The sequence below is a fragment of the Cydia fagiglandana genome, chromosome 19, assembly GCF_963556715.1.
Source record: "Cydia fagiglandana chromosome 19, ilCydFagi1.1, whole genome shotgun sequence".
In the NCBI taxonomy this organism is placed as follows: domain Eukaryota; kingdom Metazoa; phylum Arthropoda; class Insecta; order Lepidoptera; family Tortricidae; genus Cydia; species Cydia fagiglandana.
Window position 1 is genome coordinate 11122702 of NC_085950.1, and position 111096 is coordinate 11233797.

Consider the following 111096-nt stretch of genomic DNA (forward strand, 5'->3'; position numbering starts at 1 on the left):
CATAGTATTTTGTTACTGATTTTACGAGTACATCAGGTACAAGTACGAGTGCAAAAGAGTGCCGAAAAGTACTTTTTACAAAAAAAAATCTTCAGTTAGAGAATCTGCATCCAATGGAAGATGCCCTACCCACGTAAACATATTTCTCCGTGCAGTTTACCAAGGAGGCTATGTTTGGGGACAGATTATAGCCCCTCAGCAACAGCTTCCATGTCCTGCTGACTGGAGCTGGTCCAAACAAAATGGTTACTGGGAGCCCATATGTACAAGCCTACCTGCGGCGGCTGCTGCTTGTTTAGAGCTTATTCGTTGCCGCTGCAAAACAAAATGGGCAGGGAGGTGCAACTGCGTTAAGAAAAAACTAAAATGCACGGACCCATGGGCATGTAGTGGCAATTGCGAACAATATATATCTTACTCGTATTTTAACCCGCATTTTAATCAAACATCTGCTTTGTTAATTTTATCACATTTATAATAACTCTATTGGCGAAAGTTTTCCCAACATCTATATTTATACGTTTAATTTATATTTGTATATATATCACGTCCAGAAGTAATTTTCTACAACCAGAAGAATAACAACTTATCAGAAACCATCGAAACATACTTAAAAATCCTAAACGCTGCATACCGCTCTTACAATGCAGGTACGCCGCGCGACACAAAACATTTTTTTTATCAGAGTTATGAAAAAAAAATGTTTAACAAGTTTACTATTCTATATAGTAGGATAACTGGGCTATTCACAGATATTTTTTTTCTAGAGCAAATCCTCATAGTTTTAATTTTGTAGAAGATTTTCGAAAAAAGAAGTGAAAAGATTTTTTAGGAATTTTTGATTTTTTTGATTTTTTTGTATGGAAGAGTGAAAATTTAGTCACAGAAATGAATCCTTCATCCTCGAATTACACGAAAAAGACACCAAACTTGATATAGTTGCTAGATGTATGCAGATATATAGCTTAGAGTGAGGCGCGCCGGAGCCACATTTGCCCCCCCTCCCCTGCCAACCTGCTGGGTGGAACCTCTTGGCAACCGGGCTTAATCGGCTCAGATCACCCCCAGAAACACCTGTTCCAAGCGGTTTGCTTTGTCTCCAAAATGCAAGGTCCCCTTAGAAAACAGGACCTTAGAACTTCTGCTAGCGGTAATAATTTGAAGTAAATTATATGTATTGACCATGCTACATTAGATAATTCAATAATTATTAACAATTAAAGAGCCTGATAAAAACTGCACGCTTGCTTCTGTAGAGTTCTTTCTAATGCTAAAAAAAACGAACTATATACTGTGTGGGCCATTAAATCCGCTGCAGACTTTTCTTAGTGCGAGTCTATTTTCATCATTGAACTATTATTATAGTTAGACCGTAAAAAGTCTGCAGCGATTTTGATAGCCCACGCAGAGCAAGTGTCATTTTAAACTTCAAACTTGTATGAAATTATGACGTATAAATAACACTTCCACTGCGTGGGCTATCAAATCCGCTGCAGACTTTTATTGGTGCGACTATAGTTATTACTAACGTATTGAACCGGCACAGAGAACCAGTATTTTGCGCCGTGAGTTGATATTATTTTGACATCAAACCATAGAAGCAGAGCGTAAATCTCGCGACCTAAACGCGTAAGCGCCATGAATTTTACGGCGGTTACGACAATTTCATTGTTTGGTTATGGCGTGTCTATAGTAATAATAATTCAATGATTTTAATTGCGAATATTGTCCTAGCATTTAATCGTCAAGTGGTTATCTTTTTTAGATAATCATTTTATTTAATTGAGTGGAATCAACTTTTTGTGTCGTTGTGCTATCCCGTTTCCCAAGGGACATTAGTGATACAGTTTGTTAGTAAAAATGTAGTATCACTCTCTACTATTTAGTCACTTTTATGTAGCTTATATACCTGTAATTTCCATACAATTTATAACCTTAAAAGTCTTAAAACGCAAAATGTGTATGTGTACTGTCACCGTAGGTACCTACCCAAGGTCTGTGAAAAAACTATACCATGCTTAATGGTCCATTCAATCCATTATCCTTACTTGGTAGATATTCCACCAATTTGCACGAAGCGCTTTGCTTCTACTTTCCTTATGCGCACTGCCAAGGAATGGAATTCCTTGCCGGCGTCTATATTTCCGTGTTCTTATAACCCGGCAACCTTCAAATCAAGAGTGAACAGGCACCTTCTGGGCGAGCTCGCTCCATCGTAGGCCACGTCTACGCCTCGGCTAGTCTGTGGCCATGAGTAAGCCCATTCATAATAAAAAAATAAAAAAAAATTATGGAAATAACTACCACAAAAAATAATGTTTCAGTAAAAAGGCTTTTAATAGTTGCCCAGGAGTACGTAACCATGACAACGAGTGACACTAAAAAGTTGATTCACCCTTATTGACAGTTACAGCAATTTTACACGTCCAAGAAGAAGAAATAAGTACCTTTTTGCGCGTCCACTAGCTGGCGCGGGTGCACGGAGCGAGCGGGTTATGGCTGTTTTAGACGGTGCGCGAACTCGTATGAGAGTTTAGTTACATTGATGACTATTAGTTGTATCCAATTCAGCCGACCAATCAAATACCGCAATGTAATGAAACTCGCATGCGAGTTCTCGCACCGTCTAAATGAGCCTTTATCGTAAAAATATTATGGGCGCCGGTGACTGGCGCGGACGCGAGCGACGGATTTATCTAAAATGGCACCCGCGTACGCCCGCGCCATCTAGCGGTCGCCATTTGAATTTGACACAATCATTCTGATCCTATAGTTTGTCAATATGCACGTAAATTCTCAGAATAGTCGAGACTATCTATAGAATCCCTCTCAGACGTCGAGGCATTCAAATTAGCCCATATCGATATACATGTGACATTCCTGTTGCACATGGATCATAAGGACCCTTCTCTATGGAAAGCCACATTTAGGGGCTCATTTAGACGGCGCGCGAACTCGTATGGGATTTTAGTTACATTGCGGACTGTTGGTTACATCCAATTCAACCGACCGATCAAACCCGCAATGTAATGTATCTCGCATGCGAGTTCTCGCATCGTCTTAATGAGCCCTTATTGATGGACAGCAAAGAGTTATTAATGATATAAGGGAAATAGTTCCCTGACTTTGACAGCTGAAGTAAATGGTACTGTGCCACAAAACATACTTTCAAACTCTAGTCAAACGTGAACTATTTAACTTTTGTAAACCAGAGTTGTAGGGAGTGGTACAGCGCCATCCTATGACAGTTGTCAAATAATAGGCAAGAATTTTTAAAACAACTCTTCGTCACTGTAAAATTGTTTTTTTTTACACATATATACAGTCAAGTTCATAAACATACATGTAAACACTTTTTTACCTCAATCCAGTGCAATTAGGAGAAAAAATGTGACGTTTTCAAGCAAAAGTTACCACATTGTCGTTTACCAAAAGGACAACCTTGTGGCAAGCGTCAAGGTGGTTTTTTGCTTGAAAACGACACAAATGTATACATATTTGGGGCTTTATCTATGAAAAGGGACTTTATTGTCGATGGCGCTTACGCCGAACGTCGTCGCGCGGCATTGTATTTATACCGGAGCATCTTCAATAATGGCGTAAGCGCCATCGTCAATAAAGTCCCTTTATAGATAACGTCACATTTATGAACCGGCATATACGTAAAATTCGATCTCTCAACAATATACAAGATCGAATGAAATTCTCGGAGCGTATTAAGTGCACAAAGGAACTATACAATACAACATACATAACATATTGTCACTTACTCGTACGGATTGTCTATATTACTCGGGGCCCATGAACAGCGCGCTCACGGCGAAGAACAGGAATACCAGACCACCGATTATCGTCACTGCAAACGGAAACAGTAAGTTAAGACCCAACAGTAAGTTAAGAAGAATAGTATTTTCACCTCAGCAGCTCGAACAAGGGTACTTTGCTTCTTAAAAACAGTGAGCAAAATGCGATTTTGCTCACTGAGTCATTTTGTCTCACTCAGTGAGCAAAATCGCAGTTTGCTCACTGAGTGAGACAAAATGTCATTCAAGTGACCTTTATAGTCAAATGTCATTTCAACATGCGGGGTCTAATACAAGTTCGATATACTTGGGTTCTATTATCTCTGTCCCTCTAGGTATGTTCTCACTGCTTAGGGTGAAAAATTGTGTGTACTACACGAGATCAAAGTTATTTACATCTCGTGCGCTTTTGAATCCCTTACTACGCTCAAGATTCTAAATTAGATTCACTCGCTACGCTCGTGAATCTATTATAGAATCTTTCGCTTGCACGGGACTCAAAATAAGCACTCGAAGAAATATCAAACTTTGATCTCTTGTTGTACAAATAACTATTTATGCAATAGGTATAGTCGGATGGTTTTAAAATGTCGGTATCCACTTGAGAGACTACCAGCACCTCTAGCACAACTGGCCGCGACAGGCGTGAGAATTGACAGATCGGCGCGACTTGGCGGCTTGTCGCGTGTTGGCAGCACAACTCACGCGCGAGAGCCGCGACAAACTCGCGTTCAGGTGTCACTGTCAGAAAATGACAACGATCGCGACTTTGAACTAAAATCCGTAGCACAACTGCCTATTTTGAGACAAAATATTCTCTCGTTTTTATGTCAATCCGCGAGTCCAAGTCTACGCGACTTTATAACGCGACTCGCTCTCGCGGGTGGTTTGCTTGTACTTTTTTAACTAAACTCATGATAATTATAACTTAAAAACAAGTTTCATATATTATGTAATAATATAATTTGTATAATTACTTATTGCCCTAAGGAATAAGGAAGTATGGAACAATCACTAAATGCGCTTTACGCACTCTTATATCGATTATGCACGGTGATACCTACAAGTACCACAACACACCCATCATGTTTACAACTTTAATTTCAAACAGCTAGCTTGTAGGTACTCAATTAAGTAATTAGGTACATATGTAGGATTTTTAAATTTCAATTCAGGTTCGTAAGTTTGTAAAAGTAATCCTAAGACTTTCTTACACAAAACTTTCATCAACCTAACAACGGAGCCCGCTTGCTTGTACATAAATGAAGCCGATGAGGTGGGTAGGTACAAATGTTCAAAACAAACTATCCAACTTATTAAGTAAGCCATAGTCTTAGTAGTAATATTTAGGATCACAATTAGATGTCTAATTTTATTTCAACAATCTCTTACTATTTAGGTACCGTTTGGAACCTTCCTCGACTTCAACAAAACATACCTACATGTGGCCTGTGCCCGCTGCATCGTACTGTAACAGAATGATGTAATACGTGGCTATAACAGGATCATGTCCGGCTCAAAATCATGCTTTGTATGAAATATTATCAGTCAACACCCACTAAACCATTCCGTCCCCTGCCAACACAATACCGTGACGTGACTGGACCGAGCCGACCAATAATATTTTGAAGGAGTCGTTACGCTCATGTCATAGTCTGCGTAGGTAGCATAGGTACGGTTATCATATGGTCTACCATATTGAAACTCCTCTAGATCATACCCGTGTTCTAGATGTTTCACTTCATGTTTGACAGGGCCTGATACGATCATGCTATGATATGTTGCCGACTTGATGTCAACATTAGGTATGAAGTGGGCCTTGGGGAGCTAATTAATAATGGCTTCTAGGAGTTCTAGGTACTTACCTACCTACTTTATTTTTGTTTCTTTTCAGGTAAAAATACAGGAGAAAAAAAACAATATTAAAATTAATAGTATATTGCTTTGCCTTATATATTTCTTATTATTAAACCTAATATATAATTAACATCTAGAACCACTATAGAGAAATTGTAAGAATCTTCTTTATTACCCTTGAAAAATATTTTCTCTCTTCCTTTTTCTTCGACATGCGGCGTAGGACAATTAAATCACCCTGGAAAGAAAATTGGTTTGTAAACAAGACAATAAAATATGGTCATGACTTCATCGAGGACTATGAAATAAGCTTTTCATATCAATTTGTCAAATCATAAACACTTAGGTACACAGTACACACACATGCCATCCATTATTGGCACAAGAAAAACTATATGAAACTTATTTGAGAGTTACTGTGGCAGCTTAGATAGGTACGCCATAACCATTAGGGTTATTATTAGTTCACTTCCTCGGTGGTGTTCTTAAAGCTTAAGCGCTTCTCACATCTTAGTTAATTTAGAAAAGGGGACAGCTCCGCGTTTGAAACCTACAAGCTTGCCTAGTGTGTTTCTTTTCCTGAATCTCCACTTCGGGTCCCGTTGGCAAGTTCCTGTTAATAATATTTTCCTTTGGGTGCTGGGATATCAATCGTGTCTAGGATAATGCGGAACTTATTCTGAAAAAAAAAAACACTATTTACAACAGGAATATGAGAACAAAACCAATAATAGCAATTCAATTATTATAGTTACTTACAAAAATATTTTATGTAAAAGGTTTATTAAACATAAATTTTTAAACAATATATATTTTAAGGAATATTATCAATATTAAGTATATAAGGCTCTATTACTTACATTTTTTCATATTTTTTCCCGTATTTAAATGTTGACAAAATTTGAAAGTTCCTTGACTTTGACAGAAAAAACTTAACCATCGACAAAAAACTAAATTTTTTACCACCAAAGAACGAATGATTTAGCGCATCCCTGGTTTCCGATTCAGTGTTGCCACTTGCAAATATCGATTTATTTAGACTTTGATTTCGCCGGGTAACACTGACGAGTCGCGCCGCGACTTTGAGTTTTCTACGCGGCTGTTCCAGTCGCGGGTACAAGTTATGCTACTGAAATCGACAGATTTGACAGCCGCGGGAATGGCGACTCGAGTCGCGGTCTAAGTCGCGGATGCAAGATGTGCTAGAGGTGCAGATGATGAATAGCATTGTTATCTTTTGTTAAACCAAACCGCTAATTATGTGTGCACCGCCCGGTACAAATTTTGTTCCCTGGCGAAGCGAGCCGCAGACGACGACCATTCTTTACTTTAGCGTAAACTCACATTTCCATCTATATGTCGGCGGGCGATCGTAGGATCAGGCACATCGTGAAATTCCTAGACATATCGTGAAACGTAAAAATCTTTGACTCCTGAGTCGACGGAGCCCTAGCGGGGCTCCTATTTCTGGGCTGTTTGCCCTTCGGGCATCTGAAGCAACCTAACGACGAACTTATCCTACCTATATATTGGTTTAATGTGACTATCGTCAAAACATTACACAGGGACATTACGACCTGCCTGATCTTACGATCGGCCGCCGACAGCCCGACATGTATACTCACGACAAAACTTCATTAGCGTCGACGCGCACGGCACAGCGACATCTAGCGTACAATTCAGTAAACTAAGGACTCACCAGTCCTAACGCTAATCTTCGGTACACAGCGCGTGTCCCAGCGAGCCACCTATTACCTACCGTTCTCTTTAGCACACTTACTTTCACACAAACCTTTATATGTCCCACTCGGAAACTTCGTTAACGCGATGCAGCGCACGGCACAGCGACATCTAGCGTACAATTGAGTAAACAAAAGCCTCACCAGTCCTAACGCTAATCATCTGCGCCACCATCCGGCCCCCTATGACCGCCAGTCCGGTACACAGCGCGTGTCCCAGCGAGCCACCTATTACCTACCGTTCTCTTTAGCACACGTTCTTTCACACAAACCTTTATATGTCCCACTCGGAAACTTCGTTAGCGCGATGCAGCGCACGGCACAGCGACATCTAGCGTACAATTGAGTAAACAAAAGCCTCACCAGTCCTAACGCTAATCTTCTGCGCCACCATCCGGCCCCCTATGACCGCCAGGCCGGTACACAGCGCGTGTCCCAGCGAGCCACCTATTACCGTCTACCGTTCTCTTTAGTACACGTTCTTTCACACAAACCTATATAGATCCCACGTTGAGACTTCGTTACCGCGATGCAGCGCACGGCACAGCGACATCTAGCGTACAATTGAGTAAACAAAAGACTCACCAGTCCTAACGCTAATCTTCTGCGCCACCATCCTGCCCCCTATGACCGCCAGGCCGGTACACAGCGCGTGTCCCAGCGAGCCACATATTACCGTCTACCGTGCTCTTGAGCAGACTTTCTTTCACACAAACCTATATAGTTCCCACTTAGTGTGATGCAGCGCACGGCACAGCGACATCTAGCGTACAATTGAGTAAACAATAGATTCACCAGTCCTAACGCTAATCTTCTGCGCCACCATTCTTTCACACAAACCTATATAGATCCCACGTCGAGACTTCGTTCGCGCGATGCAGCGCAGTAACACAGCAACATCTAGCGTACAATTGAGTAAACGAAAGGCTCACCAGTTCTAACGCTAATTTTCTGCGCCACCATCCGGCCCCCTATGACCGCCAGGCCGGTACACAGCGCGTGTCCCAGCGAGCCACCTATTACCCTCTACCGTTCTCTCACACAAACCTATATAGATCCCACGTTGAAACATCGTTAGCGCGATGCAGCGCAGTAACACAGCGACATCTATCGTACAATTGAGTACCTAAACTAAAGACTCACCAGTCCTAACGCTAATCTTCTGCGCCACCATCCGGCCCCCTATGACCGCCAGGCCGGTACACAGCGCGTGCCCCAGCGAGCCACCTATTACCGTCTACCGTTCTCTTTAGTACACGTTCTTTCACACAAACCTATATAGATCCCACGTCGAGACTTCGTTAGCGCGATGCAGCGCAGTAACACAGCGACATCTATCGTACAATTGAGTACCTAAACTAAAGACTCACCAGTCCTAACGCTAATCTTCTGCGCCACCATCCTGCCCCCTATGACCGCCAGGCCGGTACACAGCGCGCGTCCCAGCGAGCCACATATTACTGTCTACCGTTCTCTTGAGCACACGTTCTTTCACACAAACCTATATAGATCCCACGTCGAGACTTCGTTAGCGCGATGCAGCGCAGTAACACAGCGACATCTATCGTACAATTGAGTACCTAAACTAAAGACTCACCAGTCCTAACGCTAATCTTCTGCGCCACCATCCTGCCCCCTATGACCGCCAGGCCGGTACACAGCGCGTGCCCCAGCGAGCCGCCGACCACGACGCCGACCGCGTTCTCGCGCGTCGCCAGCACGACGGTCGCCAGCTGCGACCGGTCGCCCCACTCCGCGAGGAACGTTAGGGTCGCGGCTTGGAGGAGCACCTTTATGGAAATATATCGATTAGTGGGTACAGTTATTTTTACTAACTAATATGGCTCAGCGACCCAAAGAGGGTCTTGGCCTTCGAAACGAGAGCACGCCACTAGGATACATTTTTAGGGTTCCGTACCCAAAGAGTAAAACGGGACCCTATTACTAAGACTTCGCTGTCCGTCCGTCCGTAATGGGATTTAAATGGGGCTCCCATACAACAAACGTGATTTTTGACCAAAGTTAAGCAACGTCGGGCGTGGTCAGTACTTGGATGGGTGACCGGTTTTTTTTTGCATTATGGTACGGAACCCTTGGTGCGCGAGTCCGACTCGCACTTGCCCGGTTTTTTTTAAAGATATATATTTATACAGTTATTATACGAGTATGCTACGGGTCTTTACACTTTTGTAAACGCTACCGCCGCTGTTGTTGACACTGTTGGTCTTCTGATTTGACTGCCGCAACAAAGCAGTAGGGACATCGTGTTAATGCTCTCCTAATGTTTACACGATGTCCATTACTGGCCGGCCCAGAGGCAAAGTGTAAACAACGTATAAGTAACAGATATTTGGGTAAATCAACTTTTTCTGGTCACTACTTGCCATGATTACGGTCTCCTGGGTCACTCTTAAAATACTAGTTATTTTGTATTTAAATGAACCAAACTTGAATATTTTGGTAGTTAGAAGGTCTTTCCATAATGGGACATCTACCAAGCATGTTCGTAGAACATGGTACAGCAGTTCTTCTAAGAAACTATGCTACTATTGTCTCCTGGCTGATGGAACAGTATAACAACAAGAAATAGTTGATTGACCCATTTAATGAAACAACAGTAACTCACCTTAATAACGGCGTTTCGTTTCCGCCGTCTGTTCTCTGCTTGACCCTGTTCTAGCATGTCTAAGGTCTCTTCTTTTTCGTCCTGCAATATCAATAACACTTTACTAATAGTTATGACACTTTTTGAAAGAGTGATATACTCGGGGGGTAGATTATCTAGCTAGAGATACCTAACAACAAGTAACCGTCAAAAATATTTTATGACACACTTTTATTGCCGACTGTACTTTCGCCCCTTCGCATGTATATCAAGGCCTTTCAAATGAGCCTAAACTCAATGTGTTTATGTTTTTCCATCGAAGAGTTTCTTTGGCTACCTTCCGACTGCATCATCAGATCAGCTCTATGTTTTATCATATTATTGCATTAATTGCAATCGGAAATATGGAAGTATGCGAAATTTCAGCTCAACCAGACACCCGCAAGTGGTTCATATTTTAGTTACAAGATTTGAAGCACCATATATACAAAGAGAGATATAGGTATATACGCAGTGAAGCTAAAAGTGTGTAATAATAAAAAAAATTGAAACAATTGAAGAGTAACTCAGGGAAAATGGGCAATGGCCTTGTTGTCAAATACTCTTAATGTTGCAATTTTCGGGTTCACTCAAACGTGAAAAATGTAAGACAAAATTAACAATGTAAATACCTAAAACACTGAACTGTAGGCATCACCTTGCGTTACGAGTATTAACTAATGCAAATATTACATGACATGATCAAATATGTATGAATATGAATTACCTATATTATATAACAATTTACATTACAACATTTACAACACATGCCAAGCGCGAGATACAATGAGAATGTATTTAAATGTATCTTTCTTTAGATGTCTTAGATACAACTTGCAAATTTTATAGAAATACTAGGTGGCTACAGCAAACGTCAAAAATATATGTGCATCTCTATCGCTCTTAACTTGTTACCCTTATCTGTGAATTTTCAGTCATCTTTTTTGCTATTTTTAGAACGTCGTTATAGAAATGCTGTTTCCAATATGAAAGGTTAATCGATCGATAGAAATGTACATAGACGAATTTTCTTCGACGTTCGCGGTAAGTATCCGCCCAGTTAGAGTTACTTTAAAAATGCGGTGGTACACTGGCGTTCAAAAGTGCATGGACATGTTTCAACCGTCATATTAAGGTATTACGGTCGACATCTATGCCTGCACTTTTGAACGCCACTATACATTTATGCTTATTATACTTCGTTTTTCTTAGCATTAGAAATTAGGTAAACAATCTTCATGTGTCTTTTAATTAAAAAACACGTTTTAAAAATAAGTTATGGCAAATATGTAACAATTATGAATCTAATACGATCATTTATATTCTTCTGCTTTCATAAGTAATAGTTATTGATTTTTAAAAAGCGTTTTTCAATTAAAAGACATGCCAAGATCGCTTACCTTCTTGCACGTTCTTTCTAATGCTAAAAAAAACGAAATATAGTATAGAAAATTCATTTTTTTATCCCAGATATAAGACAGTTTGATTGGCCAATCTCTTACTCTATATGATTTGGTAACATGGCAGTTGGATCAAACAGATTAGATAGTATATTAGCCAATTGATTTTTTTAACTTCGCTCACAGTACCTATCTGGGACATAAAAACACAGCTTAGTTGTATAAGATTCGTCTATCAAATTTTGAGATTTAGAGCACCCCATACTAGCGTCTTCCGAGCGTCGGCGACTAGTCAACTCTACGGCTGCTGCTCGACGCAATTTCGGCGCAACTGCGCAGCGACGCCATTTTCCATAGCGCTGACTAGACACCAACGAGAAGACGCTAGTGTAGGGTGGACCTTAAAATGCACGTAAAAAATTGTAGTTTATAAACGAAACCAAGATATAAATATGATCAAAAAATGCTGTACATTTATTCGCAAATAAACAATATTAGGTACAAAACCGCCGATAGATACGTCGTTTCATACACCGTGTTTTTATTGAATTCCGTTAACTTCGGGGTATGATTAAGAACGTTTAAGAGAACTAAATGGCATAGTTCATTAAAAATTTTTTTTAAAAAAGTAATTAAATGTAGCATATAGCGTTGTTGTAACACGGGCATTACATTTAACTCAACCAAACAATTGAAATCTGTGACATATCAATGTGATTTTTCGAACATCGATCGACCGAGATTGTACTTAAGTTTAGAATTCCGTTAACTTCGGGGTATGATTAAGAACGTTTAAGAGAACTAAATGGCATAGTTAATTAAAAAAATTTTTTTTATTAAGAAATTAATAATTGTAGCATATAGCGTTGTTGTAACACGGGCATTACATTTAACTCAACCAAACAATTGAAATCTGTGACATATCAATGTGATTTTTCGAACATCGATCGACCGAGATTGTACTAAGTTTAGTAGCAAATGTATGAACTCATTCTAAACACTAATCAATATGTAAACCGGCCCTAAGGCAAGTGTACACGCTTGTAGAGGCCTTATAGGAAAAAAATAAATTATTGATTATCTCCGAAATGGAGTTAATTAGAATATCGGTGTCTTTGAGAAAGTTACTTGATTTAAGCTCAGGAATGCACCCTTGAAATTAACGGAAAAAAAAAAACAGGGTGTATAATACATATGATACTAAACTCGTATACAGGCATCTATAAGTAAATGAGAGAAAAATGTACTATCAATGGGGTATGCTTAAATACATCTCGAGCACATACAAAGCGATCCACAAATGCTGAATTCCTTTTCTCAAATAACGCAAAGCTTATGCTTTTCAAAAAGGGGTGAATGTGCTAAAAGTAAAAATGCTAGGCTAAAAAGAAAAAAAACTAATGTGTCGTTCGTACTGCCAGGCATAATGACGAAAGTTCACCCTCGGTTCGGGGGCCGTGGAAGGACCAGGTAGGGGGTCTTCGGGACTGGCTCTCGGACTCGAGTGCTGCTCTAAAGGTAGTCCAGGGGACGACCGTCCGGACGTACGACTGGTATGGGAGCCGGTCGGCGATCCGCGCTCTCTTGACGGCTCCTGTTTCAAGTTGATTCCACATTTTTTCTGTTTATAAATTCTAACTACTCATTTGAAGGAATTCAACATTTGTCCGAAAATCTAAACATTTAATCGGAGATCTAAGGGACGAATTACGAAGCAGTTATCGTTCCTCGCTTTTCCTACAGCTGTCTAGCTTTATTTGTACGGTTTCAATTAGTCAAGAAAAGTTTATTTAAACTGTCGTGAGTCATACTAACATTAAGCAAATTTTACGGTTTTACTCACGTATTTTTAGTTAAGGTAAAAGTACTAGTGCTCAACATGCTAATGCCCAATAAATGACACCCTGCTGTGACCTCTATTGACAAGGACTTAAGTTTATAAAGATGACATGTATTCGGGACAGTTACGGACACTCGGACGTCTACCTTACTCGCGCGATATGAAGAATGGAGAGCCTTTATATAGGTCTCCATTTTCACTAACAGCGGCGCGGCTTTCATTAACGCTACTCATGCTTGTTGGTGCTTGAAAGTCTTCACCTTGGCTCACCGAAACATGTCGCGCGAGTGACTGTAAATACGTGACTTACGCTGGCTCTCGGACTCGAGTGCTGCTCTAAAGGTAGTCCAGGGGACGACCGTCCGGACGTTGAAATTGAAATTCAGTAAAATCAGCTTTTAGTACAAATTTAGTAGTCATTAGGGTGGAACTGATCAATATTTTTATCTGAGAGATAGATACCTAAAAATATAATCATGTATTAAGTACGTCGTACGTAAACTTGTAATTATTTTGCCCTTTACTTCGCAAACATATAGTATACCCATTTAAAATACCTAACCCTAATCAATTATATGTAGGTACCTACAGAGCGCCTATATCTAATCAGTTTGTGTTAAGATAAAACGCGTCATGTATAAATTATCTTAGATTTAAACAAAAGATATATAGAAACAAATCACGATAAGCTCCTTGCTTCGTACCGACTGATAAACAGATTACAATTTAATCGCTTAAACCAATCTTAAAACCATTTAATCTAATCTTTGTTTTCACCTGTCGTATTTGCTATCATTTGCTTAAATTAAAACGCTATCCGGTAAAAATATGATAAAATCGGTACCTAACACTGATCTTTATGATTAAGTAGAATGTTATTAATAAAAATGAATCATTAAATAAGAAAACTATTTTAACGCGAACGCAAGAGTCAGTCGTATAATATTATTTCGTTTAAAACCCCTTGAGCCATATTTTAGAAAATTGACAAGTCTTTTACTTTTACTAAACTTCCGAGTTTTTCAGGGAAAATACCTAACAGGGTTCAACTCTTTTAGTTATATTCTTAGCTAGGTGAACAGTAGGTCCTACTGAACAACTTTCACTATGGACCAAATTCCGAGATTCCAATAGCAAAAATTTAGTGTGGCATAGGTATCCCATAGAAAGATTAATCTGATCGAAATTTATCAAACAACCAATTTTATAATGTTGGTCTCATAATAAAAGATGTTCAGCATAACCTATATCTATCACCTCGCAAAGTATGGCTATAAGATTAGAAACTCTCTAACTAGTTCATGAAATAGCAGAAGTCCTAGAAACTTCCCAAGCATTCAGTGAGCATTAAAACAAAACACAAACCTGATCCTCCCTCCTTTTCAATTCACTCTGCACCTCTTCTAACTCCTCCTGTCCCTCATTAGGGTCCATCTTCCACCCATCCCTTAGCATCTTTATACCAAATATAGCGAAGAGCGCCGCGCTGATATAATACGTGTATATCCTTGGTATGTATGTCGCTATCCAGCCGAAAGCGGCAGATAGGATCGTCATGAAGACTAGGGCAGATATGGCGCCGGCGAAGACGATGATGCGAGGGTGCTTCATTGCCATGATGGCGGCTATGAAGAAGGTTTTGTCGCCGAGCTCGGAGACTATGACGACTGATAGGGAAGCGAGGAAGCCCTGCCAGAAGCTCCCGGTGGTTGCCGCGCGCTGGAAATAAAAAAAGTTTATGATATTACTTTATTCTCAGTTTAATTAAAAAAGTTATGGCCGAAAACTAAGTATTTTTAGAAAATTTGGTTTTCATTCGACTTTTTCCAGAGGAATTCTTCATAAATGGGTGTATCTACAAGTTTTTTGGCAACGCGCATGTAACATCTCCGGAGATGTTATGGCTAAGGTCACTGCTGCACTGGACAGAAAGACAGAGTTACTTTTGCATTTTCAATATTAGTGGTGATTATCTAATGAAAATCATCTACAGGACTCCAAAAAAGAAACGGCAATAAGTTTTAGCTTGCCCAACAGAGATTTTCGACGCATCGACATTATCGACACTACAATACAATACAATACAAATACTCTTTATTGCACACCTCATTACAGAAAACAATACAAATAATACAGGAAGAAGAGGTCTATACACACACACATATACACTATACTCTTCATGAATTTTAACTTTCGTCTAGAGACTATAAGACGGACAACTTGTAGATGTCAATAATTAGCGGGATTTATGGTCATTATTCCCGTATTAAACACATGTAACACGTGAATTGAAATTATCTTCTAATTATATAATAAGTTATAAGACTTTTAAGTAAATTTGGTTTGTTTGTCTAAGATTTTGGTTTGCGATACGCGCTAAGCAAAATTCCCGCACTATCGCAAATAAATATTTAACAAAGTATCTATGTACTAAGATTTAATTTAATTAGGTATACAGAATTTAGTGTCTAATAAGTTATTATGTGAGTGGTTACAATTTGCACCCAATAAGAATTTAGATAAGGAGAACGGCAGATCCGGACTGTTTTTAGGGTTCCGTACCTAAAGGGTAAAAACGGGACCGTATTACTAAGACTCCACTGTCCGTCCGTCCGCCTGTCTGTCACCAGGCTGAATCTCATGAACTAGACCAGCGGTCGGCAACCTTTTAGCAGCCAAGGGCCACATATAGTGCGTCAAGCAAATCTTGTCAGTAGCAATGTAAAGCAAACTAAAGTAGGGCAACACTCAAAGAGCAGTATTGCGCTAAGAAAAGCAGCAATGTACGTCGAACCAAAACTAATATGATTTTTTTTTCCGCTGAGCGCGCCCTACGTACGTCAATTCAAATTGTCACTTGCGGCTTATTGAAAATTTTAGAAATTGTTATTTAATATGGACGGACAATTTAAAAGCCATGTTAGTCAAAATGATTAACAAATTACAATTAGAAACGGACTATGCCATTAAACCATTCTGAGAGAACTCAAAATCACCAAACGACTCTCAACGATCTGCCAGGAGAGGGCTCTTAGATTCTTTGGGCACATAGCGCAAGCGAATCCTAGGTCTATGCATACTGCGGTCGCCACACCACGGCCTCGAACGTGACATCATACTGGGGCAAGTTGAAGGCAAGCGCGCTAGAGGAAGAGTCCCTGCAAGATTTTCGGATTCCATAAAACAAGCATTTGGTTCCATGGAGAGGGCAGCCCAAATAGCCCTTGTTCGCGATAAATGGAGGGACATAGTTATTGGTCACGATCCTCAGTCATAAGGGAACGACAAAGAAGAAGAGATGCCATTAAACTAGAATGTATGAATAAAATCATTGCTTCCGCAGGTAGATGTCCTACTGAATTTTAATATTTTATTAGATTTCTCAGTTGGAATTCAATTGTAATCATAGCAAAATGGAAATTGTGGAATATTTGATACTTACAATATAATATACTACTTGTTAATGTAAATTAGTGTACTTTTCTGGATCAATATCACATACCTAGCTGTGTAATATTTTGATTGGTATATATTGTACAATATACATAATAAAAATAAAACAAATGATATTTGGGTGCTTATTTAATTTAAATGTAAGAGAAGATAAGGGTCACTTTAACTTACCTACACTTTAATTCAGGGCATTCATTGAAAAAATATGAAGTTACCAAGGTTACCTGGTCACTTCAACCAAGCATCATAATACTCTGTAGTCATCTATTGCATCTTAAGCATAAAACAGATTTGTTACAAAATGTGTAATTTAAGTTTCCAAACATAAGGAGCGAACTCCTTTTATCTTCCCTACATAACTTTAATTAACTTACAATAAACATTTCTTGGGTAAACTAAATATTTTTAGTTTAGTTTAACAATAATTTGTCTAATTTAACCCTTGGTACCTACTTTATTTCATGGTGCTAAGAAATTCTATACTTCTATTCAATTTATAATTTGTAGGGTTCTGTGGCAGGCATAAAATAGATTCTTTATGTAGTTTGGCCCAGCGGGCGCAGCACGGTTCCATTTTTATCGACTATCACTAAGCGCGTCCCTTTCGCACTTACATACTTGTTAGAACGTGACAGGTATGGTGACAAGGGATAAAAACGCCACCGTGCTACGCCGCCAGGACTGACTGTCGATAGACAGAGGGAATCATACTCTTTGTCTTAATGCTAAAGCTATGAGTATAATTTTCTTGGATCTGACTAACTGGCTAGTTGTGTTTGCCCGGCTAAAGTTTAGGAAATATGTTTGAGAAATATAACACAATTATAATATTTTAATAAAAATAAAAAATACTGTTAGGAAATTTTATTAACTTGCACATTAGGCTATTCAAGACTTGTCATTTTGGAAATGTGAAAATACTTTTCTAAAATTATACCTACACTGGGTCTAGTGCTCCATATGAATGCTGACTACATTATTTTCTTTTATTGAACAAACAGGTATGTAAAGCGACTTAAAACATCTTTTAAAAAGATACATAGGTACAGTCAGCAGCAAAAGTTACTAAGCGGGCCAGGTATTCAAAATTACCTTGACACACTCTTATTCTCTTAATATATAAAGTCGATTCAAGATCATTTTGAACACCTGGCCCGCTTAGTAACTTTTGCTGCTGACTGTACCTGTTTCAGCAAGTATAAACTAGGATTTCCCATAGGTATATATATGCAGTAGCTGAGAGCATGAAACAAATATTTTCTTGATGACTAACATAAGGACAACTTATACAAGAATAATTTATTCCATCAATATTTTTGTTACATTTTTCAATAATAAATTTATTTTTCGTCTTGGTTGCGCTGTACACGTATATAAACCGCCGTAGGTAAGTATTGTCTGACTGAACTTCTGAAGAGAAACTACCTACTACGAACGCCTCATATTGAGCGAGATTTAATCCTGCAACAAACATATGTAAGGATTAGGTAATGTTGCGAAAGAACGGCGATATAATCAAAGTTCTTAATACTGTTTTAAAAGTTTACCTTTGTAAATTATGTAGTCGAATCAGTCGCTGAAAATAGTAAGATATGTGGGCCTATGGACGGTTTCCAGGACACAATGTGTAGTCTTATTGGATAGATTTAGGCATACGTTTTAATTTTATTTATGCCTTTTAACCCTAAAACAAAAAAAAACTGCACATAATCTTAAAAGTTCCCAAGTTCTTTCCATGTTCTTCCAGTACTTGTCATAACCTAAAATTTTAGTAATGTTTACTATCAACGAGTATGATTATACATTGCAGGCTTAGCTTTGCTTAAGGTAATGCACAATCTTATTAAATATCAGAAAATATCACAGGTCACAGCAGAAATATCTCTTGAAATAAAAACGATTCAGAATGTCAACAAACAAGTTGGCCACAGATAAAACACAGACGACACGCGATTTTGGAATTATTCGAACACGGTGTTGCGAGCCCGCGATTTTTCAAATTTGCCGCCTTTTTCTACTGACAAGATTTGCTTGACGCAGTATAGTAGTTAACGAAGATGACGCGGGCCGCACTTTGGTAATATTTGTGACTTTAGCAGACATTGTCGATCGTCAGTCCTACATACAAAATAGCCAGGGAGGCTCGCGGGCCGCAAGCGAGAGGTTGCGCTGGCAACCGTTGCCGACCGCTGAACTAGACAGTCGAAATTTTCACAGATGTGTGTTGCCGCTACAACAACAAATACTAAAAACAGATTAAAATAAATATGTGGTGGTATTCAATGTTTATTTTATTTATTTATTTAAAGTGGGGCTCCCATACAACGTGATTTTTTAACCGTTTTTTGCGTAATGGTACGGAACTCTTGGCCGGTTTTTTTAAACGTGTGACGAATAATATGGTGGTACCTAATTTCTTCATAAAAATCCGCATCCGCATTTCTGCCACAAGGTTCGGTTTCAGTCAAAAAACTGACGACTGCATTGTCGGTAGAGTGTCCGGCCTATGGTTACCTGATGCAAATTTAGAATTTCCTGACAAAATTCCTGGTTACCAAATGTTTTTCCTGACATTCATATTTTTGAGGGAGGGGGGGGTGTCTAGCCGCTAGCGATGGTCACCCGATTGAGCCGATAGCCGCGTTCTATTAATTTAAGTTTTATTAAATTTGTTATTTGTATTAATTTAAGTAAATAAAAAGGTATTTTATAAAAAAAGTCTATCAAATAAAAAAATCCTGACATTTTCGTTTTCCGTCCCAATTACTGACATGTCAGGAAAATTCCTGTCATCTGGTAACCCTAGTCCGGCCGAAGTAACTGGAGCAAACCGATTCCGAACCGATCTTCGGTTTCGGCAAAAAAACCGGTTTCTGTCGGCATTGTCGGGCACTACTTAAAATAGTAAAATTCAACGGCCTTAGTAACACGTGCGAGGTGAGATTTCAATGTCACTTTTAAATTTGGCAATTAAACCAAAAAACAAGGTTATTTAGAGGATGATATAACTATTTACACATGCTAAAGTAGTGCAAATCTCCATATGGGTCGCTACGACCAATAAGATAATATAATTTAAACAAAGAGTTATAAAAGAGGACTGATAATAAAATCGGCCTAGCACGAAACGGACTCGGGCACCGAGGGTTCCGTATAAGGAATGCTCCCGGTACTGAGTTTGTATGGCGAGAACCGGGAATTCCCGGAGCACTCCTTAGTCCCGTATTTGTAACAACTGAAGTAAATAAACTATGAAAGGACCGAAAAGAAAGCTAAACTGAATCACGGTACAGCCAGCATAAAAAGCTGGGATAGCATAGCCTAGCCACCTTGATATGTTACAATCTAAATGTTCCACACATAGAGACTTTTCTTTTCGTTAAGTATTAGAGAATTACAATAGATACTTTTGCCGCGTAGGATGATTTTTAGCCGTTTTTTTTTTAATTGATTTTTAGCCGTTGACCCAATACATCGGCAATATCATTATCAACATAGAGTAACAACTGCAAATATAAGTTTGTCATTGAATACATTTTATCTTAGCGGAACCCTAAAAAGAGATGTTTACTAGATACCTTATCGACGATAGATCGTACAATCTATGTGTCAATGGACTACATTTGAATTTATATCGTATCAAAGTATCTGTCGTTCATCAAAGGCGTTATGCGCTTGAAGTTATATTAAAATTCGCTCTTATAGACCGAATAATCTATAAGGACATAAGTATGTTTTGGTCTAAAAATGTGACATTTTGTTTAAGTCTACGCCGAGACATTATCTGTGACATGATCTTTTCAAAGACATTTTTATAGAAAGTATCTAGATTATCTAGGTACTTCAGCTCGCCGATTCTAATGTATGAAATTATATACAAACATACAACATATTGCTGCGTGCCCACAAAATACATAGCCAAAACTCAAATTTCTTAGAAAATGTCACTTAAAGATCATATAACAAAAAGAGGCATATAATTTATGAAAATATGACATGATATATTATTATATGATATATGCAACATCATTGGCGAGAGCAAGGCTGCTCGACTTCGCTGGCTCGGCCATGTGGAGAGGATGGGAGAGGATCGTGCGGCCAAAAGAGCTTATCTGGGGCGACCAACTGGGAGACGTCCGGTCGGAAGGCCCAGGTACCGATGGATCGACGAGGTCCAGAAAGACCTGTGTGGCATTCAAGCGGCTGAATGGCGTCAGATCGCACAGGAAAGGAACGAATGGCGCAATCTAGTGTCGGAGGCAAAGATCCACTTCGGGTCGCTGAGCCAGCGAAGTAGTAGTAGTAGTATATGACAAATTTCATATTTAATCACTTTTGTAGTTATTTAACGCATCATAAGAAATTAGTTTATAATTAGTATAATTACACCAGTTATATAGGTACTTAAATAAATTATTAGTACCTCCATAAGAGGAAGTAACATAATATTTTATCACGATTTGCACAGACTATGTTTATTTAGCAACACATTTGCATGGTTATGCAAACAATGAACAAACAAACAAATCACTATTATAATATATCTAATCAAATATTTATGATGCACCTAGACATTGCAAATAAGGTCAATGAACTTCGGCATGATTGAAGATTACAAGAGATACGATAGATACGCCAGACGTTTACACGAACACAGAAATTGAATATTGTTACGTCTACATTTGGCAAGTTAAAAGTATTTAGATTTAGATTTATTTATTTCATAATATGAAATTACAATATAAATTATTTTACACTATTAATCTATACGAATTTATATTATGATAGTCAAGTAGGAAAATAACAATTGATTATAATTATACAAATGTCAAGCAATACACAATTTAAAAACCATTATAAGCAATCGATTAATTAACTAAATTATTAACAATGTCAAATAATATAAAGTAAAAAATAATGTCAATATGGCTAAGCTATTTAAGCACGGATATCTCATAAAGATCGTCAAATTAAAATAAAATAAAATGAAAAACAGGTCAATAGAAAAATGAATTACATTCAATTTGGATTATTACATGTCATTTCCATATATTCATTTACAGAATATAATGGATTATCCAATAAAAAGAGTCTCAATTGGCGTTCAATTTTGTGGGTAAGACGCTCATAATACGTGGGCCCTATCACCCTCGGATTTTTGACTGAAAGTGCCATGCGACGCATGCATACCATGCATACATGCATACATGCTATTTTGTGAGTTATTCTCAGAGCTCGGCAGGGGTGAGCCATTTTGACGTCACTTATGTCAAGTGTGGATATTAATATAGATACACCTTAGAAAGAAATGTTAAAATAAAACTTTATTATTCATAATTAAACTAAAATGACCATGCCTAATGTATAAATAAACTATTAAAGTAGCATTTGGATGGATATACATATTATTTGAAGAGGTTTACTAAAGAAGCTTGCAATAAAATTCATTTGTTTTAATGGCGACGTAAAGATCGTAGCGGAAAGGCAGCTTAGATAAAATAATTTATTTAGTTATTAAATTACACCACATATACCATCGTATGACAAGGCATGTCCATGTGGTGCAAACTCTGAAAACAGCTCACCCCCGCCGAGCTCTGTATTCTATATGGCACATGTGACAAGTTAAGGGGCATGCGATTGGGCAATAGCGTAGTAACGAGAAGCCAACCAGTCAGCTCAGGGCTTGCCCTTTGGCGATAAACTTATTTGGTACAGTCAGTGTTACTACTATAATATATGCATTATAGAAAAACCGGGCAAGTGCGAGTCGGACTCGCGCACGAAGGGTTCCGTACCATAATGCAAAAAAAAAACCAAAAAAAGCAAACAAAAACGGTCACCCATCCAAGTACTGACCACTCCCGACGTTGCTTAACTTTGGTCAAAAATCACGTTTGTTGTATGAGAGCCCCATTTAAATCTTTATTTTATTCTGTTTTTAGTATTTGTTGTTATAACGGCAACAGAAATACATCATCTGTGAAAATTTCAACTGTCTATCACGGTTTCTAGTGTGAAATTGTGAATCGATTTTAAGGGTAAACTGTTGCAAATACGGAACCCTTAAGACGTGAGATACTGCCCTATTCGAACTTTAAGATACGTCAATTAATAGATCTCGAAACGATATGGATTAGATGTGTCAGTGTCAAAAGTGATGTTTTTGTTTGAAGAAACGTCACATTTGACACTGACATATCTAATCCATATATTTTCTAGATCTATTAACTGACGTATCTTAAAGTTCGAATTGGGCCGAGTGTTACTATTTCAGTATATGTATTATAGAAAAACCTATAAGAAGGGTCTAGTGAGAATCGATTTTAAGGGAAAACTGTTGAGAATACGGAACCCTCAAGACGTAAGTCAGACTCGCACTTGGCCAGTTTAGCGTAGGTATAATAGGGAATATTAGGCAAAGCTCTGCGTAGGTGGCACCTCTGTGGCACATACAGTAAACCAACCACATTGACACATCACACGTCACGTCAATCACATGGCCTACCGCGAAACAAGAAAATCGAAATTTCGCTATCTAATCTCTCTATCACTCTTGCATGTTCGAGCGATAAAGAGGCAGACAACTAAACTTCTATTTTCGCGTTTACCGGTAGACCCTTGTTAACAAACCGCCTTGATGCATCAATGTCATATTTTATTGTCTCTGAAAACTTGTCAAAAAACAGTTTAAGGCACAGTATGTATAAGTTAGTCTATGAATTTACTGTGTCGGTAGTGCTGCACTCTGGCGGCAGAACATTGCAGTAATATCCCCTATTAGTACCTACGGTTTAAGAACGCTACATTTTAAACGCATTTGACACAAAATTTTCTATTACTTAAAATACACGGTGTAACATGAGTAAACCGAATAATTTTAACAACTTATTCCAGCCGGCCTAGCCAAGGTTACAATCGCTATCGCTTCGACAACGAAAAGCAATATGTCTCTCTATCACTCTTCCATATTAGTGCGACAGTGACAGTTGCGTTTCGATCGCTACGGAGCGTAAGCGATCGGCATCTTGGCTACGTGGCCTGATCATATTTAAAGACAAAATTGTCCTATAAACTTTTTTGAAATTCGCCTAGTTTCAGAGACATTATTAATTAAAAAAAAAACAAGTTTTTATTGTTACATAGTGTAAAAGACCTCTTTGATGGTGATGTTGCTGCTATGGGACGTAGTCTAAATATCCTTATTGATAGATGTCAAAAAGTGACAAGTAACACTTTGCAAAAAGTGGGTTCTACGAAAAAAAATGTATAAATCAATTTTAAGTAACAAGTTTACCAATAACATTTATTTTTTATGTACAAATACATTCAAAAAATTGAAAAAACAAAACAAAAAAAATATATTTTTTTGGCGAAATTGACCTAAACTCATATTACATTTTTTACTTCTTTTGACCTCAGAAATGCGTGGTTAAAATTATTCGGTTTCCTCATGTTACACCGTGTATAAATAAACATTTCAATAAAACGTAGGACATAAGTTTCTACCTACAATCAGGAAATATATAAACAGAACATACTTAATGCAACTAATACTCTTACTCTACATTGTGTGCAACTCTGTAGGTATTTACTATACTACAATAAATTCAAGTAGGTATAGTAGAGCAAATATTTAAAGTACAACAGTGAGATTATTCATAAGCGTGTGTTGAGGTCGTGTAACCAAGGTCGTTGTGTTATTTACTACTTTTTCCTTTATTTACTTTTGGTACTTTCCGACCAAGTGACGCTCGCACACCGGAGTGTCGAGCGAATTCGCATCCGTGGAATTGGGATCAACTAGGGGTACAATTCTCATGTTTGGTCGAGATTCTTAGTCAATATCCTAAGTATACCTACCTTAAAAATGAGTTATGAATTTTCGCAGTATGTCTCTTTTTTTAAGATATAATTTTTGACAAGCTTTTTATCAATTTTTTAGCCGACTAATTTACTTTTAATAGTAATCCACTACCCATATGGTCTATTTTAACAAACTCAATGAGGTTGTATTGTTCCTATCACCTTCAGTTTCCATCATCAGATCAGCTCGAATTCATACAAAATATGACCCCAATTGAACGTCAGGAAGTGGTTAAATACAGCTCCAAAATTTGACCTTATCTTGAAAAGGTCAAATCTTGACCCAAAACAACATAAATAATAAATTTATTTAGTAAGTAACGAACATTGCCGGTCGCTTCCAACCGGCACGTATGGAGGTCCAAGGGGGAGGCCTATGTTCAGCAGTGGACGTCTTATGAGATGATGAACGAACATTGTTTCATATTATATTAAACATTGCCAATATCATTTTTAAAGTTACTTCATTAGAAATGTGCTTTATCTTTTTATTCGAATGAACCCTCGATACAAGTGTTACAAAAGGAACTGTAACAAAGTTGCCGTTATCTATATACTATATTATTTAATATTTATATGTGTATAAATAACATTTCCGCTACTTAGATACTGATAGACATAAAACACAAATCAATGCCCTTACCAGGACTCCAACCCGGGGCCTCCTACTTTGTAGGTAGGGGCAATACCCAGGGCCGTCTTAAACTATGCTGGGGCCGTTGGGCACATAAGAATTTGGGCAAAGAAAGCGAATTAAACTAACATTTTTCTACTCTATCTTCGTGGTCGTGACCTCATGTCTGAGGGACGTGATTTCTATGGTAGGAAGAATACTTCCTACCACTGCTCTCCAGGCCTCTCGATCTACTATGATCGTACTATGATCTTCTATTTATTATGAGTTATCAAATATACTGTTACTGTCTGTCTTTCTGGGCCCCCTGAGGATGGGGGCCCTGGGCTCGGGCCCGGCACGGCACTGGCAATACCCACAAGTCCAGAGGGCCTTTAAAATGAAGGATTGAACGAGACAATCGCGATTGCACTTATAGATTTCTTGATTACAGTAACGCAGAATTGCAAAATAGGTGCAGCGTGCAACGAACGATAAAAATGTGACTTGTTTTTCAAAGGAAAGGATTTCAACGTAGTTTATTTCTTCATGTTTTGTATGTACCTACGTGGTAGGTGTCATTTTCCCTCTGTTTCCTAAGCGAGAAAATACAAAGGATTCTGTAGGTAACAAAAAATAATCATTCTAAATATTCTGATATTTCCTGGACAGTGATTTTCCCAAATTACCCAGTGGACCAACCCAACGTTTAACTAAGGACCGATGCAAACAGACTGCAACCCAACTGCAATGTGTATACAAGTTGCAGTCGGGTTGCAGTCCATCTGTACCGACCCTAACTTTTAGTAGTTAGTTGAGGTTTCTAAAAAAACCCTGACACTTGCCAAGTCCCCCCGAAATCCTGAAAAAGGACCAAAAATCCTGACATGTCAGGATTATCAGGGGAAATCCTGAAGTGTGGCGACCCTAATTATACAACGCTTGTACCGTGAAAGTGCCATCTGATAACGAAAGAGTACCTTTTGAAAATGTCGATAGTAACGTCACATATATCATATACACCTAATCTCAATAGGATAGCTACAAGTGGGCGAAATTGGACTGGCTACGTGATATGATAATCAAAGGGTACATAATACATCTTTGTATTCTAGATCGGTGACAGGTGAATAATTTTTTAATGTTACTATTAGGTGGTCCTTAATTCGTCGAAATTATATTTTTTACGGGGCACCCACTTAATGTATAATCTACCACTAAAAAACCGTTGTCTTTTTTTTTCAAAATTTTTAAATACATTGTGTTAGGGGGTCGCTACCGCATTTTGAAAATTTGGACCCTCTATACAAAATGTTATTCTTTTTTTTTAGATTTTTCGCCAAATGAGTCCCGGGCGTCACGGCTTGCCCTATCCTGCAGACATAAGGACGTAAATAAGACGTAATATGTGGTGTGTGTATCGTAGTAGCGTCAAATCTACGTGAATGAAGTGCCAATCGAATCACTTTTATGACGCGGCTGATGTTAGGCTACATATATTTGAGAGGCTTTGGAAGAGGCGGTTTACGGAAAACTCTCAGAGTAAAACTTTCAAACATTTTGTTTGTCATATATAATAATGATTTTCTAACAACTATTTTGTTGTCAACAAGTTTTTGGAAGTTTTCCAAAATGGCGGAGCCATGGGAGTCGCGACGTCTGCAACTTTAGTTACATGCAAGAGTTACACGGTGCCCAAAAAGTTATAGATTTGTACTTATTTTTTTTGCAACAGCCCGGTGTTACGCTTGTCAATATTACATTGTAAACACGTTGGCCTTTATTCTAGCCGAGTGTACGGCGGCCGCCGAATGCTAATGCGCGCGAAACGAGCACACAACCTTATGCGACTTAATTGCATCCTTGCGAACTACTACTACTTTACGCACTCTACTGTTATAACGTAGTACGCCATTCGTAAACGTATGAAATATACAAATTCTCGCAAAAATGTGATTTGTCAATATAAGTGAGTTTTGATTGGTTAACATTCTAGGTATATTATGTCAAACCTCGTGCGCGGCATTACACTACATACTTAAACTTATTTGACGTTGTCAACATGCATGCATGTCAACATCGGCCCAATTCCCGATTCGGGTCATTTCTGAGCTTTAAGGTGCCCACTGATTAACAGTCCGCCGGACGGTACCGGCCTGTCAGTTAGAACAAAATTTTGACAGTTCCGAACAACTGACAGGCCGATACCGTCCGGCGGACTGTTAATCAGTGGGCCCCTTTAGTGTGTTAATTCTGAAATTATTCTAGTTCGTTGGCGACTACAGATATCTTGCAGAATGCAGTTACTGACTAACGAAACCCGGAACGACCGAAGCGATATACCATAAGTGCCCCACAGGAACCAAAATAAAAGCGCGTTATTTACTAAGCGATCTATTTTTATTTTACATACGACAGCGGAAGAGGTGACGTCAAAGTTATGGTTGCCAATTTTTATTTTAGGTACCTAATAACGTCAAAGTGCCAAAATATAAATAATATATTTTGTAAATATGTAGTAGTAAATAGTTCAAGTCTCAAGGGCAGAAACGTTCACTAATCGCAGCGGTTAAGGTGCTCAAAAATATTTAACATGTACTTGTTCAGATATTTGTGAGCGCCTTGGCCGCTCCGATATATCTGATTATGTGGTAGGCCGTTAGCAGAGCCTTAGCATCATCAAGCATCAACTTTTCTATAGGTACAGCTAATATGACGACGTGGGTACTATGTTGGGTCACTTACTATACACCAAGCCACAAAATTGCATGGCCACTTAAAAAAATCCATTCATAACAGTATTGCTACTATACTATATTCTGTACAGTCAAAGACTGATTTCATTGTCACAGAAACACAGAGGTGTCTCATCTCATGTGATTGTGCCACGGAAATCAATTCCTTGCCTTTTTTTCTGAGTGTTACCTTTTCAGGGCTAAACTATTGAAACATTAGATTGATAACTCTATTTTTACATAAGTACACTCCCTTGAGCCACCACGCAAGTAATAAAAGTGAGCTTGTGACTACTGCTTGGTAAAGGCATGATTTATTCTTATTTAATGAACTGGCGGAAATGAAGTTACCTTCGGTTGTGATGGGTTCTATGTTCTATCCCTTTCTGACCTGTTGGCATGAATTGCGTTCTCGCGCGCGACTCCATACATCTAGCGCGAGTTCAAGTATGGCCCCGCGCGCGAGAACGCAACTTATGCTAGACCGCCTGTTGGCAATAAAATAGTTAATTCTGTGATTTTGATAACTGAGTTGGCAAATGGTCAAACCATTCAAGTGAGAAAAGCCCATCTGTGACTTTTCTACTTAAGGTAAATTTTTTGAAGACGCCATATAACATTTATTGCTGGGAAAACCGTCCTATTAGGGCAGCGGTCGGCAACAAGCGGCCCGCGAACCACTCGCTTGCGGCCCGCGAGCCTCCCTGGCATATTTTATACGTAATATTGACAAACGTCAAAGTCACAAATATTACCAAAGTGCGGCCCGCGTCAATTACGTTAACTACTATGTGGCCCTTCGCTGCTAAAAGGTTGCCGACCGCTGTATTAGGGCATGAACTCTCGAATTTATATACGTGCGTTGCTCAGACAGCCTGATTCCAAATTTAAGGTACTTCAATGAAAAGATCAAAATCAAAAATCAAAATCAAAATATACTTTATTCATGTAGGCCTAGCAACAAGCTCTTATGAATCGTAATTAATCTTAATCTAATTATCAGAGCAATTTATTGATGTTAATATTATTCCATAATAACATTGGATTATTATACATGTCAAATTTAACACTAAGAATTTCACAAAAGGATCGTCAAACATTAAAAAAAAATTGTATAAAAAAATACTAGTCTAGAATTTCTAGAATAAAATCTAAATGTCAAAAAAAGCATAAGTAACATCTAGAAACGATATGGATTAGAGATGTCAGTGTCAAATGTGACGCTTCCTCAAACAAAAAGGTCACTTTTGACACTGACACATCTAATACATATCGTTTCTAGATTTATTAATTGTCGTATCTTAAAGTTCGAACCGGGCAGATACCTAGAAAGGAAGAGTTTCGCTCCTGCTGCACCGACCTCGTGTATGTGGAGTATAAATAAAACTAATACGGAACCATAGAGGTACAATAACATAGAGATGACACGGGGGAGGGGCCAAACGACCGAACGAGATGCACTTATGGAAATTTCAGTAGGAGTAGCAGAGAAAGCGGTATTATTGCTTGTCCTTGTCATAGTCTCACTTTTTGTTTGTTCCCCACCAAAAATGTAGTATGGTTTATGGTGGGCAACAAATAACCCGACCGAATCACGTAGATTGTTTTTGGTACGTTGTCAGGAATGTTAAAACGTGTTTATAATATTGTCGTATTGCGTATGTTTTGTCCCTCACGGAGGCACGCGTATAGCTCGTCTATGTAATACTAGGTCTATATACGGAACCCTAAATAAGTCAAAACGAAGCGGAAAGCGGATCGAAGCCGCATCAAATTAAGAAATCATTATTATTAACATAATAAAAAGTTATTCACGTGCCTAGTGACTGACTGATTTCAAAAGAGGAAACTCGTTTTATATATGTATTTTCTTTCAAAGGTATCACATATTCTCATCTCTTCATCAAGTCAGGATTTGCCGGGTTTGGTGAAGAAATCCTGGGAAAATCAAGCGAGTCCTTGTAATATTATATAAGTATTAATATTCTAGTATTTTTTGTATATTAACTATTTAAAAACATTTGTTTACATGAAAATGCTAATGAAGACCACAAAATAATGGCACTTTAAAACGTTTTGTAATGTCGATTCTTCTTTTTTTTTATCAATAAATTTATTAGAAGTGGGCAAAAATAGACTTCGTTTCGTTCTGGTTTATTTTAGCGCGCTACATAAACTTAGCTTTTGTACCTAAAAGTTATTGTAGTTATTTCAAATTGATATTGAATAAGTGGGCCAAAACGAATTATTACTATTACGTTATACTTTCAGTGTTGTTAACAATGAGTGTTTTAAACCCAGAAAGATAACACAAGTCTTAACCACTTAAAACAAGGTGATCTCATTATAATTATACTTATTTCATGTTTAAAGAGGTTTCAGATTAAAACTGATGATAGTTTACACAGATAAGTGTAAGAAAAGGGTTAAGTATTTCATTTTTGTCGAAGAGTTTTCACAAAAAACTATTGTCACCGAATTTCATTTTTTATAATTTTTATTTCCGAAAACGAATGTTTTTTTGCATTAGGTTTCAAAAAGTCAACAAATAGGCCAGAGGTTATTAATAAATTTATATAAACAATCCAAGAAATAAGTATATAAAATATATCTGTAAATCTCGGTGGTTAAACTTGCTCTACAAAATGGTGAAATGCTGCGATTGCTTTGAAACATATTCCATAAAACTAAATGGTTATTTGGTTAAACACTAATAAACAATAATGCTAACACGGTTTTTGTATAAAACTGTTGCTTTTGTATACATATATCTATTGGCTAGTGTTCTTTAGAACACAAAATATCGCCCTAACAATATCGAGTCTAATATAATCCGTGTAATAAATATAACCGTAATATAATATATCCGTGTATAATATAGTCCGTGTAAAGGTTTTGTTTAAACAAAAAAGGTACACAACCTAATCTATTGTTTTAAAACACACCTGCAAAAATATATTTGTCAGCCATGTCGTTATATCAGAACTTTCTGTCACCGGTACACTGTCAGGCACCACAGTTGTGCTGAACCAATCGAATTCTGTCGTATTCAGTTCCATTTTCAAATCACTTCACTATTCTAACTGTCACCCGCACTGCCCGCGGGAAAAGAAAACACTGGCTTATGAAAGCGTCCGTTATCATACTAACTATAACTTTATCATTATCATTTTCAAGATCAGATAGTGTTTATTATATTTTTAGGTGCACGACACGCGCGCGCCGCGTTAGTGCGTGGACTGACACTAAGTGTGTAGTTTCGTAGGAAAACTTGTGTTATTTAGCTAGGTTACAGGTGGAAAACGTTAATGAGCGACTGATGGCTTGGTTTGTGATAGGGAGACTGGTTTGCACAACACATGGGTATCTTCTTAGGTCGTCCCATTAGTTTTTCGTCAAGTTCTTAAATTAGTCCTATTCTGCTTTCGTCACTCATGCTACATTCGTCACAATCGTCGGTGGCTTTCAATGTAGAATGAGTGACGAAAGCAGAATAGGACTAATTTAAGAACTTGACGAAAAACGAATGGGACGACCCAAGATGATACCAGGATTTAATGACTGGTCCAGTGCAAATATGTATAACCATTGACTTTTTTCCCGGCTAAGATAGCAAAGACCAAGAAAATTTTATAAAACTGTAAACTGTACCCATGTGTCTTTTTCTAACAATTATGTTTGTTAGAAAGAGTATTTTTCTAACAAATATGTTTGTTAGAAAGTCTTTTTCTAACAAATATGTTTGTTAGAAAGTCTTTTTCAAACAAATATGTTTGGTATAAAGCGATTTCAGGTTACAGAACTTTATATAATGCTAATTAGGTTAGGTTTTTAACGCTCATCTCGTCTCTTTTTGCAAGCTTTTATTTAGTTTCACCTGACCGTTGTCTGTCTGTGTGTAATCAAATCTTGCGAGTTAAATTTGATCCACTTCCCGGTTTCCGATTGAGCTGAAATTTTGCATGCATGCATAAATCGGATGACAATGCAATATTGTGGTGTCATCGAGCTGATCTGATGATGGAGAAAACAACGAAACCTAATTGTGATTGGGGTTTTTAGAATTGTCTCGATGAGTATTAGTTGTCTGTCGCACAGTCAGCGATAATAGTACATTATTGTCGAGGCTCGGAAGTAGCTACTTGCAGGCTGAGGATTCGTTTTAAACGGACGACCTTGGGAGTCCGTTTAATTGAATCCGAAGCCAGCAAGTAGCCTTCCAGCCGAGTCATATATAGTGCTTTTCTCAAAAATGGTGCAAGAAATATAAATATCATAGTAATATTTTACAAAAGCAACGTTCTTACGTATATATTTTCACAGAGAAAAGCCCTTGCCGCCTTTTTATTTTTTTTATAAAAAAATAGAAGTGTATTTTTCTGCCGAAAATACGCCAAGCTATTTGGGCAGGTCGCGGTACTAATCATCTGTTTGGCTGTTTAATGGGTCTGTGCCTTCATTTGATATGGCCATTTCAACTTTTAAAAAGTTTGGAACTCGACAAATAATGGAATTTGTATGCAACATTGCAGTCCCAAAATCGAGACTGCAATGTTTTTAACTTTTTAATTTTTGACTGACCATAAACTCCGCGCTTCGCGACCTATTTTTTAGACGGCAAAGTCGACTTTGCCGTCCATTTTTGAGAAAAATATATATAATATATGCATGTTAGCATTAATAATCACATAGGTATAGCAATTTCACTGTAATATTTCTACGCCGATAGGGGCAGAATATGACGCACTTATTGTAATTTGACCATCATTGTACTACCATATTCTAAGAAATAAACATTTGTATTTGTATTTGTAAAGCTTGTACCAAAAATGAAATTTTTGCCAAAAACTTATTGATTTATTTAATCAGCCTTCTACAGTTATTCCAGTTCGTTGTATCATACATATTGTATACTTATCAACACCGGTACTAACAGTACTGGATATTAGGGCTTCCAAAATTACGGATATGTTGATTACGTAATTAGTTACGAAATTCAACATTTTAATTACGTAATTACGTAATTCCGTAACTGACTGAATGTCTTAAAATAAAACAAAAGTTTCAAATAATTGGTAATTAATAAGAAAAGAATGATACATTTAATGAATGATATTTTTTTATTAACCGACTTTAAGAAGTTTAAGATCTCAATAGAATAAGGACCTCAATTCGGTTGTATGTACATGTTTTTTGTGATGTTTGTAATAAGTACACACAGATTGGTCGCATTTTTGTCAAAATCCAGTTCCTAAGATCGGATCCATATGGAATCGAGGGAGCTCCCCAAAACTTAAAGGCAGGCATACTTATAGTACAGTTACAGAAATGTATTTTCATCAACAAATCAATCATTTCCATTTAAAAAAAAAGCGACATTTGATGAAGTGGATCTGCGGATTATGATCAGAACGGAACTCTTCAATGACGCATAGTTCAAGTTCGGCTATTTATCCACTTATTTAGGTTTGTTAAGCAAGTTCGTTTTTTAAGCTACATTTTTGTCAAGCGCGGGTTCTGATGATAGGATCTAGGAGGCATCGAGGGAATTCCTCGAATCTTAACCCTTCGTATGTCTAAGCACTGATCAGTGCGAACGAATTTAAACCTATAGATATTAAACAAAGGATTTTAATTCGTGCGCACTGATCAGTGCTTAGACAGACGAAAGGTTAAAAGCACACTTATAGTGATTTTTATATTCTCATCAACAAATCAAGCATGTTAAAAAAGTGACATTTGATGAAGTGGAGTTGCTGATGATGATTAGAACGGAAACACAAGTTAGGTATTCAAGTCATATTTTTGTCAAGCTTAATTTCTGATTATGGATTCTATTAGGAATAGGCTACATTCCTACTAGTCAAATCAGCTTCTTTTTTAGAACTGTCAAAACGATTTGCTAATTTGGAATTTATATAAAAACGAATATAGTGACGTCACGGTAAACGCACCTACTTTTTATATTTCAATCCGATTTATTAAATAGATATTGTGTTTAAAAATAGCTGCTATCTATGTTTTTCTACTAATTATATGGTGGTTTATTTCGTGCACGGTTTGAAATAATTTATTTTAAGTACAGGAAACATCCCTATTGAATTAACTCCTCAGCTCTTATTAGCACACTTTAGCGGCTTTTTATTTATGTTTAAATAGTGCTATTCGGTGAAATGGAACTACTCATGAAGACCAGAATGGAACTCCTCTACGACAAAATGTTTATTAAAGTCTTTAGGGTTAACTGGCAGAAGAAAAGGGCCTCTCGGCTTCAATACTTGCGGGTTGCAGGTACAGATAATAAATAATTGTATGCAGCTGTCAAGTAGCCTACTCTTCCACCACGAGTAGTAATATCACCAAATAATAATGCGCTAATTTAAAATGTTGTTTTATGTAAGTCCAGGCTAAAATATCGCACATATCTGATTATATTATTTTATTGTTAATAATTCCGTAATTACGGGATTGTTCCTTTTAATTACGTAATTATTTAAAGTTCAATAGTTATTCGGAATTACGTTATTACGGAATGGAAGCCCTACTGGATATGTTTTACTAGGTTAAAAGGACTTAGTTAAGTGCAAGACATACATTTCTCTCTTATCTTATCAGCATGGAAGGTCAATACGACTCGTCTCCAATGATATTTCCACACGAATAGCTGGATACTATTTGCTAAAGTAATGTAACGTCACAATTGTCACAAACAGTTTTACGAATCTGATTTGTGCGATAAAGTTTGTTAGCTATAATTATATGTTTAATGTGTTTTATATTAAGTTTTATTAGGCGCATAATTTCGAAATTTAGATTTTAGCCAGACATACCTGGCTATGTATGGCCTGGGTATGTCTGGCTATCTATCTTGATATCAATTATCAGTTTATTATTAGGTTCGGGATCGTCACTCCTTTATTGTTAATAAATTTAAGAATAAACTAGAAAAGCTATGCATATTACAAACTCTACCTACTTAGAAGAGATAATTTTGCCCATAGGAGGCTTTATTTTAGTTCTTAGTCCATTCAACGGTTTTTTTTTTTTTATAAATAGTAACTTAACGTGACTATACTTTAACCCACTACAGTTATACCATAACTAAAACATAAGGAAAGTAAAACGCAAGAATTTACCTAATTAATATGCACGCAACTAACAACTACTTAATTTACAAAACATTCAAAACTGTAACCAGCAAAATAGACCGCGCAATTCGTAGTAACTGTGGGTGTACAGAGTTCTCCTGCTGGTTCAGTAATTTCAGTATGTCACTATATATGTGTTATTGTATAACAGTCCTGCGTAATGTTTGTAAACATGTCCTTGCCGTGTATCATAGATTGCTTGCACGAGCCACAGCGAGTAACGTACTCTGGCTAACCAGGGTAACGTGACATTTTGATTCAAAACTGACAACAAATACACCTACTAAAAATGCGACCGAGACCGAAGCTAAGTCTTCAGCTTGCGTGGCTAAAGCCCTGACCACAAAGCCAAATTCTCGCGTATATGAAAACTTTGAAAGGCTTTGACGAACTCTAAAGGGAGTCCAGTGCGTGATTGCACACACACTTAAGGAAACATCGTCTATAGTTAAAGAATACAATCCACAACCGAAGTATTCTCGGAACCTAATCCTACGAGTACACTTAGAAACCGCAGTCCTTAGAAACCGTTCCGGTTCAAGCATGTGAGGATGAAAGGCCTGCATGCACACGCTCTTATTTTCTTAACAATAGAATTATGTTTACATTATTTTGAGCAACTTCTGCTGCTGACCGTACAAGCGCACATAAGGAGGCAAAGTCTTTAGGGTTTTAAGGTTCAATATTGTTTGTCTTCTGCGAATACCTTGGACTGCAAAGCGTACAAACCAGTCCATTCCAGAAGAGCTACGCATAAACCGCCGGCAGTCGACCATATGTCAAAACCGCATCCTTGCATATTTCGGCCACCTCTCACGACGTTCTCCTGATAGCCTAGAAATGACGACTATGACGGGCAAAGTTGAGAGCCAGAGGACGCGCGGCAAACCATCCGCTACATGGAGCGCACAAGTTACTACACCGTTGCATCTACATCTGCAGGAAGCCGTAAATATGGCGGGTGACAGAAGTCTATGGAAGAAACTGGTCAGCAACATTAGGACATGATGTCACGATCCTCAGCATTGAGGGAACGACTGATGATGATCGTTTGTCTAGCGTCGTAGTCTAGCATTTGGAATAGCACTGGGCAATGTTTATCAACATACCCTTCTCTTTGTCTAGCGATGGTACTAATACTAACAATAAAAGCTAACCACCTATACACCTTAATGCCTTAACAATAAGGTTTATATCTTGTCAGTGAACAATGACGATGGGATAGTCGTCGAGAGTCGCCATCAAATATATCGGAGCGGCCGAGGTGCCCACAAATATCTGAACACGCCTCTATTGTCAAGGCGTTAGAGCGCGTTCAAATATTTTTGAGCACGTCGGTCGCTCGGAGCTCCTATATATCAGATGGCGTGGTGACGATGGTACGCGATTCTATCTTTAGGCGTGCGGGCAAATTTCACCAAGGCCGACCTTGTGCGGTATCGATTAAGCAATCAAAAGTGCGGATCCTCGGTGATACGGCCTTAAATGAGATATAACAAAACTACTATGGATTAGCAGAGGGCAAACACTTTAGTTCAAAAATTGACAGATGGATATGTGACAGTTCTTAAAGTTACTTTCTGAATCTAAGGCTACTTCAGTTCCTTTAAAAGTTTGGCGAAGTCTAAAAGCCTGACAAGTTTTTATTGGAATGTTGACAAGTTTGAATTAACTATCGTCATTTGACAATATTTTCACCTAGGTATTTGTTTACGCCATATTTTATCTTCCTCTTAAGGGGCCCACTGATTAACAGTCCGCCGGACGGTATCGGCCTGTCAGTTGTTCGGAACTGTCAAAATTTTGTTCTAACTGACAGGCCGATACCGTCCGGCGGACTGTTAATCAGTGGGCCCCTTTATTTCGAGGCTTTACGCCTCTTAATACCAAAATCCCATGTCCCAGTCTAAGCAATAAAATAAGGAGTTGTGTATGAACAATGGTACAGGCGCCATCATATTTATCGGAGCGGCCAAGGTGCTCAAAAATATCTGAACACGCACTCTAGCGTCTTGACAATAGAGGCGTGTTCAGATATTTGTGAACACCTCGGCCGCTCCGATATGTCTAACGGCGTTTGTACCCATGAATCTAAAATACTGCACGCAAGATAAATACTCGAGTACCTAATGACGGCCTTGGAAATGTCTATTGCATTCAAATCATTCAATCGATAGATTAGTTATTAATTGCAATTTTTCTTTCGAATCGAGGTAATTCGTTCACGAAGGTAATTATTTACAATAGAGAGGTCGATGACCGATAACCCGATTACTTGACTGTCTGTCACCAATTTGTATCTAGGTAAGTAATAAATATAAATTTAAACTTCCGTCTTTTGTTCTCGTTGTCGCGGTTGCTCACACAATCACACATGGGTACAGTCACCTGCAATAATATGTACTTCGAAGGACGCAAAAATGTGACACTCTCTTAGGCTCTACAAATGAGATCGTGTCGGATATTTTTGCAGAGCTGCGGGCTTCGTTGTGTAACTATATATTTTTATTGCAGGTGACAGTACTAGTAATAAAATATTATAGTCCGGGAGCCGGCTGCATGAAACAAACCTCATCAAAAAATAGAATATACCTACCCTGTAGAGGTACCTGACATTTAGTAGATTCCAACGCACTTGGTCGGCCTAGGCTTAACCTGGCAGATTTTGTACAAATGGCAAAAACGTTGGACAAAAATTCATCAAAAAAAACCTCATCGAAAAATAGAATGAAACTTGTATGGTAGGATACCTGAACTTAAGGACAGTAAAAAAAAAGTGGTCGGCCTCACCTTAGCCTGGCAGTTTTTGCAGTCCGACCAGATTTATTGGGTCACGTGAGAGCTACAATTTACCTCATCGAAAAATAGAATGAAACAAACGGATTATAATAGCTAAAATAAGCCTGTCGACGTATGTCTTGGTCGGCCTCACCTTAACCTGGCAGTTTTTGCAGTCCGACCAGATTTATAAAAAAATCATCAAAAATTTTTTATCGAAAAATCGTATGAAACTTGTATGGTACGATAGCTGCCTTTGAGAACAGTAAAAATAAAAGTGGTCGGCCAAATCCTGTGTTGGCAGGTTCCTGTGTCCGACCAATTTTGTGGTACCACGTAAGAGCTACAATTTACCTCATCGAAAAATAGAATGAAATAAACGGATTATAATAGCTAAAATAAGCCTGTTGACGTATGTCTTGGTCGGCCTCACCTTAACCTGGCAGTTTTTGCAGTCCGACCAAATTTATAAAAAAAACATCAAAAAAATTTTATCGAAAAATCGTATGAAACTTGTATGGTAAGATAGCTGCCTTTGAGGACAGTAAAAAAAAAGTGGCCGGCCAAATCCTTTGTTGGCAGGTTCCTGTGTCCGACCAATTTTGTGGTACCACGTGAGAGCTACAATTTACCTCAACGAAAAATAGAATGAAACAAACGGATAATAATAGCTAAAATAAGCCTGTTGACGTATGTCTTGGTCGGCCTCACCTTAACCTGGCAGTTTTTGCAGTCCGACCAAATTTATAAAAAAAACATCAAAAATTTTTTATCGAAAAATCGTATGAAACTTGTATGGTACGATAGCTGCCTTTGAGGACAGTAAAAAAAAAGTGGTCGGCCAAATCCTGTGTTGGCAGGTTCCTCTGTCCGACCAATTTTGTGGTACCACGTGAGAGCTACAATTTACCTCATCGAAAAATAGAATGAAACAAACGGATTATAATAGCTTAAATAAGCCTGTTGACGTATGTCTTGGTCGGCCTCACCTTAACCTGGCAGTTTTTGCAGTCCGGCCAAATTTATAAAAAAATCATCAAAAAATTTTTATCGAAAAATCGTGTGAAACTTGTATGGTACGATAGCTGCCTTTGAGGACAGTAATAAAAAAGTGGTTGGCCAAATCCTGTGTTGGCAGGTTCCTGTGTCCGACCAATTTTGTGGTACCACGTGAGAGCTACAATTTACCTCATCGAAAAATAGAATGAAACAAACGGATTATAATACCTAAAATAAACCTGTTGACGTATGGCTTGGTCGGCCTCACCGTAGCCTGGCAGTTTTTGCAGTCCGACCAAATTTGTGATACCACGTGACAGCTAGAATAGGACCACACATGCTGTATTCCATACGCATCATGACTTTGTGTACCTATCTGATGGGCGGGCGTATATGAAACGCCTTCTTGTACGTGCAGGTGATCCAGGTATACACCAAAGCTTAGTTTTCAATCGGACACTTGTAATATAAGAGGAAAAACTGCACGTGATCCTTCCAAAATTTAAATAAATGGTAAAATGTTCCTCCACGATGTTCTCAACGGGCATCTAGACTGCGTTGGATTGCTATCACAGTTAGGGCTCCGCGCTCCCACGCGCCGAACTCGTCACACCACACTATTCCATATTCCCTGTCATCGTACCAATTATGGCCAAAATTCTATTCTATTAAATTCTGAGTAGAATCGCACGTACCTATAATAAATCGTTCCAAAACATTGACCCTTTCTTCTCCTCCAGACGTGTTTTCAAATCACAAATTGCAAAGCAACTTTCCTGGTAGTCACGCACTATCACACCCACTTACACATAAATTCCAATAAATGCATACAAACTAATAGATTCGCTCGTTTATGTAGGTACTGTATGTATTTTTATTTTACTATTTTTTATTTATTGTTTACGCAAAATTAGAGCTATACCTACTATTTTAGGATTTTTTTTCCAGTTTACAGTTATTATTATTTTTTTCTTTTTTTCCTTGTACCTTAAAGACTTACAAATTAAGTTATATTTACGATTCTTGTACAGCACAAGTTACAAGTCTACCCACAGATGATTTTTTATTATGTATAAATTACAGGAAGTTCTGTTATTGGCTATGCTATAAGTTCTCATGTTTTTTGTATATTATTTAATGTAAACGCTGTTGAACTTCTCAATAAATATAAATAAATAAAAATACACAAGATAACCTCACATACATATATTAAGTGATTATCTTATTGTTATTTCTTCGACTCGCAAAGGCGTTATGTGTCCTTCAAACCATTTGATCTTATACATTTCATCTCTTAATGTCCAGCCACAATGTGTTGCATCAAATTTGATGCAAGTGGATTCTGCCGCACACTGCCACATTGAATTTATGAAAGCCGCCCGTAACAAGCCATACGTCAACAGGGTTATTTTAGCTATTATAATCCGTTTGTTTCATTCTATTTTTCGATGTGGTAAATTGTAACTCTCACGTGGTACCACAAAATTGGTCGGAGACAGGAACCTGCCAACACAGGATTTGGCCGACCATTTTTTTTTACTGTCCTCAAAGGCAGCTATCGTACCATACAAGTTTCATACGATTTTTCGATATAAATTTTTTGATGATTTTTTCATAAATTTGGTCGGACTGCAAAAACTGCCAGGTTAAGGTAAGGCCGACCAAGACATACGTCAACAGGCTTATTTTAGCTATTATAATCCGTTTGTTTCATTCTATTTTTCGATGAGGTAAATTGTAGCTCTCACGTGGTACCACAAAATTGGTCGGACACAGGAACCTGCCAACACAGGATTTGGCCGATCACTTTTTTTTTACTGTCCTCAAAGGCAGCTATCGTACCATACAAGTTCCATACGATTTATCGATAAAAAAAATTTGATGATTTTTTTATAAATTTGGTCGGACTGCAAAAACTGCCAGGTTAAGGTGAGGCCGACCAAGACATACGTCAACAGGCTTATTTTAGCTATTATAATCCGTTTGTTTCATTCTATTTTTCGATGAGGTAAATTGTAGCTCTTACGTGGTACCACAAAATTGGTCGGACACAGGAACCTGCCAACACAGGATTTGGCCGACCACTTTTTTTTTACTGTCCTCAAAGGCAGCTATCGTACCATACAAGTTTCATACGATTTTTCGATAAAAAAATTTTGATGATTTTTTCATAAATTTGGTCGGACTGCAAAAACTGCCAGGTTAAGGTGAGGCCGACCAAGACATACGTCAACAGGCTTATTTAAGCTATTATAATCCGTTTGTTTCATTCTATTTTTCGATGAGGTAAATTGTAGCTCTCACGTGGTACCACAAAATTGGTCGGACACAGGAACCTGCCAACACAGGATTTGGCCGACCATTTTTTTTTACTGTTCTCAAAGGCAGCTATCGTACCATACAAGGTTCATACGATTTTTCGATAAAAAAAATTTGAATTTTTTTTTATATATTTGGTCGGACCGCAAAAACTGCCAGGTTAAGGTGAGGCCGACCAAGACATACGTCAACAGGCTTATTTTAGCTATTATAATCCGTTTGTTTCATTCTATTTTTCGATGAGGTAAATTGTAGCTCTTACGTGGTACCACAAAATTGGTCGGACACAGGAACCTGCCAACACAGAATTTGGCCGACCACTTTTTTTTTACTGTCCTCAAAGGCAGCTATCGTACCATACAAGTTTCATACGATTTTTCGATAAAAAATTTTTGATGATTTTTTTATAAATCTGGTCGGACTGCAAAAACTGCCAGGTTAAGGTGAGGCCGACCAAGACATACGTCAACAGGCTTATTTTAGCTATTATAATCCGTTTGTTTCATTCTATTTTTCGATGAGGTAAATTGTAGCTCTTACGTGGTACCACAAAATTGGTCGGACACAGGAACCTGCCAACACAGGATTTGGCGGACCACTTTTTTTTTTTCCTTCTCAAAGGCAGCTATCGTACCATACAAGTTTCATACGATTTTTCGATAAAATATTTTTGATGATTTTTTTATAAATCTGGTCGGACTGCAAAAACTGCCAGGTTAAGGTGAGGCCGACCAAGACATACGTCGACAGGCTTATTTTAGCTATTATAATCCGTTTGTTTCATTCTATTTTTCGATGAGGTAAATTGTAGCTCTCACGTGACCCAATAAATCTGGTCGGACTGCAAAAACTGCCAGGCTAAGGTGAGGCCGACCACTTTTTTTTTACTGTCCTCAAGGTCAGGTATCCTACCATACAAGTTTCATTCTATTTTTCGATGAGGTTTTTTTTGATGAATTTTTGTCCAACGTTTTTGCCATTTGTACAAAATCTGCCAGGTTAAGCCTAGGCCGACCAAGTGCGTTGGAATCTACTAAATGTCAGGTACCTCTACAGGGTAGGTATATTCTATTTTTTGATGAGGTTTGTTTCATGCAGCCGGCTCCCGGACTATTATTGACCGAGTATAAGCGAAGGTCTCCGTTTCAGCTTGAGCAAAAATGTTGTCGTAAGTCCGGAAGTGCTAATCTAAGCAGATTTTTGTGAAAATTTGTGAGCAGATTTGATGATTACATTTTTTTTATCGATTCATATTTGTGATTTTTTTTAAATAGCAGTGTCGTAAGTGGTCTACGTTAAATACGTTTTCCATTTCATACGAATCTGGCTGGTTATAGGTATAGTCACCTACAATAATATGTTACACAACGAAGGCCGCAAAAATATCTGATACGATTTTATTTGTAGAGCCATAAGAGCGTGTCACATATTTTAGCGGCCTTCGTTGTGTAGTAACATATTATTGCAGGTGACTGTACCTACGCTTGTACGGTCAAAAAACTAAGCAGTCGCATGCCCTCAAATCGTTACCCAGTAAGTTTCTCAGATTGTTATACACAAATAGTGCATAATGACACATGATGATGTTCACGTGCCTTATCACCGTGATGAATGGCAATGATGACATCATGACTATGACAAAATCAGAAGAAAAAAAACCGGGCAAGTGCGAGTCGGACTCGCGCACGGAGGGTTCCGTACCATAATGCAAAAAAAAAACAAAGAAAAAGCAAAAAAAAAGGTCACCCATCCAAGTACTGACCCCGCCCGACGTTGCTTAACTTCGGTCAAAAATCACGTTTGTTGTATGGGAGTCCCACTTAAATCTTTATTTTATTCTGTTTTTAGTATTTGTTGTTATAGCGGCAACAGAAATACATCATCTGTGAAAATTTCAACTGTCTAGCTATCACGGTTCGTGAGATACAGCCTGGTGACAGACGGACGGACGGACGGACAGCAGAGTCTTAGTAATAGGGTCCCGTTTTACCCTTTGGGTACGGAACCCTAAAAAGAACACATTTACAAGGAATATGGATTTAGCGGGACAAATCATAAGATTTAATTTGCATAAACAAGAGAGATGTCGTTGAAACTTTTGTATTCTTTGGCTGCTAGCTCCAACGTTGTAAATACCCGTGTTTTATGGCTCCTCTACACGTTGGCTCAACCTATTGGTCCAAAATGTTGGGACAACGTGTAGAGGGGGTATTTAATTGGTGTCGGTTAGCTTTTGGCGCGCGGGATGACTATGAGTTAGCCGCGGTGTCGGTTTTTCGGCCGCACATCAAAGGGATTGGCCAAGCGATAGCGGTACGCATCTACACGTGGCCCAATCGGCAGTGCGTGCTCGGCCGCGGTCGAGGGTGGACGTTCATGCTTTCTGTATTTTTTTAAATTAAAAATGACGAATACGTGGCCACGTGTAGTAGCGTTCCGACCAAGGCACGGCCAACTCATGGGCCAAGCGTTGGCGGAGCGTTTGGCCAACGTGTAGAGGAGCCATTAAGAAAATACCAGTAAATAGATATCTCATCGAGCGCGGTATGGGCATGAAATGAGAAGGGATGAATGCCATATAGGCAAAAGAATGTTAGGGATGAATGTTGATGGACGGAGAAAGGATGGTAGACTCAAAAAACAATGGATGGATTGTGTGAAAGAGGATATGAGAAAGAAAGGAGTGAGTGCTGAGGTGACGAAAGACAGAGGGGAATGGAAGAGAAAAACATGTTCTGCCTGGCATAACTTGGGATAAGGGCAGGGAGAAGAAGAGATATTTCATCGTCATTTCTTCATATTATTCTTTCGAAAAACTTTAATATCCTTCGTAGACACTATAATTTTCTATAAGAAGTAAATGACTGAGAAGAAAAGATATATCTGTAGAAAACTCAAAGCAATCTTAGCTACTCAGATTACTGAAACAATTCTAGTGCACACAAACTCGATGGAGGCGCGGTTTTATTTAATAGAACTCGATTTTAACTAGTGTAACTAATACCAGGGCGCGTAGCCAACGTGCCAATCGTAACGCTCCGTAGCGTATCGTAGTGAATGTATCAAAATCTATCTGGAAAGCGTCTCTCCTTTGGGGTCATCCATTAATTACATCACACGTTTAGGGGGAGGGAGGGGGTCAACAAAATGTGACATATTGTGACATGGGGGAGGGGGGAGCACAAACTTTGTGACGTCACTTTAACTTCATCAGTAACCGAAAATTTATTTAAATTATTTTATTCGCTGTACATTTAAATAACAAGTTTTTAAAACGAATAATCGTTCTTATTCGTTTAATTTTCTTTCCTAAGCAGTTTTGGGTTATAAAATTACTAATATTTATATCGCCAAAAATATTTTGATAAAATATTAATAATATTTAGGTACTTACTTAATTCGATTTGGCGATTTCGTAGAAAAAATGTGACGTCACACTAGGGGGGAGGGGTTTGCCAAATGTGACCAAGTGTGACAAGGAGGGGGGGAGGGGTCAAAAAACCTAGAAATTCGTGTGACGTAATTAATGGATGACCCCTTTAGGAAATTGGTCATATTGAACTAAGTCTTAGGCCGTGATGACAGACGGAGCAAATATCAAAGCTCGCAATAGGCGGCAAACAACATTTTTCGAACACCACGCTTCGAAGCCATAAAGTTGAGATTTGAGATATACCTACATATATGTAACTTATTGGCAAAAAGCAATCATGGTAACAAATTACCAGCGAAATTCTGACTCGGATTGATATTGCGAGATACTTGAGATAATACAACACAAGCCTTCAGCCTTCTTGATTCTTGAGCTTACCGTGGGGCTTAGTCAATTTGTGTAAAAATGTCCTATAATATTTATTTATTTGAGATGTTTTTACAACTGACCAATAATGGTTTGTAGGTACAAAACCGGCAAAACAAAATTGTAACTTTTTATGGTCTATCAACATTGATTTAAAAGATACATAAAGATTTGAGTTGCGGTTTTCCTTGCTGGGGAAGTACCCACTTGAAATAAATGAAGGCTTATGTCAGCACAATAAAATGTACCTATAAGGTACTTACTATTCTTGGTACCCAATCTTATGTACCATCGCCCCTGTTAACTGTACATCGGTAGACCTTATGCCTTTTGCAATAAGGTCCACCGATGTACAGTTAGGAGTGTTGCTGTTTGTATGGGGTCATCCATTAATTACATCACACGTTTAGGGGGAGGGAGGGGGTCAAGAAAATGTGACATATTGTGACATGGGGGAGGGGGGAGACACAAACTTTGTGACGTCACTTTAACTTCATCAGTAACCGAAAATTTATTTAAATTATTTTATTCGCTGTACATTTAAATAACAAGTTTTTAAAACGATAATCGTTTTTATTCGTTTAATTTTCTTTCCTAAGCAGTTTTGGGTTATAAAATTACTAATATTTATATCGTCAAAAATATTTTGATAAAATATTAATAATACTTAGGTACTTACTTAATTCGATTTGGCAATTTCGTAGAAAAAATGTGACGTCACACTAGGGGGGAGGGGTTTGCCAAATGTGACCAAGTGTGACAGGGAGGGGGGAGGGGTCAAAAAACCTAGAAATTCGTGTGACTTAATTAATGGATGACCCCTATGGTCGTACCTATAGTATTTTAAAGACACATTTTTGCAGTCAACTCTACTAATTAGCAACACTCCTATCTAGCCATTAAGGCTTAAGGGATCTTATACCTATAATTGCAATAAGAATAAGGATTGTCAATTTTCAGCTATTAGTGAGGACAAGGACATTAATTGGGTACTTTGTTACTAGTCAAATCAGCTTCTTTTTAGGGTTTCGTAGTCATCTAGAAACCCTTAGCCTCTAGCGGCCCACCATACAAGGAAAATTGGCAATCGAATTTGAATCAACGGTATTTGAAAATAGAGTTGAATTTGTTTTGTTTTAAAATCGAACGAAACGAAATAAAAGAAACTCTATTCCATTTCATTAAGATTTAAATTTCATTGGAGGAAATTTGTACTAGTATTAGGACATTGAACCCCAAGAGGTTATAGTTTCGCCAGGTCTGTCTGTGTGAGGCTTTGCTTCGTGATCGTTAGTGCTAGAAAGCTGTAATTTAGCATGGATACATAAATAATGCATTGCGACAGAACGGTACAAAAAAAATTTAGGGTACAAAATATATACAAAGTTTTTAATTTTATTTTTATAGCTTTTTCCCTATAGGCACTGGTCCCACCGCGAGCTAGTAAGCTATGAGCTATCGGCTATAAACACGAACAAAAGATAAGCACTCCCGTGTAAATAAAAGAGACACGGCGATATTTATAGTTACTCCCCCAGCGGTGAGCTATAAATATCGCCGTGTCTCTTTTATTTACACGGGAGTGCTTATCTTTTGTTCGTGTTTATAGCCGATAGCTCATAGCTTACTAGCTCGCGGTGGGACCAGTGCCATGTGTGGGGTATTGTTGAATAGGTCTCTCAAAATGAACACGGGTTTCCTGAAACCATTTTTTCATATCGTTAATATTTTCGGAAATATGCGCTCCGAAAGAAAAAAAATATGTGTCCCCTCCCCTCTAACTTTTGAACCACGGGTCCAATAAATATGAAAAAAATTGTGTTATAAGAGCTTAATGAATACTTTCAATGAAAACTATAGCGAACATGATCAGTCTAGTCGTTTGTGAGTTATTGCAAAAAATCTTCTTTTCTTAGTAGGAGCATTCCACGAAATTCTCTACCGTTGTCCCGTACAAACGCGAAGTTTCTGAAGATTTAAAGGTATAAGAGTTTACTTTTCTATGACAAATGGTCAAAAATATGCACAGAAAAATAATCGCCTGCTTTAAATGCCGAGAAAAAAGTCGCAACACTGGAAATAAAATGCGTTTGTACGGGACAGCCCGTGGAATGCTCCAGTAAGAAGACGTAATGTACAAAGCGCTGCAAAGGTACTCCCTTATGATAGTTACTAATAGCCCCCGTTTGGCCTATTTTGATAGAAGGGTAACTACGAAACCCTACACTGAGCATGGCCCGACATGCTCTTGACCGATTACTTTTTAGAATTGTCAAAACGATTTGCCAATATGAAATTTATTTTGCGAGTCTTTAATTTATTTGAAAACGACTATAGTGACGTCACGGTCATTTCGCCTACTTATTATATTTCTATCCGATTTATTAAATAGAAATTGTGTTTAAAAATTACTGCTATCTGTGTTTTTCTAATAATTATCTGGTGTTTTATTTCGTGCACGGAGTGAAATAATTTATTTTAAATGGAGGAAAGTACCCAATTGCATGCAAAAATACGCAAGTAAGTATCGATCGGGTTAGCACTAATTGTACGTAGCTAATCTTGTACGATATTATTTCGCGGGTTAGCAAAGTAATATATTTATTTGTTGTAAGTAGGCAAATAGACAATCTCGAGTTTTTATCACATAGGTATTCGTAATGGCTGATGTCATATCCTGCACATATTATTTGTTCAAGTAACGCGGGACAAAACCGTGTTGCTCATCCTTTTTGTGTCCGTACGAGTATGTAAGTAATTCGTCACACATTTAAATACTAACACTTAACTACTTTTTGCCAGGAAAATACAGCTCTATATCTATACACATGTATAGGTAGGTACGTCGTCTACGTACCTACTTTATACAGCACCTCTTGTCGAGTTGAATAGTTTTTAGGGTTCCGTACCCAAAGGGTAAAACGGGACCCTATTACTAAGACTTCGCTGTCCGTCCGTCCGTCCGTCTGTCACCAGGCTGTATCTCACGAACCGTGATAGCTAGACAGTTGAAATTTTCACAGATGATGTATTTCTGTTGCCGCTATAACAACAAATACTAAAAACAGAATAAAATAAAGATTTAAATGGGGCTCCCATACAACAAACGTGATTTTTGACCAAAGTTAAGCAACGTCGGGAGGGGTCAGTACTTGGATGGGTGACCGTTTTTTTTGCTTTTTTTTTGTTTTTTTTTTTTGCATTATGGTACGGAACCCTTCGTGCGCGAGTCCGACTCGCACTTGCCCGGTTTTTCCAATAGTTAATAAATAACCACAGATGTGCAAGTTGCGGATATATACTAAGTTTTTGGCAAAAAATTCATTTTTGGTACAAGCTTTTATCGCTGACTGTACTTTTTTTCCACAGGCAACTAATGCTCATCGAGACAATTCTAAAAACCTCAAACACAATTAGGTTTCGTTGTTTTATCACATAGTTCCTATGGCCACCTCCGATCTCCATCATCAGATCAGCTCGATGACACCATAATATTGCATTGTCACCCGACTTACGTATGTATACAAAATTTCAGCTCAATCGGAAACCGGGAAGTGAACGTATAAGTGTCGTAGTTCTGAAGATATGTCCGAAAAGTGTTCAAGAATAATGTCGTAATTTTGAAACACCAACAGAAGTCGGTCCAGTCATAAGAATACACATCAATTAAGTAAATTGCGTTTGGTGTTTCATAACAGAAATAAATCATTATTATTGCTTTTAATTTGCCGCTTCAACAATAAAATTATCTTCATAATATTCACAACTTCACAACACCATGCGCTAGCGCTTTTAACAACAAGCGCCATCTATGAAAGTTGTTTGTAATTACCTCCTGTAATAAGCAGCCAATCCTACATGTTACATTCTTAATAAGAGCGCTCTGACTAGGGAAATGTTCTAGTTATTATTGTTTACCACTCCTTGAATTTCATTAATTCAACCATAAAATTATCTTAATCTTAAATATATAAGTTAAATATAACAATAGCTACGTTGTCCACGATGCACTCGCGCATTTAACCATAAGCGCCATCTATGGCAGGTGTAATGAACTATCTCCTATAATTAGTAACTATGTAGCTAATCTTCCAATTCACGTGTTCTAATTAGAACCCGTAAGTGTATACAAACGTGACGCATGCAAAGATAAGATTAATTAACATGCGCTTACACGTAAAAATACCTATATGAGGGTGGTATTCCACTAGTACAATTTCTTTGCCCAATGTATCTTGCGTCTCGCGTTTTGTTTAGCGAGAGAGTCAAATGCACAAACATTGGACCAACATTTTGGACATGGAATACCACCCTGAGCTGAGATACGGTCGTATGTAAAGGGGCCCACTGATTACCACTATTACCAGTCAACCGGACGATATCGGCCTGTCAGTTGTTTGGGGCTGTCAAATTTTTGTTCTAACTGACAGGCCGATATCGTCCGGCGGCCTGTTAGTCACTGGTCGACTTTATAGTAGTTCTATAACGAACCTTTTTCGTTCTGCGTTCTAACAGTTTTATGTTCTGTCGAAAGATGGCAGTAAATTTACAGTTGCCACATAATTTACTTGGACAATCCGCCTCTATACACTCTATTCTATTTGCTATTATACAGCCTTTTAACAATGCAATGACTCGTGTGGATAATCTTACCATTACTCAAACCATAAACGGTTAAAATGCCTTGATAAGCAATGTCACGGCTATAAACTGCATGCATAGTCAACGTTTGTGTGGTCTATGTATAATTACTGAAGCACAAGGAGTTATATTTCTGATCTAATTCTACTCATTTAATATATAAAATGTCGGGTAGACCGAACTTTGCCCGGATAACATATAAAATCTGAAAAATGCACGTTTTTCCAGGGATAAGACCTATCTATATCGATTTTCCACCCCCGAAAACCCTCATAGCCCTCATAGGTATAGCAAATGTCATTGAAATCGTTAGAGCCGTTCCCGATATCCCCGAAATATATAAATATACAAGAATTTCTCGTTTAAAGGTATAAGAATATATAAAATCTTATCTAATTCATATTGGAATGCCAATAAAATGGTTTATTAAATTAATAAAATTGCTTTAGACACAGTGCAGATATTGATGTATGGAATGGAACCACCAGACGGTACCAGACGGTAGTGCCCAACTGAAGTTTAGGTTTCAGCTGATTATGGCATAATAATTATGTTTCTTGAGCAAACCCATCAAACCTTTGGTTTAATCAAAAGATTGAGAAAAAATCTCATTAATGGCTCAACATCACATTGAAAACAATTTGCTTGATTTTTTCAGATTTTTTTTAGAGGGAGGAAAATATCCGTTTAAAAATATTATTCAAATTGAATGAGTAAACCTATCTATTAGCAACTGGTCTGAGGGCCTACCACGAACCACGTTCGACGTGTGGCCTCCCTGTCACACTTACGTACGAATTCACAAGTGCGACAGAGAGGCAAGACTTCGAATGTGGTTCACGGTAGGCTCTCTGAACCAGCAGGCAGAAAAAGCTTACCTCTGTGGCAGCGGTTGATGACACTCCTTGTGTATCGCTGCCCGCGGCTATCGCCCATGTCACCGCAAATGCCATGGCGCCCAATATGTATGACCGTCTTCGCACCATAATGATCTCTGGAATTAAAGTATTTTGATTGTGAGAAATGATTGCTTTTAAGGAGTGATATTAGGGATTTCCTTCTTCCATTTATAAGTAAAATACAACATCTAATATGCTTTTTAAGGTAAGTCTTCAAAAGTAAGGCATAGAACCCTGTATGTATGAATGAACCCTGAATGAAAACCTAACCTAAAAAGACTTAAGTATGTGTAATTTTGTCAAAGCACTAACTTGCTCTAAAACTATTGGACTAATGTTTTATTGTTGCACAGTTCTGTCCCATGAGCCATGAATTTTAGACTGACAGATTTTCTCTATCTTCAATAGTTTCAAATTTCCCCATACTATCCCAACCCATTAAAACATTCATTGCCACCCAGCCAAACAAGACGTCCGCGCAGGCCACAACAATTTCATCATATAAAGCAGTAGTAGCATGATCCCGACTATCAGGTCGTCCAGCCTGGGAACGAAATCATATCATAAAATACCCGATAGTCGGGTTTTCGGCATTAAATGTGTTAAAAAGACACTGTATGATTGTTGAAACTTTGCTTTCCATGTGCATGTGATTATCATTCTATTTACAAATGAGGCAGATTATCACAAGATAACCCCAAGTCTTTAGAAGTTTACATAGTATGTACATACAATAATTATTAATTGTGCGCGATAGAATGCTTGATAACATGAAGTGTTTTTATAATACTAGCAATTTTTTAAATAAAGGGTAAATCGAATAATCTATGGCAGCAGTTGGCAACCTTTTAGCAGCAAAGGGCCACATAGTAGTTAACGAAGCTGACACGGGTCTCACTTTGTTAATATTTATGCCTATCAGACATTGTTGTTTGTCTATATTACATACAAAATAGTCACTGAGGCTCACGGCCCACAAGCGAGAGGTTCACCTGTGTCCAACAGCTGATCTATGTCATCGGATGAGACACATCTATGATACCAGCCGATCAATACTAACAGAGCTACCAGGACTTACAACTAACGCATAGTTCAACAAAAAAAAAAAAATTAATGAAATAATTATATAAAATCTACTAGTACCTTGAAAGTTGTACCTATTCCATTTCACAGTTTAAAACTAAATGAGCAGCAGTTAGTTTATAGAGAAGTTTCCTCAATTTATTATTAAATTATGATAATGTTACAGTCGCCATCAGATATATCGGAGCGGCCAAGGTGTTCACAATATCCGAACACGCACTCTGACGCCCTGACAATAGAGGCGTGTTCAGATCTTTGTGAGCACCTTGGCCGCTCCGATATATCTGATGGCGACTGTACAAGTCAGGTTTGACAAAGGGTACTAAAAATGACTTACATATCGTAAATTAACATTCAGTATGCCGCATACCAGTGTACAATACATTGTTTGATAACGATTGACATACATAAAACATTTATTATGATATAACTTATGTTATTACTTATCTATGTAGAGGGACCTATGAATGTATTATTTATTTTATTCATAACTTAATAGTTTTGGTAACTACATGGATGGAGATTATAAAAAGCACTGATCAAAAGACAAGGCTAATGGCTAGAGAAAAGCGATAGTTAACGATAATGGAGTGTTACAAGTTATGATATTGTTACGAATCTTAGAAAAGGAGATGACTAAAATGAACAAATACTGAAGTTATAAGTTCTAGGATAATGGGAGTTATCATAGCAGCAGTTTAATACATTGCTTCCAGTAGGAAAGTAGCTGTTTTTTCAGTTAAATCGATGAAACGTCACCGGTATTTAGTGAATGTGGCGATTGTCTGCTTACCTTATCTTCAGTATAATCTACTCTTCAGACCCCTAGTTAGATCAATAACACTATAAATCTAAAACGATAATTCTATTGTCACATTACTTGATAATTAATATAAAAGTAATAACTGGATATCACATGAAAACACACATTTTCAGGAACACATCGCGATTCCTAAATTGACATGACAGATAGATCCGTTTTGATGTTGATGTGATGTTGGCAGTGGCACTTGGCAAGGTCCATTTCAAGGCAAGTCCACATAAACGTGGAATTTTCTAAATCAGTCTAATTTAGTTATATTCCAGAATTTAATAGTAGTACCTACTGAAATGAATATAATCAAACATATTAATTGATATTTGAATACTGTTTATAGGGTTTATCCTGCCGGGCAATAAAATAGTGAAGTAAACTAAGCGTTTAGGTTGCGCTAGTAGCAATAACAAAACGCTTCAAAGTGACGGACGGACATCGGTGACGGTCACATCACAAGTCAATCAACAACTTGTATTATAACCCCTAAAATAAATCAAAATGCCTCTCGACTATCGTAGATTTAACGGCCCAGAAGACAGTGTATCCTACAAACGTTTCACAAAAGACTATTTCAAAACCTATGAACAGCTGCACAAGGATTTAATAAACGAAAAGGGGTTACGGAAAGATGGGCGCGCTCTATCCGAAGCCCGAAGCATGTGTATGTTTTGTACGTGTTTACTGTTGTGAATGATTAAATATTGAATGAAAAAGTGTTAAGCTAATTGCGAAGTTGTATTTCAGTTGCGAGGACAGACATGGTATCACAGGCAAAGGGGTCGGCATATGTAGAATTGAAGAAAACGAAAGTTGTATGTTCTGTTTTTGATCCAAGAGAAATACCCCACCAGAACGAGTTCAGGTATATTGTCCTTCACGCACATAGTTTTCCTATTTATTATTAATATACATGTGCTATGGAGAGTCCTACAAAACTCACATAATAACCCACAGATGGTATTTTAGTTTTTTTTTTTACTTTTTAAATCGTTTTAGTTTGAGTCTTATGCTTAATTTCAATATTGTTTATCACCAAGTTAGATGTGTATTCCTTTGGCTTTAAATTACCTTGTGTGTTTAACAGCCAACTGGGACAATTGTACTGTGAAGTCAAGTTTGCTCCATTTTCGTGTCCCCGCGAACGCCGACCGCACGCGCCAGACACTGAAGAGAAGGCATTGTCCGTAGCTCTGAGACAGGCATTAGAGCCAGCGGTCTGCAGGCATTTGTTTCCTAATTACCAGGTAATGAGTATAGCCTTGTATGCAGTTAAGAGCTGCATCTTTCAATTTTGCAATGACTAGGTCATAAAAATATAATTTCTTGCCATAAAATCCAATTATTTAAAATTCAGTGTCATTATCCCATTTTACATGTCATATTCTTGACTATTGTATAAGTCACCTGTGAAAACTATAACACTTACATTTTTTTTTATTAGTATACCTGTGTGTCCTACTGCTCGGCAAAGGTCTCCCTTCTCCCCTTCCAATCCTCCATAGCCAGGTCCACATAGGAGGCATTGCAGTTTGCATTTATTTTTCTTGGGCAATGTCTATACAGACCATTAACGTAGATGTCTATGGACTGGCCTTACAAATACTAATAAGGCTTGACAGGGGCCAGTACAGCGGTGTGACACCGCTACAACGCGATTGATTGAAGAGTTTGCATTACGCGCGCGTTTGGTGTCGCTATTAGTTGCGTTAGACTGCATGATTGGCTCAAATTCGTCAGTACCATTTTTAGTGCGCGTAAGGCCAGTCCTTAGATACGTCAATGATACAGACTAATTTGTCTGACTCTTTTAAAAGGAGCTCTTTGTGTGAATCAGCCTAATAACTTGTGATATCTTTATAATGGACAAATTCTGGGGTTTCTTTCAGGTTGATGTCTTTGTCTACATTTTGGAACATGATGGAGCCTGCCTAGCTGCAGCTATCAATGCAGCAGGCCTAGCGTTAGGAGATGCTGCAGTCCCCATGTACGATATAATCACCGCTTGCTCCTTAGCTGTGATCGGAGACAAGACATTCATAGATCCCACCGAGGCTGAAGAGCATGTAGCTATAATGAGCCCAGGAAACAACATTAACCACGGAACAGTGACCATGTCTATGTTATCAGGGTTAAAACAAATATCGGACTTTAGATTGACAGGCTCAATAGATGTTGAATGTACAACAAACGCTATGGAGATTTTAGAAAAAGAGTGTGATCGAATTGTTCCGAATATACAGAAGGTTCTTGTTGTAAATGTTGTAAACCGTTTGAAACAACAGGCAGTTTTAAAAGAGGAAGCTAAGAAGAGGGAGGAATCATTGAATGTGAAGATGGAGGAGTGGAAATCATTATTAAATGCTGGATGAAGTTTAGATTGTGTTTTATTAAAATTTGCTTATGAATACTTATGATAGATTTAATTAAGAGCTGTTTTATCAGAACTGTTCTTTTATACATATAAGTTGGTAGTGACAGTTAAATATTTTGCAAAATGTTATGTCAATTACTATATCCCAGGGTATTAGGTGTGGAAATGTTTAACACTAGCCAAAATTTAGGTAAAAGCTGTAAAACGGAAACTATTTTATCATTTCGAGCTGCATTTAGAGCTTAGGGTGGTATTCCACCTGTGCAATATTAGATTAAATGTTCCTTAATGAGAGAGTCGGAGGCAATGCACATTTAATCAAATATCGGACAGGTAGAATACCACCCTTACTATTTTTACATTTACACAGAATAATTCAAGACAATTGTATATAAATTAAGCTTAACGATCGGCACTGAAAAGTACCAGTCCTATTTCTATTTGTTACACATTTTCACTAAGTAATTCCAAACTAAGAGAATATCTGAACAGATTTAAAACAGCTTAGAGCACACTTAGAATTAGTCTTCAGGCTTCTCCGGCGGCGGGCCGCACGGCTGTAGCATTTTCTCCATTAGGTTGAACTTCACTCGAGCTTTAGACTCATTTTCTACAATAGCGAAGTAACTCAGCAAATCTGGATGGCCCATGTAGCTGCAACACGAATCCCGGTGCTGGTTCGTTAACCATTCGTACTTTGTGGTGTCGGCGTGACCGGTACCGATGTATTTGCTCTGAAGATGCTCTAGTTGACTGTGGATATTGTATCTCTCACCCATTTTAACTAGGCTTGGGTATTTTTAGGTTATATTTGGTTGATAATATAACACTTCTATTCGAGATAATTCCAACGTTAATTTTCTTTATAATCTGTATATAGTGTCAGTAATTATTAAATGACGAAAAAGATACCGTATTAAATTATATTTGATAACAAACGAGCTACACTACTCACAGCAAATCAACCAACCAAAGAGCATATAATCACTACGTTTTAAGAGTCGGCACTCTCGAACAATCCTCGAACCGAATTATGAACGTACATATCCCAACACACCAAATACAGGCTTAAAGATCTCGCATCCAGGCCATAATTGTTAAAAAAAGAAAAACCACACAATACTACCAACACAAAAAAAACAACGCTAGGGCTCGACACTTCCAGTACCTACTGTTTATCGATATCGATAAATGTGCGATACGTGCTGCTGTATTTACCTACTGTACTACCTATTAATAAAATAAAAGAACATTATATATATATAAACAATTTTATTTTACATGATAAAAATAACATAGTTTATTATTCAAGTAGGCATATTACAATATGCTGAATTCGCGCGCATTCTTTTTTAATCTGGTCCCTTTTTATTGAAGGCACTGGATGGAGAATGATTTCCACAAATGAACTTGTTTCCATTCAGCTTTTGAATAGGTAAATAAATACGCCAAATCCTCATTTCCTTTTCCTCAGCTTTGCCCATAATCGACATCTGAAATAAAGAGATTATCGATAAAATTGGTCGTACACTATTCGTGTCATAAGTTACTTAGTTTTTTACTTAAAAATACTTTATTCACAAAATATTTTCGTTTTAATCATGGATTGTACACGACTAAAACTAATTAAATTAGTAACTGTTAACGACTCAAAGTAAAAAATGAAAATATTGCATACAAACATCAGTTTACCGACCTGTTCGGATCAAGTTGGAAATTTGGCCAAAAATGCGTCAGTAGTTAGTCTTCTTACACACCCACTACAAACTTCACATTTCCTTAAAGATTTGGCCCCCATTTAAATAAGAGCTAAAGTTATTTTACCAATTACAATAAAAAATAACCACGTATTTTCACGTTCACGACAATTCAAATGACGTTTGACGTTTTACTACCAATCATACCAACCTAAAGAAAAGTAAGTATAATACGTCTATGTTAAAAGCAAGTATGGTATGTGCCACCAAAATGCAACAGCAGTCATTTTAATTCGATAAGATTATTTCTATGCCTCAATGTTGGTAACAAGGGCTTTCATAATTTATCAAAGTATGGGGTGTCGATGGGCTGCAACCAACTGGTACTTTTTTTTTTATTTCTTGACAGGGTTGTCAAATTCGGATTCCAGTATGATAATAGAAATACTTTTCTGAGAGCTGGCAATGCCAAAATTACCATGGAAACGGCGCTGTTTTCAAACTCGATTGGGAGAATTTTCTTATTTATATTTACATTTTTAAGGCATTTCAATTATTTAAAATGTTAAAAGGAAGTCGGAAATCCAAATTAACGGAAATAAAGCTAAATGAAGAAGAACTTCGAAAACAAGCGAGAAATATTCTTCGTAAAAAGCAAACCAATCAAAAAAGGGTGACACATCTATTTTTGCATGAGAAAGGCTTGACGGAAATAGTAAGTTATTATCATTTAAATTCCTTATGCATTCGTGAATAATATACAGTCAAGGGCGGATTTCTGAGCCCTGAGCTGGGTCTTAACACAACAGTTTCAATGTTTTATTTGCGAAAAAAATCCTAGAGTTCTTCCATGCGACCTCTTCTCTTCACTTTAAAGCTAAGTATACAAAGTAATGTAAGTATTGACCCCGGTACCCCATATTGTTGACGCTTCTCATTTACAAATGTATTTCTGTATACAAGTCTATCAGGCTTGTGACATATATTTTCTTTATTTAGGGTAGACACTATAATTAACATGATTTATTTGTATGCAGCCCAAACCAAAAAATCCAACGCATATTGTATATGCTTACTATCACAGTAACCAGATAACGTTGATTGAAAACCTAGATCTTTTATACAACTTAACCCATTTACATCTTCAATGGAACCAAATAAACAAGATCCAAGGTCTGGAAAAACTTCACAAGTTGAAGAAGCTATATTTGAGCCATAACAGGATTAGCGTGGTGGAGAATTTAGAAACTCTGAAGTATTTGGAAGAACTTCATATAGAGAAGCAAGATACCAACAACTCGGACGGGCTGTGCTTTGATCCCAGAACTATGATAGCAATTGGGGTAGGTATGCATGTAAATCAAAGAAATGTAAATTCTTATGAGCGTGTTGTTTTATAAAGCCGTAACAGACTACGGCACCGCACCGTGACGTTGGTTCGGCGCGGTAGTCTGAATTATTAAGGGCGATGCTGATGACGATCTCTCTTCTACACCCGGCCAACCAAATATTTTTTTATTCTGATCAAGATGTAGTTATTCATAAATCATAACTATGTGAGTTTATTCATAACTAGAGAGTTCGTTTTTGTCTGATGAGCGATAATAGTTTCTGTAATAATTTAGCAACCTACTTTACATAAAGTTTTTGATGATTTTTATATACTTTAAATATATAATTTTCTTTTCAGTCATCGCTGCGAATTTTGAATGTATCAGAGAACAAGATCACAGATGTTGCATGGGCTAAACCACTCCGACGGTTGGAAGTGTTAATAGCTAAAAAGAATAACCTTAATGATTTTTCTGTGAGTGCTGTTGTTTTATAATATTTCCATGTTTTAAAGTTTTGTCCACGTAAAAGTTGGATCAAAAGAAAAGAAGATCAAAACTAAACAGATTGTTAATAAAGGCCAAACTTTGGCTTAACTACATTTAACGATTACTTTCAGGACGTCGCGGATGGCCTTTGCACATTGATATCACTAGTGGATGTGAATTTCTTAGGCAACCCAATGACCAAAAAACATCGATACAAGGAAACAATTATAGCAAGATGTTCACAATTGCGTAAGCCTTTGACCCATAACAATGCAGCTCAGTTACTTATAATCTTTCTTTAGTTTCCCAATAACTTGATCTTATATTTTTAGGTGTCTTAGATACTGTGGTTTTGCACACAGCATCCAAAACTTTCCTCCGAAGTTTTGATAAAGCCCTGCGACTGCGCCAAATGCACGAAAAGAATAAAATCAGTATGACACAACAAGGCGCAGATGAATTCCTCGAACTAAATATGTTACCGGGACCACGAGCTCATAGCGCCATCACTATTGCCGAGACGGAAACAAACCGAAAATCGAATGGTTAGTTTCTATAGGGACCGATTGAAGAGAGAGAGAGAGTTTCTATATTTTTATTTTCCCCTAATGATATAAGTAGACTATTATTATAGATACCTACTGTAGCAGACGAGCGTACCGGATCATGACCTTGGTCTGGTCAGGCGGTCAGCATATTTCTTTCTCGGTCTCGCTTATAGTTACGTCTTTAACGGACACAGCGTTAAGGACACAGTTTTAAGTTCGAGCGCGAAAGAGATATTTTAACCACACCAAGGTCGCAGTGCGGTGCAATAGTCTGTTAAGGCTATAAAATATAACGTATAGATGGTCAAGCAAATCTTGTCAGTAGAAAAAGGCGCGATATTCAAATTTTCTATGAGACGATATCCCTTCGCGCCTACATTTTTCAAATTTGCCGCCTTTTTCTACTGACAAGATCTGCTTGACCAAGTATAACATAAAAATGTTTCAGTGACCGTGTTCGACGCTACCAACAACTTCATGCCACGCAATTTTTGGAACAGAACATTACCATCTCCCAACGAAATTATAGCTCCTCCGAGTGAAGCACAGAAAGGAAAAGAATCTTTTACTGATTCCTATGAACAACCAATAAAGGGAATCTTGAAGAAACCCATGCCTATGAAATATATTTAATAATTTATATCATAATTAGAAATAAATTCAAAATTATATAAATATAGACGGTCAAGCAAATCTTGTCAGTAGAAAAAGGCGCGAAATTAAAATTTTCTATGAGACGATAACCCTTCGCGCCTACATTTTTCAAATTTGCCGCCTTTTTCTACTGACAAGATCTGCTTGACCAAGTATAAGTTGCTTTGAATTTTTAGTGTGGTCATTTTAACTTATGTGACTTATGTCTCTAGAATCCAAACTACTTCCGATAAAAAAAACTTGATTGCGGTTTGTCAATAGTGTCAATGCAGTTTTTAGGTTATGTTTACATGATAAATTGATAATAAAATAAATGTATGTAAAATTCAATGTCTTTTCATGTTATTATATTTTAAAATCGATTTAAGGAAAGTCATGACTAGTAGTATTATTACTGACGCTTTTAACGTCCTCCACGAGGAGTCGTCAGGTAATGTTGATATATTTAAAAAGTAAATAAGGTTATAGCAGTAGGTTTTTATGTTAAGTTTTTTTTTTCATATTTTAGATCTATATTTGAGTGAAAGTCTGCCTGAAACACGAGCATTAGAACCACTAGAGTTCTTCAGAGAATATGTATCAAAAAACATACCAGTTATCATCAGAGGAGGCTGTGCCTCCTGGCCGGCTACAAACAAATGGAATGCTGACTATTTTAGGTAAGCGAATTAAAACCTTATTTCAAAGTGGTTAAAAACCAGTGTTGCATGAAAGTAAGAATTAAGCCTGCTTTGAAAATGGAATTTAGAATATAACAATGCATAGTGTCTTTTTTAGGCCATCTTTATATGACTAAAAGTGTGATTTTATTCATAATTGTTTGATCTCTCAAACTGCTGGCTGACTCTCAAAATAGGCAGGTCCACACAGAACGAGTCGCCTCGCGAGGAAATTGCCGCGTGCTGTACGCGGCAATTTCCTTTGGCCTGTATAGATGTATGTACTTTGCTTGGTCTGTATAGACGTACTGTGGCCGCATTGCCTTGGGCGAGGCATGTTTCTGGTGACCAAGCTACTTCGTGCAAGCAATTTCCTTGCGAGGCAGCCCATTCTATGTGGACCTTCCTATTACCAACTTAATCCTATATCTTTAAATCTATATTCCAGGAAAATAATACCAGATAAAAAGGTGACAGTAGCCATCACCCCCAACGGTCTCGCTGACGGCATCACCACCAATGATGCGGGAAAGGAATATTTTGTCATGCCATTTGAGGCGGAGATGACAATGACAGAGTTCTTAGATTGCTTAGAACAGAAGAGGTGCGTGAAGAAAAAAATACTAACAAATGGATATAAATATCCTCCTAAGCCATACAAATTGAAAATCCAAAATTTACACTGAAATTTGAACCTACAGGGTAGGAAACAGAGTTAATTTTGCGTTGTTTGAAAATTGAACAAATCAATGCAAAAGCGACTCTGAATTCAATTGAATATGATTGAAAAATATTGCCCTACAATTTATCCGTAGGGTAACTAATTCATTCTATTTAACTACCCCCTTATTAATAAAACTTTAGGGGCCTGATTTACTTACTATTACCTAACTGAGGTTTGTAGCACTTTTATGAATAAGGTAGACCATAGTCTAATAAAACATGGTCTTCTCTTCCCAGAGTGACACAAGCCTACGTCACAATAACATGGCCGTTATATACATATAGCGCTATCGCATATTATCAATATTATCATATAGCGCTGTCGCATGATGACGTAGGCTTGTGTCAGTCAGGTGACCTAGAAAAGACGGGAAGAGAGTACCAGGCGGAGTAAATTATTATACCATGAGGTACGCCTCGGCTAGTCTGTGGCCATGAGTAAGCCCATTCATAATAAAAAAAAAAAAAAAAAGGTAGACTTTGTTGTTACACCTAGCTTCCGCCATACAAACAAAGTTACTCTCATTTTAAAAGAACATTCTGAAAAAAAAAACCCATGAAATTTGACATGATCTTTCAAGCAACATAATATTTTAGTACAAATGACTTGATATCACAAATATTTTTCCACAGAGAAAACTATATACCATACATACAGAAACAAAATTCCAATCTAACGGAAGATTTCAAAGAACTATTATGTGACATACAATCAGAAATACCCTTTGCCAGTGAGGCATTTAATAAGTCACCGGACGCTGTCAACTTTTGGATGGGAGATGACAGGGCTGTCACATCAAGTAAGAAATGAAAATTATATACTCCTTGTTCAGAGACCTCTAGGGATACACAGATATACAATTAGGATTGTTCATTTTTTTTCAAATGTTCTATTTCGAAAACCATTTCGAGATATAAGGTTTTTAAACAGTTTCCGACATTTGCTGCGATATAATAATTGAGGATTGAAGATATTTCAACAAATATCCTTATGACCTTAGTTTGACCTTCTCCTGGGCTGAATGTAAAGTCATTGCATAATAAAAGTTATCGAACCATAGTAAATAAATCCGTCACTCACGTATTGTCAAAGTTATCATTGTCATCGATTGTCATAACAAAATTTTTCAGTTAAACCGCTGCGCTTGTTTGTTACAATTTGATTTATAATTAATACCTAAACAGTAGATTTCATTGCTTAATAATATATCAAAAACCTTGTTCCTATGTGTGGGAATGATTCACAAAAATAATAGTTCGAATCCACGAAGACCTACGACGTGAAAGATGGTGCCGTGAATTAAACTTGGAATACCTACCTACTTCACGTGTTACACACAGTATTGCTGTGAGAATCACATCGATGTAAGTATAAAATTAATATTAATTTACTACAATTAAGTATTTAAAAGCTCACTTTATCGGTAGGGTCGTGGTATCTATTTATTTTCTGTGGTAATGTAGCCAGAGTATCTAAAGGCAAACCGTTAAACAGAGATGGTGCCTACTAGAAAGAAGGAATATACAAGAATACATAGCCATACTCAAAATTCAGCCTGAAACTGCCTTAAAAAGATATAATTTCTAATTTCCAGGTACATGTTGCAGTTCAAGCCGCTGATATCATGGTGGACAAGACTTAATAAAGAGTTGTGAATAATAAAACATGTTTTTGTTTACCTACTTTTTTATTAATTTGGGAAATATGTTATATATGTTTCCAAAAAAAATAGTAACTTTACATTAAATGTATGTTTATCATGTTCTGCACGAGCATCTGACAATAATGGCTTCTTGTTGACCATCCAGAAGAGAAGTGTATGGTTTGTTATTTACTCTGTTCCCAGGCATTATTTACGGTCGTAAAGTATTACTTACGACGATTAATAATTAATATGACGTTCGTTTCAATACAAAATGCTCAACTTTGTTCTGGGCCCAAGTGCAGTTACATATCTCACAGCTGTATCTAAATAGGAATCACGATGACCTGAAATAATAGGATATAATTAGCAAAATTGGCATGTTCCTAATATAGTAGTATAAGTATGTAGTACAATATCCAAACAATGGTGACAAGCCGGTAGAAAGCACCCACTGGGTGCTAAGCTACCTTTAGCAATGGACGCTTGTAACGATTTTATGAATCCAATCTTCTTACAAATCGAATCAGTTAAAATATATATGATGTAGGTAACTTACATTTGTATTTTTGCTCCCTTGATTTCAGCCAAGTTATGGTTGGAGTTGGATGCTATACTTGGTCAAGCAGATCTTGTCAGTAGAAAAAGGCGGCAAATTTGAAAAATGTAGGCGCGAAGGGATAGCGCAAGGCCTATTGACTTCCTTGGAATGACGTGACCCTTCATAATTGTACATGTGTGCTCCGTTTCTAGAGCTGTATTGCCAGTAATTACCATAAAAATATTTTACTACAGCAACATTGCTAGAACTGGCTTTGTCTATACGATTTCTAGGAACAAATCCAATTATTTTATCAAATATATTTTGATTTGTATTTTATGAAGTAGTCAAAGTCATATGTAAATTATTATTTATTTTTTGAAATATGTAAATTATTATCTATTTCAGTTTGTCTTTGTCTATGTTCATAAAATCTATGAAGGGTAGACGTGCCTCTACCCTCCTTGATAAAATTTAAAAAAAAATCTTTATCAATAGGCCTCTTTGATAGGCCTTGATTTGAGTCTGGCCGGTAAGAACATAGACAAGACAAAAGTCTGTAATGTCAATGCTGTCATTTAAGTCATTTAACACCAAAAATATAAATTTTCATATAAAACGATTTATTCACTTGAAATATATTTATTTACCTATTAATTTAAAAATAAAAACTATTCATATGTACGAGCAACATATCTAAATGCATCTTCGCACAGACTTAGTTAAATTTAAACCGTTGTCGCTCTTCCTTCCTTGCTGTATTATGTATCCGGCAATGGCGACTTCATCAACAATTCTTATCCGGATTATGAAAAGCCCTAATGTGTGTGTGGAAACCGTTGTAGTAAACCAGAAACAGCGATAATTTCAAGGTAAGAAATATATCAATCTTTAAATAAAAATGAGCGTGCTAATTACCAAATTCAAATATAATAATTTAATCTTACTATCCCCGTAAGTCCCGCGGACGCTATATCGCGTCCGAAATTATAATCTAAATTCATCATAGATGTAAAACCTCTCATTGTTTACGAGTAAGCTGGTAAATTTAGACCTGAGGAATTAGCGACGTTAGTAATTAGGAAGTTAGATTATATTGTTTAATTTGTGACTATTTTGTTTTAGAAAGTGAATCATGGCTTGAGCGAGAGATAATAATATAATCCTGGCCCGTCATATGATTTCTTGGAAAAAACTCAAAGGGCACGTATCTGCTGCATATGTCGTAGTCAGATCGTATAATCCGCCGTATTACATTACGGCTAGCCGTTTTCAAAAACAGGGGCGTTTTGAAATGCGGCGGTTCGACGATTAGCCGGATTGTCACTGCGATACGTTCTTCAATAAGGCGGCCCACGTTTAGCCGCATCGTACATTGTAGAGTGACCAGTTCTTTCGGTCGCCTACGTAACCGGAGTTTGACAATGTTTGCAATTTAATTTATTTCTACCATGGTCCCACCGCACTACATGTGTTTCTTTTCCAAAACATTTCCTTCACAACTTAAATAGACGGAGCCCCGCAAGCGGGGCTCCTATTTCTGGGCGGTTTGCCCTTCGGGCATCTGAAGTTACCTAACGAACCTAACCTAATTACCTACCTACGCTTTTTTCCCCAAAGTGTAATGTTTTCACGGACGTCTCACTTAATCAATAGGTAGGTAGGTTAGGTTCGTTAGGTAGCTTCAGATGCCCGAAGGGCAAACCGCTCAGAAATAGGAGCCCCGCGAAGAGGGGCTCCGTCTAGTTAAGTTGCGAAGGAATTTTTTTTTTGAAAAGAAATAGTCCGACAAACTCCAGATTTGATGGACACCCCAGCGTTTGTCAGGCAGCGCCACGAGTGTTAAAAATGGGAACTAAAAACTGTCAAAGCGGCGGCTAATGACTCGCTGTATTACATTACGGCTAGCCGTGTTGAAGAACGTATGGCGCCGAATACATTCCGGCGGATTCTCATTCAGCCGTATTCAATACGGCTAATCGTTAAACCGCCGCATTCCAAAACGCCCCTGTTTTTGAAAACGGCTAGCCGTAATGTAATACGGCGGATTATACGATCCGACTGCGACACATATACAGACTAGTTTTCCGGTGACCAAGAACGCTGCGTGGAGCTGTGGAGCAGAAATGTCCGATAACCGGACAGATGTAATAACAACTTGTAACCATTTGCCATATCAATGTATGTATTCATATATACACTAATCCTAATAGGAATGAAAATATTTATATCTTAATAATACGTAACTTTTTGTAACCTTTTATATTTGACGAATTTTTAAATATAGTACCTAATCATTATCTTATAACGTATTTCTTTATTTATTTGTGATATGCTAATTTAAGAGCCCAACAACGTGCACACTAGCACCACTGCTAAAATAAATAATCGTGATTATTTAAGTTAAATTTAAATTTTACAGGTATTTAAAAAAGTGGCCGCTACTGACTGTATTGTGTATTTAAGTACCTTTTGAATACATCAAACTAGTTTTTTATGTTGCTGGATTAGTCAATCTATGAGCTCAAATCAAAAACGGCCGCTTTAGTTTTGAACGGGTAGGTTGACGAATCCAGTAACATAAAAATTAGTTTAATATATTCAGCAGTGGCGCTAGTGTGCACGTTGATGGGCTCTTAAAAACCTGACCCCAACAAAAAATAAAATAATAGGTACAAAAAGAAATTCCCTCTCCGGGATTCGAACCCAAGACCATTAGCTTCCTGAACTGGATTACTGTCAATACCCGCTAGGGGCGCTAGGCTAAACGGGTTGTCAATTCTAATTACAATGGTATCCTACCGAGCGCTAGTAGTATAAACGAACTTTTGAAGGGGACATTTTTTTGTATGGAGTTATCGTTCTTCTCCTAGTGAGTATTATATTCTTTGGGATAGCGTCTCATAGAAAATTTGAATTTCGCGCCTTTTTCTACTGACAAGATCTGCTTGACCAAGTATATATGGATACATACTCCAATAGAACTAAGTTATATTATATAACTTAGGCAGATTTCTGGAATCGGCTTTCTCAAATTTATAGCGTAGGTATTTTGAAATTAATGATTCAAAATAAAAGAGTTTTCCATTCCAGACGATTGTTATTTATAGAAACACGTGACACTGACATTGTCGACCGGTGACATTACAATCAATTGACAATGACAACTATTTTTTTAATGCTTGTTGTTGCTTTGTGCATTATCCTAATCAGCCGACGACATGTAATTTACGAGAAGTCGTATCTCATATTTTCAATAAATTATAAATATTCAACCGAGCCACGAATTACTAAATCATTCAAATTGGTATCTTAAATTAACCTATATTTTCATAAAATAAAATAAAAATGGGTGTCTAAAAAAAATGAACAATCCTAATTCACGAGTACAAAAGGGATAGGCAATCTATTAAAAATGAACTGCCGCATGAATGAACCAAAACGTAAGGTCAGTGGACTGGAAACTACATTAAATTTGTTAGTATGTCTTGGAATTTACTACTAGAATTGCAAATAATTTATGCAATCAACACAAACATTTATGTTATGTCTTTGTTTGACCCAATGGTTGACTTGTAGAGCCTTTTGGCTCTGCCATTTGTACATTTTTCTTTATATGTGCATGTGCAATGAAGTTTAAATAAATAAATCACATACTCGTATTATGTTCGACCTGAACCTGACGGCTTTAAATTATATCACTGAATTTTGTATCGGTCCACAGTACATAAGTTTCACTGATGTTGTAACAATGGATGAATTTTCACTCACAGTGCACAAAGACCCATACGAGAACATCTACTGCGTGATAGACGGTTTCAAGGAGTTCATCCTCATACCCCCCACGGATCTGCCCCTAGTGCCCTACCACCGCTACCCTAGGGCCGAGTTCCAGTACAGTGGGGGTTGGGGGATTGTGCCGGTGAAAGATGAAGATGAAACTGGGTTACCTTGGATTTGTGTAGGTATGTAGCAACACCCACTCTGTTAACTGTAAGGCGTGGCTCACTCCGCGATTTCGTCGCTTTGCTACAGGTAGCTAAAAGTACATTCGTTCCACACCAATTTTGGTGGCTAGCCATAAGCCGCGCGTGGCGCTGTCGCCACCTAGCGGACATATCTGTCCTGATCGTAACAGAAGCGCTTTGTTAGACTCACTCTCTATAACCTCTCTTCTGTACCTAGTACTGTTATTTATTCTGTGACTGTACATCGTTGGACCTTATGCCTTTTATAATAAGGTCCACCAATGTACAGTTAGGAGTGTTGTTTGTATGTTTCACTACTTGTTAACTGACCAATGATATACATATAAATATATACAAGTACATCCGTCCCACACCAATTTTGGTGGCTAGCCGTATTAGGCCGCGCGTGGCGCTTGCGCCACCTAGCGGTCATATTTGTCATCGTTGTAATCGTAACAGGGGGCCGATTTTAGAAATTCGACCACTCGATTTCGTGAATTTCGTTAAATTATATCTCCACTACTAGGCGTTTAAATTCTACTAATAGAATCGAAATCGAGTGGTCAATACCACTAGATTCCAAATTTCGATCGCTCGTATTTCAAAAATTAGCATTTCGCCGTTTTCCACAGATTTTCGAGTGACGAAATCGAGTGATCGAAATTCAAAAATCGGCCCCAGACGCGTTTTGTAGACTGAATCCTCTGTACCTAGTACTATTATTTATTAACCCTTAAATAGTTACTAAAAAAAATCATTAACGCATTTATTTCAGATCCCAAGCAGCCCGATTACACGAAATACCCCCAATTCAAGAAGGCCCACAAATACAGCGTGAGTCTAGAGAAAGGCGACTGCCTCTACCTCCCCAGCCTCTGGTTCCACCACGTCACGCAGAGTCACGGGTGCATAGCTGTCAACTATTGGTACGATATGGATTTCGATATCAAGTATTGTTATTTTAAAATGCTGGAAAAGATGTGTAAGTTTTAACTTGTTACGTTTGTAATATTTTGTAAATATATGTTTAACATTATTATTTTTTGCGAGTTTTACCTCTTCCTAGTTAGATGTGGTATGCGCCTATTAAAGATTAAGTGCGTCCGCTAGCTGACGGTATTGTAATTACATATAATCACGCCTATTTCCCTGAGGGGTAGGCAGAGACCACGGCTTTCCACTTGCTACGATCCTGGCATACCTCTTTCGCTTCCTTCACTTTCATAACATTCCTTATACACGCTCGCCGGTTTAGGGTGCTCTTGACCTGGCCTTTCTTCAGGATAATCAGGATTTCCCCGATCTGATCAGAGAAAATCCGCCGAGGTCTACCCCTTCCAACTCCCACTTCCACGTCTCCCTTATCTCTCTTTGTTAGCCTTCTTCCACTCATTCTTTCCACGTGTCCAAACCATCTCAACATACCTTTCTCAATTTTTGTCACTATATCTACATTTAGTCCACACTAATTAATAATAATTAATTTATTGTAATTAATCGTTGGTAAAATCTGTAGCAAGCGTCTGCGCCAGTAAGCGTTGTCCATACTATTTTTACCATACATACCAAACATACGTTAATCCGCTGACCCGCTCCGTGCAACTGCGGCAGCTAGCGGACGCTCTAACAGGGATTAAGGTACGGGCGATGGGTTCCCTCCAGAATCAGATTCTGGTCAAAGTAAGAGCAGGCGTGGCTCACTCCGCGATTTCGTCGCTTTTGGTGGCTAGCCATAAGCCGCGCGTGGCGCTGTCTCCACCGAGCGGCCATATCTGTCCTAAGGGGTCATTAATTAATTACGTCACACCAATTTCTAGGTTTTTTGACCACTCCCCCCCTTGTCACACTTGGTCACATTTGGCAAACCCCTCCCCCCCTAGTGTGACGTCACATTTTTTCTACGAAATCGCCAAATCGAATTAAGTAAGTACTTATTATTAATATTTTTGACGATATAAATATTAGTAATTTTATAACCCAAAACTGCTTAGGAAAGAAAATTAAACGATTAAAAACTATTTTCGTTTTAAAAACTTATTATTTAAATGTACAGCGAACTAAATAATTTAAATAAATTTTCGGTTACTGATGAAGTTAAAGTGACGTCACAAAGTTTGTGTCTCCCCCCTCCCCCATGTCACAATATGTCACATTTTCTTGACCCCCTCCCTCCCCCTAAAAGTGTGACGTAATTAATGGATGACCCCTAATCGTAACAGACGCGTCTTGTTAGAGAGTGAGTCTTCTGTATACCTAGTACTATAATTTATTCTGTGGTAAGAGTAGATGAGGTAAACGTCCCAGTAATGCTAATGCACAATAGATGAGATGACACTTTTTTTTTAGGGTTCCGTACCCAAAGGGTAAAACGGGACCCTATTACTAAGACTTCGCTGTCCGTCCGTCCGTCCGTCCGTCTGTCACCAGGCTGTATCTCACGAACCGTGATAGCTAGTTGACAGTTGAAATTTTCACAGATGATGTATTTCTGTTGCCGCTATAACAACAAATACTAAAAACAGAATAAAATAAAGATTTAAATGGGGCTCCCATACAACAAACGTGATTTTTGACCAAAGTTAAGCAACGTCGGGAGTGGTCAGTACTTGGATGGGTGACCGTTTTTTTTTGCTTATTTTTGTTTTTTTTTTGCATTATGGTACGGAACCCTTCGTGCGCGAGTCCGACTCGCACTTGCCCGGTTTTTTACCTCTACTAAAGTCATAAGGAAACTTATTGTCACGCTGAAAATTAGGCAGCGTGATCCCGCATGGTTTCACATTCAGGGTTATCAATAAAACGTCTGTTTTAAAGTTTTATCTTATTATTTCACCATAATGAATACCGATAGGCAGAACACAAGTGAGGGCGTTATTTGTAGCTTTGTATGTTTATTCTTGGAGTCTCTATGCCTCATCATTGCGACCTGAAAAAAGCCAAATTATTCATTCAAATCAACACAATTGGCAGTATGTTCGAATAAGACTACATCGACCGACCAGTGGCGCCCCTTGTGTGGCAGGGGTCTACCAATTGGTGGACCTGAGGGCCACGTCCATGCCTTTGGTTTTTCCACTGTGACCTCCGGGTACAGCTAACAGGCTATAGCCAGCTACGGCTACCTCCGCAGGTTGGCAGTTGGACTTTAGTTTGAACATAGCTCGTTTTAGGAATGAGTAAACTGTTTTCTATTAAAGGTTTACAGAAATACACTGTAACTACATACTTGGAGTGCGGTGTAATCCAAGATTTCACAGGGTGGACCTTTTTTTGTTAAATATCTCGTTTCCGGGAGAAGTACACTGAATTTTATTAAAGGTACACTAAAGTACACCGAAGGTACAATATGTTTATAAATATTTCGTTAAAATTAGCTGAGGTCCACCCGCCATCCTGACGCCCTCGGTTGGCAGGCTTCGCAGTTTTATCGTTAGGTATAAGAGGTTACCACTGTGTCCGGGTACAGGTTGGACCGCGGCCGGTACCTCGCTATACACACGCCGTTGGTCTCGCACACACCGACGGTGTTCTGCGTGACACACCAACTGCCCACGGGCCACGCGCGTATGATCGTCGGTTGGCAGGCTTCGCAGTCTTATCGTTAGGTATAAGAGGTTACCACTGTGTCCGGGTACAGGTTGGACCGCGGCCGGTCCCTCGCTATACACACGCCGTTGGTCTCGCACACACCGACGGTGTTCTGCGTGACACACCAACTGCCCACGGGCCACGCGCGTATGATCGTCGGTTGGCAGGCTTCGCAGTCTTATCGTTAGGTATAAGAGGTTACCACTGTGTCCGGGTACAGGTTGGACCGCGGCCGGTCCCTCGCTATACACACGCCGTTGGTCTCGCACACACCGACGGTGTTCTGCGTGACACACCAACTGCCCACGGGCCACGCGCGTATGACCGTCGGTTTGCAGGCGTCGCACACTCTTATTGTTAGGTTCGCTGAAATTATGACGTTTATTAGACAAGCACACAAAACAAATTGGCCCGGAGTTTCCGACAGTTTCGGATAAGATTATATTCTAATTTATGGTTTGTGAATTATTTAGGCCAACGGCCTCCTAGCATAGTCGGTTCGGTATAGTGACTCTGCTGCTGAATGCTGCATCGTCTTTGGTATCTAAATTATTTGGAGTACGCCAGCCTATTAATGGTTTGATTACAATTAGGTATACCAAACTCACGGCCCGAATATTCGTCAGAAAGCCACTCCAGAGTACTGCTCTTGTGGGCTCGAGCTGCGGCCTCGGCCGTGACGCAGCGCTGCGTAGCGCCCGGTAGCTCGCAGCAGACGCCACACATGCCGGCTTTATGAAGCCTGCCTCCCTATGCAATAATCATCCATTAACAACCACATCAGGAAGATTCCAACGCAGTATCGCTTACGATCGCTAATCTTTTTATTTTTCTGATAATGCTAGTTAAACAAAAAATTTGGATTTGACACTGATAACATTTTAAGACATTAGATCATCAGACTAAAAAGCTACTTCTTTATCAAAGCACAACAAAGCCAAAGGCAAGGCCCACTGTTAGGGGGTCTCTCTTAGGGCCACATCACATTAGCGTCTCTCGAGCGTCGGCGTCTAGTCAACTTTGTGGCTGCTGTTCGACGCAACTTTGGGGCAACAGCGCAACGACACCATTTTACATAGCACTCACTAAACCCCGATGGGCAAAGACGATAGGGCGAGGTTTCTCTAAGGAGGTTTACCCTTTAGTCCGCAGCGGCAACATACTTGCCATCATACTTAAAACAAAAACGCATCTCTACTATAAGAATTACGGTTTGAAATCGAATGACTAGAAAGGAATGTCAAATGGTTAAAGGCTTAAGAGGATACCATTGCCTTTGGCGTGCATTGGCACTCCCGTAGCCCCTGCGCCGCGCACTCAGCGGCGTGGCAGCTGCCGTCGCTGAGACAGCGCCCGTCCAGGCCGCAACTGCAGGACGGATCTTTACAGGAACACTCTTGGCCTAATCTCGAACAATCCTGTTGATCGTGACCGTCTATCAGTATTTCGTAGGTATTGGGCCAGAGATCGCCGAGGCCACAGATGCAGAACAGCGCCCACCAAACCCACATCCGTAGGACGAATCTATAAAGGTACACTCTTGGGCTTATACCTATACCTAGGTAATACACCGAACTTCACGGTAGAATATCATGGAACTTGCATTCATTCTAATTTAAGATCACATCAATGTACCATATTCATGACAAATGAATACATTTCATTTCATTACAATCGATCAGGGCGATCGCGAAGCGTCTCCGTTTCTGAGAGCCTACCGAGAACCACATTCGACGCCTTCCTGCATGTTGCCTTCCTGTCACACTTACGTAAGAATTTACAAGTGCCACAGAGAGGCAACACGTCGAACGTGGTTCGCGGTTAGGCCCTCTGTTTGCACAGTTTCGCTTTCGTATGTTTGTCTGGTTGTCTCATTTAAGGAGCACATTTTCTCAACCGATTCTAGTGAAATTTTGTCAGCAGTGTCGGTAATTATGTACCTATATGCATTATGTTATTGTCGATTTGGTTTTTGAAATCGTTTTAAAGGAGTTACGGGGTTACGCGGAGTCTATATTTGACTATACTTAGTCTAAAGTTGTTGAGAATCCCGCCTAGTCGTGTTATAATAGTAATATTTTACTGATTCTTCTACAGAAGATAAGGACTTACAATGCCGAATTCTGTAAGATTCGCGTGCTGGCACTTGCTAGTGCAGCAGGGCCCTTGCGAAGGATGGCAGGCCGCCGCCGGTGCCACGGCGCAACCGCCTTTGTGCAGTGTTCTGCAAGAAGAAACCAATAAATAGCAACTGATCCTAAGTATCGTATTTTAAAATCCCTTATTTACTTAGTCGTATGGCATGCACAAAGGACAATCAGAGTATAGCTTTGAGGTCGCTAAGCCAGGCAACCAACTCAGGCGTGACTGAGTTCAAATCTTCAGGTGGTCCAGAATACGAGTGAAGCAGCGTTGGAATATGTGGTCAGTGGTCTGCTCTTCCTGAAAAACCTTAAATAAATAAAAACCCTATTGAAACTTTATAGATAAGTACCTATGACCCATTTTTGGTTGCTTCTTTAATTCAGCGACACATAAGACGACCATCAGATTTTACCTTACTTGTCAGGCTTAATTACTTCCTCTCCACATGGCCTTAGGAGCAAGCCGCATTGGCTTCGATGTTGCTCAATCTTCTACTTTACAGTCATGATCAATAAGTAATTTCCAAGTAATACCCCTCTTCAAAATGCTCCGCGAGGCCGGTGCGAGGGGTACAGCACGGGTCTCTGAACACGCACCGCACAGGGAGGCCGCAGTCGCAGGCCTCACCCTCTTCTACTATACCTGGGAATTGGGATACATTTAAACGAGTGTACGGCTTCGCTGACAGGTGGGTTAGTAATGTGATAAGTGAAGTTAGGTTCTTATACGAAATACGTAGGTTAGGTAAGTATACGAAAACAGGTGACCTACGAGTAACATCAATAAAATTATGCACTCGCTGTACCTACTCAAACGCGAGAGACCGTTCAGATCATCATGAAAGTCTGAGTTTAAGCGCCCGGACTGAATAAATTTCCGCAGTAATCGTGCCTCCTTGTACACTCAGCACAATGAGAGGCGCACAGCATCGATTCTGTGGTCGATAAGCCACAAATTACTATAACTTGGACCCAAAGACCTTTGCTGCTGACTGTCAGCAGCAAAGGACATAACCTGGTTTTAATGTCGCGCTGACTGTCAGAGCTGACAAGCAAATATGACCTCTATGATGTCCAGGCAGTCTTAGAATAACGGCCACAGAGCTGACGAATGACGAAAGCTGCTAATGAAACGCGCGTCGTCGCGCTGTCGCTTTGCCTTGAGAGAGCGTTTTAGTATCAAGCTATGAGCTACTCGCACCGATCTTCAGCGTGCTTTAAGGGTCAAACAGAAAACTGTGTTACGTCTTTCCTGTAGACGTGGATAAGGGTGAAATAAGAAAATTAACCTTTATAGCCCTTAACTCTTGTGTATGTCTACAGGAAAGACGTAACACAGTTTTCTGTTTGACCGTAACGTCTGGAGTCTGGGCTATATCCGCGAAAATCGAAGTTCGCAAATTGCGGGATTTTTTCTCTGTCACTCTAATTACGCCTTCATTGGAGTGAAGGAGAAAGATCCCCGCAATTTGCGAATTTCGGTTTTCGCGGTTGCCCCTCTGGAGTCCGTGAGATCGAACTGACCGTTCCCGCAGTAAGGTCGCCACTCCTCGTACAAACATTGGCTGACAGCATCCAGCGTAGCAGCAATAAGTCGTTTGCTGCACAATGAAAACTCGAAGTGCGTTAAACTATCAGCAGTAGTGGACTGGGCGCCCATGAGGTAGCCCCGGCATTGCCTGTTCGGGAAATTGTCGTCGTGATGAGCGCCGAAACTGTGGCCTGGGGAAGATAAGATATTATTTTATTAGTGAATATAATCAGGCGTTACTTTGCGGAAATCCATATTAATTAAAACCAAAATATTACTTTGCTAATCCGCATAAAAAGATAACGTGCTAGTCAATCAGTGCTAACCCGTTATACTTACTTGCGTATTTTTTGCATGCAATTAATGTTCCCACCCTCCCACCGCAAAAGTAAATACGCAAATAAATATAACAAACCACCACCAAAAGAATAATACTCGACACGTGTTTTCCCTCTCTACGAGGCATCCTCAGGAGCTGTTGACGGTCTGACGTCCGGCAACGGAATGACGTGTCCAGAATGGTCGGCCATATTTATACCTTGACCACTCCCCCTACTGTGCAAGTGTGAGTGAGATGGAAAAATTCCCACACATTCCTGTGGCCTTTAAGACAAATAACACTTTGCGCTCAAAGCTTTGTAATGGCAAAGATAAGATGGAGAATGGGAAAAAGTCTGGAGTTTATAAGCTTACCTGTGACGATTGTAATAAAGTGTATGTGGGGCAAACGGGCCGTAATTTCACTACTAGGCATAAAGAGCATGTTGCGTCATATAGACATAGGGGAACTGTGTATAAGACGGGGACACGGGGTAAGACGGGGCCACGCACACATACGACAAACCAGAAACCACACAAACAAATCACAACCGCCGATAGGACGCCATTTGCAAGCCGCCATTAGTCCGGTGTCAACAGCAGGCGAGCGTGCACGCGTGTCGGAGCTACAGGTTGAAACGTGTTTTCCGGTGGTTGCGATCTAATTTTTTGAGGCTGGATTTATACTCATAAAATTGTAAGTATTAGTTTGTGCTTATTGGTGTTTTAGAATCGTATTTAAGATATTATTGAGCATCGTTTTATGTGACGCTTGGCACTTGAATATTGACGAATGTTTTATTAATATTATGTTTTAGCAAAATGGGTGCTCGAGGCAAGACGGGGCAAAAGTTTTTGGCATGACGGGATAGTACCCCATCTTGCCTCATATAACTTTATGATGTTTTATGCTTGTGAATGCTTTTTGGGTAATTGTATTTTTGTTTGTGGCTCGTTTCAGGTAATTACAATGGTTCGAACTTATAAAAGATAATTTTTAAGAAAAAAAAACCGACTTCTATGGGGCCCGGTGAAAGATTATGGTAGATGGTGCACTATGTAGAAAAAGAGGTAAAACCAGTACCTACTTTCTAGTAGCATTTCGTTTCCGTAAGGGTCGTAGTTATCTAGCCTAACCTAACCCACTTCTCTGATAGCAGTTCGGTTCTGTGAGGATCGCAGTTCGAACCTAATCAAACCCACTTTTCTAGTAGCATTTCGTTTCTGTAAGACTCGCAGTTCTAACCAAACCTAACCCACTTTTGTTCGGTTCTGTGAGGATCGCAGTTCCAACCTAACCTAACCCACTTAACGGCGCATGCGGTGCGGTGTAAGGGAGTTTGAGCGGGAGGGGTTTGGCATCATCATACCCACATTTTATGGTAGGTAATCATAGTGGTTTATTTAGTTTAGGTATCATAGTAGTTTTCCGGGTCAAGGTCCGGGTCTCTGAGTCAGAGTCCGGGTCCGAGTCCCGGTCCAAGTCCGGGTCCGGGTCCGAGTCCGGGTCCGAGTCCGAGTCCGGGTCCGAGTCCGAGTCCGAGTCCGAGTCCGGGTCCGAACCGGATCCGGGTATGAGTCCGGGTCCCAGTCCAAGTCAAAATCGAAATTCGAAATCACCAAACATGTACTATGCGTCGTTGAAGAGTTCTGTTCTGATCATCATCAGCAGTTCCACTTCATCAAATGCGACAGTTTTTAATGTAAATGCTTGATTTTATGATGAAAATACAAAAAATTCTATACGTATGCCTTTAAGATTTGAGGAGTTCCCTCGATTCCTTATGGATCCCATCATCAGAACTCGAGCTTGACAGAAATGTGGCTTAAAAACTAAACTTGCTTAGCAAACATAACGAAGAGGACAAATCGCCAAACGTGAACTATGCGTCGTTGAAGAGTTCCGTTCTGATCATCATCAGCAGTTCCACTTCATCAAATGCGACAGTTTTTAATGAAAATGCTTGATTTTCTGATGAAAATACAAAAATCTCTATACGCATGCCTTTAAAATTTGAGGAGTTCCCTCGATTTCTCATGGATCCCATCATCAGAACTCATGCTTGATAAAATTGTGGCTTAAAAACTTAACTTGCTTAACAAACATAACGAAGAGGACAAATCGCCAAAGGTGAACTATGCGTCGTTGAAGAGTTCCGTTCTGATCATCATCAGTAGTTCCACTTCATCAAATGTCACGTTTTTGAATGTATATGCTTGATTTGTTGATAAAAACACAAAAATCACTATATGTATGCCTTTAAGATTTGAGGAGTTCCGTCGATTCCTCATGGATCCCATCATCAGAACTGGATTTTGACAAAAACGGGACCAATCTGTATGCATATACATACAATCAAAAAAATAATTTTCAAAATCGGTCCAGTAATGACGGAGATATGGAGTAACAAACATAAAAAAAAAAAAAAAAAATAAAAAAAAAAAAACATACAACCGAATTGATAACCTCCTCCTTTGGGATTTGGAAGTCGGTTAAAAAACTAAAAGGGGTGAGTGGTCAAGTGATGCAATGAAACTGGCAGTGGAGGCAATTTTAGGCAAAAAAAGTAGGATTTAGAAAGGCTGCCGCAACTTATGGCGTACCCCAGACTACGTTAGAGCGATACGTAAATAAAGTAAAAAAAGGGAGCGAAGTAACATTCGGAGGACCATTAGGGTCCATTAAGAAGGTGTACTGTGAGGAAGAAGAAGTTGAGATCGTTTCATATTTGAAACATATGGAAGAACGTCTTTTCGGGTTAACAACATTGGCTCTGCGACGCATGGCATACGATTTGGCGGTGAAGAATAATAAACATCATAACTTTAATACGGAAAAAAAAATGGCCGGTATGACTTGGCTCAACAGTTTCTTGCTTCGTCACCCAGATATAAGTATTCGTAAACCTGAAGCTACTTCGGCGGCTCGAGCGATGGGATTCAACAGAGTTGCTGTTGGAAAGTTCTATCAGTTACTTGGCGAGATATATGATAAACATAAACTAACCCCGGACAGAATATTTAACTGCGATGAAACAGGCATTTCAGTTGTTTCCAAGACCAAAAGTAAAGTACTAGCACAGAAGGGAAGAAAACAAGTTGGTTCCTTGTCGTCCGCTGAAAGAGGGCAGACCGTCACAGTAGAAATTTGTTTTAATGCGGCTGGAACATACATGCCTCCACTCATGATTTTTCCTAGGCAAAGAATGAAGCCTGAATTACTAGATCATGCACCACCAGGAACGACAGCGGAATGTAATCAACGAGGCTGGATAAACACTGAGATATTTACGTCATGGTTTAAGCAATTTATTAAATTTTCAGGAGCTACTCCTGACAAAAACGTGTTGCTGCTGCTGGATGGTCATGTAAGCCATACACAAAATATAGATGTGATCGACCTAGCTCGACAGAACGGAGTTATTATTCTGTGTTTTCCGCCACACTGTACACACAGGCTACAACCTTTGGACGTAGCATTCATGAGACCCCTGAGTACTTATTATGACCATGCTGCTACTAATTGGCTGCAATCTCACCCAGGACGCGTACTGACTATGTTTCAAATAAGCGAGATATTTGGACAAGCATATTTACAAGCAGCTACAATGACCACCGCATTGAATGGCTTTGAAAAATGTGGTATATGGCCCTACAATCAGGACAACTTTACCGATGTTGACTTTCTTCCTGCTGAAACTACCAACAGGCCATTTAATAACATTACTTCAGCAACACTAAATGACGTTGATCTAACGTCAGCCATTTCGACAGAACCAAATATTGTCACAGAAGATCGTCCAGCAAATCTTCGAGCAGCTTGCCGCAATCTTACGTCTCATTTCCAAAATGCCTCTCCCCGTGACATTATCCCAATTCCAGCGATTTCTACTGAGGCGAACCAACCGAGAAAGCAATACAGAAGGGGTAAAACAGCAATAATTACTTCTACGCCATACAAAACTGAATTGGAACACCGTAAGAAATCAGAAAATACACCGGCTCATAAAAAATTGGCTAAAAAACCGAAACTAAAGGGCAAGAGCAATAGCAAGTGCAAAAGCAAAGACAGCGGCAAAGGTAAAGAGGATGTTATATGTTTCTATTGCACTGATGAGAACCATTCATACTTGAAATCGTCTGAGAATTGGGTGCAGTGCCAGAAATGTGGCCGCTGGGCACATACAGCTTGTGCCGGAGTGGATGACGAGGACCCGGAAGAGGTTTTAATTTGTTTTTCCTGTGAGGAGTAGAAAACAGGGAAAGCAAATTAAGCCGACACGCAAGTAGAGGCTAGACCCCATCTTGCCCCCACTTGACGTCCCCGTCTTATCCCATATGTGGGGCAAGACGGGTTTTTTCTACTGTTTGCTAAATTGTTTTTTTTAGAATATGATGATTATTGATCTCATTAAAACTTGTGCCAAATGATAGTCTATTAAATAGAGAATGTGCCTTAAATAAATAATAATTGTACTACTATAATAAGTCTGTCTTTTCGTTGTCCTTACCTTAGCGTCCCCGTCTTATACACAGTTCCCCTAACCACCCAGAAAAATCCAATTTTGCAAAGCACTTATTAGATACAGGCCACACTTTATCTGAGAATCATTCTTTTGATGTTTTGCATGTTTGCGAGAAGGGATTGCGTATGGGTGTTCTGGAACAACTGGAAATAATTAGGTACAACAATAGGGGCATGATTCTTAACGAACAATTGAATGTTGCGTCATCGCCGTTAGTACGAATTTTTCCATCTCACTCACACTTGCACAGTAGGGGGAGTGGTCAAGGTATAAATATGGCCGACCATTCTGGACACGTCATTCCGTTGCCGGACGTCAGACCGTCAACAGCTCCTGAGGATGCCTCGTAGAGAGGCGAAACACGTGTCGAGTATTATTCTTTTGGTGGTGGTTTGTTATATTTATTTGCGTATTTATTTTTGCGGTGGGAGGGTGGGAACATTAATTGCATGCACAAAATACGCAAGTAAGTATAACGGGTTAGCACTGATTGACTAGCACGTTAACTTTTTATGCGGATTAGCAAAGTAATATTTTGGTTTTAATTATTATTTTATTGTAACACAAGAATTAATAAACCTTTTGGACGCCATTTACCGATATGTCCGCCCGTAGGTCCAACGCCAAAGACCGATTAATCGGTCACAAACCATAGAGCAACATTGGTCTACGTGCATATGCATAAAGTTCAATTTCAGTTTTGACATTTCGGTGACGTGGCGTCCGCGTGACAGCTTTTGTGTTTGACACGGCGTCGAAAAGGTTAATCTAATGCACCTACTGGTGTGCCACTTAAGAATATTAAATAATAATACTTCTACAAGTTATGCAACAATTTTTAGTGTAGGTAAAATTTGTCTGCATCGCCAAAATCAGAAATAACGTACCAGTGTACAGTTAGCTGAAAAATTTTAAGGGAGTAAGTTCAGGGAGTAAAATCAACTCATCAGTAAATTTCAAATTTTCTATACATATTTTTAATGTCATACTTTAACGATTGAATTTTATTACTATTGATATGGCAACACAAGTGTTTAATCTGTCAATTGGGGGAAACCCGGCGGCGCGCGCAACTGCGCAGTTACTCGATAACCCGAGGGAGGGATCTGGGTGACTCAGCGGTCACGTGGTGCTTAGAAAGGGAGCCATTTAGCGCTTTAAGCGCTTGAAGTGTCTCCAGCTTTTGAAGTGGAGTCTTTCTGCTGTATTCGAACTTCAAGATATTCACAAGAGACGACACGTAGTAGATCCATTATAGATACGTTATAGTTTAGATATCAACTAGTTCTCTTTTGCAGCGCAATTCGGGCAACCAATGTCACTTTTGCGTTAGATAGAGTAAGATGTCTATTCGATGTGAATTGGATCTCTAAGATGTCCTGTGGAAATCGTTCAAGAGTATCTCCAGAATCGCGCAAATGTCAAATTTGACAGGTTAGATCTTAAACATATCGTTATCGTATCTTGGTGATGTCTAAAAGATATCTAATAGATATTTATTTCAAAATCCGAATCGGGCCCTATGTCGTTATTTGAATCCACTCACGTAGGTAGAGTTAGACCAACAAAAGTCTGCAGAGATTTTGATAGCCCACGCAGTGCAAGTCTTATTTTAAACATCAAACTTCTATGAAATTATGACGTACTTATAAATAACATTTGCACTGCGTCAGTCATATCAAAATCCCTGCAGACCTTTCTTGGACTAACTCTACCTACTATTTTACCAATTTGGACATTCGACACAACTGACAAGTCAGTAGGTACGGTTTATAATATGGGGCATTATCTATGAAAAGGGACCTTATTGTCGATGGCGCTTAAGCCGCACAGCGTCGCGCGGCATTGTATTTACATCGGAGCATCGTTAATAATGGCGTAAGCGCCATCGACAATAAGGTCCCTTTTCATAGATAACGTCACATATAAGTATAGGTCGTTTAGTAGAAGATACAGGATTTTACCAATTCTAAATACTTAGGTAATTCTTTGATTTTACGAAAAATACGGTAGGTAACAAGTATAGTTATTTACGATACAAGTGCGGAAAATAGGTAAATTGACACCAGTTGCGAATTACCCATTCGCACGTGTATCGTACAACGTTTTACATTACATATGGCCCTTTAAACTTTTGACATACGCACGAAATGTGATATTTTACGCACTAGTGCGGGAAAATAGGACCATATGTACTCGTACTGTAATAGTACATTTCGATGCTAGTGCGGAAGGTATGTCATTACTTCACGAGTACCGAGATATCTTGCCACGAGCCGCAGGCGAGTGGCAAGACTCGGGACGAGTGAAGAATGACATTTCCGCACGTGTATCGAACGACGTTTTTTAATACAGTTGCGAAAAAATAAGAAAAACATTGTTAATCGTACACTAAACAAAAGTGGTAACAGTGACAGCTCGGTTAGACGTCGTCTTTAAGTATATTATATCTATGGGCGTTTGGCAGCTATTCCGTTCCATTCAGTCAACTTATTAAGAACGGAATTTTCAATATTGAATATTAAAAAATAAACGTGTTATAATGATGAAGAGGTAAGTAATTAAATATGAAATATGTAATATTTTTCGTATTCTTACATTAACGGTAGGTTTTTATGCTGATTACGACGTTTAAAGGAAACTAATATTAACACTCATCAATAAGTAGTCGTGAATTGGAACAAGTATAAATTAAAAAAAATTGGAAAAGTAAAAAGCACTAGTTCGAGATAACCAACTTTCCGCACGCTAAACAGCTACGTAAAGTAGCACTTTTTGAGCAACTGTATTAAAATAGTACATTTCGATGCTAGTGCGGAAGGTATGTCATTACTTCACGAGTTCCGAGATATCTTGCCACGAGCCGCAGGCGAGTGGCAAGACTCGGGACGAGTGAAGAATGACATTTCCGCACGTGTATCGAACGACGTTTTTTAATACAGTTGCGAAAAAATAAGAAAAACATTGTTAATCGTACACTAAACAAAAGTGGTAACAGTGACAGCTCGGTTAGACGTCGTCTTTAAGTATATTATATCTATGGGCGTTTGGCAGCTATTCCGTTCCATTCAGTCAACTTATTAAGAACGGAATTTTCAATATTGAATATTAAAAAATAAACGTGTTATAATGATGAAAAGGTAAGTAGTTAAATATGAAATATGTAATATTTTTCGTATTCTTACATTAACGGTAGGTTTTTATGCTGATTACGACGTTTAAAGGAAACTAATATTAACACTCATCAATGTAGTCGTGAATTGGAACAAGTATAAATTTAAAAAAATTGGAAAAGTAAAAAGCACTAGTTCGAGATAACCAACTTTCCGCACGCTAAACAGCTACGTAAAGTAGCACTTTTTGAGCAACTGTATTAAAAAATAATTTAAGTAAGGTAGAAGTACTAGTGCTCGGCGCTGCACTAGTATTCGACATGGGCACTTTATGTCAAAGTAATATACGTTTTTGAACGGCGAAGATTTTTCTGTATTCAAATTTAATCCTTGTCACTTTGACAAGACTTGACTTTTGACTTTGAGTGCCCATGTCGAATACTAGTGCAGCGTCGAACACTAGTACTTCTACCTTATAGGTATTACTAAGTGCCCAGACTTTTTATTTGTTTTTGGTTTGCGGCTTCCAACATGGAGTCACCAGAAAATATGGATGGATACACTTAAAATATGACACGCACTGCCATGTCGCATTTTATAAGTATTCTGATCTGAGGGTTTAGATTAGCACCAGATTTGGGTATACGAGTGGCCTCACATACAATACTTTGCTCCTAATTTTAATTCCGACCGTGGAAAACAGTAAAAAAGGTTTATCCTGTTTTTTTGAGCCGGTAAGAAGAAGAAAAAATCTAAAATAGTTATTTGTTTTACAAGGGGGCAAAGTTGTTGTTTAACCGGTCGTGCTAATATTGATACCCGAGCAAGCGAAAGATTCCAAAATTGAACCACGAGCGTAGCGAGTGGTTCGAAAAATGGAATCTTGAGCGTTGTGAGGGTTTCAAAGCACGAGGGTTAAACAAAATTTGCCCCCGAGTGAAACACAAAATTTTTCACCACACCAATCCGAAGTAAATATTAAATGTAAAATATCAAACAAAATCAAACCAAATCAAATCCAAATAAATGTTATTAAATATTTATCATCCAAAGTCATCATTTAAAAGTCAATTCTTCCAGCAAACATAAGAAAACAGCTCAAAATTTACATTTGATTACTTTGCCTCACATGTGAATAAAATGCAACTTTGCTATTAGTTTTTGAAGTGCAAAGTAAGACTTTCCGAGCTGGTGTGGTGAAAATAAAATTACAATATTTCTTAGTTTTCAAGCGCTGTAAGCGCTTGGAGATTAAACTATCCTTTATCTGCCACTTTATATTTCAGACATGTATGATTTCCTTATAGATATTATGTTTTTGTTCAGTCAACTTCAATGGGATATCGCCCTACTGATTTCGTCACTTCGCGTAACAGTGTAGTGAAGGGACCTAGCTCGTAGTTCCATTATTTGTTACTTATATTTTATAGTGTACTGTACATTAGAGTAACCGATCTTTTTTTCTTGTTGTTACGCGCAAAGGGGCAAAACATAATTATTTCATAACGTGAGTATTTTATTTTAGCTTTTTTGTATTTTTTTTCGTGACAAATTTGTTACAAAGCTGATATGGTAAACTTTTAGATTCGATTAGATTTCAGTTGCATTGCATTCCCTAGTAAATAAATATTTATAGGTAGGTAGGTATATACATATATATATCGTTTATTCACAAACGCTTTAGAGTCAGTCCATGAAAAGTCTGCAGCGGATTTGATAGCCCACGCAGTGCACGTTAAACGTCAAACTACTATGAAATTATGACGTATAAATGACACTTGCACTGCGTGGGCTATCAAATCCGCTGCAGACTTTTCTTGGTCCGACTCTAGGTACCTATAGTTTGGTTTTTGGTCTGCAGCTTCCGTCATGGAGTCACCAGAAAATATGGACACCACACTAGAACTTAGCAAAATACCAATTGGTATACTTGGAGTTGATCTACCAACCGATGAGGAGATAGCAGAAACGTTACAACAAAGAAACGAGAGAAATAACACAGACCAAGATGAGTTAGAGAGAGATAGTGAGACAGACGGAGATGAATTATCCGATTGTGATTCCGATTTCGACGGTATGGAGAACCTATGGGATGCTTTGATCAATTCAAGTGAACCTTACAGTAACACTGTAGAACACTTGAATAGGATATTAAAAGCCCTTCCAAAAAGGGTAAGCACGCGATCTCATAAGGAAGTTGATAGATTTGATCAAAGAGTTCACGATAAGAAACAATTGGAAAAGATAGACAAAATATTAAACTCGCATTTGGTAGACCCTGATATTGATGAAGAGATTCTAATGGAGAATTTGGAAAGAGTGAGAGGTAATATCCGAAATATATTAAAAAGAAAGAGAGAAACGATAAATTGATTTAAATAGGATTTAACGGGAGGTGTGAAGACGAATAGACGAATAACCAAAGGAGGAAAATAAAGATCTTAAAGTAATTACTTGCTAACTTGATACAAGTTTTATATAAGCTAATAAAGCCAAATATTATGAAAGATTATATTTCTTTACAGGATATTTTAATGTATTGATATTATAAATTGTTGTTGTTTTTATATGAATTTACATGACATAATAATTTAAGGTAATAATCAATGTGTTATATCTACTTAACAAAATAAAATCTTTAGTTATATTTTTTCTAAACCAATTATGCTTTATATTCCGGTTTTGAATTAACTAAAACGACCCCTATAAAAAACTACCTCAAGTTTTCCGTAAAGGGACAAGGGGACATCAAACACAATATAAAAGAAAACTAAACCCAATTGAGTATTAAAATTGGACACTTCATATAATCTCAATACAAAGTGTTCCGTTATTCATTGCATTTTATAGGAGACTCAGTTATTGTTTTGCTTCGGAACAAAGAGTTATTAACGGGCCTTAAAAATGAAAGTTGAAATAGGTGACAATTTGTGCCATAAGTATAAATCATTTCATTGTACATGACTGCTACCACTATCAAAGGGATTGATCAAATTTGCAGAAAGTCCCCCGATCTTTGAAAAACTTTTGGCCCAAGGGCCAATTTTTGAATTTCGATCGCTCGATTTCGGGACTCGAAAATCGGTGGAAAACGGCGAAATGCTAATTTTTGAAATAAGAGCGATCGAAATTTGGAATCTATTGGTATTGACCACTCGATTTCAATTCTATTAGTAGAATTTAAATGCCTAGTAGTGGAGATATAATATAATGAAATACACGAAATCGAGTGGTCGAAATTCATAAATCGGCCCCCTGGTGGAACTTCCCAGTCTAATCACAATGGCTAGCGTGTTCAAGGAGCGCTACACGCGTCGGAGCTATTAAACACGCTAGAGCACAGCGGTCTTAGGGTCTTACCGATCTCATGAGCGAGCGTGAGCGCGGCAATGCGCTCCGGCACCCGCTCGTCGCCGTTCCCTGTAGCGTGCGCGATGGCTAGCGTGTTGAAGAAGCGCCCAAACACGCTAACGCACATCTGTGGTACTTACCAATCTCATGAGCGAGCGTGAGCGCGGCAATGCGCTCCGGCACCCGCTCGTCGCCGTTCCCTGTAGCGTGCGCGATGGCTATCGTGTTGAAGAAGCGCGCAAACACGCTAACGCACATCTGTGGTACTTACCAATCTCATGAGCGAGCGTCAGCGCGGCAATGCGCTCCGGCACCCGCTCGTCGCCGTTCCCTGTAGCGTGCGCGATGGCTAGCGTGTTGAATGAACGCCCGAAACGCCGCCGGTCGCAGAGCCCGCCCGCTGACCCGCCCACTCCGCCACCCAGCGACGTGAAGCTGATGACAAGTCAAACATGTTTCTGAATAGGTGTAAAAGAAAAGCTCAAAGTCACAGTGAGTGGCTATTTAAAAGCAAATATGGCACGAGGGCGGAATGCGCTCCTAACTACTGTAAGGCTGCAATGGAATTTGTAGAGTCAGGGACCCCTGTGACTGCTTCTGTTGAGTTCTGATCACACTGTTACGCTCTCTAGCCAACGAAGGCAAACTGGTGAATGGGGTGATCTGACTGACTTTTGGAACCTAACAGTCTGTAGTACGCAGCAACGGCTGCCGATCTTGTCTAGCTGAGACTTGAGGACTGATTGAGGTAAGGTATTTTTACAGTTAGCATGTTAGAATGCATCAGCTGCTGACGCAAAAAACCTTACCTTACCTCACCTTACCTTACCTCAGTCAGTTCTCAAGTCAGTGTCGGCATACCTTGCTCCGGCCATACACCAAGAGCTTCAGAGCGTCATCGATTACACAAAATTGTTTCTTCTAACACTAGGACCACATCCTTCACTGAGAAACCTGCGGGATTTCAGGCGTGTAGGTACGAAACTTACCTCAGCCCAAGCGTCCTGTTTTGGAACGAGTGTCCCGAGAACGCGATCCCGAGACAGACCTCGTTTAGTCGGCGTAAGCGCGAGAATCGCTTGAGATAGTCCCGGCCGTCTATCGAGTGCTTCTCAACGTCGCCGAATACTCGCGCGTTCGTTTCTTCAGACGCCAGAACTAGGATGTACTTCACTGAGAAACCTGCGAGGAGTTATTAGAGTAACTTGGTATTTTTACTTATACATAGTTCGTCTAAGATAACTTTGCACCGACTTGAAAAGAAGTATAGAAGAGAGGGAGTGTTATTAAAAACTTTATATTTATATACAAATTTGACGTGAATGATGACTCGGTCACACTTTGTCATTACAAATGCCATGCAGAATTATCTTGGCCTGACTCCAGGTTCACTCCATATAGACTAAATTAAATTTAAACCATTTACTGGTCCGATTCAGTTAAAATTTTGAGTATTTACCTACTTCCGTGATTCAGATGACAATGCAAAAATATGCTAACATGGAGCTGATCATGAACGTAGCCAAAGCATATATAGCATCTATGATAGAAAAACTCAAACACATTGAGTTTAGGCTCATTAGAAAGGTCTCGAGTTCTTGATAGGCATGAAAAATAGACAAAGGAGAAGAAGTACAGTCAAAAATAAAGGATTGTGTTAAAAAAAATTAACGGTTGTTTAAAATTAACAAACTGCCCATAGTGGAGACGACCCCCTGATATTGACTAATTTGGACCTACAGGTGACACTGCATTAGGTACAAAATAAATAAAGGGAACCATTTTTTTCTAATAATTTAAATGCTCACCAATGTTATCCGGCATACCGTCCTCGTCGAAGTCTGCGTTTCTTATGATGATGTCTGCTTGGGCCACCGCATGCACCTGCAGCATGCATAAATACAATAAGAATAAAATTGTAGGTACCTAGTCAATTTACTTATGTTGTGATGAAAGTGCAGGTCTGTCGCAGCGGAGCGGACGTTGCACTGCTGTATGGCTATACAGCAGAGTCATGGCTATGTCAATAGAAGAACCTAGATGTGTTCCGATCGATAAAAGTATATGAACGGCGTAAAATCTACAGGATTCTTTGAGAAGCCGTTAGTACTTAAATGTACTTAAAGCAGCGTCGTTCAGGCTGTTGTGGTCTTATGGAACATCTCCTTTCTCGGCCAGCAGCGAACAACACACATACCCTCTACCTTGTTGCGGATCTGCCATTTTATAGCGGCTCACAACATGGCCCACGCAGCCGTTGTTAACTCCTTGTTGTCTGGCAAACCCTAGCTGTTACGGGCGGATCCCTTTGTTTGACATAATTATTGAAAGTCATAATGTAATGATTGTCAGATTATCATTATTTTCTGAAACCGTTAACTTTTCAGGATTTCGTAAGGTTATCCTATAGATACCTTATACCTAGGTTAGGTTAGGTTAGGTTTGTTTTATGGCAATCCTGAAAAGTTACGCGTTTTTTGAGAAAAATCAAATGATGACTAACGAAAATGTGGACAAAAATTAATACATTATGACTTAGAACTTTATGAGAAACAATAGAGACCCTATTACGGGTTTTACGTCTTCTAGCTTACCATGCGGCTCACGGCATGGTTCAGGCTGCCGTGCGCGTCCTTATCGAAGAACTCCTTGTCAGCCAACAACAGCAAATCGCAGATCCGAGCCCGCGCCGTGCCTGGCGGGGGGTCCTCTGTCTCTAGCATCGATTTCGCGTCGAAGCGGCCAACCTTCTACGAAGTATTAAGTAAGTTAACAATGCTGTGGTTTCTCTCGGAATAAGAGTCACGCATTTCAATCATGACCGTTGTCTCAAAACCTATCCACTGTATTTTATGTCGCCAGAAGACTTGCAAAAATCGACCAATCACCGCGTATTACAAGCTTATTTTTAATTTCAACTTCCTTCCTTCCCATATGCAAACATAAATATATGTCGGATTACAATGCAATATTATGGTACCATCGAACTGATCTGATGATGGAGACAGAACGTGGCTATCTATAGGAACTCCGTGATATTGTGTTTGGGGTTTTTTTAGAATTGTCTCGATGAGTAAGTTGTCAGTGGAAAGAAAAGTACAGTCAGCGATAAAAGCTTCTAGGTCTACCCAAAATGAAATTTTTGCCAAAAGTATCGTTTTTATCGCTTTCTTTTTGTTTCTTATTTCGTGGGTGACTGTTTTCTAGTACTGCTAGCGCGCAAGAGCATGTGTCAGATCAGAGAGCCTACCGCGAATCACGTTCGAGGTGTTAACCTCTCTGTCGCACTTGTAAATTCTTACCTAAGTGTGACAGGGAGGCAAGACGTCGAACGTGATTCGCGGTAGGCCCTCAGGCCAGACGGTTAAACAGTGGATTTATTTACGTATTACCTACTATTTCTGTGTCCCTAGTACGAAATGTCAGTCACCTGTTCACCTGTACAAATTCGCGGCGCGGGCGTGCCTGGCTGACAAAACTTCCTTCTTCGAACGGCCCGAAAATCTTGCGGGGATCGTCCTTATTATACGGGTCTGCGTAGAGGGTGCGGTTACCTGAAAAGTATGGTGACCTAAAACCCTGGTCTCCGGCTGATGCTTTACGTTGCGTTCAGCGTTATCTTTTAAGTCCCCATTCGCACGACAGCTTTTAAAGCGCTTAAATCTTTCCACTCTCTAAATTTGACTTAATTACCAAGGCTTAAAGTCGAAAATCCAATAACGCTTGATATTAAGCGCCACCGCTGTCGTGTGAATACATACATGGTTTTCCATTTGTGTCATTCAAACGCTTTTTTAACGCGCGTTGAAAAAGCTGTCGTGCGAACGGGGGCTAAGGGAAGGCAGCAACATTTCTATAAAATGTGATGCTCACGTGTCACAAATTAAGGTAAAATTTTTCGTGTGTCTTCGATGTTCGAATGGACGTTCCTTTCCTTCAACTGATATAATTGAGGGACTATAGGTCACACATTATTACGATCGGGAAAGTACTAAAATGAACGAGCAAAACAAAGTACAAACATTACCCAAATGTAAGACCCCGTAAAAATGTCCATCCTGTCCGATATATCCCTCAGCGGCGCCAGCAGACGGCGTGATCAATGGGAACCCTGAAGCCAGTGCCACGTCACCAGGTGCGAACGCCTTGGTCACTCTTTCGTCTAGGTCAGGGTCGAGGTAGATACGCGAGACTTTGGTGAGCTCGGACGACACTGAAAATAGTTTTTGTGCAAAGATATGAAGGTATATAACATACGTAATAAGGGTTTCGGCTTAAGTATCATTTACACGGCGCGAACGATTACATGCAACATAAACATTGCTAACTACATAAAGAGAACAATGAAAAATGCACGTTCTCGATCCGTCTAAATGGGAACTTAAGGTAAGAAGTCATGGCAATGGTAATCTAGCAAGCATATCGTTGCAGGCATCAGACTAGTCATGCAATAACGTAGGTCATTTCATGAAGACAAGAAAACGTATATTAATGTTAATTGATATTGTTCGACACCCCAGAAAATAATTCATTATAAACAAATTTAGCTGTAATTTTATTGTTCTCGCGACTGCATGTTCTTTTGCAAGATTGCTTGTTAACAACTCACGTGCATTTCATAGCGAGGTGCGCAGTGCTTGTGCAGTGCGCGAATATTGAGGTAGCGGCACATTCGCATCAGATCAGATGACGCATCATCAGATCTGATCAACTGGAAACTTGAAAACATACCTATTGGCACCATTCTCAGACATAGCAAGTGTTGCTCGGCCCCGAACTTCGCCACGATCACAGAGTACCCCGGCAAATTGCACCAATAACCGTAACTACTGAGATCTATCTCCTCTCCCATGACGCAGATAACGAGCAACAGCGTCAGCGATACGCACATGGCGAAATTTAGAATTTTTGGATTGTTTACACTCTCTGAAGCTTCATTGTCAGTTGACAGTTGGTAGGTTGACAGAAGAATTGGCTTTTTTAAATTGTTTGTGATCATGATGTCATGATTTGAAAGGTAGAGTATTTAAGCAGTTAAAATGGCTCTGTGAGCCAAATGTGAGCTCTTGGCTCCCCTATTTAAAAAAAAAATCCAAATTTGAATCAACAAAACCTGCTCACCATATTTCACGAGAAATGGTTGAAAAATGCGACCGAAAATTTTATCATACTTATTCCAAATTTAATATTTTTGTTAAACATAGTCACAACAGTAGGTCTTAAATGTATATCTATAAAGTATCACTATGCCTCGCCATATGGCATACAAATTCAGAAAACATGTACTTATGGCAAATTTTAAACTAAAACTTAATAAGTAATTAATTAATACAAAATTTCCAGAGTCTGACAAAAAATCTTGGATTGAGTAGTATGCTAGTATGCCTTAGTTATTACTTAGGAAATCATACAGCATTTTTTAAAATTCCTTTAAATCATTCATTTTTAAAATCTCTATTGGTATCAGTAATCATCATCATGATATTCATGATATTCATCGCATCGTATCACATTTGCAACCATAGTGCATCTCATAATAATTAAAATGAGCCCTGAGCCCTAATACGTAAAATATTGGTTGTGGAGGGGTTTCATTCTGGTCTTCATTAGCAGTTCCATTTCACCAAATATCATTGTTTAAATGGAAATTTTTGATCTTCGCATAAAAATAATCGCTATAAGAGTTGATAAGTTCCCTCAATTGAATGAGATGTTGCTTAAACAACTAACTTGATGAACAAACTTAACAAAGAAGACATATCGCCAAACGTGAAATAGGTACGTATCGTTGAGGTATTCCGTTCTGGTATACAACTCTAGATCAGCAGTTCCACTTCATCAGAAGTCACTTTTTTAATGTAAATGCTTGATTTGTTGTATTGACTTGAGGAGTTCCCTCGATTCCATCATCAGAACTGCATTTTCACAGAAATGGGACCAATCTGTAAATATACTTGACGGAGGTCGGAGGTCCTAACATGTGTTAAATAAAAAATAAAACACAACCGAATTTAGAAACTTTTAAGGCATTTATAAATAAAATCATACACATACCTAAGTAATTTATCAAAATGTATTCTGTCTATTCCGTAAATCACAAAAACTGCTACATATTCGACATATACCTACTGTTTCTCAATGTTAAAAAATCGTTAGAGATGTTGGAATTGGATGATTCAATTTTTTTATGATATACGAGTAGGAGGCAAACGAGCAAAGAGCAGAGGTTTTTATCTACGTCACTAGTCGTAAAGGTGTCTTCTGAAACCATATTTACAACAGTGGGGAGACACTCCTGACTTCGGGCGAACTCGGCTCCGTTCGGCTCAGCATTGCTCCGAAAAATTATTTACGTCACTAGTCGTAAAGGTGCGTGAACTGTATGATAACGATGAGGTACGTAGCACACATGGAGAGCATGGTGGTGGGCAGGCGCAGGTCCAAAGGCAGGAGCCGCCACGCCTTGCGCAAGAGTGGCCGCGCTTCGACGTAGCGCAGGGTGCGAGCGGGTGATGATGTGTCTTCTGAAATCGTACATAGTCACAATAACACTTAACATTATTGTGTATACACGGTGGCCAAAAACTAAATGCATTCCCGTTGCCAGTGCCAGGGAGGTTTTGGGATTATACTGAGCAACTTTTACTTTGGGACCAACCGCGAAATCGCGAAAAAAATTTACTATCCCATAGAAAATGGATCAGCCAAAATGTATGAAACAGCCAAATTTTTTATCGCGATATCGGGGTTGGTCCCATAGTATAACTTGTTCAGTGTAATCCCAAAACGTCCCTGGCAACGGGAATGCACTTATTCTTGGGCCACCCTGTATATCAACTTTACCTACCTTTTTCGGTCACAAGCCACTCATGCAGAATCATTTTAATCTCGTCAGTCTGAGCGGTTATCATCTCGGCGAATACCGACGGAATGCAGATCTGCAGCGTAGCGTGCATCGCGTACACGTATGTTGATGATTTCATCAGCCATGACTGAAACAATATATTCATATTGAGACCGAAGATAATAGATAGTTACATATGAATTATATGCTAAGGTGTTCTGTATTTTCTACAGGTTTCAGATGGGCCTACTAACGCCATCTCTGTGCACATAGGTGAATTGTATATATGACTTGTCAAGGTTACATTTGTCTGTATCTATACAAGTATACATTTGCTAATACAAGCGTTACGAAATGCGTGATTTCATAATTTTATAGCTCCAGAAACACTGGAATTAAGATCAATATATTGGGTACTACTAACGCCATCTTGTGAAGGCGCAATAAACTATAGTTTGCATAAGAACTTTGGGCTATTTAGTTTACATTAATCTTGATTTGCACATTCGTTATGTTTACATAAAAAATTAGTCAACAAATAACACAAGTTACACAAGGTTTCGGAATTTAAAAGCAACGGGAAAGGTAAAATATCGCCAAAGTTTACATGGATATCAAGGACTACTAGCGTCATCTAGTAAGCACCATATGAACTAAACATAGCTTATTGATGTTTTTCGGAAAGTTAAAAATTACTTATTACTAAATTAAGCCATATTACCTGGAGTTGAATACATAATATCTACAATAAAAACTTACTTTAAATGTTTTCAATGAATGGAGATAGTTCCACATCACAAGCATAAATTTAGGAGAGTCGGTTAAAAACCCCCAAATGAACTGCAAAACAAAATCTTATCAAGTGATTGATAACAAACTTAAAACATTATTACGAAAATTTTATTTTAGTGTTTATGAATTGTTGTCCAATTTCAATGCAAATTAACACTTACCATAGCATCGTACCCTCCCCGAAATTTATCAAAAGAATCTGCAACAGCTTTATACTCAGTTTCTAATTGTTTCAAAGTTATTTCACTCTGCGATAGTTTAATTTTCAAATTCCTCATTCGAGTGTAAATGTGGTAGAACATAAGACTATTAACCACGGGTATAACGTCCAAAGCCAGCATAGGGACATGGACGAACAACTGTAGGACCATTTTGCTACTGTCTGTGCATGTCGTAAAAGAACAATACAACATGGCTCCATTTATTTTTAAACAGAACATCAATAATGTGTAAACCCAAGCCACCAACCCTATTCTATTACAATCTGGTGCCACAATTAAGTCTGCCAAGAACTCACAAACAGTGTACTTCATCGATATCAATATGCAGAAAGTTGGTATGTACTGCACGAATGTTATAAGTCTCCAATAATGACCATTCCCTGCATCTGATGGCACCGCCGTGAATGTCAAAAATAAGGCCGACATCATGAAACAACCCATGACGATAGAAAACCAATGAGCTGCCGTTTTGAATCTTATATTTCTCACTTTTGTGCATCCGAATTTAAAACCGAAGACCATTTGGTAAAGCGTCAGAAATGATAGCAGCGAATTTGGTACCCTTTGTTTCATCGCTTCTTGCACAAATATTCTTCTTACTCTTGGTTGATACATGATGCAAATGACAATGAAGTGTAATATTAAAATTCAATTATATTTCAATTATAATTAATGTGATAAGTGATTACAATTTGTAAGATTGTACATTTTATTAGCCTCCTGTTTATTTTTATTTCAGGCTATTACAGAAGATTACTTTTCCTGCAAATACCTTATTAACTTAGCGCATGTTTGTGTTTGTCCTTAATAAATACCTGGTTGATGATATTGAGCATTAAGTAGATAGATACTGTTTTAATAAATTACACAATTTAATTTAGTTATATACCTACATTATTGATTGTAGTGCCATCTGTTCTAAATTACACGAACCAAAAAACATAAATAATTCATGCTTGACCAATGGTTTTGCTATTCGACGCTAGATGGCGCTGTTATCAATATTTTATACCAAATCATTACGTGCTTATTCCTAAATTCGAATTCGGTACACATTTTATTATACATGTAGATTAAACAATATAATTATCAGTATTGCAATCAATCTTATCATAAATGCTTTGATTGACCTAACTCGATGAAGTGATTGAATGAATTCAATCAATTCATCGAGTTTTAGTATAGAAGACACTAAATATACAGCCATATCGTGCAAACCTCACAGGGTGATATTTCTAGGCAGATCATGAAACGCCGGCATTGCATGTTATGCCTAGCGAACACCAGCCATATCGTGCAATCCTCACGAGGTTATTTTACGATGCGCCCGGTATGAAGCTAGGAATATGAACGAATGCCAATGCTCTGATCGATCTGCCGCCTCTTTTATAAGGCAGATCGTGATATGCCTGGGCAAATCTTAGTCAGATCATGAAATGGCGGCGTTTCATGATATGCCTAGGAATATCTCGATATGCCCGGTTTTACGATCTGCTGCCGACATGTATACTGAATTTTAGTTCCAACATTAGTCGCTAGATATCTCTGGGTGTATATTAGATGTCGCTATCGTTTGTCTTTCTTGGTTTGTACAAAAGCTATGATATAAAATATTAATGTTCATTGATATTCAAGTTATTTTATTAATAATTATTTTTGAATTATTTTTGAATTTGTTCTTGCAAATACCAGCAAGAACGATAAAACATTAAAAACATACCATTCCGGTAAAAAAATATCGAGCATGGTTCGGATTCAACGATTTGATACTGTTTTGATTTCATTCAGATACGACCTTGAACAACGCGCACGCTGATTGGTGCATGCAAAGTGGAGTGAGACCATAGAAGTAGCATCCTATAGAAGTGGTGTGCGCGTGCCTCCGTGAGGGACAAAACATACGCAATGCGACAATATTAAAAACACGTTTTAACATCCCTGACAATATACCAAAAACAATCTACGTAATTCGGTCGGGTTATTTGTTGCCCACCATAGCCCATACTAACAAAAGGGTGGGGAACAAACAAAAGGTGAGACTGTGACAAGGACAAGCAATAGTACCGCTTTCTCTGCTACTCCTACTGAAAGTTCTATAAGTGTATCTCGTTCGGTCATTTGGCCACTTCCCCGTGTCTTCTCTATGTTATTGTACCTCTATGAGTGAGACGCGCATGCGCACCAATCACCAAGATGATCGTCAAGGCAGTGGAGACACTCCTGACTTCGGCCAAACTCGGCTCAGCATTGCTCCGAGCCGAGCAATTATTATAGCGTTGGCACTACTTGACGTCCCTTTGCGTGCACGACCACAGATAAGATAATAGCTTGAATTTTGACAACCCGAAATAGCCTACATATAGCCTACATACCGGAACAGAATTACAAGCTTTACCAAAATCTTATTAAAAACACCTAGACACCAACTACGCAGAATAGTAGGATTAATCACAGGACATAACACACTAAACAAACACCTACATGACGAATCTATAAGGGTTCCGTTTTTTGCCATTTGGCTACGGAACCCTAAAAAGCTTGATGTACTTACCAAAATACATTTTTTGGCAAAAATTTGTTGTTAGGGTGTTTGGTACATCGTTTGCAAAATAAAAACGGCAGATAGGTTGAGTCATTTGCTATCTTCTCAGGCCTAGAAATTTTTAGTTTGGTGCAAAAAAAGTTTTTCACTTCTATGACAGTTTTTCGTAAATTTCAAATTTTTACTTGCGTAGTAGTAAAAAAAACCATGGCCAATTTTGTTTTTCTAGGCATGAGAAGATAGCAAATGACTCAAGCTATCTGCCATTTTAATTTGGCAAACGATGTACCAAACACCCTGTATAATATATAATATAAATGATCTCTCTTATGTTTTCGAATAATAAAAAAATATTCTAATCTAAGACAAATCAGCAAATCACAGGAACTGCAAACCAAGTAGTCACGATTCCCATAATAGTGGATCGACAAAGAAGATTTTTTTAAATTCTATTCTTTATTATTTATATTCGCAGCTGTAGGCACATAATATAACTTACATAATTATTATCACGCATGACGTGCGGATATCCTTTTGTGGACATAGTAACGACACTACATTCTTTATAATTATGATGGCTACGCATTGCTCGCATAGAGATGCCTCTAGACTAGGGTTGCCACACGACAGGATTCAGTGGCGGATTTGCAGTGTTGGCCTCCCTAGGCCCCAGGCCCTGTAGTAACTACTACCGCCCCTTTCTCAGCACCCATCTATATGTCGGCGGCCGATCCTAAGATCGTAATGTTCCTGTGTATTGTTTTGAGGATAGTCACATTAAACCAATATATAGGTAAGATAGGTTCGTTAGGTTGCTTCAGATGCCCGAAGGGCGAACTGCCCAGAAACAGGAGCCATATATAAGTATATATTTTCAAATATATGTAAGGTTTACTCGGGTAATTCCGAATGTCGAAAACTGTCGGATAATTCCGAAATGAGACTTTTATTATGATGGAATTAAGGGTGATTTTCATCTGAATTTCGGAATTATCCGACATTCGGTATTACCCGAATACACCTTACCTACTTTAATTTGTTCAAATTATAGTATTCCCCTGACATGTCAGGATTCTTGTCTGTAGCGAGTTGGGGCTTGTTTTGGAACTTTGAAATAAGAAGATTTGAGAGGAAAATTTGAAATAAGAAGGAGTTAATAAGCGCTTTTATATTTTATCGTTTTTTTGACAAATTTAAAAGATTAAAAAATCTTTTAGATTTAATGAAAGGGACTAATAACTACGGAGCTATTTTTGGGATAAACAACCGCCCAGGAAAAGTGAATTTTTGTAGCTGAGATATTTGTCTGAATATTAATTTTTTTTTTATTTGGGGCATCAACAGCAATACAAAAAGTACATAATACATAGCACAATGAACAAAAAACCAAGCCAATAACAGATGTCCACAACTAAGTGGAAACTATACAAACATGTTAAGAAAAAAGAGTTAAGGGAGGAAAACTACATTTTATACATACAGGAAAAATACAGTATATAATATATAGCAACCCTATATAAAATACCCTAGGCTCACATGTCTCGTTTTACTCGTATACGCATGCTTTTATTACTACCCATCTTACGAAGAAGGGAGGGTGATGTTGGCAATTAAATTCGCTTTATTTGGATAGATAATGGATATTTATCCATTCTTACGGACTCTTTTTATGAATCACACAAAACTGCCCGGATCTGTCACTGAACGACATGACTTTAACCTACATTATTTGATCATGTAATGTTTTCATCTACCCGACGAATGTTTTCATCGACTGGCTTAAGGAGCCATTTGAGGGTAGATTTTGTTCTCTTTTGTTTAAATCAGGGTTATTTTTGGACCGTTAGCCATATTGTGCGAGGTGATTAGGTAGGCCATACTGAACAACTTTTTCTATGGGACCAACTCCGAAAACACAAACATTTTTTTGGCCGTTTCATACATTTTGGTCGAGTGGATGTCGACGTTTTCTATGGGAAGGCCAAATTTATTTTAGTGTTTTCGGAGTTGGTCCCATAGAAAAAGTTGTTCAGTTCAGTATGGCCTACCTAATCACCTCGCACAATATGGCTAACTGTCCAAAAATGACCCTGTGCCTAAAGATACAGAGTATATTCTCAATTCAGCGTTTAAAATAAAGATAATATTTAAGCAAAAGTGTGAGAAAACTTGATTTTAAACACCCGGAGGCAATGTTATGTTCTTATGTTTGTTGTCAATATAAGCACGTTCATCAAACAAGTACTGTCTATTGACAATATGATATAACGTTCGCTAACTTATTGATTTAACATTGACATATATATGTCGCAGCCAACTGGTTAAATTAGCCAGCTAATTAATCGCCTAGCCCGTACATTAAACCAGAATTAAATCTAGCCAGTTTTAATATTATAATAACACTGTAAAATCTCGCGTTTTTACACGACTGCCCAAAAAAAGAGTGTATTGTTTTGTACTTTAACAGGTAGCTGCAATTTCTTTGTCTACCTCGAACATTTTTATAAACTAATTTCGGGTAGTACTAATTATTTATATCTCCGTTGAAATTTGCTGGGACGTCAGTCTTTCCGTGACCACAGCTGGTGCAACACAACTGAAACGTCGGAATTTAAGGTAAAAACAATGAAATTATATCGCAGCAGACCAGTTTGTGTAGTTTTGAATATTTTCTTAAATTTTCTACAAAACTTTAGTAAAATATACCTATAGTTCGTTTTTTTAGCATTAGAAATAAGGTAAACAATCTTGATGTGTCTTTTAATTGAAAAACACATTTTAAAAATAAGTTACGGCAAATATGTAACAATTATGAATCTAATACGACCATCTATATTCTTCTGCTTTCATAAATGATAGTTAATGATAAGCGTTTTTCAATTAAAAGGCATGCCAAAATCGCTTACCTTCTTCCAAGTTCTTTCTAATGCTAAAAAACGAACTATAGTACTCGCACCTTTGACGACCGGTCTGGCCTAGTGGGTAGAGACCCTGCCTGTGAAGCCGATGGTCCTGGGTTCGAATCCCAGTAAGGGCATTTATTTGTGTGATGTCACAGATATTTGTTCCTGAGTCATGGCTGTTTTCTATATGTATTTAAGTATTTATATATTATATAATATATATCGTTGTCTGAGTACCCACAACACAAGCGTTCTTGAGCTTACTGTGGGGCTTGGTCAATCTGTGTAAGAATGTCCTATAATATTTATTTATTTATTATTTATTTATTTAACTCTGCCCAAATGGTATTTTCCGACGCACCTCAAAAGTACGTCCCAAGGTCTGGCACAATAGGGGCCGGGGGTCACTGTGCTACATGATTGACCAACTAATTTCTATTTACAATATAATCGTATGTTAATTGGATGCAGTCTGCTGCCTGTATGTCGGCGACTAATTAACAATTAGGTGTTGCGACGTAGAGATGATTAATTTGGTTACCTTTCGAGTTCAATCTTCTTTTTTTCTAGCCTATTTGAGTGTCCCACTGCTGGGCCTCTCCCCTTAATTTCCATGACTCCCGATTTGGTGTTTCCTCAGGCCTGTTATTCAGGAAGCTGTCCAGGTCACCCCGCCATCTCCGTTTGGGCCTGCCGCGGCCACGTCCCTCTATTGGCATCCACTTGGTGGCTAAGCTAGCCCACCTCTCCGGATGCATGCGGTAGACGGGACCGGCCTTATATCTTAGCTTTTATCAGAAATGCATTAACGTCTGTGCGTTGTTCATATACAAATGGAATTCGACGACGTAGGTACCTACATAATTAACCCTTAAGTCCATAGCGGCAATTGCCACAATACTTAAAACAAAAACGCATCTCTACAATAGAATGACGGTTCGAAATCGAATGACTAGAAAGGAATATCAAGGGTTAACTGAATTCAATCTCTACTTCATCTCTGTTTTTCCTCTTAACTTTTATTAGAAATACACACTGAGTGCGTAAGAGCGTTTTTAGGGTTCCGTACCCAAAGGGTAAAACGGGACCCTATTACTAAGACTTTGCTGTCCGTCCGTCCGTCCGTCCGTCCGTCCGTCTGTCACCAGGCTGTATCTCACGAACCGTGATAGCTAGACAGTTGAAATTTTCACAGATGATGTATTTCTGTTGCCGCTATAACAACAAATACTAAAAACAGAATAAAATAAAGATTTAAATGGCGCTCTCATACAACAAACGTGATTTTTGACCAAAGTTAAGCAACGTCGGGAATGGTCAGTACTTGGATGGGTGACCGTTTTTTTTTTGCTTTTTTTTGTTTTTTTTTTGCATTATGGTACGGAACCCTTCGTGCGCGAGTCCGACTCGCACTTGCCCGGTTTTTTTGAAACTAGTACCTGGCAGGTTTCAATAACTATGTTAGTAATATTTTGGGCTACTTCAATAGATACAACACCATGTCCTGACCCGACGTGTTTTTAAATGTAGGTACCTATTAATTTCTTCTCATCTAATATCTAAATTTCGAACGACGACTACATATCAAATAAATCTCAGAATCATTAAGTAATTTTATATTTCCTTAGTATAAGTTCCAACCGCAAGCAAGTGCGATCTCAATATAAGATGCCCTACAAACGAAATAGAATTTGAATGCAGCGACACTGGATGATCCACAGACACACACACACACACACACACATCACACGCACTCACACACAGAGCGTGTGACCTAAAAATTGTAACTAAAAGATGCAAACAATCTTTTTAAGTTTTTATACCAGGTCCGGATTGGGTGGAGTCGCTAGCCCTTTGGGAACCATGAGCGCGTGTAGTTAATTAAATTATATTAATAACATTAAGTCTAAGAGAAACGTGATGCGACCTAAAAGTACATTTATATAAAAACTGATATATTTACGTGACCTAAAATGACCGCTGACAGGTTAAAAAAATAGTGCATTTACTGTCCCTTGTGTACGGGAAAGTATGACCTGTCATATCCAAAGTAGTAGGTAACGCGCGTTTTTTTGTGACCTATGTGATGAGTATGACTTATACAAAGTAGTAACGATCTTTTGTGACATAAACCTACGTAAATTTGACATAAAATAGTCACAGTTGCATCTCATGTGCATGTGTGTTTTGTAAAACAGTATACTATACTAATACAGTAGACTGAGAGTTAAAAGTGGTGACGTTTTTTCATTCGTAGTCTGCCTCTCTCGCACCATCTCGCACTCATGAACTATATTGGCGATGGCTTCTTTATTGCACACTTCAATTATTGCACATCTGTGGTCTTCTCTTCCTTGTCGTATCCTCATGGCTGAGGGACGTGACGAATGTGGACACTTTTAACCAGTGCTCTCCACGTGCTGTCTTGGGCCCAGTGCATGCTAGCCAGCAAAGTGGCGTTTGTATCTGTGGTAGAGTCGGACCAAAAAAAGTCTGCAGCGGATTTGATAGCCCACGCAGTGCAAGTGTAATTTATACGTCATAATTTCATAGAAGTTGACGTTTAAAATAACACTTTCACTGCGTGGGCTATCAAATCCGCTGCATGCAGACTATTCTTGGTCTGACTCTAGGCCCTTTGAACGCGTAGTGTTTACACGCGCCCTAATCCGGCCCTGCGTCTTTCTATTAGAGTCTCGCTCGACCTATTTAAGGGATTGCAACACACGCAGGGCCACTCGCCTTCCGCGTGCGCCGGCGCTGTTATATAATTTAATTACGGCGAGGTCGAGGTTTGGACCCTTTTTCAACCTTTCTGCTAATAGGTTATGGCTTGACAGGAAGAACAGAATAAAGGTGACAGTCCATTTCCAACGACAGCTGCATTACTGTTAATTTTACTATGGAAATTGACAATGACAGCGACGCGTTCAGTACCGGTAGTGCAGCTGCGGTTAGAAATGGAATGTTACCATAAGGCAGGAGCTTCATCGGTGATGGTATTGGGCCCGATTCGGATTTTGAAATAGACATCTATTAGATGTCTTTTAGACATCACCAAGATACGATAGCGATATGTTTAAGATCTAACCTGTCAAATTTGACATTTGCGCGATTCTGGCGATACTCTTGAACGATTTCCACAGGATATGACTTAGAGATCCAATTCACATCTAATATATATCTTACTCTATCTAACGTAAAAGTCACATTGGTTGCCCGAATTGCACTGGAAAAGAGAACTAGTTGATATCTAAACTATAACGTATCTAGAATGGATCTAGTACGTGTCGTCTCTTGAGAATATCTTGAAGTCCGAATACGGCAGATTGTCACTTGTTCGGCCGAGTTCGGTTTACGACTGCTTTAAAGCGATACGGCCAAATTGGAACTTTGATATCAGTGTCCAAAGTGACGTTTTTGTTTGAAGAAACGTCACTTTTGACACTGACATATCCTATCCATGTCGTGTCTAGAGTAAATTTTTGACGTATAAAGTACGAATCGGCCGTTAGTCTAGTGAGAGAAAGAGAATACATGAGTCATAACGCGCTAGGAAGGGACGACAGTTTAGCAAATTCATTGACCGAGCGTTAGCGAAGGTCTCCGTTTCAGCTTGGACAAAAATGATTTCGTATATACGGGTGTTCTCCTCTGAAGGTCGCATTTCTTTTCTCAATGGATTATCGTGAAATTTTGAGAGCATTCTTGATTGTTAATCTTTTTTTTCGTTTCGTGTTTTGGAAAAAGTACAAAATGGCGAAAATTGGCATAAAAGACATTGACTATTGAGCGTCTAAAGCCTGATATTCAGCGCGCTTTGCGCGCTCTCACATATAGGGCGCCTGAGGCGCCCAGCACACTATAAGATCGGGCGAAGCCCGACATTCACGCGCTCTTATACCGGCTGTGGCCTGTAACATGAGCAAATAAATAAAACATATAATTTTTTTAAAATGATAGAATTTTAAAATGAAAAAAAAGATATGAAGTATTTAGACTCCCTATTTTTCATACAAAATAAATATTATCTTCAATGGACGCCATCGTCACGGCATATCATTGTGATTTGGCGTTGCTTGTCACGCCTTAAACATAACAAATTTCGCAATACATTGCGTCTTAGAATAAACTTTAAAGTGATTTAAAAATCAAACCACAAGTTATTTTTAAAAGTCGCTGAACAAATGTTGGTCAGTATGAGGAGTACAGCATACAGTTTAATTTTTTGCTCATATTACAGGCTACACCCGGTATACAGGGCACCTGCGGCGCCTCGCACACTATAAGGATTCAGCGGGCTTTGGGCGCTCTGATATATAGGGTGCCTGTGGCGCCCTGCACACTTTAAGGTCGGGCTCATTCAATACGCGCTCTCACATACAGGGTGCCTGCTGCAAATTACAATTTTGCGTTTGCGTAAAAATGTTAATATCAAAGTTATAGGTGACGTTATATGTATTATAAAGTTTAAGCTTGCATCGACTCTCGCGCAGGCATGAGCGGCGGCGGCGTGGGCGCTGACACACTTTCGCAGCGACTACTCTTTATTTTCCACTTAGCTGAGGTTTTGTTGTTTTCGTTTTTAGCAGTTTTGCGAGCCTTAGACAAAGAGAAAAATGTCTAAAAGAGTTATTAAGAGGCGAAGTGTTTTTTCATTATATTTAGGGTCATGGTTAGAGAAGCGAGGAACGCAATGGCGGAAAGTGACGTTCTCCTATTATAACATAAGTAGACATGCGCCGGTAGGAATCGAGTTCTATGGACTTTCGTCTTTGTCCAGCAATGGTTACTAACCAAAAAGCATAATTGTCATGGGAAAATTAATTCCTAATATACATATATAATTAAGGAACCCAACGTTTATGTACATACGAGTACAACTCTGAAATTATAATGCAACTTGAACATTCCATATTCCGACCGATTCAGTTCAGTCGGTGCACAAATGCATTCAACTCGCACTTGACCGTACGATTACAAAACAGCGAAGTTATGCACTATCTAGCACCTAAAGGTACCAGGCTGGCATAAATGCAAGAAGATAGAGCGCACGTCGCCCAGCCGCGAAAGTGAGAGTGGCGGTGAGTGTTGCGTAACCATGCCGGCTTCGTGAGGCCCTGGTACTCAGCGGTGCACGGTGCTAAGATTCGTTGTTTTCGATTTCCACAACGTTTGAATCGATTTTAATATTAGTGCGGCGGAGTATTATGAAAATGATGACAATAAAGCTAGGTCTCGGAAGTTAAAGTATTGACAGTTTATCAAAATAAATTCGCGATATTTAGGCAAGTTTTTCGGCGTCAACAATACAGGAAACGGCTAGTACATACTTTACAACCAGAATCATATCAGTGACGGCCGAAGAAACCAAATATAATTATATGGAGCCTAAAGTGTTGGTAAAAAAGATTAGGAAAACTAAAGTAAATAAATACCTATCGAAAACCGAAAAGACTGCACCTAAATAAGTGTATGACCCATATATCGATTTTAGTTTGATATTCACGTATTAATGTTTACTATCGCTGTATATTTTCGATGCAATATCTATTTTCAAATGCTTTTACAAGGAAAATCACGAATCAAATGGAATATTTCACGTCCAACAGGGAAAAGAGCACAAAAACTCACATCTTATGCAACCCAATGCCAGTCGGTCAACTAGTCGGAACTTGACTCATGACATGATACGTATTTATACTGCCGTATTCGAACTTCAAGATATTCACAAGAGACGACACGCACTAGATCCATTCTAGATACGTTATAGTTTAGATATCAACTAGTTCTCTTTTGCAGCGCAATTCGGGCAACCAATGTCACTTTTACGTTAGATAGCGTAAGATATCTATTAGATGTGAATTGGATCTCTAAGTCATATCCTGAGGAAATCGTTCAAGAGTATCTCCAGAATCGCGCAAATGTCAAATTTGACAGGTTAGATCTTAAACATATCGTTATCGTATCTTGGTGATGTCTAAAAGATATCTAATAGATGTCTATTTCAAAATCCGAATCGGGCCCATAGTCATGATTCGAATCGATAGGATGTAAAGAAAGTAGCACATCCTTGGTTTGACGTGATGACCCTCGCGGATATAGACCGGTCTTATTGTGTGGGGGTTTTTTTGCAGTGCGATAACCGGATACAAGATCGTGAAGATCGCCATGTTTTAGTGTTAACAGAATGCCTACCGCGAACCACGTTTGACGTGTTGCCTCCCTGTCACACTTACGTACGAATTTACAAGTGCGACAGGGAGGCAACACGTCGAACGTGATTCGCGGCAGGCCCTCAGGTTTATGAGCTTTAATTTTTAAAAAATTACGGTTTAGACTCTCTTGTTTTTAGTCTCATCTCACAACAGTTTAAATTCGAGTTTTTACTTTTTTACTCCTAACTCTGTGAGCTGTAGACCTCGTGAGAATGTCACTGTTGAATGTATGGCTCCGCCATTTTGAAAAAAAAAATTACTGAATTGATAAAATAATTCCATTAAATCCGAACCTGTACGGATATGATGGTCGTTCTTGTCTACGTGACAGAGTGATAAAACGGTATCCGTCACTTTCTATTCTACGGTGTTAAAAAGTGTCAGTTATTTTATCACGTGGATAAAGATGGATAAAGCCATCCATAATAGCCTGGCTGCATACAAAATTTCACGAAAATCGGTTTAGAATTGCGGCCTGTAGAGGAGAAGCGAAAGCATTTTTGCCCAAGTTGAAACGGAGACCGTCGATAGCGCTCGGTCAATCAGGGCCTTTTTTCCTCACGTTCCTGGCTGTGTACAGATGTGTGTGTACGGTCGGTCGGTAGTCCCACGTCTCTTAAGGGGCCCACTGATTAACAGTCCGCCGGACGGTATCGGCCTGTCAGATGTTCGGAACTGTCAAAATTTTGTTCTAACTGACAGGCCGATACCGTCCCGTCAGTGGGCCCGTTTAGTAAATGACCGAAGCTGCGAACTCAATGTGTGGGTAGGTCAGTTTCATACCAATAACCAGCTAAAATTTCACTTCTATCATGAGTACCTATGTCATCTTACAATCCCAGCAGTGGGACTGGCGGGTAAGGGTGGGCAGGTCAGCTAGCGCAGTGGGTTAGCGGCGCGGTTGCGTCACTGAGACTTTCTGCTGTCGCTAGCCCACTTACCCACTCACTGAGACGACGGGCCGACGTGGATTGGCTCCTTCGCAGAAAGTTTGCGAAATCTGTGAGCTGTAGACTTCGCGAACCACCAGTGGCTGATTTGGAGCATTCCATGAAATTGTCTACCTTTGTCCCGTACAAACGCGAAGTTTCTGAAGATTTAAAGGTATAAGAGTTTCCTTTTCTATGACAAATGGTCAAAAATATGCACAGAAAAATAATCGCCTGCTTTAAATGAGAGAAACCGAGAAAAAAGTCGCAACACAGCAAATAAAATGCGTTTGTACGGGACAGCCTGTGGAATGCTCCTGTAGCCGCCCTTTTCGCAGTACCCATCATATTGACTACATTTTAAGTTATTTCTTGTTATCATCAGCGAATTTTTAGGCCACCACCATAGCTCCGTGATTTTTAAATATTCCAAATGCCTGAAAATTTGTGCAAACTTCTTGGTTTACCATTATCAATTTATCACAGTCCGAAATTTTAATTGGCTTGGTAAACCACGATAACAGTCTACTTTAAGCGAAAATCTTTTTAATTTTCTATTTTATTTATACACTAGGAAGCTGTACTAAATATGCCTTAAAGTGACATTCCATTTCCAACTGCAGCTGCAATACTGTTCATTTTACTATGGAAATTGACAATGACAGCGACGCGTTTTATGCTGGTTATGCGCGTTATGTTGGTGTAAAGTTAGCTAATACGGGCTTTAAATTTCTTGAAACGCGCATCAACCAATCCTCAATGCTCGCACTATGCGCCTGCGCCGATTGCGTCACTTGCCGCTCACTACCCCCCACTCGAGTAGAGGGGGCTACCAGGGCGGCAGTACTGGCTCCTAGTAACTTGAATGCAAGTTGCTCGGCACTGGCATCGCATACGACGTAGGACCAAAGTTAGAGTACGAGTATGTGCGGAAAGAAAAGAGTCGAATCGTAATAGTACATTGTGCAACATGGGGCGTAAGTTGAATATTGCAAACGAGAGTAAGTTAAATCGCGACGGCTTGCCGGAGCGATTTATAGACTCGAGTTTGCAATATTATTACGCCCTGAGTTACACACAATGTTTTTCATCACACTTGCGATACAAAAATTAAGTAAGATAAAAACAAAAAACTGTTAATTATGGCACTTGAAACTTCATAACTCCCTAGGGAGAACGCTTTTTCTATAACTCCCGCTAAGCCTGCGTGCAATTCCACATTTTCTGAGCGAGTGTGATGAAAAATGTATTGGTCCCCATATATTCCACGACCATCCTTTTTCCGCACACTCTTCAATTAAGGTGGTGGTACTAGTGCTCGACAGGCTAATGCCCAATAGATGACACCCTGCTGTCACCTCTATTGACAATGACTTAAGTTTCAAGACTTGACTTTATTTATTGTTTTTTTTGACTTGTTTTTGTACCATATACATGAATAAATATACTGCAATCAGTACAATAAAAAAGTTTCAAGATGACAGACATGTACTGGGACCGCGTCGAGCACCAGTACCACCAACTTACCCATAGTAAAAAGTTCAACCCCCCTTATTCAGAAAACTAAACTCTGTGTTTTTTTTCCCTTTAATTAGGAAGCACAACAACGGGAGTTGTGGAGATCAAGGAGAGAGGCCTTTGTCCAGTAGTGGCAAAGGCCTCCCCCCTTGATAGGGCTAATGGCTCCTCTACACGATGGCCCAGCGGCCAGCGGCCACTCCAGGGGACGCAGCCATGCAGTAGAATGAGATAGCAATATAACTTGCTCCCTCTAACGCATAAATGCGTCCCTTGGAGTGGCCGGCGCTGGACCATCGTGTAGAGGTGCCATAAGAAAGAAAGAACGAGAATGTAATACCAATCTGTGTCAAATTAATATATATAATAATAGGGAAAAACCTGTGAAAACCGATTATTTAGGTTCTTATCTAGGGTAATAAGTGTAATAACACCTGCAAGCAAAGAGAATTTGAAATAGAGGAATATTGTCATAGTAAATTATGTAGTCGGAACATTTACTGCCATCTTTCGACACAAATGATTGAAACTGTTTTTGACTGAAACTGAAATTGACTTTGATCCTTATACTTTCACTGATGTATAGATTAGTTAAATATTAAAAACCGGGCAAGTGCGAGTCGGACTCGCGCACGAAGGGTTCCGTACCATAATGCAAAAAAAGAAACAAAAAAAGCAAAAAAAAAAACGGTCACCCATCCAAGTACTGACCACTCCCGACGTTGCTTAACTTTGGTCAAAAATGGGAGCCCCATCTAAATCTTTATTTTATTCTGTTTTTAGTATTTGTTGTTATAGCGGCAACAGAAATACATCATCTGTGAAAATTTCAACTGTCTAGCTATCACGGTTCGTGAGATACAGCCTGGTGACGGACGGACGGACGGACAGCGAAGTCTTAGTAATAGGGTCCCGTTTTACCCTTTGGGTACGGAACCCTAAAAAGTATCGCCTTTTACTCGAGCGTAGGCCAAAGGTGTGGTATGGGGCCATCGCTCGAAAAGTTTACTTTAAATAATCCTCTAGTCTAAATTCTCTTTGCTTTTTGTTTCAAAAATAGTTTCATTGTTTCAAAATAGTACATTGTGTATTAAGGGCGGGAAATAAGAAATTACGAACGAGTGTCAATTTTAAGCCCGACGCGAAGCGAGGGCTTAAAATGTTCACGAGTTCGGAATTTCTTTACCGCCCGTGGCACACACAATGTTTTTCATCACACTTGTAAGGAAAAAGGAGAATTAATAAAAACAAACTTCTGTATAAAACACTTTTCCGCCCTAGGGCGAAAATTTCAATTTCCCGCCCGCAAGCCCTACGTGTAAATAAGTGTTTTTCATCACACTTGCTCGGAAAAGATTTTTTCCGCCCTAGGGCGAAAATTTCAATTTCCCGCCCGCAAGCCCTACGTGTAAATACATCTTTTCCGAGCAAGTGTGATGAAAATAAAATTTTTAATACAGTTGCTCAAAAAGTGCTACTTTACGTAGCTGTTTAGCGTGCGGAAAGTTGGTTATCTCGAACTAGTGCTTTTTATCTTTCCAATTTTTTTAATTTATACTTGTTCCAATTCACGACTACTTATTGATGAGTGTTAATATTAGTTTCCTTTAAACGTCGTAATCAGCATAAAAACCTACCGTTAATGTAAGAATACGAAAAATATTACATATTTCATATTTAATTACTTACCTCTTCATCATTATAACACGTTTATTTTTTAATATTCAATATTGAAAATTCCGTTCTTAATAAGTTCACTGAATGGAACGGAATAGCTGCCAAACGCCCATAGATATAATATACTTAAAGACGACGTCTAACCGAGCTGTCACTGTTACCACTTTTGTTTAGTGTACGATTAACAATGTTTTTCTTATTTTTTCGCAACTGTATTAAAAAACGTCGTTCGATACACGTGCGGAAATGTCATTCTTCACTCGTCCCGAGTCTTGCCACTCGCCTGCGGCTCGTGGCAAAATATCTCGGTACTCGTGAAGTAATGACGTACCTTCCGCACTAGCATCGAAATGTACTATTCCTATTTAATGAATAAAATATATGAACACGTGTTAACCCAATATCGTTCGTAACGTTCGACCGAATGATGAGTCGCATAATTTGACACCGCCCTGGTTACATACAGGCCAATTCGAATATACACCGACATTAGAATTATATTTGAATCATGTTATTTAGTTATCGTGCATTTCGTTCGTACTTGTACGTACATGTATTGACGAGGGCGAGACGCACGATGACTAGATAACATGATTCACATATAATTCTGCTGTAAGTGTAACTACGTCCAAATTGGCCTAGATAGGAGGTTAATATTGACTAAATCGGTATACTGCCGTATTCGAACTTCAAGATATTCACAAGAGACGACACGTACTAGATCCATTCTAGATACGTTATAGTTTAGATATCAACCAGTTCTCTTTTGCAGCGCAATTGGGTTGGGGCAACCAATGTCACTTAAGGGCACTGATTAACAGCCCGCCGGACGGTATCGGCCTGTCAGTTATTCGGAACTGTCAAAATTTTGTTCTAACTGACAGACCGTTACCGTCCGGCGGCGGACTGTTAATCAGTGGACCCCTTTGTACGTTAGATAGAGTAAGATATCTATTAGATGTGAATTGGATCTCTAAGTCATATCCTGTGGAAATCGTTCAAGAGTTCCAGAATCGCGCAAATGTCAAATTTGACAGGTTAGATCTTAAACATATCGTTATCGTATCTTGGTGATGTCTAAAAGATATCTAATAGATGTCTATTTCAAAATCCGAATCGGGCCCATAGTAACAGTGGATTGATTGTTTGAAATTGTACACAATGTAGGTAAAATGTAAGTGAACGTGCGTATTGTCGATGAAAAAGATATGAGTGATTGTGGGCCATTTTATTGAAAGTTGTATGTATCTTCACTACAGTTTTTAGGGTTCCGTAGCCAAAGGGTAAAAACGGGACCCTATTACTTACGGCTCTATTCGGAAAACGAATTCGATCTCTACTAGACCTCAACAAGTTACGATATGGATAATTTAAAGATATTTGTAAGATATCAGATATGTCAAATTTGACGTTTCCGCGATTCTGGAGGTCCTCTTGAACGATTTCGACAAGTTATGACTTAGATATCCAAGTCACATCTAGTCGATATCTAATGTAAATCTAGTTGATCTCTATATCGTCTCTAGATCTTGTGATTATCTCGTTCCCCGAATACACGTGTTAGACTCCGCTGTCCGTCTATCTGTCACCAGGCTGTATCTCATGAACCGTGATAGCTAGGCTGTTGAAATTTTCACGGATGATGTATTTTTGTTGTTAAAGACAAATACTAAAAACAGAATAAAATAAATAGTTAAGTGGGGCTCCCATACAACAAACGTGTTTTTTTACAGTTTTTTTGCGTAATGGTACGAAACTCTTCGTGCGCTAGTCCGACTCGCACTTGGCCGGTTTTATAATTTGAATTTTTTTATGTTAATATTA

The 111096-nt window shown here is 38.7% G+C and overlaps 6 protein-coding genes and 1 long non-coding RNA gene across 9 annotated transcripts; 2 read left to right on the top strand and 5 right to left on the bottom strand.

Annotated features, from left to right (window-relative positions):
• Positions 1 to 1183: 1183 nt before the first annotated feature.
• On the bottom strand, positions 1184 to 51696 carry LOC134673765 (putative divalent cation/proton antiporter TMEM165). Its single transcript, XM_063531787.1, has 6 exons — positions 51677 to 51696; positions 50513 to 50628; positions 14649 to 15002; positions 10026 to 10106; positions 8997 to 9189; positions 1184 to 3856 (listed from the first exon to the last, which is right to left on the bottom strand). Exons 2-6 carry the CDS (start codon positions 50618 to 50620, stop codon positions 3789 to 3791), a joined length of 804 nt encoding a protein of 267 aa, XP_063387857.1. The 5' UTR covers positions 50621 to 50628; positions 51677 to 51696; the 3' UTR covers positions 1184 to 3788.
• On the bottom strand, positions 17459 to 18774 carry LOC134673941 (uncharacterized). Its single transcript, XR_010099531.1, has 2 exons — positions 18284 to 18774; positions 17459 to 18197 (listed from the first exon to the last, which is right to left on the bottom strand). It is a non-coding gene; the product is annotated as an uncharacterized LOC134673941 (long non-coding RNA).
• Positions 51697 to 52868: 1172 nt separating the features above from the next.
• Positions 52869 to 54808, top strand: LOC134673762 (exosome complex component MTR3-like). 2 transcript variants are annotated; one of them, XM_063531782.1, is made up of 4 exons: positions 52869 to 53103; positions 53178 to 53295; positions 53518 to 53677; positions 54320 to 54808. In XM_063531782.1, exons 1-4 carry the CDS (start codon positions 52932 to 52934, stop codon positions 54800 to 54802), a joined length of 933 nt encoding a protein of 310 aa, XP_063387852.1. In that variant the 5' UTR covers positions 52869 to 52931; the 3' UTR covers positions 54803 to 54808. The 2 variants fall into 2 exon arrangements, with proteins under 2 accessions (XP_063387852.1, XP_063387853.1); XM_063531783.1 differs by having other exon boundaries at positions 52869 to 53094.
• LOC134673777 (splicing factor 3B subunit 5) lies at positions 54768 to 55772 on the bottom strand. Its single transcript, XM_063531801.1, has one exon. The coding sequence runs from the start codon at positions 55581 to 55583 to the stop codon at positions 55326 to 55328; it is 258 nt and encodes an 85-aa protein (XP_063387871.1). The 5' UTR covers positions 55584 to 55772; the 3' UTR covers positions 54768 to 55325.
• A 1238-nt stretch (positions 55773 to 57010) lies between these two features.
• Positions 57011 to 68096, top strand: LOC134673797 (uncharacterized). Its single transcript, XM_063531825.1, has 10 exons — positions 57011 to 57216; positions 57539 to 57844; positions 58192 to 58308; positions 58453 to 58570; positions 58654 to 58866; positions 59318 to 59407; positions 60645 to 60786; positions 61539 to 61705; positions 66863 to 67054; positions 67833 to 68096. Exons 1-10 carry the CDS (start codon positions 57064 to 57066, stop codon positions 68048 to 68050), a joined length of 1716 nt encoding a protein of 571 aa, XP_063387895.1. The 5' UTR covers positions 57011 to 57063; the 3' UTR covers positions 68051 to 68096.
• A 2733-nt stretch (positions 68097 to 70829) lies between these two features.
• On the bottom strand, positions 70830 to 90606 carry LOC134674221 (disintegrin and metalloproteinase domain-containing protein 10-like). The gene is made up of 13 exons (XM_063532280.1): positions 90360 to 90606; positions 89656 to 89841; positions 89094 to 89182; positions 88223 to 88378; positions 87437 to 87512; positions 86618 to 86810; positions 85900 to 86063; positions 74314 to 74511; positions 73324 to 73432; positions 72758 to 72869; positions 71914 to 72063; positions 71254 to 71395; positions 70830 to 71011 (listed from the first exon to the last, which is right to left on the bottom strand). Exons 1-13 carry the CDS (start codon positions 90517 to 90519, stop codon positions 70830 to 70832), a joined length of 1917 nt encoding a protein of 638 aa, XP_063388350.1. The 5' UTR covers positions 90520 to 90606.
• A 1369-nt stretch (positions 90607 to 91975) lies between these two features.
• LOC134674031 (uncharacterized) lies at positions 91976 to 94089 on the bottom strand. Of its 2 annotated transcripts, none has more exons than XM_063532078.1 (4): positions 93426 to 94089; positions 93232 to 93312; positions 92476 to 92620; positions 91976 to 92149 (listed from the first exon to the last, which is right to left on the bottom strand). In XM_063532078.1, the coding sequence occupies exons 1-4, from the start codon at positions 94056 to 94058 to the stop codon at positions 91986 to 91988; spliced, it is 1023 nt and encodes a 340-aa protein (XP_063388148.1). In that variant the 5' UTR covers positions 94059 to 94089; the 3' UTR covers positions 91976 to 91985. The 2 variants fall into 2 exon arrangements, with proteins under 2 accessions (XP_063388148.1, XP_063388147.1); XM_063532077.1 differs by having other exon boundaries at positions 91976 to 92152.
• Between the last annotated feature and the right edge of the window lie 17007 nt (positions 94090 to 111096).

Coding starts and splice junctions, on each gene's coding strand:
- LOC134673765 (XM_063531787.1), bottom strand. CDS start 50,620: ATGGTGCGAAGACGGTCATACATATTGGGCGCCATGGCATTTGCGGTG. Junction 10,107..14,648: donor TGAAAAGGAGGGAGGATCAG/GTTTGTGTTTTG, acceptor TTGATATTGCAG/GACGAAAAAGAAGAGACCTT. Junction 3,857..8,996: donor GAAGATTAGCGTTAGGACTG/GTGAGTCTTTAG, acceptor TTCCGTTTGCAG/TGACGATAATCGGTGGTCTG.
- LOC134673762 (XM_063531782.1), top strand. CDS start 52,932: ATGCCTCTCGACTATCGTAGATTTAACGGCCCAGAAGACAGTGTATCC. Junction 53,296..53,517: donor CCCCACCAGAACGAGTTCAG/GTATATTGTCCT, acceptor TGTGTTTAACAG/CCAACTGGGACAATTGTACT. Junction 53,678..54,319: donor ATTTGTTTCCTAATTACCAG/GTAATGAGTATA, acceptor GGTTTCTTTCAG/GTTGATGTCTTTGTCTACAT.
- LOC134673777 (XM_063531801.1), bottom strand. CDS start 55,583: ATGGGTGAGAGATACAATATCCACAGTCAACTAGAGCATCTTCAGAGC.
- LOC134673797 (XM_063531825.1), top strand. CDS start 57,064: ATGTTAAAAGGAAGTCGGAAATCCAAATTAACGGAAATAAAGCTAAAT. Junction 57,217..57,538: donor AGAAAGGCTTGACGGAAATA/GTAAGTTATTAT, acceptor ATTTGTATGCAG/CCCAAACCAAAAAATCCAAC. Junction 61,706..66,862: donor TGACAGGGCTGTCACATCAA/GTAAGAAATGAA, acceptor TTTCACTCACAG/TGCACAAAGACCCATACGAG.
- LOC134674221 (XM_063532280.1), bottom strand. CDS start 90,519: ATGTGCGTATCGCTGACGCTGTTGCTCGTTATCTGCGTCATGGGAGAG. Junction 71,396..71,913: donor AATGCACGCCAAAGGCAATG/GTATCCTCTTAA, acceptor ATTATTGCATAG/GGAGGCAGGCTTCATAAAGC. Junction 71,012..71,253: donor TTCTGACGAATATTCGGGCC/GTGAGTTTGGTA, acceptor TCATAATTTCAG/CGAACCTAACAATAAGAGTG.
- LOC134674031 (XM_063532077.1), bottom strand. CDS start 94,058: ATGAAACAAAGGGTACCAAATTCGCTGCTATCATTTCTGACGCTTTAC. Junction 92,621..93,231: donor ATTCATTGAAAACATTTAAA/GTAAGTTTTTAT, acceptor ATATTGTTTCAG/TCATGGCTGATGAAATCATC. Junction 92,153..92,475: donor GTGGCTTGTGACCGAAAAAG/GTAGGTAAAGTT, acceptor GTACGATTTCAG/AAGACACATCATCACCCGCT.